This window comes from Mugil cephalus, chromosome 17, assembly GCF_022458985.1.
Source record: "Mugil cephalus isolate CIBA_MC_2020 chromosome 17, CIBA_Mcephalus_1.1, whole genome shotgun sequence".
In the NCBI taxonomy this organism is placed as follows: domain Eukaryota; kingdom Metazoa; phylum Chordata; class Actinopteri; order Mugiliformes; family Mugilidae; genus Mugil; species Mugil cephalus.
In genome coordinates, this window is record NC_061786.1 from 11,932,804 (window position 1) to 12,059,718 (window position 126,915).

The following is a 126,915-nucleotide window of genomic DNA, read 5'->3' on the forward strand; positions in this document are numbered from 1 at the left end:
GTATTTCAAGTTTGAGCACAAGTGTTGTTAGCAGTTCACAGTCTAAATTAACTTTTAGAAGACAACTTCCTTTGAATGTGGCATCAAATAAATACAGTATGTCTGAATGTGTGTTTCACTATGCTTTGTCCTCAGATTTGCAGCTAGCATCATGCATGAAAACCATTAAAGTGAAAAAAATAAATCAATAAATTACCACCAGCCACTGAAAGAGTTTATTATCTGCCTCTCTAGGATTCGTTTTTCCACTTGAATCCTAGATATAATTGCATGCATAACCATATCACCCTGATGCCTGATTGGATGTCATTTTTATTACAAGCATAAAGAAAAAAATAAAATGAATCAGGCATATACGCACTGATGATGCTTGTAAGACCCAAAATGTGAGGTCATTTAATGTTTAAAAAGGTTAATTAGAGCAGTTAATAGAAGACTAACAAATGTTTGAGATAATATGAAAGCACTGTGCACGTCACATACAGCATGTATATTACAGTTCTTCTTTCTCTGGCAACAGCCAAGAATAAAAATGACAAAAAAAGACGCCTGTATTTCCCTAAATCCTGTTGGGAAAAAGGGTGAGGAGAAGGAAAACATTCTATCAATAGACACTGGCCTGAAATTGTTAAAACTTTCTCCCATGCCTGAATTTTTGTCACCAGAAGCCTGAAAAAACAGCAACCTTCGCTCTCAAAGCACTTGCGTTGTTTTTCTTCCCTGAGCTTTGGGATGAAAAATCTGCTGATGCTTCCCGGCTCATTCAGTCCGAGCAGGACAGCCACTGGTATAAATAGTCTAGCGGCGGCTGAGGCAAAAACCCCGGGCAGCCTTTAAATCACAAACTGGGCAGTGTTCACACATTCTTTCAGCGCTGCACCGTCTCCTGGCAAGCTGCTAAATGAAGAGCCCGGGACCCAGGCTGACCCTGAGCGGCTAGCAGGCCTCGGCTTCCTTATGAAATGAATGCACACGCTCCCAGTGAACATCTGCCATCCAGAGACAGAGCCGCTCAGTCAGTGAGGTCAACAGACCTAAGGCCTCCTCTTCACTGATGTGACTTCATATTTCTAATGCCATCTGCCTGTCTAGCTGCAGGTTCCATCCTTCAAATAAAGACCAGATCAAACTAAAACTATCTGTGAGCGTGGCGTCAGTTTGATCTTTCCTTTCTGTTACTGAAGCACAGAACTGGAAAACAAGGTTGAATAGGGTCGTCCAGTGGGTACAGGTTGTAGGTACATAATACAAAAGAACACATTGTTTTATATTTAATGGGACCTGGAAAAGCACAACCCAACATGTCACACAGGGATCATAAAACTAACTCTAAACATTTGCATAAATAATCTACACATTTACTTTCTCTTTTTTTTCTTTTTTTTTTTCGCTAGATTGTGTAACTATCAGTTTTTGCATTTTACAACCAAGCTTGAGTTTGTTGCTGGAAATATACATATAAAAAATGAAAAAAACTGTCAGCTGCCATATCAAAGTGAACAGAAGCCTTATTCACCAGCACCGCCTTATTTGCATGCCAGCAACTGCAGTGAGTAACGAGTCAGATATGTAGTCGTTGGACCTGCTTTGGTCTTTTACCATCTTCAAATGATTCAGTGTGAAATGTCCGCGTTAATGACTGCCTTTTTTGTGTGTGTATTATTTTCACTTTCATGTTGAAAACCCAAAGCTCAAGAACTGAAGACTGAAGTGCAAGCTGCAGACGGAGCAGCAGCAGCCAAAGCACATGTCATACTGTGCGCTCTTGGAAAAAAAGATGTTTGCAATTTGTATTGTGAGCAGGAAAGAACGGGGTGTGTCATTCTACGGCCGAAATGGGCCTCAAGCATCCAATATAGTTTTACTGATTTGGCTGAACGGGCCCGTGTGTCACGGTATTAAGAGGAATTGAAGTTTCGAGTCATTTCTAAACCTTTCCGAACCGAGCTGCCATGACATCATGGTTGTGTAACAGGTGGGATAACCTCACAGTCCCGCTCCTTCTGTCGGGTGAAATGAGCTACTTCTTTGTTGAGAATCATTTCCAGCCGATTGTAGCCATTCTGCTTCTGAAACTGTCCAACGCACAAGTGAATGCCAAGCTCGCATCCAACCATGGAGACACCAGTCAGCCACAACATTAAAACCACTGGCAGAAGAGTGAGGGGTTAAAGAAATACATGGACCATCTTGTGACAATTCAGTGCTCTGCTGGGAAACTTAAATACCTGGCGTTCATGTGGATGTTACTTAGACATGTAGCACCCACCTAGACCAGATCACCCTATTGCAAATGACCCTACTTGATTACAGCAGCCATCCCCAGCAGGAACAACTCAAAAAACATTACAAACTGGTCAAGTATCTGTGGGGTGCACTGAAACAAGTCTGATCCACAGAGGCTCCTCCTCTCAATCCAACATCACCACAGGACACCCTCATAAGTCCATTCTCTGAAGAGTCACAACTCTTTTGGAGGCACAAGGGAGACCTACACAGTATTAGGAAGGTGGTCATGATGTTACATTTGATCGGTGTATGTCATGGACATAATGTAGGCCGCAGGTGGGCAAGATCTGGATGAGCAGCCATCGGTGAACCTGAGCAGTAGCCCCACATACCCTTAATCATTGGGAGAGTGATGAGCTGAAGAGAAGGAGCAGGAAGGGCGAAAGGGGGAGGTTTAGCTCTCAGGGGTGGGCGGTCAACCGTAACAAACCTCTCAAAGAGTTGGTTCAGTAATGAGTTCCGGCAAATTTGGGACTGAGGGCTACCTTATGAATGGATGCTCAGTCCGCGCACAGATGTGGAGCTAATTTCTCGCCACTAGATGAGTGATTTTAATGACTGCTTTATATTTTAATCACGAGGCACTCTCGAAATTGGCTGTACACTCTAGTGCGTGTAATGCAGTTTACTTTAAACCAGAATCAGACAACTAGGTCCGAGGTCAGCGCTGGAGGCCGTTACACAATGTTCGACAATGGAAATCAATTAGCTGGTGGAGAATAAGGTGACTGGGTGGCTGGCTATAATATATGACCCTATTTACCGCAATGTATTAATTTTCACTGAATAGCACACAGGAAGGTCATTTGACTTTTAAATTATTAGACTGAACAGCTATGCTTAAAACCGCTCGCTATCTCTTCACAGTTTTTAGGCTGCGAGCAGAGGAATGCCCCGCCTCGTGATTTTCATTTGACCGTGTCACCCTGAAGGACACCCAAGAAATAATGTTCTGTGAAATGATTGTGTGACATTTTTTTATTTTTTTTTTAGCCAGTCCCGGCCACACACACACCCACCCACCAATACGAGACGTTCACAGTGAGCTGGGGCTTCGCAGCAGCTTCCCTATCATCATTAGGAGCGAGTGGCTTTTACAGTAATTATGAGTCCTCCTAGGATTTGGCCCTGTGAGCAGATCAAGTGGTCCTGCACTTCATTATATATCCTGACAGGCACCACGTCAGCCTGCCCCCATCCTCTTTTAGTGTCCTTGTTACCATCCACCAGTATAAATAATCAATCATTTCCCTTCTATGCATTTTTGCAACACGTTCAGAAAAGCCTCTGCTCCACTATTTTATCTCACATCGTTACAATCTTTTGATCGTATTGCATAACATCCCTTTCCATCATCGTCCCCTGAGATAACATGAGACTCCTGAATTAATTAGAGATAATTGGCTGTGTGTTTTGATGATGATTTTCAGAGAAAAACACACACAAAAATGAGAACGATCTCTGAAATCTGAGCAGTTCATTCCCCGTACCTCTGGGTGCAGTCTCCCTTTAGTCGGTGCAATTATTTTAATGTCTACCGACGGCGTGAGAAGCAGTGAGCTCTCTGGTGATCAACACTCTTGGCTTCTCCGAAGTCACGTAGCAACTCATGCTCAGTATAATGTAATGTAGCGTCACTTATCGATGCGTTGTTGCAGGCAGTCAACACCCTCTCGTGGAAATTGTACTGCTTGGGGGCAGCGGCGACTTTCAGCAGGATCATGGACTCCACCATGAAGCAAAAATGGTTCAGGGACACAGCAATAAGTTTAAGGTGTTGACTCCAGATTCCCCAGATCTCAAGCTGATCCAACACCTGCTCCATGTGCTTGACAAACAAGTCCAATCCATGGAGGTCCCCCCTCCCTTTTGCCTCACAACATGTAGGATTGACTCCTAACGTCTTGGTGCCAGATACCACAGCACACATTCAGTCTGGTCTAGGGGGGTCCATGCCTCCACTAGACCGCTAGTTTAGGCTTTGTCAGCAAAGCCTAATTTATCTACACAATCATAAACAGGCCGTCACAGTGTTGGGGCTTTTGAAGACAGATAAAATGTTGATCTAATAAAATTCCATAAGTCTAAGTATACATAAAACCAACTGACAGTAGTGGGATCACTGCTTTGGGAAACATTTCAGAACTTTGAGCTGCATTTCTTCATCTGCATCTGATCCTCACTAATATAATTTAACTCTGTTTGAACACAGAACCAGTCTTCAGGTTCTGGCTGAACCAGCCGCAGATCAGCCTCGCCGACAGCCCCCCGAAGATCTCATAGCGACCACTGTCATGGTGCAAATTCCCAGGCCGCGCTGCATTTGTTCTGACACCATAACAGATGAGCTGAGAGCATCTCAGGCATTTGAATTAGCCTCACCAGAGATCCAGCGGGATGGACTCGTGGTGGCGAGTCTGTAGCGGAAGAAAGTGCTGGCTTTGCTCCGCGGTGCACTTTATTCCACGCATCCCAATTCGTAGGGCCTGGTGAGTTCAAAGAGTTGACGCTACAGCAGCGTGCAGCACAGAGTAAAGAGTATCATGTGTGGAGGATATCTGTCTGCGTCCCCTTGGGAATGCTAATGGAGGGGCGGTGCGTTCAGTGCATGCACTGTAAGTCAATGATTGTGCCTGTCTTGCCCTGAGAGAAGTGTTCAGACAGACTGTGCGCAGGCCAGAGCCTGAACATCCATCATCCGTCTTCTTGACTAGATAGAATTTTAGCTCAACGGAAAAGCCAATCACAGAAAAACTCCTATACTGCAGGAGGTGAAAACACTGGCAGTGCTGCAGCAACGCAAAGAAGAGATGGAGGTTTTTATCTTTGGTGTCAGATCAATACTCAGCAGTTTTTTACTTTAAAAGCTACAATTTGGTTGATGAAAATAACAATCATTTCATTTGTTTTATTAGGTTAGCCGAAAAACGAAGTTAAGCTACTGACACCGGCCTTTTGGTTTGCTTGTGCAAAGTCTCCTTCGCTGGAATCTTCATTATTTCTTTTTGTTGGAACGAACGTCAGAGCTGCTGTTATTTCAGCTTTAGTTGACAATCTATCATCTCCAGGCGGAGACACGTCGACCATTTCCATCTGTTTTGCGCTAGGCTAAGCTAAGGGAGTTCACGTGATTGTTGGTGAAAATGCATTTTTCAAGAAAAGGTGTGAAACTGAGCAGGCCTCCTTAAATTCACCCGCGCTCGCTCCCAGCCGCGCTCCCTCCTCTCCCCTCCCTTGACGCCTCTATTGTGTGTCCTCTTTGCATGCATGCGGCATTGGTTGTTGCAGAGCTGCTGAACTTGGGTTTGCTGGCCGCGGAGGGATGACCTGATTAATATAGATATCTGCGGAAAACAATAAAACCTGTACACAAAAATTTACAGTGATGCCTAAAACAACTGCTAGCTTTGCGCCTTAATTGCTGTAAACACTGGAAAAATGAACTCCCCAAGCATGACATATTTGGGAGTTTAACACATTCCTCTTATTATACTGTAACACAGTTCTTTGAAATTTATGATCTCACTTAGCTGAGATGGCTAAAAAGGTCGGTGTACGTGCAAAAGAGGAGGCACTGAATAAGCTCTCGCTGTGGGGAATGAATGAATGATAACTCCACCCTTAAGCTTACTGCGGGCAGAAAACTAAACAATGAGCTGAGAGAACTTATTTGTTTTCACCGCAGACTAAAATAGATGATTACACATTTCACGCCACACTTTCCAAATGCGTTGTTGATGTGTGAAAAGCAAAGGTGTGTCTGCGTACAAGTCTAGCTGAGGGACAGCATGAAAGTGCTTTTTTCCGCATTCTTTCCAGGAAAATACAATATTATATAAATGTCAAAGGACCTTCAGAGTCTCATCCATTCTTAATGTGGAGTAAGTACATTACTATACTGAGTATATTACGCTGCACTCTTTCTCATTATGTTCCAACTTTTTACATCCAGGACATGTTATCACAGATATTTCCAATCAGTGTCCCAAAGCTGGGACTTGTCCCTGAGCAAGGCCTTATAGATTAACTAACACTGTTTATTAATTTAAAAAAATATGGCCTCCGGTCTTGAGCGACATGGCAGGGACTCCCGCCGGTTGTGCTGCTGGACTATTTCGAGTGACGATGATAATGCACTGCCAGAGAATTCCCGCTGGGATCCCAAGCACCATTAAAACGGCCAACGCTGTGCTCGCAAAGTAAAGCTTTCTGTGTCTGCAGGCGCTGCTGGACCGACGCTGGAAATGAAGAGTGAAGACTGGTGGGGGGAGAAATAATGAGGTCTTCGGGCTCATAGATTTGTGGTGGTAAATAAACAGAACAAGTCCATCTCTGAGGACTTGTTCTATTTCAAGAAGGCCTGACCCCCAAACACAAGAACACTTCCTCTCTGATCTGCGAAGAGAAAGGCTGCATGTCCCAGGAGGAGAAAGACTGACTGAAAAACAAGAGCTATTGACTATATAAGGAGCTTATGGACTTTGTTGCCGTACTACAGATCAGCCTCATTCTGCTGTAAACTAGAGTGTGTTACAGCCCTTCATTATGAATGAGTGGGAACTCATTCATCATGCTGCTACATCGTCTTGTCGCAAATAGACAAGCGAAAGGCTCTGTCTCCGTCTCATTCCTCTACACTCTTCAGGTGGAGTATCGGCCTGCGAAGGAAAGGGGAAGGGGTTGCCATGACAATGAGAACTTAACGAACCGTGTCTCCCTACATGACTGTTGGCTTAATTGGATATCACCGAGGAAGAACAAGAAGGCAGTTGAGCTGAATGCGACGTATCTCCGTCTGTCTGTCTCCCCGTCTTAAAGCCACACTCTCTCTGTGCCTACACTTATGAATGATTAATGGTGATTATGTAAGAGCCGTAGTACACGAAGGGCATGGTGAGTGCTTTAGGGGAGGCAGCGCAGGGATCTGTCAATGGAGGGGGGAAGGAAAGAACTTCCAGAGGTCCTTGGCATAAATGAATGCCCCACAATATGAGATTGTTAAGTGAATTAAACATTTTATTGATGTTTCAGTACAGTGAAAAGATAGCCAGTCAATATGCTAACAGGAATGCCAACTTATGCAGCCTTCTCTCTTTGTGCACATCCAGCTTTTCTTTAACGTTTGATCAAATCTTTTTTTGCGACCTCAAATAAACCCTTATGATACTGCTTGAATAATCAACAGCACATATTCCTTAGCAGCAAACACACCCATACACACACACACAAAATGAGCTAAGTCATGCTTCTACATACAGTAAACTCTTTAATAACAAAAGCAGGAAAGCAAAACGAAGGCAGAGATCCCTTTACGTCACAGAGACTGCGGGCACTAAAAATGTGCCCAACTGCAAGAAACAACTACGAGATAAACAAATGCTGCAGTATCTGATAAATATTAACAACCAAGCATGCGCAGTTGAGTTTCTCTCTTGACTCCAGTGTTGTGGCTTATGACGGGGGCTCTGCAGATCTGAGGTGCCAGGATTTATATCATGAGTCGTGTATAAACCAGCATTTAACAAAGTTTTCTTCACAAATAACTCATACGGAAAAAGCTTCTGTATTTCAGATTCTGTGGCAAACACAATACAGCAGTAGATGTTCAAGTATTTGCCCTAATTTTGGCAATTTCACGTGAATTGCTTTCCAGTAGCTTGGGCTGCTTAATGCGCACGCAGTCTCACTAGGACTAATTTGACGGTCCACATATTTCCTCTCATGTATTATGCGGTGGAGCTCCGTTTCCTTCTCCACGTTCCCTCTTCCTCCCGCTGCAAACATGCAGTGGAGGAAAACCTCCCACCAGGACACCTGAAGGTCTTTACGCTTTACTGCTCCGCCGCATCTGCTCGTCCCATTATTCTTGCTTGTCCTCCACGCCTCGTCCCAGCAGTGACTCACTTGGGATCCAAGTGCATGTGTCAGAAAATCCTGATGATGCTCAGTTACAAGAATTACTTCCAGAGAGGTTAGTTACGAAGCTGTGATGACTCTCCCCGGTTTTAAAAGGACAAATATCTGCTTTGTGTTCCATTTGAATGTGAAGCCTTGTCTATTTGTCCTGCATTTGCATTCAATTGTGAAATTTGTGTTTATAGATGCTAGCTTTATAGCACGTGGTCTAAATCTGTGCGTCTTCTTACTGTGAGCTTTCCATACTTGTTTTTTTTTTACATAATTAAAAACTACCAGGGCTTCACTGTGATGCAGGAATTCAGTGAATGAACTGCAAGTGCAGAATTGCTCTTCCGTGGGTTGCGCGTCTCTTGTTGGGTAAGTGCTGCCCTCTATTGGAAACAGTGACCAGGTGCAACCAGTAGATCACCCATTGAAAAAAAGAAAGACCAAACATCACAAGAGGAGTATTCCAGTAAAAAATGTGGCCACAAAATATGATGTCAATATATATATAATAAATGTACACCGTTTACTGGAGAAATAAACATACTGAAAGGAATAAATACTTTCGGGGTTTACGGGGAAATGACTGTAAACCACTAGATGGTGTTGATAAGACAGAGAGGAATAACATCCTCCTGGAATGAGACTTCCTGATAGCTATTACACAACTTTAACAACCAATAGCTGTGTGATTGGTCACATATGGCTATTTTTTAATCTGAGATTGAAGCGCTCACACTTTCCTGTGTATATACACACGCAGTTGCTGCGTGGCTGCACCTTATCACTCTCTGTGGTTTTAAATCTGATGTTTTGTTGGATATTTGAGATGCGACGCTTACAGTGTTTTGCAGGTAATGGTAACATCTTGGTAATAACCTATACAAGGGGGATTTATGCCTCCGTTGCCAAGCTAAAAATAAAGTGCACACGGGAAATATATTCAAGTTTATGTGGTAGATAACAATTTTGAATGTCTCTTCTGTTGACAACTTATATCTAGTTTAAGTGTCATAAAATATAAGTCCATATGAAGACGCCTGTGGTTTAGCGCTCACTTTATAAAAAGATCAAGTGTAAACAGTGCAGACACAGGTCTTCCTGCTCACTTTTATAGTCGTTTGTGCTCTTTTCTCACATGAATCCTACCAAACGCCCCTCTTACGTCATGCCTTTCCCCCCTCACGCGTGGAATGCTGTAAATGTGAGAGTGGAGAGGGGGGGGGGGGGGGGGTCGCATGCATCATCCTTCGCCTCGCGTTCAATTATCTTTTAAGACTGAGAATTAAAACCAAGAGTCCATTAACAACGGAGGGTGAGTGGTTGATGGATTTCACTTTCCCCTCGCACCGGGTCGAGAGAAACGGTCATTACGGAGGGCTGGGCCGCCATCTCCCCACCCACATTATCACCATGTTTATTGTCGCCAAAGGTTCACTGCTATCAAGATAGTTCACGTCCATTGACCGTCGTCTACTTCGTGCGCAGCGTCCAAATATTTTGGCTAGCACGTTAGCTAGCAGGGAGGCAACTTTCATTTTTTTAAAAATGTAAAATAAAACGTATTTTATAAGATGCCGCGCGCGCCCACGACGCGAGGCAATGGTTGTTTTTAATTCACGACACGCGAGACATGTTGTACGTTTTAAAGTTTTTGTTAACGGGACGTAGAAGAAGCCTCGACGTTGTGAGACGGAGACGCTACAGCGGATGCTAAACGAAAGGGAGAGTAGGGGCGGGGATGCTCTCGCTTCGCGTGTGTGCTCTTTGTTGGATGAGTGCCGTGGATGACAACCGTCCAGCTCGTCGCAACAACAGCAGCAGCAGCAGCAGCGGTGGAGGAGACAGCAGAGGAGACAGCGGCAGTGTGTGTGCGTGTGTGTGCGTGTGTGTCTATCATCGCAGGGGAGAGAAGTGAACCGGAGGAAGGAGAGAGAAAGGATTTCCAGACACCATCCAAGCATGGCTACCCAAACGACAGCATCATGCACTGGATCCACTCTGTTGCAGCCACTCAGCGAGATGATCAATCTCCCCCTCGACCAGGTATGTGTTTGGATGGAGAAAAAATATATATATGTATGTATCTACATATATTGATTCGTGAACCGATCGAGCGGAGGACATATTTTCAGCCACATACTTAGCAATGTGTGAGGCTGTAGCGGCTGGGAATGCGCACTGCTATTGTCTCCTGGCGTTAGCTTGGCCCTTAAACATTGCGGATTTGCTTAAAACGGGGCCAGGAATTCACCGCTGGTGGTTCACTATCACCATCAGCTAGCCCACTGTCAAGCTACTCGGCAGCTAATGCCCTTTGTCTCTCCCTTTCTATGCCCAGAGCCTAATCCAGTGGTTTCCAAACCATGGTCCGAGGACCCTCTTGATCCTTTGATCTTCTCATAATCGGGCCACTAGTGTAATCTGGATTAAATACTTCAGTTTCACTTAAATGTCTACTAATGCTGCGGCCACATTAGTGCCGGGGAAGCGACACAGCTACGATTCATTTTTTCAGTGGAGGCTGGTGATGTGAAGAATCAAAACCCTGACTGTTGTCGCTACGTCAGGGGTGTGGGGGCTACATAACAAATGTCTCCTCGGTCTTCGGCTTTTAATGGCAATTGTCAAAAATAGCTGAGATGTGCATCGCAGCAACCAGACTAATCTAATTAAGTAGAATTGGCTGAACGTTGTTTTTGCATTTCCATTTGCATTATTTGGTGGCTCTAATGACGTGGTGACTCGTCAACCAATCAAATGCCACGTCTGTCACTTGGTACTCATCAACGCTTCCATTGAAAATGAATCTAGTTTAATGCTGCCTTCACACTGGTGGCATGAAGCGACAATATGTATCATGACATGAGATAGATAGATAGATAGATCGAAATGTTGACAGAAATCCGTCAAAAAACATTTAGAGAGACACACTTAAAGCTGAGGCCTACCAATCAAACTTGAGCTGGCTTCATCACTCCAATGAGGCAATGCCTCATTAACCAATCAAATGTCTTCTTTCACCAGTTAACTTTGTAATGAATGATCATCAGAAATGCCAGTAACCTTTGTCAGGGTGTAAATGCTAACCTGGAAGCCAGACCAACTTCTCCCTTCACATTTTTTTTTGTTGTTGTTGTTGCAAAATTTGCTCCAGAGCCACTCCATTGGGAACTCATCACGCTCTAGCATGGATCTGCCGGGCCAACGTAATAATTTGGCTGCTACGACTGACAGATCACACCATCATCAAGTAGCGATGACACTATGGTGGGACTGTAGTTTTCTAAATTGGAATTCGTTGCAGTGTGTGCACTGTAAAGCCAGCCACAGGTGCCACGCCCTGAAACGCACATGGATTTTCACAAAGTACACTGGCATAACAGTGGTTTCAGAGCACATACACCAGAGACAGCCTGTGGTTGCGTGTAAATGGCTCAGTTCAGTCCTGTCAGATGAGGTCTGTGGCTCAACGTTTGTTAGTCAGGTTCTTCCAGAAACGTCTTTAACGATAACAATGATCACTCTATGATTTGTTCCAGCGTGACTTGTCTGAGAAAAGCTTGGAATATCCAATGTTAACATTAGTGATTTCCTCCAGCTTCGCTCTCACATTATCAGTTTTGCATGTGGAAGTGTCCGTCAGAGTTTACATCCAAATAAGTACCCTGCAGCTTCCCTGTATCAGCCCTGTTTGGCAGTTACAAGTGTTATCTTTTTGCCCTAAATTCAAATTCATTTATTCTTTCCAGAGTCATGGCATTAGGGAAGTATTTGTGGGATTAGCTATTTCTGCAATAACGTGAAAAAGGTCTCCAAAAATGATATGAAAGCTGTCTTGTATTCTCTTATGCTTTTGCCATGTCTTATCAGCACTCTTTTGTTCTTATCAGCATAAAGTAGGGTCGCAGACAGATGAGCCTGTTCCATCTGCATGCCTAGAGTTTTTTTTTACTTTGTCATACACTAAAAAGATTCCCTCAGGGGAAGCTTTCTTCAGCCGAGGTGCTGTCAAGTTTTCAAATAATATTTAACTCTGCTATAAACACTTTACTAACAGGAGGGTGTGGGCTTATGTCCAGTTTCATGGTTTCAAAAGCATTGATCGCGTAAACCGTGAATGAACTCTGTGCTTAGGTGAACTTCCCGATCATTAGATAATGCTCACAACATCCAAACCTGCATGTCTGGACTGAAACGTGTCACTGGTTTCCAGCATCTGATAGGAATGTTACACAGAAGGAACTGAATCAAATGGAGTGCGACAAACTTACGCCAACTCAACCTCAATGGCCGCCATTGAAATATATTATAACAATCAATGCCTGTATTGCCGTTAGTGGGTTTTAGAATGACGCGTGTGACCCAAATCAGTACAGTAAGCACTTTTTAAAAAAAAACAAAAAAACAACACATTTGTGCTTCTTTATGTGAAGCCAAACTTGTGTTTTTGTTAAGCAGCAACACATATAGCACAAAATTCAGATATAAAGCCAAAAAAGGGACGCATGCAGGAAGAGACCAGCAGGGATGTAGCTACCAGACGCCATGGGATTGTAATGAAATTCAGCAAATTGTGATGCTAATGGTGTTTGATTCTTTTGATAAGACAAAGGGGATGTAAGATTTTTAAATACCCGACACGTCTCGACTGTCATCTGCAGTCTTCTTCAGAGGCGTCATCTGGTCAGGTATTTAAAGTCTGACCTATCCCCTTTGCCTTACCAAAAGAATCAAACACCATTATTGAAAGTTTAAAGAAGACAAAATGAATGTTTTTGAGCTGACTTGTAGTGATGACACAGTAGGTACAGAGCTGAAATAATCTCAAATTTGACATGCGCAACCGATACTGTTGATCGACTTACAACGTCTGTAAGTTTGGTTCCTATCACTGAACTCGCCGTGCTGATAATAGTGGACACGGTACGTCAAGTGAACCCACATGTACCGTCGTCACTGTTGGTGGTGTTTATAGATATCGGGGAGGGCAAAAACAGCCACCTCCATCTGTGCACTGTTCATATTTTTATCTTATGCTCGTTGCTCTCAAAACCATCGGCATACAGACGAGATGGTCACCAGAGCATGGCACAGTCACTGGCGACCAATGGTCCGCAACAAAGCGATGGGTGATAAACAGATGACTTTATATGTAGACTGAGCTTGCGCAGTGTGGTTTTATTGCTTCTTATTCTGCAATACCGTCCATGATTCAACCCTTTGCCAAACCTGATGTTGAGGTTGTACAACTTTTTATCACGTCTCTTTACCTTGGCGTCAGAGATTTGCTTTGATGCAGGAAGTGCATTACTTAACTACTGGGAGTGCTTCTTGGCATTACGCGCCTCAGGCAGTTTTTGTTTATCTCTGTTTGAATTTCGAAATCCCTTGAATAAATGCTAGCTCAGTAAAAGTGATCGGCACCGCACAAATTGGGCAGATATTCGAGGGCTTTCGTGGCCTACTCTACTTTGTTGGACAGGTGTCACCCTCGTGCCAGTGCGGTTTGCTAGCATCCCGCCAGCTGTGCGCCGTGTTGTGTCAGCATCGCGTAAATCAATACGGCCGCTCAGATAACGGCCCCTGTATCCGTGTGGCCCACGGACATCGACACTGATTTAAATGATGCTGTTGCAGCGCGGCGGCTCTCCCTGCGTTGTTAGGGTTACACGTATCGCATAGGAGAGACGGGCCTCCGCACTGGGCTCGTGTCGGGGCTATAATGGGAGCTGTGAAATCTGAACTATGTCTTCTCTCTTTTTTTTTATTTATTGCTTTCTTTGTCTCTGTCGCACACAGCCCATCCTTTGTCAGTACCATGCTGACGGTGCTTTGAATGGGACCTCCTACTGCATTTTTGTATGCCCACACAAACACTGTTCGCCCACACTGATATGAAAAATGGGATTTCTTATGATCACAAGTGCATATCCTGAAGCCAAGCTGTGTCTTCCCTAGCTTCGGCTTATAGCTTGTCATAAACCTTGTGGAGTGGAGGCCCGGGTCCAGCATGAAGTGCGATGCACTTAGTCTTGAAGACATTGACCTGACAGTGTTCATCAAGGAAATCCTTGACATTTTATTCTCAGCACATCTGTCCTCCTCTTACCTCTAGCGGAGATAGCCACTCATTCAGCTATTGCTCTTATGGCCGCCAGACTCCAGAAACTGATTCTAAGCTGCCATTACTAAGAGGAACGCACTTTAGATTAGCTAAAAGCGAAACGTTATGTGTTGTTTGAGATCAACCCTCACAGGACGCACAGACCTGCACTGGTGTTTTGAACGCTCAGGTACAGCTCGTTCTCACTTCCTCGAGGACGTAGCTTTTGGTATTAGTCATTCACACAGCTGAGCAGAGCTTTTGCTGATTTAGGAAGTATTTTCCAAGGCAGCGGGAAAATGAATCAGATCCAACCACTTGAGTAGGAAGTTCGCAGGTCCAGTTTGTTTTGTTCTCCACAATGCGTAGAGAACAAGGCTCAAATGACATGATGTCCAGCTTCAGTCTGAAATTCAGAAACGTGTCCATCTATCCCTCCCCCCCGGCTGCTTTGCAGACACCATGTCTTGCTCGCTCTGCCATCCGTGCGCCCGGCAACTCAGCTCAGTGACAGAAAAACAAAAATAACAAAGTTGAATGAATCATACGGTCCATCCGCAAATGGACAACTCTATGTCGGAATCTAATTTAATCACATCTAAATTTAGGTTATTTATCAGTGGCACTAAAAGTATCATATCCCCTGATAAGGAACGTTTGTGCCTCGGTGGACTTTGTGTTCAGCTGTGGAGCTCTTTCTACAGCTGCAGCTGTTTCCATATGCAACAGCTGGACTCCTGGTGCTTCTCTTTGCTTTTCCACGTATTATATACACTATTATAACAACTCGTTGTTTGTTTGTGCAGCTCTTCATCACCCTGCATTGTAATATGCTTTATTTATTTTACCTATGGGTCCCGCTATTTATGTTGCATGAAGATTTAAATTTAAACGGGTGATTACGTTTTGAGTAGCTAATGATTTTTTTCTATTGTTAAGTGTTTCCCCCCCCCCACATTCTATTAAAAGCTCTGAGTTAAAAGGTTATTTCTCTTGCACGCTGAAGGTTGTGAACTGTTTCCACCCTCAAGGTCTGCAGGATGTCTCTTGAGGGTTTCGGAAAATTCCACCTGCGCTGTGTTGTGTTTGAGAGACAGCCTATAAGCTGACGGACATCTTTCTTTGACATACTTATATGTTTAGTATTTGGATTAAGAGAGATTTTGCGTGATGTAATGTTTTCAGTGTCAGCAGTGACCTTAAAAAGAGGACACGTGCGCATACAGCTGGAACATCTTGTCAGTCGACCGTTGACAACAGCGTTTGTAGAGCTCTCTCGGACAAATACGTTTCTCTCCCTGGCTGCAGAAAAATGATCTTAGATGCCTGCTGCTTTGTCGTGTCCAATTATTGAGTGGCGCAACCAACAAAAATATGTTTTTTTTTTCACAGCTCTGCCGTTTCACCTTAGAGGTGTACGCAATCAACATGCAGCCGTCGTAGCTCATCAGTCATTTCAAATGTGCCAACTGAATCTGATGTGAGGACGCTGTCTTTTAGGAATCGGTTCACACTGTACAGGCGGTGCTGCTCTGTGTCCCAGCTGTACAATCAGTCTTCTGTTTATGCGACATATTGGATTGCAGTTTGTCACAGTCAACGGCCACGTCTGTTGTCACGATAACAAGCCTTCTTTTGTTGCTGCTGCAGAAATTTCCTACAAGGCGATTGTACTGTAGGCGTGTGAGCCCACACAGTGCAGAGGGTTTGACTCCCAGCTTTCTTTCCGTCCACCGACGATTCCCTGTGATCAGTTACACAGGTCCCTTTTAACAAACGAATAGGTTGACCCGGCTTTAACTGAGCCAGCTTTGCCGAAAGCTTGCTTCTGATGTTTCTGACTCCTCCTTGGTCAAATCATCCCGATGTAAAATCCGTGCTTTTGCTAACATTTGCTTCCTTAAGTTCATTTTTGGAGTGGATGGAAGGGTTTTAAGGAGCTTGGCCTGGAGAATCTAATGTTGGCTTCACTCTAAGGTCTCCTGGCACCGGATCGAGTCCCCAAAGCTATGGGCTTGGGACTCTTCGTCTTCCCTTTTAGCCCCCGGGACTAGTCAGTGTTTCTCTACCTCCCCTTTGTCTTTAATTGGATGCCCGCTGGGAAGTTTCATCCCCTCCAATTGATTTCCTTCCCTCAGCTCTCTGTGATGTAGTGCTGCTGCTGCCATAATTACGGTGCACAGTCAACAATACAAGCATGCGTGATTCCTCCTGGGGCATATGGGAAGGCCCGGCTAAGTTGTTAACATAACTGGGTGGTTGATAACAAGCAGCACAGTGACGGTAACAAACCAGTCATCATTACGGTAGCTAGACTTTATGATTATGTGTTCAATCATGCTTCCCTGTTGGAGTTGTAACCCAGAGGAGTGGAAGAGCCGACGATGGAGGAATAAATCAATAAATCAGTTATACAGTCGGAAGATAAATCCACAAGTTTACCCAGTGCAAACAGCGTTGTGCAACACATTGTTTGTGATGAAGATAAGTGCTCTGTATTGATCTGGTTAAGGTTCATCACGAAGTATTAGAACAGATGAGTGAATTGACCTGTTGAACTTTTGCTCCTCTAAACCTCTGTAGGTTAATACAAAGTCTCATTCACATATCAAAGCAGATCGAGTGTCTGTGTCAAAGTAACCTTGCATTGTGCAAATATCCATAAAATATCCACACTAATTTCTCCAACTCCTTCTGTCTGGAACATTTATGCTGTTTTGCTCTGTTTGTCCTTGTCTTTCTTTTGACTTTTATGTTGTTATGGTCGAAGGATTTTGAATCAAACCAAAAAAAATCTGGGGATTTCCTGCCAGTACCTGGTAACTAGGGAGATCCCCGTTGCTTTTTTTCTGTTCCTCTTTGCACCACTTAAAGGAAAACTAAATAGGAAATTCACAACATACTGTTGTGACACGTACAACTTCAATAAATCTTGGACTTACTGACTATACGGTAAAAAACGAAAAAAAGCTCAGTGTGGGTGGCCCCGGCCGTCGCCATATTGGAACAGCCTGAATCATTCAAGTGGACAAAGAGGCGGCTTCGGTTGTCAGGTGACAGCTAGGCACACAGCTGACAACCTATACAGTCACCCACTGGTCACTCAAGGAGGCACCCCCTTATTTATACATAAATAAGGCCTGATTTAATCCAATCTGTTGAGTATAAAAATTTTCATTTAGAGCCTCAAGTGGCCGTTTGAGGAACAGCCACTTGCATGGAGATCATTCCCAGTTCAATTCCCAGTCTTATAAAAAAATAAAATAAAAATCTGTTGTTTACACTGCTAACATTTGACCAATGGTCATTTTTTTAAAAATGGAAATTATCCAGAGCTGCAATTGAAACCAATCACTGTACACTTCCACGTCTTAATGCCCAATAAATGCAGTCATTATATTGCTTATAGTTCCATTATACCATAAATCGGATGTTGTGCAAGCCCTGCGTTATGTCAGTAGAGTGAACGACAAAATGTTTTGTGCCCGTGTGATAGGACAAAAAAAGTGGGTGGATTATCTCACTGTAGATACAGATAAGTAAGAAATTCTGTCATTCCTCTTCACTCTGAATTGCTCACCACGGTCACAAAAGTGGATATCCGCATGACTCAGCTTTACCAGCTCATTAGTTGGTAATGGTGCGGTGTACTGATGGTAGATTGGGTTTCTGTACTTAAAAGGCCTACACTCTGGAGCTTGGAGTTTAATGTTGGCACGTAAGGCAGATTCAAATTAGAGGCTAAGCATGTAGACATATTTTAAGTTGTGAGCCATAAATACAGCTAACAAGAAACTCCCAACTTAAACATTTGCTTCTAGTTATGACACTGTTATCACAGCTCAAGCGTGTGCACTTTGATAGGTGTTAATCTCTCCTAAGGCACGCTCATATCGAGCCTGTAGCATGAAACAGACTTTAATTTCTCTTCATGCAGCTTCTTTCAGTTTCTAGTTTGTTCTCTGTTCTCGTCCAGGAGTCCAATGGGATGAAGAAGATGCATCTAATATAAATGAGAGGGCATGAATATTTATTAGTGTGACTTTGCAGTGTCACTTGTAACTCCACTGAGTTACGTTTGGGGGTGACTCTGTCACGTTCACCAGGCCTCAGTCACCTCACTTCTAAGTGGCCCTGTACTCCAATAAATAGTCAATCCGAGTATTGATCATTCTCAAAGTACAAGTTGCGCTGTCATCTTAAAAGTTCAGCGAGGAAGTGCGAAATTGATTCACACCATTCACTTCTCAGGGCCTTTGGTCAACGATTCCCCCGAACCCGATCGCCTGATGGAAGACGGCAAAATAGAGGTGTGCTTAAAGGTGTATAAAACTGGACGCAGTGCTTTACATGAGTTTCTCTTTAGTCCCAGTGATAACAATTATCTGTATTTGGACCATAAGACATGCAAAGCAGTTCAAGTGAGGTGGAATAGCTGCTCTCAAACACAGAGGGCATTTATAGTGTTCTATGTAAGACAATGAAATGCATTCACAAAGGCAATAAGTAAGTGAAAACACAATTTTCAGCTTTTTTGCCACAATACTGTGAGGGGGTTGATCCTTAGCTTTGATCAAACGATGTACCCATGAATTGAGTCCCTCTGTATTACTAAAATGATTTTTAGAGCTCATGTATCCGGCTGATAAACAGTGCTGTTACAGGCATAAATATGGACAGTGACTCCAGGTGAAACCTCCTCCCGTGGTCTTCAGGGAAGTCGATGCTGTCAGTAGTTGTTTAGCTGAGCATTGCCACAGTAGAACAATCACCGAATGTTCACCCAGCCAACAAAAGCCAGTTACTTTACATGCTTATGTAACATTAGCTTACCATTTGCAGTCTTTTGTGACTTTAGAGAAAAAACCTGCCTTTTGTGTTATAGGTGATTGTGCCACTCAAACGCGATTTTGAGCTGTTTTTTATGTCAAGAGGGTTCCCTTTGTGAATTGGAGAGTCTCTACAAAGGCAGTATTTTCTGGGCTGCAGATTCTTGCCAGTATGTGCTAAGTCATTTATAAAGAGCTGTTGCTTTAAGGTCGACTCCTCATGCTCAGCACACCGTTGAGAACTTTTTCATTTGTGGTCTGCCTGTTTCATCTTGGAGGCCAAAGCTAGGAAAAGTTTCTTGTGTGGAATCCGTTCACACGTGAACTATTACTAAAGCTGTAGGCATTAAGTACATGAGAGCACATTCGCTGACGGCATTAAGTCAAATTTCGGTAACTGTTCACTGATCCTAAGAGAGCTAATGAGCCGAGCAGAGGTATTGTGTCTTGGTAATGCAGGTCTTAAGAGAAGAATTAATTCAAATGGGATAAGCTGCACATATTGTTTGTGCCTCCGGCCTTGAAAGCTGTTTGACTGGACAAAAGGGCCGTCAGCTTTTCTCCGTGAAAGTGGTCAAAGTTTTGTCGATATTCATATAAACACACCATAATAGTCCCTGGGTGGCGCTGAGGAGACAAAATGTTCTGTGATGATTGATTTCCCTTTTATGTAAGGAGTTCAAAAAAAAGGCATTTCGTCTTCTGACCAGCTCTGGCAGTGCAGTTACTTTTCCACAACACTGTACGTCATTTCAGTTAGTCATTCAACAAACATGTAGATTATTAGCTAAAAACCAACAGCTTGAATGAAAGAATACCGGCACTCATTTGATTGCAGGGGCTGGATCAATTTGCACTTGTTCATTATGTGAAGCTGAATGGTCTCATGGAGCGCTGCAGAAGCAAGATTCATCATGCAAGGCTGCATGCCCTCCCTTTGAATCTTTGTCTTCATGCATTCCATGTGCACAGCTGTGCCCCCATGTTCAAACAACAGACTGGAGATATTACAGGCTGTTCTTTATGAGTAACCCCCTCTGCAGCTCTGTGTGAATGAAACAGCGGGAGCTGAGCTGGCAGCGGCCCAGCGCTTGAGACGACGCTCAGACTCGCTTCCTTTCGGTTGCGCTGGAAAAGGCCTCTCAGATATTTCGAATGATCGATTTAAATCAGTTCTGTATCTGCGCGAGCATGTGAAACGGCTGCGAACATCAGGCTTTGGCATCGGTCGCACAGAAGCAGACGGAGGCAGGGCTCAACCGTTTCTTTGTAGGTACACCTTTCACTCCCACTGCGAAATGTAAAAAAATTCACATCAGGTTCAATAAAACACAGTAAAATCCAACACGATGCAGTTTGCCTGAGACACTTGACGTAGAATGTCAGTCTTGGTTGGTTTGTTGATACCTGTGGTTACCGGTGGTTCCAGTGTTGTCACCTACAGAATTGTGAGTAAAACAGCAAAACAACCTTTTCTGTTACCATTAGCATTTACCATTTTCTATTACCATTAGCAAGTATACTAAGTCATTACGTAAGACGGTGAACCTTAACATCAGCAACACCAGGCTGGTTCCAAATGATTATAAAGATATACGTGCGTAGGTAAGGTGTACGTGGTTAAGTGATGAGATAAATCAAACGAGACATGCGTACACAGGCAGCAAGAGCATATCTTATCGACGACACCGTCTGTCTGCCGCTTCTTTCTTTCTCTTTCTCTCTCTCACTCTTCGTGTTCCTCCTTCTTTAGAAGGATCCCACTGAAACTCTTGTATAAGTCATGTGGCTGCCAGCTGTTTGCTAGAAGTTGCACATGTCAAGAGGTGGAGGGGGGGGGTTAAGTGTTGTCAACAAAACCCAGTGAGAAATATACGTGGATAACAGAAGAATGACGACTAAGGAAGGCAAGTAGAGGGTGCAACGTCAGCACAGGCACTCGTTGGCTTTATTATGTATAATAACACAATACAAGATGCATACATTGTAATTGTTCTCTTCTGTTCCTCTGCTGTTTTTATGTTGCGCTGACACGGTAACTTACAGCGTGCATACTCCCGAGTGCTTCAAATCGAGGTCAGTGAAGGTCAGTGCATCTTGCTGTGGTCACATGACTCCATTGTTAATCTTCCCCATTGAACACTAGTGTGGATTCTCAAGGCGCACATGACATTTCTGACTGAACGCAGCCACTATAGTCAAGGCGAAAGGAGCTTCACAGATACATACTATTGTGAGCATGGGTCTGGCCCAGGGCTGCTGGTGGTTGCCTTGTGGGGAATGGCTGATTGTTTGGCTATTAATAGCCGGCCTGACCGTAGAACCTGACTGGGATCTGTGGGTCAGCTCAGAGAGGAGAGCTCCACACTGCAGGCATTAGCACTCTTGCACGCGTGCGTTTGCATTTCCATACGAGCGCGTGCATCCTTCAGGATGCTCTCATCCACATGGCTTTTTTTTCCCTCATTATTTCCTACATCAGCACAACTCACTAACGCGGCCTCAGGTAACCCCGACAATCAATGGCCGTCTCTTAAACGGTGGGTTTGGTTTCGGCATACAGAGACTTGTGTTAAGCCCTTTTCGTTTCGTTTACAGGCTGGCAGCCTTGCGACTTCACCTCAGGTGAAGTGCTTGTCAAAATGTCAGACTTCTTTTGCTTTGATTTGCGCGTGTTTGTGAGTGGGCGAAGAGGGCATTGCCAGTGGCACAAAACAATTCAGAGCTTCTTTTTTTTTCTTTTTTTGTTTTGTACCGGTGGAAAGAACAAGAATGCCGTTGTCCCCATACTGTCAGCATGCACTGGCTACACCGAGCACGTACACACACACACACACACACACACACACACTAAAGTTGGTCTGTCTCTAGGAGGCATGACCAGTTGTGCCACATTTGTTGGCTATGACTAAAGCAGTCATGACATCGCCCGCGCTTTCGTCTGGCTGCAGAGACTGTGTGTGTGTGTGTGTGCTCGCGCGTGCATATGGGTTTGTTTGCAAGCTCGTGTGTTTACATGTGGGAGCACGCTGACGCTCGTTCCAGCGCTGTCACTTTCCTCCCGTCAGGAGAAGGAGCAGATTATGCCGCAGCGTTGCATTCTTCACTAAACTGTTTTTTGCCGTGTGTCTGATTGCCTCGTTAACCTCAACGTGCAAAAACTTGTATGTTGCACGCAAGTCAATATGCACTGTGTACTGTATATAATATTAGAACCTACTTTCTTGCTTCATCCACACATTAATTCCTGGGAGTTAGACGTAAGTGACCTTTCCAGCTGTGGTCTAACATGAAACGCCGCTGTTTGCACTACAGTACTTTCTGCTGTATATGTGAAGCGTACCATATATATGCTCTATAGACTCTTTTTTTTGCACCGGCTGTGGCACTAGTTGAGCTGAACTTCAAGGCTTCGAGCACCCTCCCTGTGCTCGGGCGGCGGCAGCAGCAGCGTCACGAATCTGCATGAGTCATTGTGGACTACAGCTGATGGAAATAAAATGAGACTGTGCAGAGCGGGGCTGTGGCGTCACATCGTCAGTACGGGTGGGGGTGGGGGTAGGGGGGGATTGTGGGGGAATGGGGGGTGGGGGGAGTGTTGAAGGAAATGACTTAATGACATGGAAAAAAGGGTTTTATGCTAATGACGGTCTATATTTATCTCCCACTCTGTGTAGGAACACACACACACGGACAGATTCATGCACACATGCACACAGACAGGAGCCCACCAGTGGCAGTGAGCACGGCTCAGATAGGGAGAGGCATGCGCTGCTCACTATTTTAGTCTCCTGGCGCTGAACGCGGTCTATGCACAGGGAGCGGAGAGAGGAATAGTATTCATGAAATGTAATGTTATCCCAGTTGTGTGTGTGTGTGTGTGTGTGTGTGAGACGCTACTTAGGCTCACTGAAGAAGTGAAAGTCATTACCTAAGCAGGGAGCTCTCGTGCGGGAAAGGTGTTCTGCACCTACCGAGAGCCGGTCGGACTCAACGAGCCAGTTTTATGAAGATCTTTATCTGTCTCGGTGCCCCATGGGAACCATTTTCTCCGGTCTTCCCATCATTCACAGTCAAACGCTGACAGGTGAATCAACGTGTCAGAAGAAAAGTCAGTCCGAAGGCAAAATTGCAGTCTTCATAGGCACATCAGTGTCAGGACGTTCATGCCATGTTTGTTGGCTGTCAGCTGCACGACCACCGTGGTCCTGACTGTACCTGTATCACAGCAGTTATTGGATAATGAAAGAATTCATGGATCTCATTGTGCTTTGGCTTCTTATGACTTTGAAGATTTTCCCGCTTGTTCCAATATTGAGTTTTTGGTTTTGAGTGAAATATCTTGGTGAGATATTTGATATAAATATCCCTAAATGGTTTCTGATCAGATGCCTTCTCATCAGCCCTAGCTGGACATGTAGCATGCTAACTATCTGAACATCCCAAGAACCCCCTTTAGAGGGTCCTGCTGTGGCACCAAACACCTTGTGTTGCCTAATCTGCGTTCTTGTCTGTACATAAGTTCTTCTGGACTTGTGGGACCAGTCACATGCTAAGTACTAAATAGTTCTAAGTACGCATCTGACCAAGCACAGTCCAAAATGCATCCACAGAATTGCCCCATAATTAAACATGTTGCTCCAAACTACTACCAAGTATGAAATCCTGGGCTTTGCCTACTTGGTATTGATGAAATGCCCCGGCGTTTGAGGACATGCGAAACCATGTAGCAACCTACACATGCAGCACACACACTTAACGTGAGGGAGCTCACTTTAAATGCCCTTGACATTTAGCCGATGCTTCGCTACATTAAGTCATGGGACAAGTAATGGTCGGATGCTGCACTGTGTTTCTCTGGAGGTTTTGGCCTGCATCGTATTCTGTGCTCCATCTCCATTCACCCTGACCCAGAAACATATATTCCGATTCTCGCACCTCTCCAGTAAACATAGAGGTGTTACCTTTATTATGACACAATGACTGTACAAATAGAGCCGGTAGCTGCTGAGAACACTGGCTTCATTTTGGGAATGTCATTTTTGAGCCTAGGGTTTAAACGGGTAATGACCGCCCGATAAGGCGGCTGGCGTGGCTTTATCTTCTTCTTGTTGTCTTTTAAGAAAAAGAAAGAGGAAAAGCTTTGCTCACAGATAAAGAGAAATACTCCTCGTCCATCTGTTCATTCCTGTGCTATTCCTCCTTTCGTTTCTCTCAACTTCACCGCCTGAATGCCTCTCAGATATCACCAGCAGCTGATGAGTTAGATTGAAACATGAGCCGAGGCAGAAGGAGATGTTTGTTTTTTTGTTTTTGTTTTTTGGCTTTGTAGTAAAATCATGATTATGAGTGAAAATGTTGTTTTTTTTGGTGAGGGAGGGGAAAAAATGAAGACGTGGGGTGAGAATGAAGCGAGGTGTTGCACAGTGCTCTGCCTCCGAGCGCCTTTATGTTGCTCTTCCTCACACATACACTGGCTCAGAGACATATTTCACTTAATGATGAGCTTCAGGAAGCTGGCTTATCTCTGCCTTCCACCGCATTCAATGACTTCCTCCCTCCCCTTCAGTCTCTTCCCCTCTGCCATTCTGTGTCTTTCTATAATGTATAGATTCTTAAAGCCGAACTGAGCTGCCAGGAGCCTGGCGGCTTGTTGCCTCTAAGCGCTAATCGTTTACCGCCGGCTGCTCCGCATCAAAACATCTGCATGTTGCCGGTGCCTCTCGGTGCATCTCTGTGATCCATACACACTGTAGTAATGAAGTAGGAGAATGAACTACTGAGACATTATTGAGGTAAAGTGAGGGCGTGATGTAGTACAAGTCTACTTGGAACAATATTTGTCTTCAGGATTAAATATCGTGTTGGTGTCTTCTACAAAGCAAACTTGTGGATGTGGTTAAACAGGAGTTGTGGTAGCAGGTTAGCAGAGTTGCAACCCGACACATTTTGTTTAAAGCCCTGCTTTGCTAGTTATTGCCAGAGTTTCATAATCTCTGAACCACACCCTCTTCTCTTTAGCCTTTCTTTTTTTTTCTTTTTCTCTCCCCAGGAACACATTTCAATGTTTTTTGCTGCAGTGCATTTATCCTAAATAGCGCTTTTTTTCCCCCCTCTTTCCGCGGCTCCCTTTGAATCTCAAAGTGTTCCGCAGCGCACATATCCTGCCTTACATTCAGAAACAATGATAGTGCCGTACCCCAGGGTGAGGTTGACTCCACAGTGAATCAATAATGGAAGAGGAGATGCATGTATTATGAATGAAGAAACAACGTACTCTGGCACAGGAGCTTGTCCAATGCAAAGTGTTTATTCAATAAACAACTATCCCGACACTGGCGACAGGTGGAAGGGAAACATATTCATATGGCTTTTTGTTTTTCGTTTTTGTCCTGCAGCGCTTATGTTCCAGTGATAAGTTGGACCCAGTAGGCAACTGTATCTGCCATATGTGTACAGTAAAAAAAACAAAAAAAAAACATTTGTGTATATATGCATGCCTTCAATTCATTAAATTTATCTTAAAAGTACCAAACTCACGGCTGGGATGCTGTGGATTTTGCCTCACAGTGTAAAATCACATCTGTGAGTGAAATGTAGCGAGTCGGCAGGCATGTGGTCTCGTTATGTAAGTGTTGCTCAGGCCAAAGAACTGTTAAGAAAATGGGCATGTTTGCTTTGACAGTTTACGTCTCAACGGCTGGCATTAATTCCTTATGTCAATCTCGTGCGGCGAGCATTTCGCTCGACGTGTGTCATTAGCCTTAAACAGTTTGAGTAGTTACAGCATGTAACCGTTTACCTGTCAGCACTAATCTCTCACTAATCACACACGCAGATCCTGAAAAGTGGGTCTTTTAGTTTTTTGATGGGGTGATTGAGAGTAGCTAACCTGGCGGTGCATTGGATTTGAATTAACGGCTAGTTAGCGAGCAGCCTCGGTTAATGACGTCCCTGCACATGTGCTCTCACCTGTGTGTTCTTCAATGTCGCGTGACGTGAGATGCATTCAGGACCCGACATAAGAGTAGTCGGTCGGCTATCGGGAACAGAATAAGACTCTCGGTGCCGTCTTCAGAGGAGTTTTCTACTTCATTAATCACCCGGGGCCTCTGTCCGATACGCTGGGAGTGAACGTGGCTTCGGGGCGACTGTGATCTCTGATAAACCGAGCCGTTAATCGGCAGGTCCAATTACAAGTCCGCATGTGGATACAACAGCAGGATTTTTCGCAGTTAGACACACAATTTCCACGCATCTCACGGTGGCGCTCAGAAAAATCAGGCTTAGCTAATCTTATCAACAAACACAGACCGGTTACTTAATACTGAGGGGTTTATTTTTGTTAGGTAAACATTTAAAGCTGCTTTAGCTTGTCTTTTTTTTTGGTTGTTTATGAAACTTTGGGAAGCTTCACAGTTTTTTTAAATGAAATAAATTGGTTTTGATCCAAATTATTGTGTCTTTATAAGATCACCTGCCGTTAACATGTAGTTTTGAGTCCTTCTTTATGTCACATGACAAACTTAAAGATACAAACCTAAATAAATAACTTGTAGTAGTAGTGCTCGTGCCACACAACCCACTTTAAAACGGTCACCCGCAGCTCCGCTCGAACAATACAGTTCCTCTGTCACACCCTTTTGACTCTCCCACATGAAATTCCTTCCTTACGACGTGTTGATATCCAGGGAGGAGCTGCTTTCACAATCTCGTTCTTCCTCGCATGCAGAGGCGATTATAATTACTCAAATTGAACTTCGGTGCAAATTACTCATTGCATTCAGCTTAGCACGATTCCTGCTCAGTCTATTTGACGTTACTCTTCTTCTTGGATAAATCTGCAACCGTAGTAAGCGTGGGTTGTTTGCTGGGTTGCAGCGCAGCCAGCCACTCTTCCTGTGGGTAGAGGCACAGGCTCATAAGTCAGCTTTTCATCAAACCAACCGGCAGTGGCTTTGTCGCCGAGAGAGCAGCTTGAAGTAATCAAAGCGTGAAATGACATCCAGAGAAGGCGAGGAGGGGTGGGGTGTGGGGGGTAGTCAGAGCCGCTGTGATTCGTTGTCATTCCCGGGGCATCTTATTTTATTTTTAGCACTTTAGATTTAACAGAGGTGATTTGCGGTTTGAACCGGGGTCTAATATTGCAACATTTGTCACAGTCAAGTTTGCCCAGAGTGTCGAAAACAACAGGAGTTGGGCAGCGGTTCACACTGAACCTAGGCCTACTTGCTGTATTATTCATCGCTGAATGATGGGAATAGGAGCCAGTGTCAATAACAAGTAATCTTTATTGCCGCATAGCTGGGTCGGGTTGTTTGCTTTCGAGCCATACCAGACAAAGTGATGGTTTGCTTTTAGATGTGGTAGAAACACTTGCTTGGATTTTGTTTGCTTTTCGTTTGCTCCAGGGATAAGTTCAGACGGCAGGGCCGGCTCACAGCCTGTTGTGTTAGCTTCTCAATCTGGATTATGTGTTAATTATACTCGTCTCGGTCCCAACTGGGCTCCCCCTCCTCCTCTGAACAGGACCCCCCCCCCACCCATGAGAATAGAAAACACAATGGCTTGTGTGTGCATGGAGCAACAAAAACCGAGATATTTGCTACCAAAATACCATCTGAATACCATCTGAAACACTAATGCTGGAGATGATTCGTCGCTCCATCTCTCATCTGTGCAGGCCTACTATGTACTTAGGGGCTATATCTGTCCCTCTCCCTTTTGGCCTCATTAATGATGCATGATGCATAGATAATGGATGGTGCTCATGGTGTCTCTAGCCTTTCACTGCTTACTGACCAGACGGATCTGTTCACATGACCCATATACTTTAGCGAGCCATTGTTCCTCCAGACATGCACTGACAACAAACAAGAAGACACCGGGGGATAAGTGTCCTTTTAAATATTTCGCTTTGTATTTCTCACGTATAAGTCCGTTTTGGGTGTGCTGTGCATTTCTAGCCATTGTGAGGCGACACTGAAGGTGAGGAGGGCAGGGTTCGGGAAGAAATTAAGGAATGAATCTGAAGTGATGAACAGCCCAATGGACACAAAACCTTAACACATCCAACATCAGCTCAGAGTCGTCGCTGTATATGCTGGGAGTTACCTGCAGAAATTTTCAATCCAGTATAACTATAGATGGTTGGGTGGGCCGCAGTCATGATGGTGTCAAAAAGCCTTGAGAGAACACAATCTAGTCAGATCAATAGGACCTAATGTATGTGCTCCACTTTTCTATAATAGTTTTAGTAATCAAATGGAGAGGTTTCCATTGTCCTCTCTCCGAGGGATTCATTCAATCTCACTATTGACTGGAGTAAAGCCTCTTTGCTGTGCCATTTAGAGACATTATGAGATGAGACAAGGTCTCAAACACCCACTCTAAGCCCCACTTGACTATGACCGGTCAGACAGGGCTGTTATCGACAAGCAATGTATGCACAAACATATTAAACTACACCATCATTTTATGCAGATCAAACCCATTAAAACGTTTTTTTTTTTTTTTTTTCCTCTCTCTCCTCAGGTTAACTTTGTGGCATGCCAACTGTTCGCCCTGCTGATGGCTGTGTGGTTTCGGCTCTACCTCCACCCCAGTAAGACCAGTCCCTTCATCAGACATGTTGTGGCCACACTGTTGGGCTTCTACTTGGCTCTTTTCTGCTTTGGCTGGTGAGTCACTGTTCTTGTCATGCCAGTCCTTTTTGTTTTATGCCTTCCTCTCTTCTTTCCTTTCTTTTTTTTTCCCTTCCTTCCTCTCAATGTCTTCCCACAATGTTATGTTAGTGACATTGTTTTCCTGCACGGCCCAGTCCCAATTTCATGCCATTGTGAATACGTTCTGATATGTCCCTGGATCATCTGAAAGGATGCCGTTAATCTCGTGGTTCACTTATAGCTGTATGAAATGTTATGTAATAAAAGGAAATGTTATATAACAGAGTGTCCACTTCTTCCCTGGTCATTTCTACTTCAGTTATTTTCCTACATTTTCCCTTCAGAAACCTTACAGGATGTAGCAGATGTTTACTAAAGACTAAATCGTGAAAATTATCGGTGCAGTAATTGCCCCCTTGAGATGAAATTTCAAAATTCCTCATATCCATTTAAGGAAATTTTTATTTGGTTGAGTAAATGTTTCACTTTTAAACACTGACTGTAGATAAAGACGGATGAACCCTCTGTCACATGGCCCAAAGGATTCCTTAAGAGCAGTTTTGAAGCACAGTGTGGCGTCTGCGGCTGCCGCCATCTTGGCAGTGCCAAGGGAGTGGAGGTGAGGCTAGTCAGAGAGCTAGCAGCCCGTGGAGGCTTCCAGTTGTCGGTCAAAGCAAGTTGGACATTGTTCAGTTTGCGCTCGGTTTACGGTTGATTTTTCGCCCCCAGTGAACGCTTGTTACTTGTCGTATCAGCGGCGATAGTTGTTTTGATATCATTTGATATGTAGTAGCTTGTCTTAATTCATCAGCCTCACCCGCCACTCTCCTCTCAGCCCTTCCCCTCCTCGTTTTCTTTCAACTCTGCCTCTTTCTCCTCATCCTTGCCAAAGCAAATGGGTCGATCGGGTAGTAACTGATATCCAATTAGAAGGCCGTTGCTCCATAATAGACAAGCCACTGTACCTCTGGCACGGTGCCCCTCAAAGTGATGCTGTGTGTGTGTGTGTGGGTGTGGGTATAGGAAACATTAGCCAGACATCCAGCCGGCCAGCTAAGGGAGAAATGCTAACCAGATGAAGGGGTATCTGGTCAGCGCAGAGACGGAGAGGGCTTCATTTCACCTCGCCGTCAGACGATCGATGTCGCCTGTTTCAGCTGACATCGACCTGCGGTTGGATGATATTATTTGTTGTGATAGGAGAAGTAGTAAAATTGATTCCTTAATCAGAAACGGTCGCGTAACAGGGACTCATGCGCCGATCAGGCATAACATTATGACCGCTGACAGGGGAAGTGAATAGCACTGAACACGATGTGACAATGGGGAAGCTTTTGGATTTGGCGTTTGTGTGGATGTTACTTATAGATGTACCACCCACCCTGACCAGACCAGGCCCCCCCACCCCCGCCCCATAGCAATGAAACCTTGTTGGCAGTAGACATCCCCAGCAGGATGCAGCCTGACACCCACACAGTTTAGCTCAAAACGACATGAGAAACAGCACAAGGCATTGACCTCGCCTCCAAATTCACTAGATCCCAAACTGATCAAGTATCTGCGGAATGATCCCTCAACCCATACGACCCAAAAGCCCCCACTAACAACATCCTGTTGCCAGACACCACAGGAAATCCCATTCTCTGATGAGTCACAACTGTTTTTTGGAGGCACACAATACAATACACAATATTAGTGTCATGTCATGCCTGATCGCTGGATACGGCTAAACCATCGCGCACAGTAATACAACAAATGACAGCAATACAACGCCTTTAAAAACATTTCCGTTACTGTGTGTTACAGCATTAAAAATAATCTCCGAATTTTTTTATTTCACTTATTTTCTGAAGAATAAAAATAAATGCATAAGCAGACATGAGTCTAACGGCTAAAAAGTAGAGGTGAGAAAAGTGCAACATGCACGCCACTTCATAATCACATCTAGAGCGAATACTTAGAGGAACAAGGAACTGAAAAACAGAATTAGTCAGAGAGCTCAAACAGAGCGACTGCCCCGAGCTGGACATTTGGCCACGAAACTAGTGGAGGATTGTGAAATAATTAGAGCGAAAGAAAGGACAAGGATTTTTTTTTTCTTTTCAAGGAACCAACATGAAATGAAACCACCTTTCCTTGTGATCTCTGTTTGGCCAAAGAGACGGCTCAGCTCAAACTATCAATATGTGGAAATGAAAATCCACCAAATAACTTTTATTTTCTGCTTTAACTAGTAAGCGATAAAAAGACTGCATGGCCAAATAAACGTCTTTTATGGAGGTGGTATTTATCAGTCGCGGCTCAGTGCCCCGGTTTAAATATTTTATGTTTTGTGTCTAATTAAACAGTAAAAAAAAAAAAAAAACGTCTCTTATCTCTTGAATTTCTGACACCGTCGCGTTTAACGATGTAGATGATGAGCTCAGTGGTTCGACAACAGGTGAAATTTGATAAACTTGTCGTGTGGCTTAAGGTCACGCACTGGTGTGTGACGCATGAACGCACCGGTGCACTTGCGCATGCAGCGCCGCCCGTGCCGTGGAGGAGCTCCTCCACGGCGGCGTGGTGTCTTAGGACGTGTTCCCTCTCTGGATCTTAATTTGCCACGGGAGAAAACAGTCGGAGATTGACGAACAGCTGAAACACCGAGGGGGTGGAACGAGGTCTTTTTGTCTTTATGTGCGGGAACAGGGTGTTTGTTTAAAGTTTAGGCTTATTGCACGATGAATCTTCGCGCAGTAGTTTTATGATATAAGTCCCACTTGCTTCCACGTCCCCGTGAATATTACTGCATTCTTTCATTTGCTGGGCTGTTAATTTCGTACTCCCGTACACCCTCCCCCGTGATGTGTGTTCCCTGCCAACCCCTCGTGCCCTTGTCCTCTTTGTTGACTCACTACTAACGCAGCGTGGCATCTCTCCTCTCCTGGAGGGCTTGACGTCTGCAGGATCACACGCCGCGCCCTTCAGAGACCCACCCTGTTGCTATAGCGTGTGTGTGTGCGCGTGCTATATAGAATACGGAGTTTAATTCGCGGCAATGGTGCGATATTACGCCGGCTGAGAGGCATGGGAGTAAATTAAGCGCGCAGTGTGATTGCAATCGGTCATTATCCGGCCGTGTGACGGGAGATGACACGTTACCGGTTGCCGAGGTCCAGCCTCACATGGCTGATGGTGTGACGGGGCTTTCGTAACACTGGAATTTCCACTTCCTTGTGACAGAAAGCGAGGACAAAGCAGGATGTGGATTTTATGCAAAAGCAAACAAACATGGTCAAGCCTGAAACCGGGCCAATGAGCTTTTTAACAATAGATCCACAGAGGTATAACTGGTGGTTTCTGTCTGTTTACAGGTATTCCCTTCACTTCCTGGTACAGAGCGGCCTGTCCTACAGCGTCATGGTCTTCGCCGGCCTGGAGAACATGCACAAGTAAGAAAAATACGGTTGACGTCACAATTTCTCCCGCGTCAGTGATGTTTAATTAGATTTTGCATGCGTTTTTTTTTTTATTTTTCTTTTCGGTCTGTGTTTCTGAGGCCTGTGAGCACGGGTCATGACGACACCGATTCTCCCCCCCGAGCTCCCATCTGCGTCCACGGCTCATCAAACACACACGCACAATCGCACAAACACACACATGGCCTTTGATGATGATTTTTTTTTTTTTTGCCAGACTTCAAGGTTATGACTGCAGGTGTGTTTCGACTTCCCCTGGAGAGATCTCTCTAAATAGATGCTAAGAAAACATTCGTCACAACAGCAGCTGCTCGCAGACAGAAAGGATCAAAAAACCCGGCGTCGCTATGAAACTTGCCAACTTGAGGTTAACGGCACGAATGTGACATTTTTCACACTCGGCGGCATCGTAATTCCTGGAAGTTGAACTCCTCTTTCTGTCTTTTTGAGTAAGAACGTAGATAAGTGGCGTCTGCTCCCCGTCACCGTCCGCCCGAATAACGTGGCCGTCGCCCAAGACAAACCGACACACCTCCGTCGCACCGAAAGATAAAAGCCGGCCCCCGGGCCGAAACTGAGAGAGGAGGAGAGCTGTGGAAGCAGGACGCGCTGACATGTTCGTGTTTGCAGAGGCCGGTGAACCTGCTGCCTCAGATTTTTTGCATAACAAATGAGTAACCACTACAGCAACAGGTTGAGATTTAACCGGGGGCCGTGTACTTTTTGTCATCTACACCTACGAGTCTTCCCCGTGTTCGGCCCCTGGCCTTTGCTCTTTGAACCCCCGCTTGGTTGCAGGCATTCACATATTTCCATACATAGTGTGCAATCTGAGCCTTGGTCAAAGCTTTACTTGTGCCTCACAGTCTGCTCTATCTGATCATTGGAATCTTATCGGCACCTTATTTTAATTATTCTCATTGTTTGTGTGCAGATATGAGAGATTAAAGTATTTTAACGCCCTGTTAGATTTCTCAGTGTGGTTGCTGAGGATTCACCACCTAAGACCAATCCACACAGGCGGTGTTTTCCACTCTTATCGAATATGTCAATCCGCTGTGACACTAAGGACCCTATTCCTTTCTTCTAACAGGCTTAGTGACATGTAACCTCCACGGGCTATTTAAAGCACACGATCTCATTCACGCGTTACCTTTTGAAATGGTATCTGTAATGGGTGCTCGGTGCCAAACAGAAATCTGAGTCACCGTAAACAGACGAGAAAGCGGCGCTCGCACGTCGCTCACGTCTCACGTTTATTCTGGATTCTAGCGTCAGGCTTGAGCAAACTCGGAGAACAAGCTCGGTACAGTACCACGCTCCCAAGGCTGGTGCTCTGTGGCACGACTGTTCTCTATTTCTGTTCTCCCTGCTCAGACACCCAGCCCTCGGGGGGAGGTGGGGGTGGAGTGGAGTGTACAGTGAGTGCAGCATGGCAGCTCTGTGGAGCTGCAAAAAGCTTTTTTATCTGGACTGTGGGAATGGTTGCGAATGTGGACTTGACTTATGTCCGGCTGCAGACTGACTAGAAGCTCTTTGTTCAGTGGTAGGTGTAATATTTCATAGCTCCTGATCTCTTTCTGTCCCAGCGCCCCGCTGTCTTTGACAAGTCACCTGTTGGGTGTGCTGGGCCAGACCAGGAATGTTCTCGACACTTTCCTACTTGCATTAAGTGTGAACACAGCACTACCTGCTGGTTTAGGAGAGAGGGGGAGAGCGGTGACGTTGCTGGGACCAACAACGTTGACGTTGAGAGTGATGCAAGCACCTTAATTACAAGCATTCTAAGTATAGGTGGAGCAAAGCATCCTAATCAAGTAGAGGAGAGGGGTCAGGGTTGGCAGGACAAAGCAAGGCAAAGCAGAAGATGACCAAGAAGACAAACAAGAAGTCGAAGTAGAAGAAAAAGGCAGCAGAGACAAAGAATAATGTTTGGTTCCAACGGAATTCGTGAGATTGTGATTGCTACCCGGCAGTGTACATGACTAATAAAACCTTTCCATGAATAAACATGAATAAGCCACTCATGCAATATTAACGTCTGAACATGGAAAGCACAGCAGAAGGCAGCAGAGGAGAGGAGACGCTGAAGAAAACAATAAAGTCGGAGAAGAATTAAAAGAGGAAGGAAAGAAAGACAGAGAAGATGACGTAAGAGAAAAGGAGATGGCGTCAAATACCAAAATAAAGAAAAAAGGGAGACAACAAATCTAGCTAACGCTAACACGCCGAACTCCAAGGACGAGTTGGTCAAGAACAAGCCGCGAGTAAAGCAAATACTTACATTATAAATTATGTTTTGCTCTGGGGGATTATGACTGTTGCCTTGGCCGTACACGAATTTGTGGGGCCTCGCTTCTAAGTTACCGCGGTAGAAAGAGGTTATGTTTGTTTGGCTTTTGAGTTGAATCACAGGCTCTTCTTTTCCAAAGGAATCCCTTACTCAACCTGAAATTAAAATTCATGTTAGTTATGGTGTGAAAGCATGGCTGTGAGCCGGTAGGTGACATGTATTGCAGGGTATTACTGCCTCACAGCTGCACTCCGAACAGATGGAAATTACCACCGGATCCGTCTTGCATCTGAGCGGGCGAGAAGTGGTGAGCCTCAAGACATTCGCCGTGTGTACACAACCTTAGGTCCCATTCAGGCATTTATTTATGGCCTGTTTTCCTTTTCATTTCTCCGTGCGCTGTCGGGATCCACACCTGCAGCTCCTGTGTGGCTTCTTGTCTGCGCGTTGACCTGTCTGCCGCTGTCCCGCGGCGGGGCGGGCGGGGGGCCCAGACTTTAGTCACAGACTTCAGCATAAAGCCTTTAGTGGAAATGAAACATCCCCCCTCTGAGCTGCGAATTTCGCAAACACAAATCAAATAATGATAAAAGACGGGATCCCTGCTGGGGTCGCTGCAGACGTAGTGACGCATATAGCTCACTGATCCTGGTGAAACTGGGTTGAGAGCATCAGTTGTCGCTTTCGTGCTACCGTGGGCATTTTATGCCAGTCTATGTTAAAACAGAGGCCTGTTGCTTTCGATGCATCGTCTTTCCAACATTTTGCGAACTCCATTCACCTTGTTTTTGACATTGATGAAGTGATGTGCGGTAGGATTGAGTCGCTCGCTTCGAGAGTAATCCAGTGAAATCCGATGGAACCAGGACGATGTAGCAGCACCATGCATCAGGAAGCATATTCTTTTCACATTTGCCTCGTAACATTGTTTCCTCTTCGATGCTCTGTCCTCCTCCCACAGTTAATTAGTGATTCTAAATTGGTGTGATGTGAACATGAGTGACCGGAGCTCTCTCTTTTTTGTTGGCATCGTGACAGACCCGGTGATCTGCTCTTGGTGCATCTCACCACCACCCACAGCCGTTTCTCTTTAAATCATAAAATGGCCGCAGCTAATGGCGTGATACTTTTTAGTTGCATTGCACAACAGGACTTTGTGACATTTAAACAGTAACATATGTGAGTTTTTTTTTTTTTTTTTTTTTTTTTAGAGTGGGATCTGGCGAATTCTTCTGAGGATACTGAGAAAATACAGAAGGCCGATGTTCTAAAAAAAAAAAAATAAACACGGCAGCTTTTATCCGTCAACCTTCAAATAAGCCTGGTATTTATACGATTTTACACAATACCACCGCCAACATACACATTTAAGGCATTAGGCATTCAAGTACAAGTAGCCTCTTCTGTTGTCTGCTGGTGTAGGACACATTCAAATTAGCCTAGTTAGACAAATTAGTCTTTTTATTTATTTATTTATTTTTAGCTTAAGTCTGTGAGCAACGTCAAATAAGTGAATAATTGAAAATGAATAAACGAAAGGTCCACACTCAAGTTAATTAGATCAAAACACTAGTAATTCTCTTTTAAATAAAGACGTCGACAGCTGTTTGTCTATTAATGAGCTCATCAAGTTAATAGGCGGATCAAAAGTTTCTGTCTTCACATGATTTCTGAAAATATGTATGATGTCTCTAGTTAGCTAAGAGGTAGAGGTGGGAATCGTTGGCTATTATAAATATATAGCTAGTATCAATATAACATTTGGACTTAATATTAATGAATGAATGTGTGTAAATGAGCAGTGCTGCTAATGCACCATGATGGTCACTGCGAGGGAACCATGTAGTCTCCCATATGTGCAGGGCGCTGAAGAATATAGTCTAAACTGTTTTGCCCTTGGAGCAGATGCCAAGTGTGGGTTGGATCCAAACACAGAAATCTCAGGGTGCATAAAAGGGCTGTTAAATGATTATGTCCTGTTTGCAGTCCTGTTTTATCTGCCCTCTCCGGGAGTTTCGCAAATAATAGCAGCGTCTCATCTTGGTCGGAGATTTTAGCACTCCTGAACGTTTGCTCCCGTGTGAACCTGGAAGGTTTATTTTATTTTGTTTCATAAAATCCTTGGAAGATCATATCAGGTGGTACCCTGGTTGCCTCAGATACAGTATTCTCTTATCTCCAGCTCGGTTTTGCCGTATTCAGACCAGCCACAATCTTCCCGTTGTTGGCAGCCGAGGGATGCTATCTAGCTAGCCTTGACTCGGGCTGACTCGGCAACAGTCTTGCACCACAGACTTTAGCGCCCCTCCGCCTTTGGCTTTCCGTTGAAAGGTCGCGTTGTCCTCCGTCTTCCTTCACTGACAGTGACACATTGTTGGAGCCTTTTCTTCCCTCTCGTCCAGTTTGTGACCCCCTGTTCCACAGACGCCGCCGCCAGAACAAAGTCCTCGTTCTCCCCCCGGCCTCTAAAATTAAAGATTTACATCATGTGGCTGAAGGTGAATTTACCCCAAAACCTCAAAATGTGCCGCGTTGCTTCATAAATGAGAATGCATTCGTGACGTGCATCAAGATTTCACGTTGATCCTTGGACGACAACTCTTCTGACTTGTGTATTTTTGAGATATTATTTGATTTTAATTTATTTCTCCCCTTTTTTTCTGCAGGTACTGCTTCATTGTGACACTTGGCTATCTTATATGCTGCCAGATCACACGGGTCTACGTGTTTGACTACGGCATGTACTCCGCAGATTTTACAGGGTAAGCTGCTCTGAATATTTCTTCTTTGTTTTTTAATACAAAAAGTATAATAAAGAAAAAAAAAACATCGTTTCATTTTGAATCTCAAATAAGGCCAAATTATGCTTAAAAGAGAGTAAGAATGTGGGTGAATACTGAATGAAACTGAAGCCAAACAGAAAAGAGTGCGTGCCACACTGTGTCCGCGGGAGGACGTCGATAGGGACTCTAGTTACTTGCGGTTGGTTCCCACTCCTCCAGACTGTCTGACAATTCGAGCAGACAGCCTGCACTCCCAGCAGGGTGGGGGTGGCCAGTTGCTAGGCAACCTAATGCGAGCCCATACTGCCTCCGTGAGGACAGAGATTTCACTCCTTCAGCTGCGTCTGCCATCCGTCTGTTTTTCTTCAAAATGTCAAATTCGCTTGTTTTTCCCAAATGTCAGCGTGACCCCTGAAGCTAAATGTGCCGTGGTCCAATTTTATTTACAGAGGAGGAGGTAATCTCTGGCATGTGCTGCTTATTCCTGAGCTTATTCTTAGCTTAAATTGATGCTTCCAGTAGCGGTTTTGATGTAGAAAATAAATCGAGAATTTGCAAGCATCAGTAAAAAAAAAACAAAAAAAAAGGTGTGTATATACAGTATGTCTAAATGCAGTGTGAATCACATGAGTGCCAACCGTGCAGTGTTATTCACATCCTGCTCTGATGGAGAATGATTTTATTACGTCGGGGATGAAGAGGGCCGAGTAGCGTCAAACTGAGTTAGTATGAAATCGGAGCTCTTAAAGAGAGGCTCACAAACAACTCCAAAGTTTGTCATTGGAAATCAACCCGCGTCGGCCTGCATGAGAGACGCACGTTTGCGCATGTGTGTAAGACATTTGTATTTGTAAAGTAGTCCTTTGTGCTTGTGTAGAATAATAAGTGCTGCGTTGCGTTGATTTACATTTTAAGTTACCTTGCCGTGTGTGCATACCCAGAGTCGAGCAGTTCATGCAAATGCACATCATTTCAACACACGCACAAACCAGCTTTTTTTTATTATTTAATCTCGAGTCACAAAAATACATCTACATAAAGCATAATCTGTGTATTTTTCACTGTACAAGCGCAAAACCTAATTGACTATAATTCTGAAATAATCTAAGCTCATTAGTTGAGTTTAATGAAATCTGTAATTTAACAGGATAATTTCTGTTCAATAAGCTAAACTGTTTAAATAAAGGTTTCGTTTGTGAGGAGAATATTAATTGTAGAATGTCATTCAAAACAATGTTTGTTTGTTTTTTTCCTGTCTGGTCTTTCTTAGACCCATGATGGTTATAACACAGAAGATTACCAGCTTGGCATTTGAAATACATGATGGTAAGACAAGCGTTTGTATGTGTGTGTCTGTCTGTCTGTCTGTCTGTGTGTGTGTGGAGGTGACAGACGCGGTGACGGAAGTGAAAATGCCAGTTCCGTTCCCTTAGGAGTTGAAAACCAGATCACATGGTGCTGTTTGTGAGCCAGTAGTCAGCTGTGAAAACGGACTAGTGAACCAGAAAAACACCATAAACGTAGTTACGTAAAGGAGCGAGCGCCGAGTATGAGCTCTTTTCCTTTCTCCCTGCCTCTGTGTAATAATGAAGTGACTGAATTAAATTGTAAATGTGCAGGAGGTCAGTCCCGTGTCAGTCGCAAAAAAACTGAGCTCCGCTCTGTCTTCCTCTGGCTGACCTGGACGTGACTCCCCCTCAGGCTTTTGTTAAATAAAACCGTTAAAAGAAACCGAAAAAACCATGTGCGCAAGCGAGGGGCGAATAAAGATGGAGAGCTGACGTGAGAGCGCTGATCAGAGACCGAGAGGGTGATGTGAATTACTCGTTCTTTAGTTCCCACTTGGAGCCTTAAGTCTTCTCAGGATGTACTAGACTGAACCCAATCAGCCGTCTAATGACAGTTCGAATGCTGGTGCGAGCGTGTGCAGTGCGCTGGGGTGTTTTAAACTCCGTTCAGCTCAACGCCTCTCCTTGCAACTGTGTGTCTAATGAGAATCTCAGACTGTAATCCTAATCCTCGGGGAACTGTCACAGCCCGATACCTGCCTACTGTTTATTCCTATACACAGATTTTTAAGAGACTTTGGGAAAAATTCTGGCCCGGACCCAGGTTCTCAGAGACTTTATTCGTCCCAGTGGGCTCAGTTAGTTTTGAGCTTACGTGCGCCGCAGCATAACCAGACCAACACAATGATAATGTTTATATAGTCTGTCATATTCCACAGTTTTGGAGCCAAAAGGAAGAAAGTTTTTTTTTTTTTTTTTTAGCGGCTGTGTCTAAAACCTGGAGTGGTTTAAGTTCTGGCTAGAGCACAGGAGATGGGTTCAGTGTCATTTTCTTTGCAGTCCATGAACAGCATTGTTGAATATGTGCCGAGGGGAAGGGTGGTCACTGACCCCCGATCATTAGACGGATCAGCTGAGAGTTGAGGTAAATGTCAGAGCGGCGGACCAAGCCGTACGGGCTAGATGGATAAAACATCGGCGTAATCCTCCGGGCCACTCCAAAAACTTGTGCGTGCGGAGGAAATGCATTTTCTGCTGAACTTTTTCACGAAGGTTATCAACATTCACTTCCACCACAATGGGCTCAATGACTGCAGACGCTGGTAATCCACTTACTGTCGGGATATCAGCCCAGTCGGACCCCGAATACGCCTCATTTAATCACTCAAAACAGACTCGCTCCAACCGGCTTATTCCTTGAAGGAATTTTTAATCTCGCTGACCTTTGATAGTCCGTTCGGTCCGAAAATATTGGCCCCTAATAATCATGCGAGTGCTCGATCCAGGCGGTAGAGACAGAAAATGTGGAGGCGGCAAAAAAAAACAACATTTGGGAACTGACCTGGAATTGAGGTGGGCAGAGGTGAGGTGAAAGCGCCGATCCGTCTTGGTCATGCTTTTCTATGGTGTTATTGAGTGTTATAAATAGATTTTATGCAAAGCTAAAGGTATATGAGCGTTTTATTTTAGCGTCCATGTAAACAGCTAGTCTCTAATTTGCATGATTTCAATGCATTTTGGGAAATATTGACCATGTAGTCACTGTAGGTAGGTAGGTAGGTAAATGGACTTTATTCCAGACTCAGGGTTCATACAACAAAGGATTAAAAATTCAAAAGATAAGAAAAAATGGCCTGGAAGAATACATTTATTAGAGGCAGCCTCTGACTTCACCTTCTGTTTTTGTTTGGTTTGGGATCAGAAGTTCAGTTGTGGCCGGAGGAGCATCAGAATCAAACGGAGCTAAACACAGCCTCGCGCGCCGAGCTGTTTGCTCTTGTAGCCTAATGAGTTGCTTAGCCACAGGTTTTCCATGACAACGAGCAGCGGAACAACCTGCACTAGACGATGGGTTCTTGCGGGCTTGTGTACACGCCGCATCCTTGCTCCCAATCCCGTGTTTGGACGAGCGTCCTCCGCTCGCTCGTCTAAAGGAAGCTGGTTTGTCTTGGGCAGTTAATGACCCTGACTTGATACGAGTGTGTGTATTTTATGCCATCATGCCGTTATCCGCATCTACCCTCGCCATTAAAAGCTTCTCTCTGCATCTTTTTTGTAGGCTTGGCCAAGCGGGAAGGGCTGACTGCCAATCAGAAATACCTAGCTATCAGGTATGTGACTCAGGTATGTTTTTATTGCTTCAGGTGGCGGTCTAACCCGACCGAGTTGAATTGTGAAGTCTGAAAGGAATGGCGCTCTTTATTTCGGTGAAGACTTTATTGCTATCTGCATGAGAAAACACCACCCTGCAGCCCTTCCAGTCTCCCCGGTGCTGCCGAGCAGTTGTTAGGCGCTCTGTATCTAGGAAACCGCACGTCGACTTCTCTCAGGTGACTCACATTGTGGGAATGCCCGCCCTCCCACCCCCAAAGATATTCTTCTTTAAACATCAAGTGCAGCAAATACGTAAAAGTTGGGCTTGTGAAGGTATTTTAGGGATCGGGGAGTTGATAGGGAGCGACAAAGGAGGAGGAAGAGGGTTTGTTTGCTTCATTTTAAAATTTAAAATAAAAGACATGTTAAACGCAATTGTTGCTGAAGCTAGCCTAGATACCCTCATGAATAGACACCTGCAGCTATAGAAAACTAAAATAAAAACAGTTTTGAAAACCCATACAAAATATTCAGTAGACTGACCTTCAGAGTGTCTTTAACTCCCCAAGTATAAAACTTTGTTTCAGCCGGGTTACGGTGAGTCAGCCGCTGACTCTGAAATGGCCACTGGGGAGGTGAGGAATTAGCAGTCGAGACAAGAGCCCCCATTCAGGCCGTTACATTTCTGCCTCACCCAACAAACAGAGGGAATTCAAAAGAGAGGAGTAGGAGGCCACGAAGCATCAGCCAAGGTCCTCCATCCTTTTCTGGATCGTTCAATAGGACTGAACACACTGGTTTTCACGGCGGGCTGAACTTCTGCTTCACGCCTCGAAGGCGCAAGGCCCCTGGTTTATTCGCCGATGTTTGACGCGCAATGTGTAACAATCAGCGCATCTCAATCACGTTTTCCTTTCTCAATCCCACCCTCCAGCCGTATGCCGAGCTTGCTGGAGTACCTCAGCTACAACTGCAACTTCCTGGGCATCCTGGCAGGGCCCACCTGCTCCTACAACGACTACATGGCGTTCATCGAAGGGACGGGCTACCGGCCGCGCCACCACGAGAACGCCAACGGCAAGGAGAACGGGAAGTACAAGCAGACCGAGCCCTCCCCGAAGGTACGACACAACACCGCCTGTCTGGAGACTGTGTGTAGCTGTGAGAGCACAGTTCAATTAATTCAGCTCCGTTTGTTTTGATAATGAAGTAATTAGCGATCAGCGCATAGGAAAACTGCGAACACTGTGAAAATTCTGGACCTTAAAGTACGAAGTTCTGTGTCCAGGAGACTGTGATAGATGTAGACATTTGCGAATTTAATGATGCTTCCGTCTGAATCTCAAGGTTATTGATGTATTCTTGCTTCGTGGTGCGCTGATGATTTAATTACGCTCCAAAATGTAGGTGTGTGTTTATCTCCTAAGAGGAAGGAACACAGACTATTCCTAATTATGAAACATGAAAGAATGCCCAAGGACTCGGGTTGACCTCAGCTGAACTTAGCTGAGCTTTCTGAGGGGACGGCATCATGTCTTGTGATGTTTAATGAGTTTTTTTTTAGATTGTGTTCTTCTTTTCTTTTTCTTTTTTTTCCCCCCCTGCACCTTCTCCTCCCACCCCTCCCCAGAATGACGTCATCTCCAAGCTGTGCACGTGTGCCGTCTCGCTGGGCATCTATCTGTCGCTGTATAAGCTGCTCCCGGTGGATTACTCCATAAACGACGACTTCGTCAACTCCACGCCCTTCTATCTCCAGGTCATCTACCTTTACCTGGCAATGCTGGCTCTGAGGCCAAAGTACTATTTTATCTGGACGCTTGGTGAGTTTGTTAGTGGACTTAGCATTTTCTCCTCACGTTAACATATTTAAAAGTAGTTCCTCTGTCTTGGACCAGTCTTTGGTTGTGACATGGGCTAAAACTAAACTTATTTGATCTAAAGTGAATGGGTGACTGGGTTCAATGCACAGTTGGTTGCTGAGATGAAGCGGCATTGAAGACTGATGTGAATTTTATATTTTCAGTCTTACTGCCCTTGACGAGTTACGAACTCAGCGAACTGTTCTGAGTCCAGAGACTGTGATCATTTATGAGATAGTCTTTTACACTGTTGAGCTGCAGCCAAAAACCAAACCCCTTACTTAACAGCCTTTTCTTGGTGCAACAGCGCCATCTAGTGCTGAAAAGGAAACCTTTCCAACCTCAGCTCACGATGAGGACACGTGACGCTGCCTCTCCATCTGTTTCTGTCACCACTTGGCCGGTGTCTCTCTGAGAGCGAGGAGCTGTTGTGACTCTTCATTGTTGCTATTGTACTGAGAAACATTTGAACCTTTCTCCTGCAGCTGATGCTATCAACAACGCCGCCGGATTTGGTTTCAATGGGTACAACAAAGATGGCTCCCCGCGGTGGGACCTGATATCAAATCTCAGAATTCTGGACATTGAGGTTTGGCCTTTTTATTTGCACTCTATTGTAACACTCACAGAGACAACAAAAGACTATAAGGATGCTGTTTTGGGTTTAATTTCAGTTTGCCACCAGTTTCAAGATGTTCCTGGATAACTGGAATATACAGACAGCCCTTTGGCTCAAAAGGTAAAAGCATTCAGAGGTGTGTTAGTGTCAGACTCGTCATTTCAATTAACTGTGGTGCAAGTTTGCTGTTTGAATTTTTCCAAATTGTAGCCGAAAGTCTGGAACTAAACATTGCTTTGACTCAGCACTGGACGTGTTCCGTGTCGCTTTTCTCCTCAGGGTCTGCTACGAGCGCTGTCCCGTCAACCCCACAGCCGCCACCTTCCTGCTGTCGGCCATGTGGCACGGGGTGTACCCCGGCTACTACTTAACCTTCCTCACTGGCATCGCCATGACCATGGCTGCACGCGCAGTGAGTACACGTGTCGTCGCCATGCCTCTCGTACCCCGGCCTGCACGCTGCGTAGACGTTCTGCCGCGGGGCCTTGATTTGATTTACCCTACTAGAGCATAAGAGCTCTTAAGATCCACCACAGCCACTTGACAGACCAACAAACACACAGTGTAATCACTTTATGGTTTTGTGAGCGGATAATGACGAAGTAGTACACCACTCATTTTAAGTGTGAGACCTTTACCACTAATCTCTGCTAAGCCCGGCTTCTTTGCTTGAACTGTGTGAAAGAAAGAGACAAGAGGATATTTATGTAGACACGGTGGAGATAGTAGTGTAGTAGAAATGCACTATAACTCTGGATAATGTGCTCAGCAGCGGTTGCCCGGGCAGTAAATACGTTGCGCAGGTGAGTTCCTGCAGGGACTTTTGTCTTCTTAATCAGAAGGAGGCCGCTGACCCAGTCACGCCGTAAATCGACTGACCGCTGCCACACAGACGCGCACGGAGAAGATAGGTTTCTTACTTATAAGATGGGAAGGGAGCGTAACGAGCAGAACCAGACTGTAATGTCTGCTGCCGTGTAGAGATTTAAGGATCAACTTGAGTTAGCTCAGTCCTCGTGTAGTTTACTGCGCAGCCGAATGTAATTTGAAGTCTGCAACCTGACGCAGGGAGGTTCGACTAACGGGACTGTTTTCTTCTCTCCCAGGTGAGGCACAACATCAGGCCGTACTTCCTGGTCTCAGACTCGTACAAGCGCATCTACGACGTCATCACGTGGGCGAGCACTCAGGTTGCCATCAGTTACACGGTGGCGCCGTTTGTCCTACTCGCCGTGGGGTCCTCGCTCAAATTCTACAGGTACGTGTGATTAATTAACAACGAGCGCCGCGCCAGAGAAAAGTAACGGGGCCTCTGTTTCGCCCTGCGACGGCGGTAGAAGTGTGACTTCTGTACACAGCTGTTGGGTAATGCTATTGTGATATTAAGAGCTGACATCAATGTCTGCAGTGGGGAAATGAATGCTGTTTTATTAGCATGGTTCTCTCCTGTAAGGCTGTTAACAAGACAGCTTAATGAGCGAAGGATGAAGTGGATTGATGAGGGGAAAATAAAACGGGCGGTCGTAACCCCAGGAAATAAAGACCCAAGTCGACAGAACGTTGCTGCTGCACAGCCAGCGGTAAACAGGCTGAAGGCGTCTGATCATATGCTAAAGTACTGTAATAATTTCAATTTTGACCAGCGGTGCTAGGTGAAAGGTTTAACTGTAATCAGGCTACAAGGGACTCTCCTTCCCATTAAAATCGGCTTGATTATGTCAGTACTTTCAAAATAGCCGACAGGTCTACAAGGACAAGGAGCAGCTGGCGGTGTTGCCAGGTGATGGCAAACATTCGAGCCCTTGAGACTAATGGTAGCTAGCATAGTGCTGTTGATGAACGGACAGCCTGGATCTCCACTCATTTAGCCTTCTGCTTCTGCAAAGTATGACAAAGGTACCGTTGGCGGCTGCAGGTCACCTATCAGACTGCCGTGTGGATCAGTAGACCTATAGCAATTTGTTGCTACCACGGCCTCATTTTAGTTCCCACCTGCTTCCCGGTGAGATCGAGAGGTGTGGTGCGTTCACTTCTCCGCGGCCTGGCACGATCAAGTAACCGTGTTCAAGTGTGAGAGATTAGAGAGAAGAATATCTGTGAAGTTCCTCCTTAAATGTATGAAGGAAACCTGATTTCAAAATTGGGTAGGACTTTAAAACTCCTGTAGTCTAAGCCCAGCCTTAAGGGATCACGAGAGTTATTACAGTTCATCCTGAGGGGAACGTGATCGTCTTTATCTAAGTAATAGCATTCAGTTCTGTGGTTTTGGAGACTTTGTTTAATTGAAGACCAATAAATGTCAACGTAACGGTGGCTCAAGAGGAATAATCGGGTCACGTTCGTCAAGTTGATGCACCGCGAATATATATAAGTACTAAATCCATGAATGTAACCAAAAATTATCTGCCCATCTTTATGTCTTTAGAGCACAGTGAGAGAACATCTTCACATTAGGCATAAATGTCCACTTAGACCTGAAGTGTTCACCTCAGTAAACAAGTTGTTGGTAATGCAGGCATTTTATATCAAAAAAGCTCTGCAAAGTTCTGCAAAAGCAGTGATTCACAATCACTCATCATATGATTGTGGACAGACTTAAATAGACGTAGAGTAAACTAGGGCTGGGCAGCTTATGGTTCATACCAAATACTGGCATTTTTTTTTTCTCGTTACGATGTGAATTTTTAATATATCGGCATACCAGCGTATTTGATTACACATCGTTTGGAACACTGCACCCCGCGACACTGTTTTAGGCTGAATATGAATAAATATGTCAAAATAAATGAAACGGTAATTTCATCTTGATAATATTCATTTATTTATTTTTTATCTCCGAGCTGTAAATGTCCTCAGATTTCCACATCAGCAGGCGGTGCTAACACGGGGCCATGCTAACCTATTTTACTACTAGTGTGGGATTATTCTACAATAATAAAAAAATAAAATATATATATATATATAGATTATATATATCTATATATAGGGATATATATATATATATACATACATACATACATACACATATATATATATATATATATATATATATATATATACATATATACATATATATATATACATATATATATATCAGATTTTTGAAAAATACTGTGCTATACATTTTTGACCTACAAGTTTTCTTAAAATAAACTATTCCAGTAACTCTTTGTTCTGGATGTGTCTGCAGGTCTTGGTACTTCTGCTTACACATCCTGTGCCTACTGGTGGTGCTGGCCCTACCCGTCAAATCGAGGCGCCGACAGGCCAAAGGACAGCAGGACGGCGCACTGGACAAGCAGCCAGATCACAACAGCACAGACAACAACTGCAACCAGAAAGACAAGACCTCGTGAGGCCCGTGACGACGATGACGACGACGCGGGCCCCATCAGCAGCAGAAACACTGACACAAACTAGAAAACACTGGGAGCTGGAGTGTGTCGAGTCTGTTTACCTGACAAAGAACCAAATATCTCTGAGAATCCTACGAGACGGAAAAACACAAGTCAACGTCCTGTCAAAAGCTTCCAGCAGCGAGGATAACAGCAGTCACACTTCTGACATGGATAAGAGACCGAGACGAAGAAATGGCCATGGCTTAGACTAACGAGCGATAGCAGTTACAATTACATTAGTGAAAAAGAAGACTTCCAAGCTGCCTTAAACCCTCTATGTACTCTGCAGGTGAAACGACGTGAGCGGAAGTGCAGTATGTGGAGGGTTTTTGTCATTGTCTGGATACAAGCCTCTGTTAGGTGGCAACAGAAAACGTGTACATGTAAAAGAAACATAACTCTATCATCAGCTGCCAATTTCAAACAGGCCTTAGGATCCTCGAAAAATATTGTTTGATTTCTATGTCTTTTTTAAAAGTCTTTTCTTCAAGAAGAGTTCACATTGTACGAGTTTTGTATTTAGATGTTTGTGACAACACTATTGGAAATCCATTCTTGATGCTTTTTTTTGTTTGTTCGTTTTTTTTTTTTGTTTTTTTTGTTTTTTTGTTGTTGTTTTTCTGGGGTGGTTTGGAATACAGATCTCGTCCGTCTCCAGCAGTGGAAAGTCTAAAAAAGAGGCACTCACAAGATACTAAATGGATTTCTGTTCCTTTATATATTTCTCCATATCTGCTGCTTGTTTCTTCGACATGAACATGACTCATCAGAAAAAACGTGTGTTAAAAAGGGAGTTTGTGTTTCCTCCTGTGAATTAGAATACGTCTTTTTTTTTCTTTTAAGGATTTTTGCCTTTCAGTTCAGGCTTCTCTTACTTTTTTTGTTTTGTTTTGTTTTTTAATCTGCTCACACATGAAAGGTTTCTTCTGTGTTCGAAACATATTGCTTCTGTAATATGAGTTTCCAAAATGATTTAATAATTAATAAAATTCCTTAATAATAGTTTCGGGAAAGACATTGGATTATTTAAATTGTTCTTTTTAGTACTTGTAAAGTTGACGTAGTTGTCTTAAATCCTACTAATGCAACAGAAGTACAATTAGATCCCTGCATTGGCGTGTAATTTTAATTGTCATAAGGTTTTGTAGCCATAACTATTAAAAGCCAATTGAATGTAAGACAAATTGATGCACAGACTACAGATTCCATGCACAATTTGCATTTGTCTATGAGGAAAATCCAACACAGTTATTTAAATGTGTGACATAGTAATATTGTACAAAATTCAAAGACATAGGCCAGCGGTTGTGGTAAATGGTCTTATTTCATATTGTGTGCACTTAATGTTAGACTAGGGGATGTTTCAGGGTGCGTCTACTGTAGGTGTAAGAGACACTGGTTCCTCATGGTGTTTTGTTTCATCCATGGCTTGCCTGAAGCCTCTCAGATCATCAAGTTTGCTCTTTACGGAGTTCAAACAGCCACCACTGGGCTACTTTATTTTCGCAGAGAAACCGTGTTGCAGATAATCTAAAGCACGTCTCACTAAAAGACTGGGGATTATTCTGGGGATTTCGAGCTCATTTCAAATATCAGCACACCCTTCATGAAAATCTCTGAGTAATTTTAGTTGAATTCCTGTTGTACAAAATAATAACAAAGCGCCAGAAGTGAGCTTTGAGACACTCTATTGCGTTTTAAGACCTTCTAACACTTGCATTTCCTTGCCATAACTGTATGTGTACCAGTATCCATGTGTTGATGTAAACTATATCTGTAGCCTGGGCCGTGTGCAGGCGAGCGCGGCCCACCCAAGGGAAAGGGACGTCGTCCTGCAAACATAGCGATTATTGCACTGCATGGCCACCCGAACCAGCAGATCAATGCAAACTGGCTCCATATGTCCAAAGTGCCAAATCATGAGCGGCGCATTTTGTTTTTGTGGGTATGCCTGCCTGTGTGTGTTTGTGTGTACGTGTGCCTGTGTAACATAATGGTTATTTTTGTGTCGGAAGGAAATTTATTGAAAGATTTGTATAACAGTACATTAAAATTCTGATTTATGTGGCAAAAATAAAGAGAAATTATTTTTAAATGCTAAAATCATGTTTCAGGGTAAATGCTTTCTTTTTGTGTTAGACCTAGAACGGCGAGGTAAAAACAACAAACACACTGTGTCCCTGAACAGTTATAATGCATCAAGGCCCTGCGTTATTACTGCCGATAATGTTGGTGCAGAATGCTTTAGAAGAAATGGTGCTTACGCTACCAGTGGTTCGCTCAAAGATTCAGTGGAGGACATTTAATATCACCATGCACAGCAGGATTATTAACAGTGTAGCTAACACAATTATGATGGTTTAAACTCAATTTAGCTGCTTCGGTTACAGGGTCCAAGCCTGATCATGGGTCAGCTGATATTATTGGCCATTACTGGCTGATGTATCAGTGTCTGCAAATATGTGTTAAACAGTAACTGTAGCAACTAGCCCCATTACTTTCCCTTCTCAATATACAGTATCTGTAACGTAGTCCTGACCCTAACAACTATCACGTCACCAAGGCCTATCACATCGGTTATACTTGGTTAGCAAGGCAGCTAGCCAAAGCATTGGCTAGCTAGCTAAAAGATATTCATGTCATGTGGATGTATTCTGTTATTAGATGATTAACACTGTGAAAGCAGCTGTAGTGGAAGTATTCAGATCCTTTATTTAATAAGTAAAGCTGTGTGGTTAACACCAACGTGTTAGACTTCTATTATTGTTGCATTACCACCCAGGCAGCGTTTAATTCTTGTGTCTGGCTGATGTAGAGCTGATTTGACTCATTTGTCAGCAGTATTTGCCTCTGAAATATGATGAAGTGAACATTTTAAGACCAAACATGGTCATTAATAGTACATGCACACTGTGCTTACTTAAAAAAAAAGAATGACTTAGTTACTTTAAACCACTGGTAAGCAGCAGTGGACTGTTAACCCTAGTGCTCATTTGAGCTGCTCTATTGACTAGTTGCATATCACATATTGTTAACCTAACAGCATAAGTTTTTTTTTTTGACTTGTTGTTTCAAAATCCATAAAAAAAAATCTTGTTTTCCCAAAACGTTAAAATATGACTAAGGCAATTATGCTATCAAATTAAGTTAAATGATGAATACGCAAAATTCCCGAGATACAAATAGATATATCAGTATTTAAGTAAGTATTTTTTTTTCTTCTACATTTTATTTCTCTTTATTGCAAGTGTCGGTGCCGCCTGTTTAAAGTGATCCTTTTATTATTTTATTTCTTTATCATGGTGGGGGAGGGCTGCCACATGTTGGCCGCTGTACAGGAGGGTGGTAGTAGGAGGCGGAGCTCCACTGTAGCACTCTGGAGGGAGCAGGTTGACGTCTAAACAAATACACTATGGCTTAAAAAAAAGGCATTTACGACTAACTTCTTCGGACCGGAAACAAAATACACACGAGTATAGAGCCGCCCAGCTTTGGTAAGTCGACTCCGAGATGTGAAGTTTACTTTTTTTTTAAGCTTTTACAGGTGATAAAATTGACCTGTTGGAGAGCTAGCATGAGCTAGCGCGTTAGCCGTTGGGAGTGCGGCTAGTTTGTGTTTTTAGTTTTCAGTTTAGGACTAAACACGGGAAGTCACTTTGTGTCTAGCGTCCCCGCAATAAGCTTGCCTATCAGACACCAGAAGAATATGTGTGCGTTTGTTAGTCATGACTTAGGTCATGTGATATTTGTTCGTGTCAGGCATATGTTTATCTCCTATTGACAACTGGAAGTCCGCTTTAAAGGTTTTTAAGTTAAAACGCAGACAGGAAACCGTGTACATTTGCGCAATGCGTTTATTACGTTGACATTGTCTCCTGGTTTTGTGACTTTTTATTTCCAAGCAGAAATTTTACTCACTTTTCAGAGTAAAACACTTACTCAGAAATACCAGTTCCTGGTTTTTCTTATTAAGAGTTTTCCAGAAACCCATTAAACATGTGTTTTTTTTAAACAGACCCTGGTATGTATCAGGGAACTGAATCCTCAGCAGTTTTTAGATCCACATGACAAGCCAGGAAGAGCTGACTGGTTAAATTTAGAGATCGTATCCTATGTTGCCCTCTCTTGCCTTCACTTCCTCCATCTGAATGTGTTCAGATAACAGCACAGCTGACCAGGGCTGTATTTGAATTTTTATGATGGTGTCTAGTGTTTTTACATAAATACTGAACCGTAGAAGTAAAACTGGTTGATTCCGTTTCACTTTCCAGTTCATTAGGTGCATCAGGAAAAAAATAAATGCATTATAATATAACAGTCTTGCACTGAATCCCGCATTGTTACTTTTATTATCTCCAGTTTTACGCTGAAACAGTGTGAAAAATTCGTACTTCAACTGTGCTGTTGAAATGGACTGAATTAGAATCAAATAGTCTAGCCCTGTTACAAGAATGGGCTTGCCAAAAATAATACAAACATTTGTCAGTACAAGACAATACACTTTACTAGTACTAAAACAACCACAGCCTCCCAAGTGAAAACACAGTTAAAACAACAGCTCTTTTAGTTGTTTTAATTGAATGCCGAATACTATAACCTCCATGAAGTTAACATTTAGTGCACGACTATTATATTAATTTACGTTGAAGTGAGTGTATATGTCTGTTTTGGTGCTCCGGGGGAAGGAAAAACTGTGAATTAGACTGCAAGTCATAATTATTTTCTTAAATAATTGGCTTGAAAATGACACGTCACATTTCTCTAAAGCTTAATATCTTGCTTTGTCCAAGCAGCAACCCCAAATACACAGATATTCAATTTACAATCAAGGTAAAGCTCAAAATCGTTGCATTTGTGAAGCTTTAACCAGAATATTTTGGTGTTTTCCATTAAAAACTACTTGATAATTATGAACTGTTAATTGTTTTAGCTTCTGTTTGGCTCCCTCTACTAATGCCTTTCCTTCTTTAGCACACTAATAAGTCTCTGAAGTAGTGTGGTTATTTATCTACACTGTAAGGTTTTTAATTTTATAGATTGTGGTATTTATTAGATGTTTGTCAACATTTAAGGTCACTGTAAATATTGGATATTCCATTGCTGGCTTAGTTTCATATTTTTACAGTCATTTAGATGCGGTGCTAATCTGCCAGCATCAGCTCCCATTAATCTCAACCAAATGTTACTTCATTGCCCTGCTCATAAAATTAAAAGCTTACAAATTTGCCCTGACATCTTAATTGCCCTCATCATCCTTTTTATCTATATCCGTTGGTGCCGAGCCAGTCCATGTAATGAATGGAAATCTGGTCGCGTGCATCCATTGTGTCGGGAAGAGATGGGCGTAGGCCGGCCCCCCTCATCTAATATTCAGCTTTTGGTAAAAGGGGGGATGCTGAGCGTCAGCCCGGCAGTGCTTGTTGATACTCTGTGCTGTTTGACTGGGCAAGGAATCAGTATTGGTGTTGTAGTTTCACCTTACATCAAGGTAAGAGTTTGTCCTCTTAACCCTTTTTTTTTTTTTTTTATTGGTATGTCACTATTTTCAACCGTTGAATCGTTTGTTTTTGCTGTTTTTATTATATTATCACTATTTTTTTGGAGAGGGCATTTTGTGGAATAGACGTGTGTGAGCTCCAGTCTGATCGCAGCTCAACAGGGAGGGAGCTAAATCTTTACTGATTGGTCCTTGTGAGGTGTATCCGTCCACCCATTGTCCTGAGAGACGGGGAGCTGAGGAGGGTGTGTCAACAGGCTCCCACTGCCTTCACTGTAAACAAAGGATTATCTTTTCACTTATGTGTGGTGCTGTCTGACAGAAGAGAACAGGTAGCCGGTGATGCCCGACTGAAGAGAAAGCATCAAACTTCTATAAAAACGCAAAGACAGAAAGATTGCGCAGATATGATTGTTTATTCTGAATTTGGCTGAACTGTTGGGCCTTTGTACCGACAGCCTGACAAGCATGTGACATTTAAGCATTTATCGACCTGGGCCTGAGCTGCTTGTCTCGAGGATTATGGCGAAAATATTGAGCAGCGTGTTTGGAAGTTGTTATGTGAAACCCATTGCCAGGGCAACTTGCAAGCAACGAATGCAGCCCATTAATTCTGAGTTGCTGTGGCAGGAAGTGAGTCTGACCATGATGGAAGAGCCCAACTCGATGAATCATTAATGAGATTTTTATCGATTGGTGAATCCCTAATACAACAAAAGAACCCATTTTCGAGAGGCTTTCTCTTATTCGCTTGTATAATAGGTTTTTTAAATTATTACTCTAAAGAGGAAAGTAGTAAAGCTGGAGAAGTGAGGAAGAGAGAGAAGTCTTGAGGTAAAAATGGGTTAAAAAGGAGCACGGATGTCTAGGTTGATGATAATTCCTGAGAATGGCTCAGTCTAATTTTAGATAATCTCCTCGAAATTGGTCGTGAGCATTGATTTTTCAGAAGCATACAATCGTCTTTATGTATCTTGCTGCTTATTGCAAATCAATGCAAAGCAGTTTTAGTAAAAGAGTTTGCCGTTTCCTGTCTGCTCTGCCTTAATTTGAACTCTACTCCTCTCTTGCGTACACAAGTTTATCCAATTTCAGGCAGTGGAAGAGGGTGGAGCAGGGGCCGGCCTTGATATAATGGGAACACACAGTCCAGTGCACCTATTGTCTGAGTCACTGTTACATCAAACAATCAAAGTTTAAAGGCTATTGTTTTTCCTCATCTGTATTTGATGGCTTAGATTATATTGGTCTGCCCTCATTATGCTGAGTACTTAATGTCTTCAGCATGAGCAGATAGATGGAACTAAACCGAACTGAGCTTGTTAGCTCCTGTGTAATGAGCATGCTCAGGTTATTGTCCTGTAAGCATACCTCTAGTATTCTTTTAGAAAATACACACAGAAAGTTCAGGATCTGTCTCATATAAACAATTTATAAACAGAAATCCACACAAAAAATCTTTGTCTGTTCATTAGCACTGCACCCTATTTGTATGGTGTTTATGGCTGCTACTTCCTCAGCAAACAACTAGCCTCTGTTTTTGTCTGACTACGTTTTGTGCGTGTGAGTTGGATTTCTCCACAACATCCCTTCAAACGTACACCACACCCCGTTCCTGACCATGACTTGAACCTCTCTTTGTCTCCGGGTTGTGTCGCACATTTAGCTGCACGGGCCAGATAGATATTACTGCTGTCCTTCGCTCGCTGCGGAAGCTAATCTGCTCTTCCTCTCGCTCTACAGTGGTGTACAGGTGGTTAGCAGTCGGCCATGGATACCACCACCTCCCTGAAGATGACCTCTCTGGCCGTCCAGAGCCTGTTCAGCTACGTGGAGGAGGAGAACCTGGCTGCCATCAAAGCACATTTGGACAAGTTCAAAGATGTGGACAGCAGGAGCGATGTAAGTGCGCCATAAGTGCACTCTTTCAGGGAGGACTGTGCTGTAGTGAAAGACTACAAAGCAGATTTTTATAGCACTAAATCCTCATAGAAAGCGTTGTTATATTGTAAAAAAAGAGTTTAGGGTTACATGTGCTTAATGTGATACCCGTATTTACAACATGCACACATTAAAGGATTATGTCAGTGATAATATGCTATGTAATTAACAAAAGACCTGATACTACCAAGTATTTTTGTACGTAGCCAAAACCGGGTTAGTTTTAGTTAATAGTTTAGTTTTTTTTCTTTGTGGTGTACCGTGCCGCCTAAGACTCATAAAGCTATTAAAAGAGAGTAAATGAGCTACATCGATGGCACGGGTGACTTTTTCTGTTATTTCCATCTTTGTCCGTCTAGTCACCATTTCCACAAAGAATTCTCTGGCTGCTGTAAATACTCACTTAGAGAATAAAATCCCCAGTTGGAAATAGTCCCAAGCAAATGCATTATTGGAAACGTTTGAGTAGCATTCGTCTAAAACTACACTGAATATCTGCTGTTTGCAGATAAAAATATCAAATAATGGGGCCTCAGACGTACTGAAGCCAGAGAGAGACACTAAAACATTTTTAATTCCAGTGAGATTTGTTTACAACAAGAAAAATATAGAATAATGTTGCACTTATTTTCTTTATCTAACCATTGTTAGTGGAGTTAAACCGTCAAACAGTGTTATAGTGTTACACATTTTTCCTGTGAGTTCTCAAAGCGTTAAAGAGAAAGTCGTCGAATTAATTGGCTTGTTGGTGTGGTAAAAATCCTTATCTCCTTATGTTTCACTGATTCCCCGTCTCCTTGTTTCAGAATGGACAGACTCCCCTGATGGTGGCGGCAGAGCAGGGCAATCTGGAGATAGTACAAGAGCTAATTAGGAGAGGAGCCAACGTGAACTTGGATGATATTGTGAGTGCACAAATACGCACACATGACATCTCAAACTGCGGCGCGTGTGACGTACTTTGAGCGGAGGCACAGGTGAAAAACACTGCGGCGGTTTTAACCACATCACCACGCGACAAAGAGGATGCAACTTGTGGCCTCGATGTTCCATCTTTGCTGAACTCACCACACGCACGCTTAGTCCTCAGCTGCTATGAGCCATAATGACAGATTATTACGCAGTTTTACCTTCGCTCTTTTGACTAAATGACAGGATCCGCTCACGAGCCAACACCCTGCGTCTTCAGTAGCCATCACCGTCTTACACGCACACAATCACGCGTGCATGCACCCTCCCACTTAAGCTCACGCATGCAAGCTCGAAACACCTCTCATTAACATCTCACGTACATGTAACCTGCTATTACGCATCGCACACTTGAGTTTACTGGCAGAAGTGGAGAGGGGAACCACTACATACAGTGCTGTCACTGTTTCTTCTCACGCTCCGTTCTCCGACACCCTCAACTTTCAATGCGACACCGCGTTCCCGCGAGCACCTGGTATGACCAGCTGGTAGGTATGGCGCTTTCACCGTCCCCGGCCGCCCCGCGCGTGGCTCCGACAGACGCTCTGTCGATTGGATTTGGAGTGCGATGGGAGTTCTCACAGTAACAGGGTGTCTCTGCGTGCAGGACTGCTGGACTGCCTTGATCTCGGCGGCTAAGGAGGGACACATTGAGGTGACGAGGGAACTGCTGGACAACAATGCTAACCTTGAACACAGGGACATGGTGAGGATAAAGAGTTTCACAGAAGTTTTGCTTCTTTTTAAATCAACTTTTAACACAAAAATGATGTTTTATAACTGAAAAGAGTTTTTAATAACGGCACAGATCTCTAACTGATACGTTGCAATGATATTTTTTTTTGTCACACATTCACATTTTTGTCATTATTTCAGACCAAAAATAATAAGAATTTGTTTAACTCACCCTGGTGGTCAAGTGGATGAAACTGGAATCAACATCCCTGGTTTAAGGACCAGTAAACGTTGTTTCATGTTATCCCCCTTATTGTTGCTTCTCGCTTTCTTCCAGTCTTTACTACCTAATACCAAATAAACAGAAAAATGACTGTGTATTCACACAACAAACAGTACTTGAAAATGCATGACATTCATGAAAGTTCAGAGGTTTTAATGTCTTCATTTCTATTCGATGTCATGCCCCCAGTGCTGGTTTGAACAGGATTATCCATTAGCTTGGAAATGGACATAAAATAAAATTATTTTCTGTCCAATGGCTTCTCTCTAGTAGTAATCCCATTTACCCAGCTCTGCTTGTCTCTGCACGGGCTTCTGATATGATTTAATCATTTTATCCGGACATGTCAGAGGCAGACGGCTGTTTATATCCCAATATATATTACATCCACGGCCATTTTTCTTTGTACTTCTGAGGCGAATGGATGAGATGTGCGTGTATTTATTACATCTGACTGAATACCTCAAGGAGAAGTTTATGTTTCGAGTTTAAAAAGCAAAAACAAGAATTGTAGTCATAATGAATCACTTTTTGTTTTTATATTGTCTCTTAAGACAGCGAATACATAAAGATTTTCAATCCTTAGCCTCTGTGACTTTGTGGAAGACAGTCAAGACATCAAATGACTCACTGCCATCCAGGGTGTGTCTACAGTAAGCTGTACAGTGAGAGATCCCAGTAGGATTACAATGAACCGCACTGTGTGATACTGCACACTCACTGGAAAGAGTGTCACACTTTCCGTAAATAGCACATTTTCCAGCCGCTAAATCTGCCTGGTTTTGAAAGAATTTTGTGAGGCTTAAACTGTATCATGTTGGTGGTACCCATGCAGCTTATTATAATAAATTGATACCTGTATTTATAGGCACTAAATATAACACACATATATTGTATGTTAACTGTTAAAGTTTCCACAAATTTAACTGTGTTTTGAATGTGTTTTCCACTCAGGGAGGTTGGACTGCTCTCATGTGGGCAGCATACAAGGGTCGTACGGATGTGGCCGAACTGCTTTTAGAAAAAGGGGCAAACCCTAACATCACTGGACAGGTAATATTACAACATCTTGTTTAATCTGAATTCTGAATACTCAGTGTACAGATCAATGTCACGTTAAGTTGTAAGTTGAGGTTAAGCCTGGCCCTCCACACTCTCTACACCTGCACAGTTTAATTCCCATCATTTGCTGTTTCAGTCACGAGAGGTGGCTTAAGGTATTTGTATGACCGCAGGCCCGACACTGATCATTAGTTACTAACAGCGTGACTTCACCGCTGTCTTCTGCCCCAACAGTACAGCGTCTACCCCATTATCTGGGCAGCAGGTCGAGGCCACGCAGAGATCGTCCACCTCCTGCTGCAGTACGGAGCCAAGGTCAACTGCTCAGACAAGGTAACCACATACAGACATATGTTCATCATTTACCTTTTTTTAATCACACAAAAGTCAGTGTCCTCCTTTATTTATTATCCCCACTGCTAATTATAAAATGTCCTTGGTCAGGTGATGAATTGTGTCTTGTCGCTCGTCTCTCATGTGTTTCTTCTTCGCAGTATGGCACCACTCCTTTAATCTGGGCATCCAGGAAGGGCCACTATGAGAGCGTGATGCACCTTTTGGCCAATGGAGCCGATGTAGACCAGGAAGGAGCGGTAAGTAGCATTTAAACTAAGCTCTAACATTTGAATTTGAGCTAGTTTACGAGGGACGAATACAAGAGCACAGCATTGGATCCCATCCTGGCATTGGTGTCGGTGCATCATCATCTTTAATGCAAGTCACCATGCTGAAAGCATTTTAGAAGTGATATACAATTGACCTATTGCAAATGCAGAAAACAAATCAGGACGTTATGTTCAACTTTGCTGTAAATTGACGTTAAAGAGCGCTCCCAGCATTGAGGCCCAACACAACAGCTAGGTAGCTAACGTGAACTCGCTAGCTAGCAAGCTGACAAGCTAACATTAAGTTTACTAACAGCAGGTAGGCACCAACATTACTTATTTTCACCAACAGTAACTTAACTTTGTGATATACAGTTTTTTATATATGAGTTTTTTGCTAGCTCAACGTTAACTAGCTAGCCATCACTGTGGCTTTAGCCTATTTTAGCCGTGACTTAGCCTTAGCTTCCGACTTACAGATGCCATAGGCACACTGCTTCGCCATTTTGATTGTCGGAGGTCAGCAGCTTGATAGAACTTGCATCCTAGCAACGGTTGCTAGGATGCATGATTGGACAATGACCGTTTGGGGGCGGGGTTTTGCAAAAGGTCAATTATCCTCACTGGAAGGATTTCGTACATTTAAGTTCTTTTGTTTACATCTGACTTTGTGACAAGTGTGGTTGAAAATTGGCTATCGATTATGAAGTAAGGTGTAAGTGGGCGTACTCCCTATTTCATATGGTGTGACTGGAGATGGTCCCTAACATGTCAGATGATACCATACAATGCTTACAACAGCTACAACCTTAATTAATTATAATGAGAAGCCAATTGTTTTATATTTTTGAAGAAATCAGGAAGTCTGTGTAATACAGAGTGCTGATAAGTGCCACCAACACATTAGTAATTCTTAAATAACTGATTACACCAGTGATGGATGGAACGCATCTGTGCTCCTCCGAGTCATGTTGCATCTGTGCCGACAGAAACTGAATGATTAGTTTCACACAAAGCATCAATAATCCGAAGAAACTGTGGTGGCTAATGTTGCAGAGCAGTTAATTTACACGCGATTAGGAGACTCTGGTGTTTGTAAAATGTATGAATTATTGGACTCTCTAAAAAGATTTAAATATTAACTTGTCACAAGCCTGTGGCGTCTCCCAGAGCTGCTTATTTTTTTTTCTGAAGGATTATCTTCATTGATTATTGAGCATTTGTCATTTGAACACATGATTGGAGAGTTTCTTTCTTTGTTTTCACAGAACTCAATGACGGCTCTGATTGTGGCAGTGAAAGGTGGCTACACCGAGGTGGTCAAGGAGCTGCTGAAGAGGAACCCGAATGTTAACATGACAGACAAGGATGGCAACACAGCCCTCGCCATCGCTGCCAAGGAGGGTCACACAGAGATTGTGCAGGACCTGCTTGACGCCGGCACCTATGTCAATATTCCAGACAGGGTGAGGCACACTAGCACATTGTTATCAGCCCGCTGTTTGACACCAACAGCTTGTTGTAAAGTGATATGAAATACAGCGTGATTGAAATGCAATTAATGCCTCTTTGTCTGATTCGTCCTTGTTCCTGTGTTTCCTCACCTCTTTCAGAACGGGGAAACCATGCTGATCGGAGCTGTGAGAGGAGGTCATGTGGAGATAGTGCGAGCTCTGCTGAACAAATACGCCGATATTGACGTCAGGGGCCAGGTAGGAGCTCCTCTCCCACCGTCTCCGCTGCCTTATTGATGTTCAAAAGCAGCCAGGAGTTCTTCTCGTGTTCTGTGAAATGTCACACTGTTGCCCAATACTGTTTATTCACCCCTGTTGTTCCTTGGTAAAGTTGACTTTCATCCATGGGTTAGAAATACACAGAAATGTTGTGACCCTGTAAACACACCTTGACAACTTGTGTATAATGCCACGTGTTAATCAGCTGCTATTCACAGTACAGAATACTATCCTGCACGTACAGCTATGCAGTCCAGTCCAAACACCTTCTTAGATTTCAGTTTATTGTTTCTAAGCCAATATTTTGTCCTTGCTACACCAGGATGGAAAGACTGCCCTCTACTGGTCAGTGGAGAAAGGCAACGCCACCATGGTGAGGGACATCCTGCAGTGCAACCCTGACACAGAGAGCTGCACCAAGGTATGAATATATATCTTTTTCTTTGTCCTTATAATGTGGGCCTTAAACTTTTCTTTGCATAGAGTTTTATATTCTCAATAACTTCCAGAATGAACATTTGTGTTTGTTGTACTTTAGGACGGAGAGACCCCCCTTATTAAAGCCACAAAAATGCGGAACATAGATATAGTGGAACTGTTGCTGGATAAAGGAGCCAAGGTGTCTGCAATAGATAAGGTACTGCTTAAAGCACAATGAAGAATATCAAAGCTATATTTGGTTGTATTGTCCTGGAGGTTCTGTCGTTGTATGAGTTTTTACTTTCCCAATGAACAGTCCATTCTGTTTTTATGGTCCCAGAAAGGAGACACTCCGCTCCACATAGCCATCCGCGGGAGAAGCCGAAAGTTGGCCGAGCTGCTGCTGAGGAACCCCAAAGACGGCCGCCTGCTGTACCGCCCCAACAAAGCTGGAGAGACACCTTACAACATCGACTGCACCCACCAGAAAAGCATCCTGACACAGATATTTGGAGCCAGTACGACCCATTTATACTTTTAATTCAGAACCAAGAGTGGAAAAAAATAAGCTCGTAGATTTATGTTTTACCATCTCCTCCACTGTTTGATCTTTTCTGTCTTAATAATGCTATCTTTCTTTCTCAGAGCACCTGTCCCCCTCTGAGTCAGATGGAGACATGTTGGGCTATGACCTATATAGCAGCGCTTTAGCAGACATCCTCAGTGAACCCACCATGCAGCCTCCTATCTGCGTTGGCCTGTACGCTCAGTGGGGTAGCGGCAAGTCTTTCCTTCTTAAGAAACTGGAGGGTGAGTAATCCCACAGCCTCTTACACGACGATGAAAAGTACAGAAATGTGGAAATTAACTTTCTTGCTATGGTTACTCATGTTTCCTTTGCTTCTCTTCCCTCTCAGATGAGATGAAGACATTTGCGGGCCAGCAGATAGAGCCGCTGTTCCAGTTCTCCTGGCTGGTGGTCTTCCTCACCCTGCTCCTCTCTGGCTCAGTGGCCGTTGTCCTGGGATTTACCGTTGATCCCAAGTTGGCAATCGCCGTCTCTCTCAGCCTCCTCGCTCTGCTCTACATCTTCTTTGGTGAGGACACAGACAAGCAGGAAATTGGATACTGAGTGTGGGGGGGATATGTTGCTTTTATTTGACTTATTGTGAGATGAGAGTAAAACATCATCTTAGCAGGGGCCTCCCTTTGGATGCCCAAATATATATTTTTATTCAGTTTTAAGAGGTAGTTTCAAATTTATTATGTGATCTTCTTGATATATTTATGATTTTCTTAAAATATGTCAAATAAACTTCAATAATCAAGTCTCAGAAATGTCCTGCAGCACTAACCGATGAGGTCTCAAACCAAAGTTCTAACTTTATTGCTCACTAGAGGGAGCCATAATACAACTAATATAAAACCCTTAATTTGAAGTCTTAAGGATTCTGAAGAGGTCACGCTGTTGATGTTTATAAATATAAATTAAATATACACTCATCTCAAATATTAAAACGTAGGACCAGATATTAATAATATATATTTTTTAAGCAATGTTGACCATGTTTGTCTTTTCCGTATCCAGTGTTGGTGTACTTCGGAAGCCGCCGTGAGAGGGAAAGCTGGAACTGGGCGTGGGTCATCAGCACCCGTCTGGCTCGTCAGATCGGTTACCTGGAGCTGCTGCTCAAACTGATGTTTGCCAACCCTCTTGAGCTTCCCGAGCAGACCACCCGAGCCCTGCCCGTCAGGTGACAGTGATACTCGGACAGAAAAACAAGAATATTACAGTTTAAGAAACACAGCAACACTGACTGTTATGTTTGTTTCTCACCCGTTCTACAGGTTCTTGTTCACGGATTATAATCGCCTGTCTAGTGTCGGAGGGGAAACCTCCATGGCTGAAATGATTGCCACGCTGTCTGATGCTTGCGAGAGGGAGTTTGGCTTCATGGCCACCAGGCTGTTCAGAGTTTTCAAGAATGATGAAATCAAAGGTGACATCACCGTATTTGGTTTTATGTCAGTCATGTAATGACCATTCAGGCAGTACGTAAACTCACAATGAAACTTTTATTAGACAATAAAGAATATTAGTTCATACAAAACTTATAAATGTCTAACAGCTGTCTTCAGGGTGGTACCAGTGTAATAGCTGTTACACATGCACATATTGTGTTATGTTCATTGTGGTTTGACAAGTTAACCAAGTAAAATGTGTCCTTGTTTAATAACAAACTAAACAGTGACCCTCATTGTGGATATAGTTTTCTTTGGCTTGTATAAATGCAACCCTGTGGTAGACTGGCGACCTTTCCCAGGGTCTACCCCCCCCTTCGCCCACCGACTGCTGAGATAGGCTCCCTATCTCATCCCCATCCCTAAAATCTTAACGAAACATTGAGCTGATAAGCCACCTAAAGCCTACATCCTTCCACAAATAGGATTCATGTGTTCATGTAATTTTAGTGTCTACCTTCCTCCAACACCTCAGGTCAAAAATGGAAGAAAACATGCTGTGTTCCATCGTTTGTGCTGTTTGCTTTGACGCTGGGCTGCCTGATCACTGGCATGGCACTGTTGGCTATCTTCAAGGTGAGTTGAATCCATTTACATTTAGAATTATCCGTCTATTTAAATGTATATTTACACTGCATGGACACTTTTCTTCATCTTAGTACTTACTATAAGAAATCCTCTCAGTTTTTCTTTTTTGTTTAACTCTTATTTGTTTGTGATGAGTTGGTTTCTGTTGTCTAACATTGGTATTTTTCCTGTTTAAAGACAGTAGACGAACAGGAGGTCTGATTAAATTTTGAAGTCTTCTAATCACTTTTACTTTCAACTCCTCAGGTGAACCCTGAGAATCTGACCGTCAATGCCGTGCTGATAGCCATGGCCAGCGTGGTTGGTCTGGCTTTACTGCTCAACTGTAGGACCTGGTGGCAGGTAGCTGACTCCGTCCTCTACTCTCAGAGGAAGCGCCTGCACAGTGCTGCCAACAACTTGCACAAGCTCAAGAGTGAAGGATTTATGAAGGTAGAATAATACACTTTAGTAATTGTACCTAATAAAGCGTAAATTGATGTCCTTCCACATCCTGTTATCATGGCTTATAGGACATTCCACTTCATCATGAAATTATGAAGTTGTATTTCTTAATCAGGTCCAATCCAATTGCTTTGAGTCATTGATTTTTTCCTTGTCTCTCAGGTTTTGAAGCACGAAGTGGAGCTAATGTCAAAAATGGCCAAAACTATCGATGGCTTCACCCAGAACCAGACGCGCATGGCCGTTATCATCGATGGGCTGGATGCGTGTGAGCAGGACAAAGTGCTGCAGATGCTGGACACGGTGCGTGTTTGCATGTTCTCAAGCGTGAGCGTATAAATCATGAGGGCAGATAACGAGATAATGAAAGAATCTGCCACTCAAGAAAATATTAAACCGCGAGGCAGACAGTCTCAGAGCAGCTGCCATGAGGCCTTAACTTAAAGCGAGTCTCACCTGTGCACACAGAGCCAGCGTATTTCTGTTGCAGTGCAGCCACCTTGGTGTTCCCAGCTGCCTCAGCTCACCTCCAAGTTCCTTCTTCCTCCCAGCTGCTGTAATATAATTTCCTTTAGCCAAATGTTATTATTTGGTGAAGTAATCCCAGAGAAGATGGCAACCTCCTGTGTGCTAATGTAATCTTCTCATCTCTGAAAGCACCTCCCAGTCACTCTGAAACCATCGTCTGTTGAGAAAGATTCAGGCTTTGAACTCTGAAATCCATTTTTTGTAGGTTGCACATTCATCGGTTACAAAATATAATCCTTTTTCTGCTCACTCTGTGCACCTCTCCACCAGATAATGTGTATCAAACTTGCAGACATCATGTGACGGTGCGTGAGTTGATGTCACTGACAGCTGCTTTAGGGACGGAGGTTCATCGTCCTACAGGGCGAGTCTGAGGGTGCTGGCCAGGGGTTAACAAACCATGAATGCTTGTAGCACAAATCGATGTCCTGTGACACTTGGACAATGTCCCTTAGTTAGCAGAGTGGAAATCCCCAGCACCATGTGCTGTGGACAGTCTGCTCTCACAGGAGTCATTAAGTTTAAGTGCTACAGAGAACTGCTGCCTCGATCTGTCAGGTTGTGGATTGATGAGATTGTAAACTTCCAGTTTTTACATTAAAACAATAAACAGAGGTATGCGGGAACCTACATATTCAGTTTCTTGTGACTACTAGATCAAGTCATTTGCCACGGCAGACTAAAAACAAAGCAAAAAATAAATGTCCTTTACACACTAATTTGGTTCTTTTGTCATTGCAGGTGAGGGTGCTTTTCTCCAAAGGGCCTTTTATCTCCATCTTTGCCAGCGACCCCCATATTATCATCAAAGCCATCAACCAAAACCTCAACAGTGTGCTGAGGGACTCCAACATCAATGGACACGACTACATGAGAAACATTGTCCACCTGCCAGTATTCCTTAACAGCAGAGGACTCAGTACGGCCAAAAGGCTTTGCATGGCTGCACCCACCAACGGAGAGGCAATGGCTGCTGAGGGTAAAAGACAATACTTCTAACACACATCTAATGAGATCTGAGTTTGGGACATTTTCTGAACTTGTTCCGTTCAGGTGTTATTTTAAAGCTAATAATCGATTATTCTAAGGTTACGTGATGCCGTTTTTTCTTCTTTTGGCTTCCCTCCAGGATGGCACGAAGACATGGAGAGAAAGATGTCTCAGAGCAGCCTGGCTCCAGACCAGGCCAAGTTTGGCAGCAAGACCGCCCTAAACCGCAGGGTAACTCGGCTATTTAAGTCAAGTTAATCTGTACATTACATAAAATATTTTGTCAGGGTTTGTTGGCTCGGTGGTTCCTCAGTGGTGACCCAACCTTGGAACTTTTTAAAGCCCCAATTACGCAGGAATTGGCAGTTTTATGCTTTTTCACCACTGTCATACGTACAAAATGTTCGTTGACCTCTCCTACAAGCAGCTCTCTACTACAAAAGATAGCTAGTAGTTGGCTAACATTGTCCCCTAGTCCACTTACTTCAACTAATTCCAGCCTGATAGTCTGTCCAGACTCTTGTCCAGCTCAGCTCAGTCCATCTGTTTTTATTTTTGTCTTTTTAGCTTCCCCTGTAAGTGTCCTCTTCAGTCTCTTCATCAGCCATGAGTCCGTACTGAGAGAAATGACTCAAGGTCTTTTTTATAACAAGCTGAGGACCAACAATGGTTGGGTGTGACAAGGTGTTATAAACAGTTTCTCACAGAACGTGTTACCGACTCACATATAGCAGAGCACAGTGCCAGAACATGTGTGGGAATGAATGAAGAGCTTTACTCTAAGTGGTTTTGAAACTATTGTGTTAAAAGTTTAATAGTGTTTCTTTAAGACAATGGCAAACATCGGCACGATAAAAAGGGAGAACCCTAGAGGGAGGCGTTCAAAGATACTAGGAGGTTGGAGTATGAGTTGTAGGTGGAAGAATGACATTAATTTGCGGAAGTCATAATAAATGGAAATCCAAGAGTAGCTTTATAGCAGGTCCAAGAGTCTAAAGTCTGTCAAGCACTATCAAACAAACCCTGAATAGACCCAATTCTAGCCCATAACAACCTAATCAAAAAGCCAACAATCATAAACTTGAGAAACTGTTTTATCCCTACAATACTCACATTGTCCAGAAATGTGCCCAATAATAGCTGTATTTGCATTAACGAGTCAAAAAGAAAAAACCGCCTAAACGGAAAATCACTGAGTCAGCATGAGAAACCCTGACTGCTCCCTGTGTCCGGCCTCCTCTCTGAAGGGTGCGCTCAGTGCAGGCGTGGCGTTGGCAGGGATGGCAGAGGCCAGAGGACAGAAGGAGACACACATAGACGAAAAGAGAGAGGTGCTCGGTGTGCGGCCAAGGTTCCTGGTGTAATTGATGTAATGGCTGTTTATCCTTCCTGCTGCGTTGCCACAGCCTAATGACAAGGCCTAGCAGCAGTGGGTCCCTGTGACAAAACACTGGCACCAGGTCTGCTGGCAGGAGGCTAAGTGACTCTGCTGCTGTCGCTGATGCCTTCCTCCCTCCTGCGAGACCTTCCCACTGCCCCCCTCATTCCTTCCCGCCTTCCTGTCTTGTTTGTTTGTTTGACATTTGTTTGTACCTCTGGTTTATCTAGTACCCTCAATTATTGGTGTTGGCCCTTCTATTACGGGGCAGCATTCCCTCTTTATATGCCCTCTACTGCTAGCTAGCTCTTGGCAGGAGGGCCCTCTTTCTACAAGTGGAGATTAAAACGAGGGCAGGAGGGGAAGATGAATTAGTGGCTCTCCATTTTCTCATGGCTTCTGAAGTTGCGGATGACATTAGGACTATCTCGACATCTCGTTTCTGTTTATTTGGGAATAAACAAATCGCCTTTGGAAACGCTGGAAACGCTGAACTTATACCCCTTTAAACTACAAAAGCAGTAATCAAAATAAACCAATACAACTATATAAATGCGACATAAAAATTCAATATACATGACATCAGAAAGTCAGACACACAGGGGTGACAGTTCACTTCTGACTGAGTGGTGGCCATATGTTTCATCTCTCTGAGAAAGAGGTCATGAGACTGGCGTTACAACTTCAAAGTCAACCAAAAGCCTCGCCTTGGCTCATGACCATGGCAGCTGTCTGATATCATCACAGATGTTCTCCGGTAGATCTGTGTCAATAGCTCGACTGTGTGTCATGACTTTTCAGCTCTGGACAGTGGCTCTTTGGTTTCTTCTTCACAGTCACAGAGATTTGGTATTATGCATGTTTTTCTCTTTAAGAGATGGATCCTATAAAAGGAAGAGTCCATATACTTAGTCACATATGTTGGATTACCCAGATGAGCTGTTATTAAGGAAGTTGTGGTGCTACTGATGGATCAAAAGAAGAAAAAATCTGTATGTTGCATATACTGCAATCAGGCATAACATTATGACCACCTTCCTAATATTGTGTAGGGCCTTCTGAGGGTGTCCTGTGGTGTCTGGCAACAGGATGTTGTTAGTGGGAGCTTTTGGGTCCTATGGGTTGAGGTTCAGGTCAACACCTTGTGCTGTTTTTCATGTTTTTTAGAATTGACGCCAGGTCCAAAAGTTTCCCAGCAGAACACTGAATTGTCACAAGATGGTCAATGTTATTTACTTCTGGTGTCAGTGGTGTTAATGTTGTGGCTGGTTAGTATAGATATTTGATTTATTTTGAAATGAATTAGAGCGAAGAAGTTCATAAGAAAAGTGGATAGACTGGAGGGGAAGTCCAGATTATGAGGACATGAGGCTCTTTCCTCACATCTGCATATATTTCTCAATCTAATCAAGCATAAGGTCCTAAGATGACGTGACCTGAGATCACATGGTGACCTTGAAATGCATCGTCTCCTGTCTCGTGATGCATATATTGCAACAGTAACAGTCAGTTTCCAGAGTAACAACTTTTATTTCACTTGTTCTCTGAATATTGAATTGTGGTGCTCTTAAATGAAAGTGATACAGTTGGTGTGTATTCCTGCTCCTAATTTCATAAAATTTGGATTAAAAAACAAGCTTGTTTTTAGCATCGCATTAAATTACTCTGACCCTAAATGATCGGATGGTACGAGTCTTGTTACTTTACTCTTGCTAGTCGGAAATGTTAAATCCAAAGTGTCAACGCTCCTTCCTCCTGCTAATGTGAGTGTTTGTCTGTGAAGGACACATACCGGCGTCGCCAGATGCAGAGGACCATCACCAGACAGATGTCCTTTGATCTGACCAAGCTGCTGGTGACCGAGGACTGGTTCTGTGACATCAGCCCACAGACGATGAGGAGGCTGCTCAACATTGTTTCTATCACAGGTAAAGATTAAACCACTGTATGTGTTCCTCCATATCTGGGAATGGAGAAAGAAAAACGTATAAAACAAAACAAAGCTCTGTGCTAGCGTGTGGCTGCACCAAGCATTTTAATTAAGAGTACTTTTTCCTTCCAAACTTTAAGAGCCATATAAATTAAACATGAATCTAATTTATTCCAATGACATGATAGAGAATGAGGATTAATGAATTACTGAAGAGAAATTAGATTTCTTGTGCAGACCGGACTAATGATTAAACCAGTGACTTCTGCAGACCCTAATCTTCTCCATCTCCATGCTGACAGGTCGTCTGTTGCGGGCCAATCAGATCATCTTCAACTGGGATCGCCTGGCGTCGTGGATCAACCTGACAGAAGAGTGGCCTTACAGGACGTCGTGGATCATCCTGTTTTTGGAAGAGGCCGATGGAGTCTCCGACCAGGTCACTCTCAAGACCATCTACGAGAGGTACACAGATGCTAACACACATATACCAACACGGGCTTCTTTAATATACCTAGATCTTTTATTTATTTAGTTTATTTACATCTTTTGTTATTTAAAGGTCAGCACTGGGAATTTGAGGCCTTGTTAACAAAATTTTATAATCATGGTTGAAATTGGTTCCATAAAATTATGTGAAAAGACCCAGCTTCTGTTAGAAAAACACTAAATCTTCCTGAAACAACAAGCCAGAAGTAGTTCGACTTAGAAATTAAGTCGATAAAGAATAATTTGTTTCCATGTGAATTACTGATGTAAGTAACTGTAACCAGCAGGGGGCAGTAGAGGATCTAGTTTTCCATGGGGGCAACATCACCACTGCACATTTAGTGCCAAAGGCTATGAGAAGCACACTAATTGGCAACTGACAGACACATTTTGTAATGGATCATAATGTACAAGGCAAATGATGACTGAATTATTGCCTGGATTAGATTCACAAAAGGACGCTTTTCCATAAATCTTTACAAGAGAAAAGTTCCACTCAAATCTAATAAACTAATAAGGGGGAGAGTCTTGTGTGTGTGTGTATACAATATGAGCGTTCATCCCTGCGCCTGTGAGGTCACGAATGCTTTTATGCGTGCTCACCGCAGACAGGAGGAGGAGGCCGGCAGAGGCTGAGTCGCCGGGTCTGGGTGCTGTTGTGCATCAGTCGCTGGCCTTTAAAGGTTGCACTCTGTCACAATACACTAGCACCCACAACTCCTGCGGCAGGGAAGTGTCACAGACAGTTACTGTCAGCTAGTCAGCCAGCTAGATTCAGCAGACAAGTCTCCATCCCCCCACCTCCCGACACAAACCGCTTCCTCATTAGGCTTGGTTTTTGCTTTTTGGCCTATTAAAGGGCATTAGGTACTACTTTTCATTTCTCGTATGGTAGTTAAATGTTACGTAAGAAGTACGAGTTTATAAGCTCTACTTTTCGCAATTTTGACATGTCGTTATATATTTCTCTGATCTGTGGCCTTGTTCGAGCGTAGTGGTCACCCTAAAAGAAACGGTTACTGTGGACAAATAAACGGGGACATAATAATAATAATTATGCTCCAGGGCCGGAATGAAATTCTGCATTTTCTACGTCTAACAAAAGGCCTAGATTCATGCGCCCTCACCACAGCGTGCGTTTATACTTGGACCGCTCATTACACTTAATATAGCCGTCGTCTTGTTTTTGACCAACGGTCTCGTCTTTTTTTCGTTATCTCCCTCCTCGCTGGGTGTCTTTCCAAATGGCTGCTCTGTTCTGCAGTGGCCGTCGAAGAAGCCGCCTTAATGATGATGACAGGAAGCCTCGAACAGGCTAAACACAAACGCCTTGCCTAGAGGCCTTATCTTTTGCACCAATCTTCCGCTGATAAGACTCAGGCCTCTGTCTGTGTATCTTTTTTCTGTCTGTGCTCTTTTCTTCCTCTTTCTTATGATCTGAGGCTCTTTAGATCTCTTTTTAGTTCCGGATGAGTTGCTCTGTCCTCTTGGCTTAGCGACGGCCGGGGCACTTGACTGGCCTCTCTGAACCTCGAGGTCTTTCTCCCGACTCTCGGCCCGGGTCGAGAAATGGAGAACTGCTGCCGCTCTCTTTTCAAACGTGTTTATGAATGTGCACATCACACATCTTATTTGGTATCTTAACTTTGACAAGTCTGCATCTGTCACGTATTTTTTTTAGATTTCTTTCACCACAAGGCCAAAACGGTTCTCGCATGTTGTTCGACTGTTTTTAGCGCGCATACATGTTCACGGGCTGTGGTGCTCGGCCGTTTTTACACAGCAGAACTGCACATCCCTTGAGCGTTACTAAGTGAATATATTAGTGGTGAAGTGAACGTGGGGGTGAGTCAGCCCCTTATAGGTCAACTGTCGCCCTGCATCTCAGTCACAAGGCAGCAGCTCTTCCTCTCCTCTCCTCTTTGTGAAGCTTGCTCAGGCTTAACGGGCTACAGCGCAGGCCACAGAGCATCGCATTTTATATCATGTTATACGTTGTATATTGTAAATCATAGGAACAATACGCTGCACAACAGTTTTATTTGTAAAAAAAAAAAAAAATACATACGTTACCGTCATACATTGCAACTACTACGTGCTACGTTCTAGAAAAGAGAAAAAAAATATATAAACCTTCATCCTTCCCTCCTGTTTCACTTGCAGACTTTCACCTAAAAGTCTCTTTTTTTAGTTACTTGGCAATAACAGTCGACCTCAAAGGGCTGTGAAGTGTTATTGCAGGACATGCCGTGAGGAGAAAAGTGTAGCGCTAATTCCCATAGCAGGAGCGGACTAGCACAACCTTCCTAATCTGATGGAGAATGTGTAATCGGTTAATAACCTCGGTGATTTCTATCATTAATGTTGAGACCGGGGGGGCGGCCCAGGCTAAAGCGTGGTAGCAGAGGGAAAGAACTGTGTAACAAAGATGGCACTGTCCGCAGAGTACACTGGCTCAAAGCAACACACTTGTAAACAGAGCGTAGCTAAAATGTTAAATGTAAAATGAATACTACAAATTACACCCAGAGCAGAGAGCCAGTGTTGTGGCCCCGCTCGGTACGCCGTCTGAAACTGAAGAGCAAACGAAACAAGATGTGCTTTGGACCGGTGCTCGTATTTGTAGCCGTCAACTTAACAACATCAAATCCATCTTTCGCGTGCAAGTTTTTTAATCACTGGCAAATTGAATTCGGAGCCTGCAGCCTTGTCGCTCTCACTTTCATTTACTACTTTTCTTCCTTCTCTGTAGTATCTCTTCTCAGGAGTTAGTCGTCCCCTTATTTTATTTTTTTTTTTTTTTTGCCGCCATTAAAGACTTGATGAGTATAGCTAACCTGGCTCTCTCCTGCTTCATGGTTATTGGTTTAAAGCAGTCCTGCTGTTTCCAGAGACCACTAATGGTGCTTTGTATGTTCATTCCCTCGATGTTGTTTAGAGTCATTACATTACTTTTTGGCCATTTAATGGAAGCTCTTGAGTGAAGTGGCTTAAGGTGACTGGTAAAGGTTCAGATTGCTATTTAAATGAACTTCTGATGTGAAGATATTGTAGGTAACAACCAAATGTGTAAGTCCACTTCAAAGATGATTTTGAGCAGTTTCAAATCTAGTAGAGCAAATTAGTGACAAAGGAAATACATTTAATATTCACTGTGTAAACATACACAGGAAGTGTTCAACCAATAATAACAACTATAACCAACCATAATAAACCACTAGTTTATGAGAGATCTGCCTAACAAAACCAAAACAGACTGTAGAAACAAAGATATACAGTACAGAGGATATAAAAAGTCAACATACAGTGTTTTAAATGTCAGGTTTTCTGATATATAAAAATAAATAAATCAAACAGAGATTAACTGACGTGACACATTTGTCACATTTGGATGAGAGTCTATCAGCTTGGAACTTCTCGACCTGGGATTATTTTCTCATTCCTCTTTGCAAAAACATTGTTAAGAAGAAAATAATTAGTCCATCACCATCACATTTGATACATCAGAATCAGCTTTATTGGTGCTCACATAAGGAATTTGACTCCAGTCACTTTGCTTAAAAGTACAAGACAAAACACTTAAACAAGAATTTTAAAAAATAGAAAATAAAAAAACTACAATGTAAGTTAGACTTTCAGAATAAAAGAATTGAGAGAAAGAAATAAAGGGCAGAAGCAGATAAATACAATGAACTTGAACAGTAAGTATATACATGTTGGTTACAGCCACTCAAATCTAACAATTTGCTGTTTTCTACTTTATTTGTTTTCTTCTTTGAAAATAATAAGCAGTCAGCCCCATAAATCAACACTGCACAAGTAAAACTTAATCCAGGATCAGTTCTGAGGCCACGATTAGTTCCTGTATATGTGCACACGTCTTCCGGGACTGTGAAAAACAACATACTCTCATTTTTACATTTTTTTTTTTTTTTTTTTTTTCGTCAGTGGTGATTCGTTTCAAAGTAGTTTTGGTTGTGTGGTTAACATACTTGGACCCTAATAATGTATAAGGCCCTTAGAGAGTTTATTCCTGGATGCACAGATCCAGTTTTCAGCTCTAAAAAAAAAAAAGTGTCACTGGTCCACTGAGCAGGTTCCTGCACTGCTCTGACATCTGGTGCCCTGTCTGTGCCAGGATGCCCCCGCTGCACTCAGGAGTGCGTTTCTGGCGCTGCACCTGAATCTTCTGTTCATTACCCACCCACCCACACACACACACACACACACACAGCACAAACTATTGCACGCCACACACTTATAGATGCACTTAAATGCACACAGGAGTTGTAGTAACTCATGTGTCTTCTAACCGAAACCTTGTTTGCCACCGTCGTCTATCGCAGTCGAACATTTGCAGACACGCACGTTAAATTACACACTAATGTTGTGCTTATGTGGCACATATAAAATACATACACACACACACACACGTGCTCACGTACACGCGGCTAGATCTCACACCAGTGCAAGAACATATGTCACCCCCAGCTCCTCGGAGGATCGGTGTAATTAATCAGAGCCTGAGATGCAGGCTGTGTTCTACAAACATGCGTACGCACACACACGTTCACGCAGAGCAGGAAGCAGAACACAACAGAGAAATTATTGTCAGGTAGAACTGTGGTGTTGAGAAGTGTCACTCTGTTCCCTTATAGTATTTGTCTGTGAAAATCTCCCGAAGCAATTTATGCTTTTAATCATTAGGCCGCTGCTCGTGAAAAATCAACTATTTCCCTCTTCTCGTCTATTCTGTTGGCCTGACCCTGCGTTCATCCGCCAAACAATCACCCTTTCAGAGATGAGACTGGATCCAGCCACTTCTTGGACACTTCAAACTTTTTTTTTTCTTCTTCTTCTTTCACTAATCACAGTCTGAATGAATATCTAGCCCAGCAATTCCCTCTTAATTAGAGAGACTCTCATCCCAAGTACTGAAACATTAAGATGACACTCTCTTCATTCAGGATTACTTTAATTGGCACAATTATTGTAATTTGGTCGCAATTATGTGCTGGGATAAAAGCGCCATTCCAAAGCTCATGCGGGTGGTTCCCTTTATGTGGCGTCCTTTAATAAGCTCTTAAATATCTGGCCACAAAAGAAATGGTGCGATCCTATTCTTTTCCTATAATGAACACTTCTGAACTTTTCCTGCCCTCAAAATGAAAAGTCTTTATTCTGTGCCACGCGGCCCATTGTTCCTGTGAATTCCTGTCACATTTGCGGCGCATTTTATAATCTAGACGCGCGGCTCTGGATGTTTGTCTTCCATCTCTCTGTCCTCTGAGGAGGCCCATTGTCCCAGCGCTAAATCCCCTGAGGAGTTATTTCAGAGAAATACGGAGTAAAAGGGGGGTAATCCGATCTCTCGTTCCTCTGCCATTTTCCGAGAGGCCTAAAAAACGAGCGTGAATTTGTAAAGGCTAGCACAGTCACCGATGCCTCAATGGAGTTCTGGCTCCATCACTGATAGGACGCGGCGTTGAGCCTGCACGCCAGTGTGCTGACAGACCACCTTACTGACCGGCAAGATAAAGAGAGACAAAAAAGAAACTATGGTTAGTGTGAGATAAAGATGGAAAAGGGAGAGGGGCTTGGAAAAAAAGATAAGAAAGGGCATTAAGTGAGAGTGAGAAGAAAGAGTTCAGTCTCAGGAGGTAAAACAAGGAAGAGAAACGAAAGTGTCTGAATACTATAGAGAATCGAAGCAGATACCAGCAGGATTAGTGCGTGAGAAGTTTGCCACTGGTGTGTTAATGTCTCTGGTGTATTATAAGCCTCAGGTGATGCTGCTGCTCCAAGCGAGATAGTCCAGGTGGTGGACACACACAGATTCATGCACATGTCCCCTGGGTCCCGCATGGCTGTTTATATTACTGAAACTGGTCCTCTGCTGATTCCACTCGAGTGTGTGTGTCTATGTGTGTGTGTGTGTATATGCGTGCGTCAGTTTGGCCTGCACCGTCGTCCCTCCATCCCTCAGGTGTTTCTGCCGGCGGTGACTAAGCCATGAATCAGCCTCGGCCGGCTCCAACACCACTCAACCCCCGCTGAGCTGGTCAAAATGTTCAAATTTATTTATTTTATTTTTTTTTTTTTAAAAAAAGCATATCCAGTGTGTGCACAGGTGACACGAGAGGAGGTGTGTGCACGTCGAGGCTACCACGTGAGGACGGAAAGAACGTTCTGCCGCATTCTTTGTTAGAAAATCCTTAAAGCCCTTTTCATTTCTGCCTGTAAGCCAAGGTTGAAGGATTAGTCTAATTGGTCTGAAACAAGAGAACTGCTCTGTTCTCTTTTTTTTTTTTGCACAAAGCACAAATAATGATTTCAAATGCAGTTATAGCCTCTACTACACCTTCAACCGGCCTCTGCTCTTTAGTCACAGAATCGCCAACCGGTGACGAGAACGTCGGATTAACATTTAAATGTGACACTGAGATGGGGAGAGATAAAGAGCGGAGGGCTGAGAAGCAGGCGTCTGCCTGATACTTTGGTATTTCTGCAGTGTCGAGCATTATCACTGACCCCCCCCCCCCTCTCTTTGCCGTCTCTTTGTGCAGGAATGGCTGGAAGGTGGGTGGAGTGGGGGGGCTGCTGATTATAAATAGCAGCGCAGGGTTGCGAGAGGGTCAGCGCTGACCTTTAAGCGAACAGCGAGAGTCTCCATCACGGGAGCCACGGGCGCCCTTGATGGTCGCGCGCACATATGTACACACACAAACACACACATGCGGCCCTTAACTGACATTAACATCCTGGCCCTTCAAAAGTCAATGGAGGTCACGTCCTCTTAGGCTGTGTGCGAGGGCGCAGGAGCCGCGCTGAAACGGCAAAGGATGACTGAACAAAAGAGAAAGCCCAGTGACGCAGACTGAGGATTTATCCCATCCAGCCGACACTGAGAGGAATTACAGGTGTCTTTTTCCATCCACGTCTTTACTTTAAAAAGGAGTTTAAAAGCTTGAAAGGCTTTTAATTTGGAATATGATCGTGCTGCCAGCCGCCATACAGCTCAAACGTTTGGTTATCTTGACTTTTCTGCTGTGGCCTCCTAAGCTTAAGTCTGCTTCTAAAGAAAACTCTTAATAATCAAGGCTCTTTTCCTTCACGTCCAATCACCTGGGTGCAAATCTGTTAGTTCAAGGCTAAAACTGAATTCACAAATGCATTCTTTTTTGATTTAATTTGAACTTTATGACCCAAAGTGGTGATTTGTATCGCCGCTGCTTTTCTTCGTGGAAGGTATATACTGTTATTTATTTATTTATTTATTTAATGGCGCAGTTTGCACGCTTCCTCTGAGACACGAAAAGCCGATCATATGTCATGTTAAGGTTGACTCTGACACAAACTGGGATGCTCTTTTGTTTTTTAGCTACATTTATCACTCTTTCTCATAGTCTAGCTCTCTTTCTCTTCCAGGCTCATGTGCTCCGCAGCATTCTCGCATCTTTTTCTCATCTCATTTTGTGTAAAGTTAAAGAGGAGACCGTTCGAATCCCAGGCTTTATTTGTCACAGCCATCAGTCACTGTATGGATTCTAGTTTCGTAACAGACTTGTTCCAGATGTATTGTGTACTATTGCACATTTGTCTCCACTTTAGCAGTCCGCCCCACTTAACTCAGCATCATATGGTCTATCATCTGGCTATTACAGCTATCAAACAACCACATGTTCTGATATGAACTTCATGGTGAAATTAATGTCACAATGAACAAACTCTGCCGTGGCCCTGGGATGCTCCACACTTTCCTTGTGCATAAATCTCCAAACTGAGGTTTACTGTTCTACTATTTGTCAAGAATGAGGCCCTAGTTGCTGTGAGCGGAGGGTTCAGTTAAGGTTTTTGGGGTCTGGAACAAGGACGCTACATTTTGGGGCTACACATGAGTTTAATCAACATTTCAGGGAACCACTGAGCCCTGATCCCATCGTACAGAGAGTCTGCTTGGTTTTTGTCAGCGTGGTGTGTTTCCCATTAGTCTGCTTGTCTCTGTGGTTTGCACTGTGATGCACAGGTCCAGCTTAGTATAAGAGAGTTTCAATTACTGGACTAAACTTTGCCACAAATGTATATGGAAAGCATGGAAAGCAGACACTGCCCCGAGTTGTCAGTTGGCACCACCGACGCCGAGAGGCAAGAGAAGAGAAAGCTGGAGACAGAGGGTGTCCACAGTGCTTGAATCATTTGATTTAAATCGGGGAAATAAGTCTGGATTTTAAGGAGACAAAGAACATGGCGTCATCTAAAGTGAAAACATATTTTCGCTCTCTCCCTCTGTCTTTTCGGCGGTGGAGGCCTTGGCAGCTTCCACTGTAACAATAACCTCCCTCAGCATTGATGCTCCGAATCCACGCGCCAGCTCGCTTGTCCACTGTTTTCCCAGAGAGGGCCTCGCTGTTTTCATCCACGCGCTTGGCAGACACTGCCAGCGGCTCCGACGTGACTCTGACCAGGATAGGAATGTGCCGGACCCAGGCCTGGTTAACTTCTTCACCCACACACTCCTGTACTGGTCACACATTGTCTGACACTGAAACTCTTGAGCTTCTCAAACACAATGTGCACAGGCAGTTGTCTGTTCTGCAGGCATCTTCTCTGTCTTTGGGCCCCTTTATGGAAATGTTTGGCAGAGAGACCACCTCTTTGTGGCATGTGTGTGAATGTCGTCTGTAAGCACAGAGGGCAGCTGTAAAGCAAAGTCAAGTGGTACATTCATACTTTGGGTGCCCTGAGAGCGTACGGAAAGGATAGGGTGATGAATTCTGCTCATTCCCATCAGCTGCAGTGTGTGGGAGGTTGAGAGGAGAAGAAAGGCTGTGCTCCAGTCAGCCATGGGACCTATTAGCATTTGGATAAGCCCAGAAAGCTCCCAGTGGCTGCTCCACAGAGAGAGAGGTTGGACCTAAGCGCCTCTACTGCTGCAGCTATAAGCTGGGTCCTGTCAATGGGCCTATTGTACGAGGGACGGCTGCTGAGATGCCTGACGGCCTTTATCTCGCTCGTTCTTCGTCTGCTTGAAAGTAGCACACCGACTTCCTGTGCGCTCTAACCCGAATCTGCATCAGCTTAACGCCGAGGTCAACAGTCCAACGTTTGAGGTGGTTTTACCACAAACTAGTTCAACAAAATACTTTTCTTGTTATGTTATCTGTTTGTTCGGTAACTCCATGCAACAAAGCGTGTTGGTAAGAAACGCCCAGTCGGGTTGTGAGCTGTAATTTCATTAGTACGCCACAAATTCTGTTGTATTCCTAGTTTTCTTTTCCACCACTACCGATGGGGAGGAGCCCTGACTCTCCTGCAGACATGTCTGACCAGTCACTGGAGAAAATCAGACATCTATCACTGGCTCTGTCACTTTTTTTTTCCATCCGTCTGGGTGTTACTCAGTGATGGATGTCCTTGACTTGTTCTTCTCAGCAGCTCCTGGTTGTCCACTCTAGGTTCGCAGCGTACAACAGTGTTCTTGGACGCCATTTTTATTCGTCTCCAAAGACAACTGACAGTGATCATGAAGCAAAATGACTAAGTTGCAGAACTATTTTTGGAATTATGAGTAGTTGTACTGTCAAACTTGCAACACTTCAGGCTATAATAATACGCCTAATAATAGTTTTAGTTTCAGAATCGTCGTCCTTTTTTTATTTTAGATGGGGCTATATACAGACACAAGTTTCCTTAGAAATTCTTTTGAGGGTGATCTTATAGCAAAAGGACATGTCGTGTGTGTGTGTGTGTGAGTCACTGGCTCCTGTTGGTCTGTGTCTGCAGACCCACAAATAAACAGCAGTAAGCCAGCTGGAAATAAGGGAAAAGCTCAGGCTTCTCTCAGTCTGCATACGGGTTAATACAGTTCATGAGAAAAGGAACCCACACGAACATACTGTACACACACTCGCGCGTGCGCAGAAGCTCCCAAACCACCCGTCATCGTCGCCTTTGAATGTCTGCTTCCCGTCGTGCCCAGGTGTCTGCAGTGGACATTACACGCTTGTTTTTGTCAGCGTGATTTGAAGCGGCGCTGGTGAAGTCGCCGTCTTTGTTGCACGCGTGCGAACACGCAGGTGACACCTTCGCTTTCAGAATCCCCACTCATCCTCACTGTCCTCCTGTCACATGAGCGAGGTTCATCCGTGTCCAGCTCGGAGCTCCTGCGACCTTTTGGGTCTTGTTAAAGGTTCTAATGCAAGAAACACTGAGAGGGCTTTGTCTACCGGAGCCAGCTGTGCCTCTCTGTCCTCCACGCTCGCAGCGTGTTCTATCTTCTCTCAGCCTGCGAGTCCGTCCTCCTGGACGTTAGGTGGGGACAGCGACCCACCTGCTCTGTTCTGAGACGTGAGGATATATTATATAGGATTGGGAACATAAATGTGAGTTGGGCAGAGATGCAAAATATGTCAGTAACAGGGAGCATTTAAAGATTTGCTGATAAACTGAGCCGCAGCTTTTGAGTAAAATGCAATAAAATGGAACAGATTCACACTTGAGCTATTTGCTACTGCTTCCGAGCGTTTCAAGATGTCTCTCTCTAGGACACCCCCCAACCCGGTATTTCTTTTCAGACTCGTACATGTAGTTGGAGGCGTCCTGAAACCACAAGGTCACAGGTACGAACTCTGTAGCACCAGATGCGTCTATCACCAGCCATCTGTCCTGTCGAACTGTCCTTGAACAGAAGACTGGACCCCTACCTGTTAACTCCCTGCCAGCAGTCTGGACAGCCAAAAAATGAAAACTATTTACCTTGAAATGAGTTCCCTTCAACTTCACAAGTGTCGCCTTTGACCACCCGTCACTAAATGTAAGAACATCCCTGGTTTGGGTTTGATGGGACTTTTCGGCCGGTTATTTTAACCGGATTAGGTTATCTGATAGTTTGGATTATTAGCTAACATTGTGCTGCGTTGAGCTCTCTCCAGATGCTGACCTCACCCTGACTTTGCTAGCGTGCTGCAGCAGAGCCACTAATCATCCAATCAAGTCTCAGAAAGACCTGCCTCTGTTCACTCTCGAAAACAGATCAGTCCTCGGGAAAAACCCAGCTTCTCGGCCCGTATTCTCAGCAGAGCGCTCAAACGCGAAGAAATACGGGGAGGGTGAGTCGGGATTGATCCGGACAGAGGGAAGGTTAAGCAGGATGCAGGGAGAGAAGAGCATCTACTGAGAAAATGATGAAGGGTTCAGATGACAAATGGAGGCAGAGATGAGAAAAATGTCCGCTCCCCACCGGAGCCTCCTCATTCATCTGATAAGAGCGGCAGACTCTCGTGATGGATGACCAGTGTCATAAGTCACTCCAACTTTCATATTTTCATGTCTGAATGATAGGAACAATGTGAAATAGTGATTGCTCTGGGTTAGTGGTGTTTTCCCCTCTTATCCTCGTATCCTTGGCCTCATATTACCCCGTCCTTGATTATATCTGTTTAACCTTATGAGACAGGAAATCTAATTTCAACGTTTATTCTGAACGACTATCTCGAGCTTTATCCTGTATGGTGCAAATTTGCGGGGATTTGAAATGTAATGTTCCTAAGTTGTTCTAACCTGATGTTATTGATATAATCGTTTTTTTTTTTTTTTTCCTTCTTCTTCTTCTGCAGCACAGGCTGGAAAAAATATGTATCATGCAGACGCGAAACAATCTCCAAACATGGTGTTTACTTTGTTTACTGCAGTAACAAACATGATGTTAACCGTAGTAACGCATCACGGCGCGCTTCCGTCTGCTGCTTGCTAAATTACCCTGATTGTCATCTTCTCAGGTTTCCTCCTCTGCTGAGAAAAGATAACATCCCTCACTCTATCTGTCCTCAAACATCCCCCCCTTTCACTATCTCGCCTTCTCTAAATCCAGTTATCTGTCTGCTCTCATGATGATGATGACCGTTGGCATATCTTTTCAATCTTAACAGTACTGCTTGTTATTTCCTCTTTTCTTTTTGTGTCTTAATGTTAACACTTTGTGTGTTCTGCTGTAAATTGAAGTATCATCCTCTTGTTTTTTTTTGGGTTTTCCACAGTCAAGTATTATAACGTACTCTTCACGTACAATTTCTACTGACGCTGAAGTAGCTTTCAAACATCTTTGGTCTTAATTTTTACAGTAGAGTAGAATTATTACTCAATCACCCCTCTTTCTCTTTTCTCTCTGTCTCTAAAGAATCTCCAAGAACATCCCAACCACTAAGGACGTGGAGCCTCTGCTGGAGATCGATGGAGACATCCGTAGCTTTGAGGTGTTCCTCTCCTCTCGGACGCCCGTTCTCACCGCCAGAGACGTGGAGATGTTTCTGCCCTGCACCGTCAACCTGGACCCCAAACTCAGGGAGATCATAGCAGGTCCGTACACACTCAGTAGATTTTAAGAAATGTAAAACACGTTCGAGCGGTTTCAGTGCCGCTTGGCATATGTCGTGCGAGTCTCTGGGCCTCCGCTGCACAGATTAACATTCCTCCAAAACATTTCCTCTTTTGGTGTTTTCGTGGTGCTGTTGGATAGCGTTGTCTGCCATATCAAAAACGGTTTTGTTCACGTGAGACGTGGGGATTTTGAAGGGGAAGAAGTTCCAACCAAGCTCCAATGGGCTTTCCCAGTTGGTTTAACTCTTATCACGAGACAATAAAAATCAATAAATCAAATCAACAACGGTATACAATCACCATGAGGGACAGAGAATGCTCCTTTATGCGATGTGATTCAATACCAGCTCATTTGGCAGTGACATTACTCATAGCTTTGCAGCCGGCTTTGCTCTAAAATCAGCCACTGCAGGGGCTCTCAATAACCCGCCGCTCGCTTCTCATTTCCAAACAATTAAATGTCGAGCAGGTTTTCACTACAGCGCCGTGGAAGCAGGATAATATTTTTTCACTCGGCCCGTAGTGCAGCACCAGATTTCACAGTTTGTAGACGCGGTGACGTAATAGTGCATCAGTAGCGAACTGTAAACCCCGAGACGGCGCTGTACTTTCGCTACCGTGCGTCAGCATCCATTCAGCCTGTACGGGAGTGTCAATGACGCCTGGTGTGAAGCTGCTGCATCATAGTGTTGTGAGACCACAGAAAACACACACGCACGCTCACACAGAAAATCTGTTCCATTGAGCCAACTTTGAGTCACGGAGGGCGCAGCTAAGTTCTCAAACCAGACGTCCAGTCTGTAAATACAGGAATCTTTTCCCCCTAAGCGTGTAGGTGTGTGTGTGTGTGTGTGTGTGTGTGTGTGTGTGTGTGTGTGTGTGTGTGTGTGTGTGTGTGTGTGTGTACCGCACCGCACCTGACCATAAAAGATGTGTTTATTTGTGCGTTTGCTCAAAAAGCGTGTGGGCGTTTTCACCTTCACACATGTCCGCAGGGAGCGGAAGGTGACCAGTCCAGCGCTCGTACCCAGTCATCCTGCTCCCTCCACTCCCTCCGTGACCAGTTGGTGCTCGGTGCCCAGTGTCCTGTGGCCAGCCAGTGGGCAGTGCTGTCAGCGATACCCGCCCATGGGCCTGACTCACATCATAAGGCCCCCATTGTGTTCGCGGGCTGGATTGGGTCTCACTCAGCGTGTCATTCAGCAGCCACTTGTATAACCAGGAGACATTCTGGTGCCTGCTTCTGTTTCTGGTTCCTACTTTCTTGCCAGCCATACAGAGCCGCTCTGTTCTGTCCCGGGGCTTATTTAACTTTAATTTGGGAGGTTTTTTACCAAAGCTCCCTACTTAGCTCCTGCTCGACTCCTCTGGAAGTCGAATTGATTTATGTGAAAACAATTGTGGCAGAGGGACTTATGAGATAATGTCTCTGTCGAGTTCACGTGGTTTGTTTGTTTACATGCGTGACTTTATTTGTCGGGGACAGCGAGGGACACGGTGTGCCAGATCGTCACATGGCTGGCGAATAATTTGGAAAACGGAGAGTGTCAACGCGTGTGCTGTTTGTGAGCAAACAGAGTAATCAAAGTGAGAATGGAATTCACAGCTGAAGGTCACTGTGCGCTCGTCTTCTCTCCAGTATTTCGGTTGTTTGATTGTCTTCTGTTCTGGAGAAGGAGAACATGTCCAGGAACAATGTTCTTGTTGTATTCCCTGCTGCGTCTCGAGAGCCTAGGAGTTCTGCTCTCGTGGACGTCAGCTGTTTGATATGTATTTCTCTCTTTGGATTCGCAACTGCCTAAACTCTCTGGAGAAGATGAAATAAAGCTAAATTATTGACGCGTGGGCGGATCTGAAGGGTCTTTATAGTCGTCGCCAAGACACGATCGTCAGCATCGCAGATAAACACTTCCTTCTCTCTCCCTCCGTTGTTCTCATTCCCCTGGCGCTGCCCTCTCTTAGATGTGCGCGCCGCCAGGGAGCAGATGCACATCGGAGGAGTGACCTATCCCACGCTGCCCCTTCAGGAGGCGGTGCACCGTCCCCAGTCAGGTTACGGCCAGCAATCCGCCGCCTGCTCCCCGTCGGGCTCCTTCGCCGGATCCCTGCCGCCCCAGCCCCACAGCGCCTACTTCAGCGGGATGACGGGTCCTCAGCACCCCTTCTACAACCGGGTGAGACGCAACAGGGTTCATGTAGAAAAAAGGCCAAGTAAAAAATCATATTCATCGCATAAAATTACAGTTCATGCTCTCAGTTAATCTTGGTTGAGTAGCATTTTTTTTTTTTCCCCCACAGCATTTTGTGCTCCCTCATATTATTTTGTGATTTTTTTATTTTGTTTTACCCCCTCTCCTCTCCTCTCCCCTCCCCATCTGCCCTCTCCACCTCCCTTCCTTCTCCCCCCATAGCCTTATTTCCCCCATCATGTGTATCATCTGCCACGGCATTACCCCCACCATGTCCCCTCATCCTTGCGCCCTACCATTAAACCGCCCGGTCAACCCCAGGACACCAATGGACTTGTAAGTAAAGAAGTAGCTCTAGATCCATTTTCACACAAGCTCTTTGATGATTACAGCAGGAGACATACTAGTCTGAGCAGCGCTGATATTGTGCCACAGCGTCAACTGTGATGGTTTCATCCTGTGAAAGGGGCTTTGCACTGTGCTCCTCAGCAGCTATATTCTATTTCCTTTCATAAATTAATATAATTCATCTCGTAAAGTCAGGACGGAGTGCTATTCCACTACTCACCACTGTTCTATCAGGTCCATTGTGTCAGTCTACTGCATATACAAACCACAATGTATGACCTCCTTTTTTTTTATTTAAACCCTTCCTCTTCTCTCACCAACTATTTTGCTCTCCCTCTGCTAATTGTTACATTCTATGTTTCAGCTTTACATTAGTATATTACCTAGCGATGTTTTAAATTCAACCACAGCCCCTCTGACCCATTTTCAGTTTGTGAAGCCAAACCCAAAAGTATAGAAGCGAAAGGTTTCTCTACAACTTATGCGGTTATGATATTAACCTCATTCATTTGTCCCTGTGCAATCTTTGACTGTTTGTTGCGCCTCTGTCAGGATGTTATTGCAGAGGATGCCAGAGAAGGCCTCCCCTCATGTCCCTCTGACCCCTCCATGGTAACCTCACTAACATCAGCAGATGTAAAAACGCATGCACATAAATATATAGATACATGCACAGCTGTGAAACAGCAGCATTAATGGAAATATCCAAATTAGCCGTCGTTATCGGCCTCATGTTTCACTTCTAGTGTTAGATGCATAAAATGCACGTCTGTGTGTGTGTGACAGGCTACTTATTGTTGTGGTTTACAAAACCAAAAAAACAAGTATAAGTTACACCTGCTGCATGCTGCTGCATGCTTTAATAGTCCAGCTGCAACGTGTGTGACTATGAGTAGGCTTATCACCATTGTCGTGTTTTAGTTGATGATTCATTTTCTTAGAAAGAATTATAGCAGCATTTTAAAATGCTTGTTATTCAACTGTAGCATTTAAGCTCCTTGAGAAATAGATGGTAGCATTATTTTCTTTTCAAAACTATAGCAGAAGAAGGGTATGCCACAAAACAAAATAGTAAACCATGTGTCGAACCAATAACAATGATTGATTGAACCAAAAATAAGTATAATAGAATATAATAATCATGATAAGAGGATTTTGTAATAAGTTGTTGTAACATGCTGGATGATGTCCTCTCATAAACAAACATCCAACACAGTCCTTGCACAGCATTTGCTTATGCATAGTTCCAGTAATGGGCAGTGAATGGATATGAAAGTGCCATGACTAACATCCAGAATGCATGAAGTCGCACTGTGAAGAACTGAACCTCTGCACACGTTCACACACGTCAGGAAAAAGCAGCCTCTGCCATTAGAACAATTTGATGATAACACTATTCTGGAGACTTCTGCTCCACAAAGCCACTTATCAACCCACTGCCAGCAAGCGTTTAGAAGAGCTTTATGAAAGATTTATATAAAGATTACCCTTTAATATTCCTTCTCTCCACCATTTCTTTCTTATCTGGCTGCATTTTCATGCCTTTAATTTTTTTTTTTTTTTAAATCCAATCCTTTTATACGGCCATCACTGTCTTAAATTTTTGTTCCACTTATTTGTTCCTCATATCTTCCACCTCCTCTTTTCTCCTTAGTATAAATTTTTGTCACATTTGCGGTTAATCTCTTTGTGTGGTGCTCTTGCGTGTCCCTTTATTGTTCATCTGCAAATGTGCATGTGTAAACTGTGTGTGTGTGGGTATGTAAGCAGGTGTATTGCCTCATTGATGTAAGTGCGAGTATGGATTCCTTGGGCTGCTGGGATTATCATCGGAGCAACTGTTGGAATTGGCAACACACAGACAGACGTGCACACGCGCGCACGCACGTACGCACACACTGACAATGAGCCCAGCGCTGGTAGAGCTTATCTCCTTACCAAGACGCTTCCTCCCTCGCAGAGCTCTGTTTCCTCTTCCCCATCCTTCTGCCCAGCCCTGAGCTCAGCCCAGCTGTAATTACAGTCTTATCACACACACACACTGGGAGGGTTCGCACAGACGCACGCAGACACACCCGCAGACATTCACGCTTTCACTCGCGTTGTTAGAAGACACGCTAGCTGTCTGAGTGAAGGAGCCGCGTTTGAGGCCTCCTCTGAATTGAAACTTCTGTTTTCTCTTTCGCCGAGTGAAAGATGTCTCTTTCTGGGTCTTTCCTCTCAGTCTCCTCTGCAATCCTTTCTGTGTGCGAAGATTACGGCGCTGAAAGCAAAGCTGACTCCAGCAAAAAAAAAAAAAAATCTCCTTGTCTAATAATTCTACCTCCAGTAGCCTCGTCGTTTCCAGGCTGACGGTGCGTGCTTTCTGCGTCGCTGCCGCGAAGGAGCCGTCCCCTCCCCTGCTGTGAGACGGATAAATGTCTGCTGCTGTTGTCAGTGTCTCTCTCCCGTCCCTCGACGATGAGTTCAACACGTGCGCCGCCGTCTCCGCGCTCGTTTGTCTGTCTGCCGTGTCTTAATTTTCTCCTCATTTCACAGGTACAGCCGCGGCGTCGCAGTGTTATAAAAAAAAAACGTCTGGGTGTATTTGTGTCTGACTACTTGTCCGTCTGCTTCTTTTTGTCTCCTTATCAAGCATTTAAAGTCGCTGCCTTACAAATTAAAGCAGGTACACCTTCCGGTTTCATGGCTACTTCCGCACTTTTCTCCATCATCCACCTGCCTCTACTTCATCCCTAACACTTACACTCTGGTTCATTACTACCCAGCATGCCGTAGCGACGTATTACTCTGAATTCAATGCAGACACACAACTTAAGTAGCTATTAGATTCACTAACATAGTTTCATTCTAGAGTACTCTGTGGACTCCATCCCCTACCATTATAGAAACTTGGAACCTACTATTGTTTACTGTATTGTATGAGCTGCTTTTGTTTTGTCTAACAGCCACTCACAGTCCGACTAAGCTTTGCTCTTCTCTCCCTCGAAACCAGAAACAAAGCCGGGGGGCTTAGTCTGAAGCCACGTCTTAATGGTGTTAATAGCCGGGTGAGGCAGGAGGAGAAGATGAGGGGGGGGGGGGGAGAGTGATGGAAAAGAGAGTAGAGGTCAATGCAGGAGACTGAGTGGGAAGGAATGCGAGAGGAAGGAAGGAAGGAAGGGAGGGAGGGAGGGAGGGAAAGAGAGAAGGAAGGAACGGGAACTTTGCTTGTCACAAAGACGAGCCAGAGGGAGAGGGGTGAGTGTGGAAAGGGAGGGGAGTGGATGAGGTTTGTTTGGTTTTGGTGCCAGCGGGTGGCATGCTGCTGGGAGTCTGGGAGGCCTTAGACTGCACCAACAGGCGACTGGTATTAGTCACGTCGAGCCTCGTAGCTGCTCGTCAGCGTGGCTTCGACTAGACGAGCGCTCGCAGACTCTCAGGCTCCGTCCCTTAAGTGTTTTACACAAACGTTACATGCTCATATATACACTGAAAAAAAGAAAAAGAAAAAAAAGAATCGGAGCAGGTAACCGTGTATCTTGATAGTTTGGCAGCTTTGTTTACTTCTGCGCTTAAACTGTGTGACTGATAGAGAGAATTACAGTGTGGGATTGTGGATTTTGCACCTTCGTGCGCCTCGCAGTGAAAGGCCTGCACGCCTCTTTGCCAGGAATGGTTGCTCGATTCGCCCCTAATCGCTGTGTTGGGAATGATGAGTTGCTCTAACAGAGGGAGTGTGAGTTTGCCTCGGTCACCGTGTTCTACTGACGTGTTTCTCCGTGTGATCGCGCAGGTCTCCTCCGCGGCCCTGCTCAGCACCATGAACACGGACGCGGTGTGTGAGCGTCTCAAGCAGATAGACGGAATTGACCCAAACATGCTGCCTCAGTACGCCTCCACCATCAAGAAGGTACGATTTTAATGGCTAACAGCTAATTCTCATGCATTCTTCGACATCTGCAAACAAACCAGTCGGTGTCTTTCCTGTCCGTTGCAGGCTAATATAAACGGTCAGGTGCTCACTCACTGTAACCTGGACGAGCTGAAGAAAGAGATGGAGATGAACTTCGGCGACTGGCAGCTCTTCAGGGGAATGGTGAGGCTAAATCCCTCCCTTTAATTTACCTCTGTCTGCTTTAACGTTGTCGCTACAAACATATTATGTGTAATTTATAATTTTCAATAAGGTTTGTCGGGGAGGTTGACAAAGAAAGCACGAGTCCACCAACAACAGCGTCTGCCATCCCCTGCACTAGTCTGGAGTAAAGGCCTGCAGTACAGTCTATTTTCAATTGCATAAATTCTCCTCACTCTGTGATACTCTGCAGACACTTAGCCCTGCCAGCGCCCTCCTGTTGATATATGTCAGCCACGGTTTATTCCAAAACGAAGCAAGACGGTATCTCATAATAAGACATCTTGTGCTGCGCTGAGATATTGGGTTGGAGATTTTATAATCCGTATTACGAGAAGGGCGCTAGTCAGTCAGCCAGGAGTCCAGCCGTCTGAGCCGGAGCTGAAATCACTAACACATGTAGCCGGCTCCACTTCATCAAACAGCCAGTCTGTGCTCTTAATACCAAAGCAGAGCTGCGGATTGGTTGTGTTTTACCGGAGATCCGATGCAGAGCTCGCATGGAAGCAGCTGGAACGTGTAGCGGCTCCATGTAAAGACCAGTGTTGTGTTGCCAGGATTCAGCCAGCACAGCCATCTGGTTCAAGATGGCTGACTGATATCTGGATGAAGAGAGGTTATTGTCAGGGAGGAGTGGACAGCTCAGTAGCTCCACTTGAGGCACAACACACAACTCTCCCATCTGAAAGCCGAAGTGAAACGACTTGTTGAACTCTGATGTGTTCTGTTTTAAGGTGATAGAGCAGCGGCACGCTGAAAGCCAGGCGGTGCTGCAGGACGAGTCCCGAGCCGCCAGCGAGCAGGGCAGCAGCGTGCACCACATGGAGCCCGGCAGACGCTCGGGGGGAGCCCAGCGTGAAGCGGCGGCCTTCAGCCTCAACCTCAGCTTCGAGGAGCTGAGCGGAGTCGGGCTGGAGGAGCCTCCGAGACGCAGGGACAACTCGCACTGGCCGGTCGGTGTCTGCGGCGGGAGCTCGAGTAGATCGCACATTTTACATTCCCACGTAAAAAAAAAACATTTTTAAAGTCGCTCCTTTAAGCACGAGTGTGAGATTGCAACACTCGCGAATGGTAGTGAAAAGGAGGTCGCACTCCCAAACTGTCAAATAGCCACATGTCCGCATCACCGAGCTACCGAGTGCGTCGGTGACCTCAGTGGTTTCACATTAATGTTAAGCGAGAAAAGAGCACAGCAGAGGAAGCTTATGGCAGTCTTAAATTCGGCATAATTAAAAATACATACACACGCTGCAGCTCACCAAAAGGTGTCAAGGGGCCCCCTGTTTGTTATTTTCACCTTCCCCATTGCCAATTTGCAAAATCTCTGAGACACGAGCAAACGCTCACACGTTGACAGCTGGCACTGCTGCTATTTTATATGATCTCACTTTGTGATTTGTTTCAAATTTAAACCAAAAAACACAGAGCGGCTTTCGCTGTCACTCCATCTGCACTCTTTGCCACTAACTTTTTCACTCACGATCTAAAGCTTTCATTGGTTACTACTATAATTTTAGCACGGATACAATATATTTATATGCATGTGTCACGCAGACGTAAAGCTTGCTCTCGCTGCAGCCTGTGACACGAACATATTGCTCAGCAAACTGGATGCGTGCGTCACAAACCCAACTTTTTCTCGTCTTCGTCAGGTGGCAAATCACCACACCTCAAGCATGTCCAGCCTCAACTCCCAGGAATCCTCCAATGACATCTGCAAGCTGACAGACAAGCAGCAGGCGGAGTATCGTGACGCCTACAGGGAGTACATCGCTCAGATGGCCCAGCTGGAGATGTCCGGCGGTGGCGGAGAGAGACCTGTGCAGCCCCACCCTGGACAGTTCCTTCAGGCTGCCAGCTCAGAGGACAAAGGGGTGGGTGGAAAGTCAGGAGTGTGCCATCGTGTTTTTGCCACTGCGCCACTAATGGTAGTGATGTTTCAGTCAAATTAGAGAATTAGCTCCCACCGTGTGATTATAGGAAAATACCCTGAGGTTAACTGTTAGTAGTTCTGAGGTCAGTATGTTCTAAAACTGTTATTAAATGTTGTGTTTCTCTGGCCTGCGCAGCGGCAGGAATCTTTGTCTGCGTTGGGAAAATGGAGATCACCGCGTCTTGCATTTCTTAATCATTGGCTTTAGCTTTGTTTCTCTTGGCAGGGCAGGGGAGACAGGAATCCCCTCTTCAGAGGCCCCTCAGAGGCCTGCAGCGAGATATTGTATGTTTTCATGTTCTCCCTATTGAATCTTCCTCCCTCTCCTCAGGCCAAGGAAGGAACTGACCAAGACGGCCGCAAGTCCTTCGGCAAGAGAGGCTCCAAGGGCAGCGACGCCACTGACTTCGCCTCAGGTGCCGACGCTCAGCTCCTGGACCCCATCAGCGAGGAGGACGAGAAGCTGGACCACAGCTCGTCTTCCAGGACTCCAGGCTGCAGGAAGAAGGGAGCCGGGTCGTATTACCACAAGCTGCCCAACGATGAAGACTCAGGGCCGGACGAAGCCGACAACACAACACCTCTCCTCCGCAAAGAGGCGAGTGCCGGTGAGACGTCGTCCCACAGAGCCTCTCAGCCCGCCGGGCTCCTGACCAAACCTGGCTTCCTCTCCGAAATCCTCCTGGACAAGAAGGACTCGTCAGATTCAGGGATGCGCTCCAGTGACAGCTCCTCGGATCGCTCGCTGGAGGAGGCCGAAGGAGACGAGGAAGCGCTGAAGCCCAGCCTGATCGAGCTGGAGCTGGAGGGCCTGGTGAAGAAGAGAGGCCTCCTCCCCAGCAGCCTAAGCGGCCTCCAAGACGCCACGGTCGCCCGCATGTCCATCTGCTCCGAGGCTCCGTCCGAGGCCAGCCTGATGGCCAGCAGCCCGGACGAGGGCTGGCCGTCCGGCGGGGTCAGCAACCTCAACCACGCCGCCAGCAACGCCACCCTCAACAACAACGAAAGCAGCCCCGACGACACCGTCACCAACACCAACGTCGGCCGTCAGCAGCGGGACAACGGCACGGGCACGGAGTCCACCATCTCCTCCTCCTCCTCCTCCAGCTTCTCTCCACCTGTCATCATCACCCCTGGCAGCAGCACCGCCGGCACCACGGCCGCCACCGTCCACCACAACCAGAACCTGCGCACCATCAGTCTGGGAGACGAGACGGAGAGCGTCCTCTGAGAGTCGCACGCGCGCCGGTTTATTCCGAGAAGGGTCATGTAGGCTGTTGTTGTTGTTGATGTTGTTGGTAGGATAATTATACCACTGATATTGTGATGTGTTCCAAAGATTTAGAGAAGTCAGTGTCAGTGTTGTGTTGTTTGGACGGAAATGTAGGAAGTGTTGCTGTTAAGACAAGTGTAGTGCATTGACAAGCTTTAAATAGATGTATGTTAAAAAAAAAACACTTTAATTTAAACACTTGATGTTACCAAAAATGTTTCTGTCAGGTCAAGATTTCCTCAACATGTTTCTTGTGTTATAGGACGGGTGGCGTCCAGCGCGTTCGATAGATTGTGTGATTTCTCTCCTTTGTCTGGGTGGTGATGTCGCCCAGTTTAGTGAAGAAACGTGTTACAGAATAAAATGTGTAGGAAAAGGAAATGATTGTAACGAAAAGACTTTTGCCTCCAAAGCATGTTGTACGGTGTTGTTGTGGTTAAAAATATCATTAAAAAAAAAAAGAACATAGATGTGAGCGTAGACAACGGTGCAGTGCGTCATTGGAAGTTCCTGTGTTAGAAGTCGTCTGTGAAGTGATATTTTGTCTTTTCCCAAAGCTCCTGGTGAGAAGTGTTTCGTGAATCAATAAACATTTTGTCATGCGGACCCTTTAAACCGCTCTGGAAATGCCTCTTTTCTCCTCTTCTGTGCAGGGAAAGCAGCGGTTTGTGCCGAGAAGTCGTCGCAGACCAGGATTTAACTGGTAAATGAACCAGAGCACCTAAACTAAAAGTCTTTATTTTTAACTTTTCCATATTTTATCAAAGGCATTTTTAAGAGGGGATGTTGTAGGGGGGTGACTGGCAGGGAGAGGTCGTCAGTGGCAGTGTTTACATTGGCCGATAGATGGCGCGCTCCCCATACAAACGCGCTGCTCGCTGTTTGCATGGACTCGGTCTGTCAGTATGATAAACTACTAAAGACTAACAGCTTCAGTGAGTCCCAAAGGTTGGTTTGGGGGCCTGTATGTGGTCCTTTCGAGGTTTATTTTTAGCTACAAATTAATGTATATAACTGCTGTATTCATTGTTTTATTTTTTTGTGAGTTGCTTTTCCTGCACTTGATCAAGAAATTCTCCTTTAAGTGGTCCTTGGGGTAAAAAAAAAAAAAAAATCAAATGTGGGATCGCACATGTGTTGGTGGGTTGATGGAATGAAAATATTTGAGAAACCACGCTGCACTGTGAAGGAGGAGATGAATGACAGCTGGGTTTTCACTACAGGGCACCAATTATGTCACCCAGCAGCCCGTATTAGCCAGCGCCTGCCCTTTTTACCCCAGCCAGCCATACCTTTGATACGAGCTCTGCAGCATAGTGTGAACTTCCTCATGATAATGGCTGGCATTTAAGACTTAAACCGCGCGTTTTGATCTTGAACCCCCCCCCACGGGTTTCGTCTCCACACCTATCAGCTGATCGACGCCTCGTTTGTTGATGTCACCGGGTCATTTTCCCCCTCCAAACTTTCGGATCAAAATTTGAGGGATGTATTGGACAAACTTTGAAAATAAAATGATCGCGGAGCTTTTGTGAGCTCCAAGAACCGCTCCAACATACAATCGGTTTTATCTAAATTTCTATAATAGTCCCACTTTTAATAACAGCCCTTAAGTGGCTCACGCTGAGTCATTTGATCCCCTTTACTTTACATAGCATATGAGAAAGTAAAAGTGCAGTCAGTCAGTCGGTCAGTGCGTCCTAAATAAGCTTTTACGCAACGGCGTGCCTCCAGGTCGTGTTTGCCTCAGGGAAGTGTTGACGCCGTGTTTTAGGCTATTATAGGTCACATGCTGCAGGTCTGATAAGAACGCTTGGTTGTGGGATTTGTCTGTGAAGTGCCTCAGACTGTCCCTCAGCACGGTCATAAGTGTGAGAAAGTCAGCTGGAAGTACAGCCGGGAAATCGAATTTTTACGCACAGTTTCTTTGCACTGAAAACGCAACATTCACTCCCCCCCACACTCCCCCAGCCCCCAGCAGTATCTCTTCCCCAAATGAAACATGTTCAACTTGCGTTTTTGATTTATTTTGTATAAAAAAGGTACAATTTACATTACTTTTATAAAAAGTTTCAGCATAATTAAGTACAACATTACACTTTTGCAGAAGTTTCAAATTCCTGCAACTATACAAGATAAACTCCCGATGAGAGTTCACAAGGTTTCATTCTTTCATTTTTACCTTTGTTTTTTTTAAACCACGTCCAGTCCTTCATGTGCCAACAATTCTGACAAGACAAGACTAAACTTTTTTTTTTGTTGTTTTTGTCGTTTTTTGTTTTTTTACAGTAACTAACCAAGTTGTCTGCTCTATTCACGTTCCCACCTCCGCAAAAAAAGCGAAGACTTCAACAAGGAGAGGGACAGGGAGGGTGAGAGGGTGGGTAATAATCCTTGTGACAATAATCTCGTTTTTCCTCCCGCTGTCGGGAATATAACGCGCCTTCCATTTCCAGAAAGGACCCACAAATAAAAAAAAAAAAAAAAATAGTCTTAAGTTAAATAATAACGAAGTGTCCAAACAGAAAACACATCACATAAGATTGTCCCATAATAAGCAAAAGTCTCTTGATTTCAGCGTCAGAAGAAAAAGAAAAAAAAAATCCAGGCCTGGAGGACAGAGGCTTGGAGGGAGGGGGGAAAGTCCTGCTCCCCAGGTCCTGTGTATGTGTGTGTATGTGTGTGTGTGTCTGTGTGTTTTTGCGTCTTGACCAAACACCTGCAAAAGATTGAGAAAGAGAGGCGTGTTTAGAAAATGCAAACAGGGCAGAGATCCGGACAGACTGGCGCCAGGGAGGAAGCCGCAGTTTTTAACATTTAACCAAACACTCCCAATACTAAGCAAACCCTGCGCTCCAGATGTACACACACAGAGAGGGAGAGAGAGAGAGAGAGAGGGAGGGAAAGGGGGGAGGACGCTTACACACACACACTCTTTTCGCACAACTTCAGCCTACAATCTGGGGAAGAATCAGCGTAATTGCCGCTCAGCTGGCGCCTACCCACTTCTTGTACCAATTATGTGCAGACATCGTAGTAGCAGTAATCCAAACAGCCATTATTTTCCTGTTGCAGATGCTCTTCATTATAGACACAAGAGGGTCTAATACAACCCTGACGACTGCTACTTATATACAGTAAAGCAAAGCAGCCTGGAGCGAATATCTTCCACGTTGTTCCCCTGAACTACAAGAGCGAGAGATCTCCCAGCTAAACGTCTTTGGACGCACCGGATGAGGGTTTTTTTTTTGTATTGTTTATTTTTTTCGAATAATCGGGCTCACATTTCTGTTACAGTAAAGTCTAAAAAAGAAGCCAATGATATTTGTTGGAGGCAAGACTGACCAGAATTGGCTTTAGCTGGAGCCAATTGTCCGCGTCTTATCATAACTGACGCCCAAGTGCAGCGCAATCTCACGCGAAAAAAATAAATAAATAAAATAAAACAAATACAAAAAAACATATTGGGACCATTTCAGCAACGTGAGCCGACATTAGCAGGAGGAACAAATGGGATTGGTAAATGGTAATTCTAGCCCATTCTGCTCCAGCAGACTGAGAGACAGGCTGTAGCGGAGCCTAAAAGCCCTGGACAGAATGCAGCAGCAGACATGAGGACAGCCTTACTTACCGCTTTAACGATGCAGAGTCCGGCTGTCATCTGTCATCAGCTCTGATGGCAACTCCGGGGACTGAAAACAAACAAACAAACAGACCAAATGTTAAATTTTATTTTTTATTTTTTTAACGCAGCATCCCGATCGATGTGTCTGCCATTGCAACAGTGTTATGTAGGTCGAATCTCTCCCTCATCTGATTCTGAACAAAAGAAAAAAAAAAAAAAGAAAAAACACACACACACACACACACACGCCTCGTTTCTTTCCAACAAGCCATTTTGTGCGAGTTACGCATAGGCTACAAAGGCGCACCGCTTATGCGCACAAATAAAAAAGCCACTAAATTTGTTTGAAAACACACCGGACTGTGGGGTTCACCGACCGGGATACGCGCACGGCTAGAACGTAATTACCTGTAATGACAAGATGCTGATATCTGTGTTGAGGGTGGTCAGGGGGGTCCGGGATGGAGTCTGCCCCGGCCGCGCAGGGTGATGCAGGCTGGTTAGTGCGACACTGGAGTCCAGCGCAATCTGCAGGTCCAGGATGTAGTCGATGACATGCTGCAGGATTTCCATCTTGCTGACGTTCTTGTTCTGGGGGATGCTGGGCACCAGCTCCTTCAGCTTGGAGTAGCAGTCGTTCATGTTGTACAGCAGGCTGAGCGGGTCATCCACCGGGGTCTTGCTCCGAGAGATTCCCAAGGAGTGCTCTGATAAATTCGCGTTGTTTTTCCGGAAGGACCGCACGGGGCTTATTGCTTTCATTTTGTCAGTGTTAAGTTAAGCGAGCGGATTTGGGTGCCTTGCTTCTCTTTAAGTCCTGTTCTTGCCAGACGACCAGCGATCAGACTGGATTACCTAGCTGTCAGTGTGGTTTATATAGGATGCAGGCTGGGCATGCGACATGGGCGGGTCAAACGCGCTGATTGGGAGCTGCCGCGCCGCTTTCTGCCTTCCCATTGGCTCTGCCGACTCAGATCCCGCCCCTTCTCCACCACGTTACCAGTGGCAACGCATGTTGGAGGCGGAACCCAGAGGGCGCTTCAGCAGCTCCGGTGGGCAATTTGGAAAATTAAGCTCTTACCTGTTTCTGATCAAGAAAATTAATGATTCGCATGGATGTCAGTTGACAACGGCAAGGCACGAGCACGCCCCATTGCCTCTGCCTGCACCATTAAAATGTGATCCCGCAGTTTTATAATGAAGGTGGGTTTAGAAATGTTTAAAAATTGATAAAAAAAAAAAAAAAGAAGAAGCAGTCAGGTTAGAAATTAGATTAATCTATATGACAGCGATATAGTCCTGATAAATGATTCTGTCGAGGCGGAATGTCAATAAAACAGACAGCATTCATTTTTTTTTTCTACTCGCACCAACACGTTCAGTTGTTGCGTGCTGTTGGAGGTGTGGAGCAGTGATGATAGGGACCATAACAGGCGCGCCTGATGATTCTTAATTCACACCAGCCCGGACCGGTGTGAAGGCAAGTTTCTGAGCCTGAATGGCAAACCGAGGGAGAAAAAAAATGTTTGGGTGGAAAATAAACTACAGAGCGATACGTTTTTTTGTTTTTGTTTTTTTAGTGCGTTTACGCAGGAGAACTGTGCACCAAAGCATGAAGTAACAGAGGTGATGTACCCAGAAATGTACATGCCAGTAACTGGACACAGCCTATGACTGCTTGTTTTCTATCCACTTTTGTCAACAGCGTCTCAGATTCATCACTAAAGTGTGTCTTTGAGTCCGCGCGCCACAGCAGCGCCGATCAGAAGGTAAATAAACTGCGTTCATAACTTGAGTGAATTATTTCCCACAGTTCTATTATTTAAAGTTAACGTGTCTTTACATTCCTTCTTGGAGATATGTGTTGTTGTTTTTTCCCCCCACGCAGAGCAGCACTAGTAATACTTTAGGGTCCCGTGCACCTTTTGCTGTCGCGTGTCATCTGAGCTCTCGCGCGTTCGTCATGGCCTACAAATGTAGCTTTCATATCTGGGCTCGTGAAGAGGTGATCAACTACAATTGACACCTAAATGCTTTTTTTATGGATGACTCATTTGTGTGTAGGAATTACACGCCTCATTCTTCAGAGGCAGGTGACCGAGGGCTGTTTGACTAATTGCCCCCGGGGGCAGTTGTAGACTGTTGTTATGTGTCAGCTTTGTGGATTTCCTCCAGATAAAATGGATCAATATGTATTTTACATAAAGTGCCAAAACGTGACTCGAACGGAGAGCCTTTACACAAGAGGCGAAGAGGATGACATTTTAATGTTTACACTTTCTTTAAACATAATTAAAATGCTTTGCGATTTGTCTTGAAGGACGAGAGGAGTAAAAAGGAACGAGTTCGTGGATAAGAAGAGAAATAGTACGCAGACACTGACTGGACGGTCCCTGTGAAAACAAAACAAACACACACACAAAAAAACAGTCGCTTTAAATAAAACGATATATACATATCGATTATTTCTTTTTAAACGTCTTTAAAAGAAAAATCATGAAAAACACCATCTGTGCCATTGTTTTTACGCGCGGTTCTCTTCACGGACTCTTTCCGCTTGCCTCGCGATCCTGTTTTTTTTTTTTTTTTTTTTATGCATTTCTAATATAATGTGGAACTCCTGCAGCCTGTGTCCACATCTGGTGCAATAGGATTTTTCCATTTTCTCCCCTTCGAGCTCTGCTGCCACAGCTGTGCACATTCGCGCGACGCCCCTGACTGATGCCTGACAGACGAGGTGATGGAGAGGCGCAAGAGCACGTCGGTGCAGAGCCGAGCGAACCACCGGCAGGAGCAGCGGCAGCGGAATCAGCCTCACCCTGCCTCTCCTCTCCTCTCCTCTCCTCCTACTTCTCTCTCTCCCTCTCTTTAGCTCTGCCTTTTGGAGCAGACTCTCTGGCGCCGGCGCCGTGACGTCACCCCATTCACAGCAGCCCTCGAGCCAGCCCTCGCGGCGCCGCTGAGGCGGTTTCCATGGTAACCGGGTTTCGGGGATGTCAGTCCGAGGTGGTTCTCAGCTGATCAACCCGGGGCAGGATTAGCGCCCGGACGCGGGTTCGAGTCCGGGCTAGTCCCTCTTTACACACACGGACCAGTGAAGGAATGCAACGATCGCAGAGTTCTTCTACTGTAAAAAAAAAAAAAAAAGAAAGAAAGACCAGCCCTTATGTACAATCACTTGCCAAAACATTAGGCACACTAGTGACAATTAAAGCATTATAATCCTGCAGTAAGTCCGAAAACACGGTTGAATCAACAACTCTATTAGCTGTCTTAAGCAAATGCCCAAAAACCTCATGAATGCAAAGGTTAGTGCAGGACTGTTTAGTTGGAATGCATTCATTTTCACTGACATAATGAACTGTCCAGTCTAGTAATTGTATATTTTATATCATTTGTTATTTCTCACGGTTGCACCAAACACCATGAAAAAATCCCAGTATGTGTGAGAATTTTGCAGAATCTGATTCTAGCTACTATCTAATCTACATCCACATTCAGAGGGGGAAATTGCAGGCGCCACATAACTTCACCTGACTTTCCGCTTACCTTTAAATACTTTACAGAATAACAAACTCTCTTACAAAATATGATGCACAGCTAGTACTAGATCCAGCTGTATGGAAAATAACTCAAAATATCTCCACACTGGATCAAAGACTAAAGTTACATCGCCGATAATAATATCAACTGTAGGCTATTTCATGGGTGTGTTTTTATATATATAATTTAGTTTATTCTGCCTATATAAGCTCCTGTTGGGCTACCTTAGTGGCACTTTCAATGCCTCAGCTGAATCTGACATTTTAAGTCTGTCAAATGTTCATGAATGATTTGTACATAATACTTTGCAGAGGCAGGGGAGAGTCAGTGAACAGACAGACAAACTTTTCCAGTTCTTTTCCAAACTTTCATTTGCCTGTCCAGGGCTCGAAGACATTCCTCAACCCCAGCGAACAAATACGAGCCTCCATTCTTATCCCTGCCACCAACCTATTGGTTTGGGTTCAGGAGATAAAGTTCAGAAAACAAAGCGGAGCTGGCAGCACTGCAGCCCGGCGTCACACGGTCTGTGCTCCGGTCAACTCGCCGTCCCTCCTCCCCGGAGATTCCCTAAAAGTCTGCAGCAAACCAGAGGCTGGTTTTAAATGATTTACCCGTTTAGTCCTCGTGAGAAAATCAGGTCTTACACGCAGAAAATGATAAGATGGAGAAAGAAATAACACTTTTTGCGTCCCCTATTCTGAGGTTAAATAAGAGGATATTAAGACTTAATGCGAGTTGAGGCGTTTTGTCCTCAGTTTTATATAATAAGTTTAACGACAAAATATCTGAACGTCCTGTCACTTTAAAAGCGCAGAGGACTAAAGGTTAAATGTTGTTTTTTGTTTGTTTTCTTTTTTTTACTCTTTATTACGCAAATTTTAGCTTTAATGTACAAACCGTGATTTCTTTTAAATTATTATTACAACGTGCAATGAATTCCGCTTCTTTTAATCCTCCGACGTGATAACGGTACCGAAAATGTATCTCTCTTCTGTCCCAGAGGACCGAAAAGTCTCGCGCTCTTCTCTTCTTTTTCCTCGCCGGGCTGCCACGCGCCTGTCGCGTGGAGGAGTGTACACATTAAACAGTGGTGCCGGGACTCTTGTAGCAGCCCGTGGGGCGGAGTTTGCTCCTGAACACCCCTAAACATCACTGATGTAGAGGGGTGAACGAGGATCAACCCCTGGAATACCTCCACTGATAGCAAAGCCTGATAAATACAAACCTGCTAAAACTTTAATAAAAACCACCGTTAATCTAAGTCAACATTGGTGCCTTGATTATGGAAAGAATTCATCAAAGCAATTCTTACTTTTCTGGCGTGAACAACCCCGCCTCCTCCCTCCAAAGTCCCACCTTTTCCCTCTGCCTGACCTTTGACGCTCCCCTCCTCCCCTGACGCATGCGGTGGAAAAGTGAAGGTATGGCATAGGAGCAGTTGCGTCAAATAATTCAGAGGCACCGGTAAGAAGTGAAAACAGTAATTAGATTAAAAAAAAAAAATCAACTCTATATGTGGCCATAAAATGACCCCATAACATTAACTTACCTTCGTAGTCTGACGAACTACCATTAACGTTATTTTGGCAATTATAGCATTTCAGCGTCCGTTTATTTACTGTAAAATGCGTCGTTTTTCGATATAAAGTCAAACATATGTTATTGTAAAAGTACTGCAACGTGATGTCTTACCTCGCCAGAAGTATCCCAGTAACTTAAGTCATTAAATAAGGAGGAGATTGCTGCTGTTTTGTTTGCAGGATAACTTTGTTGAGTACCTGTTTTGACAGCTAGCTAACTTAAGCCCCCTTTCAGACATTTTGCTTCAACATTATTTTCTTTTTCTTCTAACTTTATCTTGTATAGTCACAAAGTAATAACCTCTGTCTCTGCCAGAGAGGTGACGGCGGTAGTGAGCAGCCAGGAAGTTTGGACCGAATAAAATAATTGGTCAGACTTTTATCAGAAATGTATGAGAATTGAATATTGATGAGTTTCAACACCTGGCAGAATCCTTTCATATTTTTTAGTGTGCCATACGCTTATTAGGAGCATTTTAAGATTACAAAAGGAAAGTGTAAAAATGCCAGAGAGGTAAGAATTGCTTTAATATGCTGTGAGCGTGATTGCACGTGTTGCGAGTGTACGGATTTTCTTTTTAAATAAAAAGAACCACTGCATCAAAGGCAAAAGCAGCTCCCAACATTACATGTTCCTGGCACTGACTAAAATACATCTGGTCTCTCACCGTCTACCTCCAACACCTCTTCAGTCTCTCCTGTGGTCCAGATGGGACACTCAGTGCTCTCTGAGCAACAGCCACTGAGGCCTGGCTCTGCTGTGACGTGAGAGGCTGCAGCAGGAGCGCAGGCAAGCAGGCAGGAAGCGCTGGGATAGATGGACGGATGGGAGAGATGAGGATGGCCAGATTGGACGGGGAGACAAAGGCACCATGGCTGCCCGAGTGCCTTCCAGGCTGGTCGTGGAGTGGCCACTCCAAACCTCCCTGGAGGCCGGCCCTCCTCTTCCCCACACTGCTCCTCTGCAACACACAGCTGGCTGCAGGAGGAGGAGGAGGAGGAGGAGGTGGACAGCTGAGCCACAGGCACATACTGTGTATTATACTATAACCTCTATCTACACAACCTAAGCAACATAAGCAATCTGAAGTTGTTCAAAGTCTGCTTACATTCCGTTAAGAGTTGAACCGCTCGGATCCTTTGGGCAGCGTGGCAACCACCAACCAGTTGGCAGTGTGGAAAAGTTGGCTGCAGTTTAACTTTTTGGGCAATATTGCCCGTTGGCACACAATCACACGTTAACATTGCTGTGTCGCCCACCTATCACTGCGGCACAGCTGTCACTGCATCGAGCAGTCTGTACCCCCATAATCAGATATGTGCATATCTCCACTTTCACACGGGGAGTATGACAGTGTGGTTTCTAGTTGAACACAGTGTTGGGGGACGATTGCGGAAATCAGATTTCTTTTAATGCAGCAGGGAGAAGAGGGGTGAGGTGGTGTCTGTAAATTAGGAGCTGGGATGTCTTATCTGTCGCAGAGTTGTGTTACAGCGCATTATCAACATTAACATTTGGCGCTGTTGACCATCGAGTCGGTTACTGTTGTGACGTGACAGGTGCGTTGATAGCGTAGTGTCATTGCACAAGGCCTGTCTCCAACAGACGTTTCAGTGAGAAAACTGATGAAGTTGGGGTTGTTTCAATCCCAGGGTGCAGTCTGTCAGGTTCCTCTATTCCAAGGGGAATTGAGACTGCGCGTGTGAGACCTGAAACTAGGTTCTGATACCACCCAGGCCCCAGACTTCTTGGATTCTGTGGTAACACGGTCGCTTTGAGGACGGTGCATGTCAAACGCTCACTTGTTTGCTGCATTTATGTTCAGGGAACTTAACCCCTGCTGTCCATCTTCTTTGTTTAACATTTGCTAGTATGTTGCAGTGCATTACTTTTACTGGAAACAGTAGTTGACAAAACAATCAGTCGACCTCAAGTTTTAGTCAAATATGTAAGGGAAGCATAGACATTTAACATGCATAGAAGTAATCGCTCTTTAAACTCCTCCCACAAACGTTGATTTTCCAATCAGAGCTTCAGAGCTGCACTGTAACCAGGCACAGTAGGCCTGTCAGTCTTCACGCCTGTCAGTTTAGCAGTGTGCACGTTACTGTGGCAAAAGTGAGTGTACTGTAGCATGCACGTGGAGTTTCTTCAAAACACCGAAGCAAACGTGTAAGCAATTGATTCTGTTTATGTGAGCTGCAGCCATTAGCATTTGGATAACTAGTGTCAGTGTTCAGTCAGTACAGGTTAAGCTAACTCATGGTTGTTTCTAGTATTTCTGAAAAAAAAAAAAAAAAAGAAATCAAAAATATACCAAATCAGTTCAGGGTTATTAATATCATGCAATAATTTATAAAGAGATCAACATTTATATTTTTTGATTTGCTAATGTAAAAATAAAAGCCTGCAAGCTAAGTAGTTGTTTTTAGGTTGTGCTGTATGTCTGTGACCCCCTACTCAAAAATATACAAAAACAAACAAAAACAACGCATAAACAAACTAGATTTTTTTTTATTTAATATTGTAAATTTTAGGCGTTTTCATTCCTTTTTTTATGTTACACGAGTGTTTTAAAGTCACACCTGACCTGTTCAGACATAAGAGAGAGCAGGGACGTAAGACGACGATATTTTGGACTAAGTTCTCCCTTCAACAGAAGTCTTGTTTCCTTCAGCTGTATCTCTTTGTTGCAGCAGAGGCCACTTCCTTCTAACCACAGTCATCTTGCTCTTACTCAATCTTCATCTATTTATACAGCGCAGAGGGAAGAGAGAGTTAATGTAGGAAACACACTTGTTTCTGTGAAAACAGGTCACTCCTGGCTGATTCATTGCACCGTCTTATGCCATCCCTGACCACCCGCACTCCTGTTATTTTTTCTGATGTAAATTATGTGCCTGGTGTTTGGGGAAAGCTCACACCAGTAGACTGGTGTGAGCTGTGAGCTGCTCATGTATTTAGGTCTAATATGAGTGGTGGAAAATTGTATAATCAAAACTCTGTGAGAGATTGTTTAATTAATTGAACGGCAGAAAAGGCAGTAGTACAGTACAGTACAGTACGTTGGGCTGTGACCTTTAAGTAACGCCGTAAAGAAATGTCTATACTAATTAAAATAAATGTGATAATGCCACTTGTGAACTTTTTAATTATTGCTTCTATAAAAGTCATATTCCATCAATACAGAAATGGCACAACAACAGAAACAGAATTAATGCTATTGTGAGCAGCTTAACAATACTGCTGCCAAGAGGCTTTCCGCCGTCTTTTAAGCGTTACTTAACTGTATACAGAGCCAAGTGTGAAAAATGTACAGCATCAAACAAGTCCAGATTCTCACACATCGGTGATGCTGCTGTGCCTGAAATAATTAATATGATCTATGGTGGCAGTTACAGGTGTTTAACACTTGAGTCCAAGACAAATCTGCACAGTATGTTTATACAGTATGGCATATCGTACTGTACTTTATCGCAACATATTATAGCATGTCATAACGTTATGTGTCATGTCGTATCATACACTACCGAAAATTTTAACGGGCAAGATAATGACCCAAAACTTCAGCCCGAGCTATAGCAGAACTACCTCAGGATATAAACAAGATGGAAAGCTGGAAAACATGGAGTGGACCACGGCCCAGTATCGAGACTTTAACCCCATGGAGGTGGTTTGTGACGAACTGGACAGAAGAGTGAAAGCAAAGCACCCTACAAGTTCCGCACATTTCTGGGAACTTCTGCAAAAAATAAATTGGTAAGAACTTTCTTTGATTCTTGGTAAGACTTTTGACCATTAGTGTATCTTAGTGTAGTTTATTATATCGTATCACAACCCATCTATATATAGTGTATCACATCTTATGTTGATATAGTGTATCGTATCTAGTGTATTGTATCTTTATACAGTGTATTGTGTGGCAGCATAGCTTAATATAGTGTATTGTATCGTATCTTAATATAGTGTATTGTATCATATTTGAATGTAGTGTTATTTTATTGTGTCTTATTAGTGCATCATATCGTATTTTGATATAGTGTATCGTATCGTGTCACAATGTATCTTAATAAAGTATCGTATTGTATCATGTCTTAATGTAGTGTATTGTATTGTATTCTAGTTAACTCAGGTAAAAGAAAAAGAAAAACGCCTTTAAATGTTGATGGTTTTTCAATCTGTGATCAAACTTTTGTTAATTGTGTTGCCCTAACAGTTGTTTATCTGAATTCAGCGTTTTAGCATCTTTCATCTCATTGTTTTGGTTTTGCTGACTTAGGTACTGGCAAATTGACACAGTGAGGCGTTCAGATACTAAAGACTTGTGAATATTACATTAGGTTTTACGCTTTTTATGAGGTCATGATTTAAATAGGAACATACCCAACAGGCTTGAAGGACACGAGGCTCATATTGTAATAGGACACTTTTATTTTAAGACTCCCGCGTAAAAATCTGTCCAAACCGTTTGGACGCGGCCTCGTCTGCGTCCCTCTGTTTCACTGGGCCGCTGAAGGTGTCTTGTCATCCCTCAGATGCAGATTTGCTGCTGTAAGCACACCGAAGTGGTCAGGTGGATCATTGAGAGCCAGTGCTTTTAACTGATCACAACAACAAAGGTTCTCACGGCCCTAATCCTCTTTGGCTCTTATCTCTCACCCCTCCTCACCCGTCACCCATCTCATCGGCTCACGTAGGATCAGACCTACGAGCACAGACTTTCTCATGCCTTTCTCTTTCGGCGCGCTCTTAATATCCCTATTACTTTCTCCTTCTCTTCCCTCTTAGATTATCTGCCTCGCGCCGTCGACGTTCTCTCCCTCTCTCTCTCTGCCTTTTTATTTCGCCTCTTTTCTTTTCTACCATTTTATCTGTTCTTTCCCACCGAGGGCATCTGGGTCTTAAAGGGCCCTCTTTACCCTTTGACTAACAAAAGCTGAGTCACTTTTGAAATGAAGAGCAGGGTCTTTGAATGACACTTGCTAAGCCCCATTTGAAGAGAAGCTTCAGTCTCTTATCAACAATGGCTTGGGCCCTGTGTGTGGACTATGATCAAGCATACGGCGCTTCATTCAGGATGGTGGGAAACTAAGCAGCAAGCAGGAGAGAGAAAGCAACCGAATAACAACTTTCTTCATCTGTGGCATCTTTACATCTTTGTAATTATATTAAATCCCCCCCCCCTCCCAAAAAAACCTGCTGTGATTCATCCTGCCACCAGTTTTAACTTCCTCTCTATGACCAGCTCCACTACAGTGAGTCCCAGACAACAGGTTAATGTGGCCATTTACTTTGATATCAGCAGAATGAATCAAGCTTTAAAGGCTATTAGCGTTATTAAAAATGCCCCAGAGGGAGCAGGTTTGGCTTGTGTACTTCCAGGGTTTGTGTATGCATTGCAGTTAGGTTTAGATTATTGGGACTTATTGGAGTAACAAGCTAATGGAATTAAGGTGCTGGATTTCATGCACGGTTGCCAAGATTCAGCATTAAAGGGATGTGTGCTGAATAAATAGTGCTTTAAGTAGATGAGATTCCGACACGGGAGAGATTCGCTTGTCAGAGCAGCATTGTTTGCTTGGCTCCGGAGCCAGTGAAACTGTCAAGTGTGCTGCTGGCCACGGATAGATGGATGGATGGGAGATTCAGGGAGCGGGTTTCTCTCCTTAAAGTGCATTTTTAGAAGCGGGAGTTGACAAACTCTTCAAACGCCGAAAGCGAAGAAACTTTCCTCTCACATCTACTGTGGTTCGCAGAATGGAAACGCATGAAGCGGCTCTGAAAAGAACCGCTGGAAGCGCACCTAAAGACACCAACACCCTGCACAAAAAAAGCGCGGGTGTCTATACAGATCTATATTTGCCAGCTAATTACGTACATGAAAAGCAGAATCAAAATGAAATCCAAATATTTACCAAAATAAACTCGTGTTTTGTTTCATTTTCTCGTCAGCGGTGCCAGAACAGAGTCCTCTCCATTACAGATAATTCATCTGATGTTTGTGTTTGTTGGTGGATTAGCTGGGAGGCGTTGCTGTTGGCCCAGGCTGTAAAACGCTCTCATCTGTATTTTAATGGACTAAGAAGCAGTGGGAGGATGTGGCTCCGTGCCACAATTTCACAGTGAAAGAGAGGATCGTATGTAGCAGGTAATCTATTTGTGAGAGTGTTTTATCCGTATAAATGGAATTAGTGGATGGTTTGACGACACATTAAAATGGCAGCGCTGGGTGTGTGTGCGTGCGCGTGCCCCCCGTGCTCGCAGCAGCCATTTTTGATCGACCCTAATTGGGATTTCTATGTAAAAATGTTTTAACGGTGCTGAAGATGTGAGAAGAAAAAAAAAAAATAAAAAATAAAAAAAAAACATGAAGTGGATTCACAAAACATACACGGCATGTAATCAGAGCTGAAAGAGACACAGCTGCATGCAGACGCATGTATGAAGTGCAACGCCACGAGCTACTGTACGCGTAAGAGGATGTTTCTGATTCAAATGTTCAGCTGTCACCTGCAAGCTTCCTGTTAAGTTACAGGAGAAGGTCACGGAACCTGTAGATGCTTCATTTGCCGCATCTCGCAAGCAAATGTTTCAAAGTTGAAAGCGAAACGACAGCACGCGCATTCCTGCGCATACCTGCAAGTACGCACGCAGATGCCTGCAGATGGTAGGGTCTCTGAGACCCGGCTTCTCATAGCCCTCTCACAGTGTGAGCAGAGGAGGAAAAGGCTCGTCTTCTACCAGGCTCTGAACGCAGCGGTGTTGACATTGGGATGGCACCTAATTAGGTTGGGCCCAGCACAGCATGCATGGTTAACTAGGCTGGCCTAGGCCTCGGGCTCCACAGATCCCAAGGTGACTGCCACACTACGACGGGAATGATACCTCTGACTACTAATGTACTTCTTAACGTTATCCGTCTTCTAAAAATATAACCACAACAGATACACACAGCCGCGGTTATTTTTCATGTCGCTCTGGAAATGCTCCAGTTGCAGAGGTGGGAATTACGCAAAAGTTTAGTGGATCAGAGTTACAGTTACCCTTTAAAAAAAAAACATTTTAGTCTAATCTAATAAGACTCATGCAAGAGTTGAGACGGGATGAGTAAATTTAAGTGACTCCGTCGAAGGTCCTCTATCAGTAGGCGATAACGCCGCTGCACTCGGCACAGTTATTCCTGAGAACTCGACATACACAAGTGGTCCGAAGATCAGTCGGGTTGTAAACGGGCCATCAGATTTGCCAGGTTAGCCGCCACTTCACGAGACAATAAAACTGAGATAACGAACCATTATTACACGGCAAAGCTGTGAATGGATCGGAAAGCAAAGAGTGGGTCAAAGCTGGACCCGGAAGTTGGCGTTTGGATGTTTACAGCAGTCATAATTTTACTGTTAACCTTTGCGCTCTGTTTTCCTGTTTTTCTTCTGCTCAATAGACGTTTATCTGGCACGTCTTTAGGAATATAAAGAAATAACAATGACTCATGCGCAAAGCTTTTCAATTAAAGTCTCCCATTCGTCCGCTGACTAAAGACCAAGTAGGACGGAGGGAGGCTGACAGAAGCTCTGTTTGGGTTAGTTTCACAGGCCTTTTACTTCCCCCAAAGGACTGCGCTTTGTAGCATCATTAACAGTCTCCTTGTGTGGAATCCCCTCCTCTGATTCCATTTCCGCTTTGTCGCCTTTTATGCCCCGTTGAAATGAGGTGGTGAGGCTGGAAAGGGGATGTGAGCTGAGAAAAAGAGGATGCTGTCTCTGGGAGTATCCAGTCTCCGCGCTGACATGTCACGCAGATGACTAAAAGATTTTGACTCATTGGCTATTTTGATGTTTCGATGTAATGTGTCTGTCTTTTTTTTTTTGTTTTGTTTTTTTTTTTGGGGGGGGGAGGGCAGCGAAAACTGGCAAGAGAACATCTCGGCCACTTGAGGTCACATTAGCTCTTCACAGGTGTGAGGGAATCAAATGAGATCATTTGAATCTCTGAGAGTGGGTACGGAGAGGAGAGGAGAGGAGAGGAGAGGAGAGGAGAGTCTGGGCCGCTTAGAAAGAAAGACAGAAGGAGAGTAGCGCAAAAGGAGGGAGAGTAATAGGAAGAGAACAGGAGGGAAGGAGGAGGGGGTGTCCGGTCATGCTCAAGCCCAGCGCCTTTGAAAGAGAAGAGGGGAAAGACACAGGGAGAAAGAGGGGAAAAAAGAAAGGAGAGCGCTTTGCAAGCCACCCAGGCTTCATTACCATGTCAATCTGAGGAGAGAGCGATAGAGAGGGAGAAACAGGCCGGCCAGGGCCCAGCAGTGGGGCCGGATCCATATGGTGCTGCCGGCTCTGGAATGAATAGTGAATGGAGCGGCTGGGCGCTGGGCTGCTGGAATCTGCCTCCAAGCCTTTGTGAACAGGATGACCAAAGACAAGAGGGAGCTCTGCAGATGGCCCGGGCTATAAATAGGTAGCTAGTCTATCTCAGTGCTGTCACTCTTCTTGTCTATCTGCCTCTCAAGTCCCCCCCCCCCCCCCCCCCCCCCCCCCGCACCCCCCACCACCCTCCACCCCCCTGCCCCTCACATGCTGCCAGGCCCCTGGACACCGCTAAACTCCGGGAAAATAAAGGCCTCCGATAGCGCCCGGCGGCCCGAGAATCTAAGCCACCGCCGGCCGCCAAAACGTTTATCGCTCAGATAGGTCGCGGACGAAGGAGAGCGAGCTTCGTCGGCGAGAAAAACTGCGAGAGAGGCGGAGAGAGAGAGTCGCTAAGTTTGCTCAAACGCGAGCCGAGGAAGAGAGGAGAGATTGAGCAGTTGTGTTTTCTGTCCAAACTTCTCGCAGATGGACTTTAAAGTGAGTGATAAATCCATGTCCAGATTGAGGGTCCTTTTGTCATTAAACTAAGCCTTAGCACTGCTGTCCATCTGGCTCTGTGTACGTGCATATTTGTGTGTGTGTGTGTATGCGTGCGTAGACACTGGACATGATCCGGTAGTGGGAAGAGCACTACAAGCCTTCCTTTTAAAGTGTTGCTGACTGTAGCACACTATAAGCTAGCCTTCTGCTCTTACGTCTCATGCATTCTCTCTCCGTCTCTCTCTCTCTCCCTCACACACACACACACACACACACTTTCTACCCCCCAGTTCTTGTAAACACACCTCTAAGCCAGCATGTGCTTCGTCTGTAACAGCCCCAGACACCGAGGTGCCTGATCTGTGAGCTAACACCAAGGATAATTGCTAGGAGTGATGGAGCTCAGAACCAGACCTGTGGAGACAGAGCGAGGGATGACGTGTGTGTGTGTGCGTGTGTGTGCGTGTAAGAAGTAGCCCACTAGTAAACAGAGTCGAGCAAGTGGCCTGGATGACTTACGTCTGGACCACACAGAGGAAAAGGCATCCGTCAGACCGGTGTTGCATAAAAGCTGTGGCGTCAAGGCTGTGTGGCACCAAAGGAGAGAGGGAGGGGAAGACAGCCAGCCGGGCAGACAGAGAGACAGACAGACAGACACAAAGACAGACAGACAGACAAAAAGAGATAGAAAGAGCTCTTTCCAAATTTGCCAGGTTTGTACCATCCAATGGGCTGTGGTGTTCCAAGTTTTATTGTTTTGTCCAGTTGGAGTTGCGCACCAGCTGCTGGCTCTATATGTGTGTGTGTGTGTGTGTGTTTGTGTGTGTAATGACTGTGCGCTCTAAACACCCTTCTGACATGCAACGGCTCTCTTGCGGTGAAAGCAGCCAGGTGCTCACCGCAGGCGGCATCACCGGGTCGGCCGACGATGCCACGCACCGGCTCATCTTGATGACATCACCGCTCGCCTCTCTCCCCTCGGCCCTAAAAAGACGTCTTTTAGTCCGAGCAGCTTGTGTGTGTGTGTGTGTGTGCGTGCGGCCGCGTGCACTTGGAAATGTCTTAATTAAGCCATTAAATTTAGAATTGAGGATATTAAAATCGTATTTTTCTCCGAACGCAAAATGATCTCCCGAAAAATCTAATTAGCAGATCACTTCGGCTGCTTCCAACACGTGTCAAATCGGTTCAAGATTTTCCTGAGGTCATTTAATATCTTGAACGTATTCCCACTCTTTCTGAAGGAAAAACCATCGCCTCCCACTGACGGTATCCTTCTGTCTCTAAATTAAACATTTAGAGACCGAACAATAAATATTTCAAGACCGAATATAAGAATAAATGTTAAAACGCCCTCCCAGTGGAGACCCTCCATCTGTTTAGACTCCACCTTGTATCTGTATCTTTATTTCACTTTACAGACACATTAACTTCCGGCCAAACAGTCAGATACGCTGCTGCTGACTGCTGCTGCTGTTTTATGCTTTTTTAAACACAGTGTTTATCAGCTGGATTGCATTTCTGGTTTTGGTGCGTGGCAACAGTCAGTATCCATCACAGTGGCGTTGTGTTGTGTCACAGCAGCCCAGAGGTTGTTAAGTGTCTGCCGCTAATGCTGCGGCGCTCGTCTCCGAGAATGCGCCGTTATCTGTGCAGACGGACGAAAATATCTGCGCGGTGGCGCCGTGACATCACGACGCACTCTATTTTCGGTGGCTGCATGCCGCCGCGCGAACGCAATATGCTCTGTCATTAGAAGGGTGCAGTGTCATTACATTAAATGAGTTATTGTGAAGATTAAAAATAAAGGACGCGTCCCGCTTTGACCTCGTTTTTCGGCGTTTTCCAGCTTGGAAGCGTTCAGCCTCCAGCTGGGCCGAGTGGGATTCAGCTCACCTAAGTGCTGCTCAGGCTTTACGGTGGCGAGGGACTTAGTGTGTTTAGTCCAGAGCAAACAGGAGACCACTATAGGGGGAAAGGGAGAGATGAAGGAGATAGAGGGAACGGCAAGAAGCAGGACAGATGGGACAGGGATCAAGGCCCTGCGTCCTTCTGTCCCCTCTGCCACTCTCTTTGACTCATCTTCTCTTTCTGGTTCGGCTCTTTTAGCCATTATGTGTGACCAGATGACAACGGGCCTGTAAGCCTCTCACATTATGACCACAGATGTCTTCTTACCACTTCTCTTAAACTATTATTATATCATTCTTTCCATGATATTATGATATTGTTTTCTTTTTTCTTTCTTTCTTTTTTTTTTTTTAATTTTCCACACTACTTGGGTCATAAAGGATTTCACCCAGCGGAGCTTAATCTGGCAACCTGCCTTTCCCATGACCCCCCCTCCTCCTCCTTCCACCGCCGCCGCCGCCGACACATGCACATAGAAAGCAGCCGAAGATGACAGACAGTGAGACAGAAGTTGTTTTTGTCTTTTTCCTTTTTCTCCCTTGCTTCCGCATATGGTCATCCGTTCTGCCTGTCTATCTGTCTGTCTGTCATTACAGTAAATCAGAGGGCTCTCCGGCTTTATCCGAGCGTCCTTCTGGCTGGGACGGCTGCAGCAGATGTTGGAGCCTGGGACAAAATGGATTTCCCCCCGCCGAGAGCAGCTTTTCTTGCCCTCCTTAATGGAGGCTCCTTGAAATGCTAATGCCTCACCATTAGTGTAGTGGTGGTCTAGCATAGTGATGGTGGGAAAAGAAAAAAAAAAAGGACGGGAAGACGGCGATCCCGACTGAGAAAAACCTTTGTCACTGAACAACCCCTGGAAAATATGCTCTGCTGATCCAGACAGACAAGCGTCTAGTAGGGGTTTGAGAAAGCAGCAGAGGGAGATATTTGTCTCCCCACATGTGATGGCATCTCAGCCACCGGGCCTCCTCCTCCTCCTCCCCCTCCTCCCCTCCACGACTCCTCAAAATTCAGCTTGGAGGAGGGATAACGATAATCAGGCGCATGAATGGGGCAGCAAAACAACCAATTTCTGCTTTGCGCCGAGCGTTTAAGGGATCAGACGACCGTTCTGAAATTAGGAGGCTTAACTCCTCCAGAACGTTTGACGATCAGCCGCCGCTCGCCGCTTATCGGAGGAATCAAACGGCGGAGGGAAAAAAAAAAAAAAAAAAGCAAAGCCGCTTTGCCGAGCACCGCCACATGTTTTCCCTGTTGCGCACCCACTGCAGGCGCAGGGAATTTATTTGTTTTTTCCCCGAGTCATGCCGCTTAATAAGACGCGGGAAAAGGTTTCGCAGGTATGAGCCAGGTAAATATTGATGAGGCAGCTTTGATTGGACGTTCAGAAATGGAGCCTGAAGCTATACAGTGGCTCCTGGGTAGCATCTAAGGCTATAGAAGAGGCTTTTTGCTCTTTTGCTATTTCTTGCTTAACCCCCACCCCTCCCCTTCCCTCACACACACACAAATGCTCACAGATTTATCGCCCTGGACACTCTTGTCCCTGTCAGCAGCTGGCGGGCTGAGTCTTGTTTGAGCTTGTGTGTGTACGAATGCTTGTGCACAAACTCGTGTGTGTGTGCGTGTGTGTGTGTCTGTGTGTGTGCAGAGCCCAAGTAAAGCCTGCTGCTCTGCTGTGCTCTGCTGTGCTCTGCTGTGCTGGCCAGGCCATGTGGCCACTTTAAAGCTCCTTTCTGAGAGGCCTGTGAAGTTGTTAAGGAGCTCCACTACACTGGCAGTTGGCTCTGGGAATCCCTCTGCCAGCTGTAGCCTACACATACACACACACACACACCCCTCCCTGCTTTACTTCCATCTCTCTCTCTCTCATGTTCTCCCTCTCATGCGTGCTCTCGCTGCTTGTTGTTTTTTTTTTCCCCCTCTTCTTCTGCGTCCGTCTCAGTCCACCCTTTTCTGACTGCGTTCGTCCGACGCCCACTCGCCGCCTCTCTGCTCGTCGCCCGCGCTCTCCGCCTCCCTCTCTCCCTGCCTTTTTCCCTCTGTTCCTCGTTCTGACCGCGGTTATCTGCATAATCTATGTAGTGAAACATCATTGCGGACCTTCTGTCTCTTCTGGCACCGGTCCGCCTGCACATGTTTCCTCCTGTATACCTGCTCAGATCGCTGGAAGTGCACTTTGGCAACTGACGCCGAGCCACGTGTGGCAATGATGGCTATTTAGAAAAAAAAAAGGAGAAAAAAAAGAAAAAGAAAAGGTTTTTAGAGGAAAGCTACAGCTTGTGGTACTAATTCGGCAAATAATAAAGCTTAATGGATATTTGCCGTCCATAATCAGGCCGTAAATTTACAATCATTGCTTCCCTCACTTTCTAAATCTTCTTTCACTTGCTCACACGCGCACACACACACACACACACACATGCAGGTACACTGGAAGGTTGCGTCCCTCTCTGAATTTGGCTGACCTTTCATCGAGAGCAGAGAGCAGGTGCACCTGTGTCCTGTTCCCTGGCTCATACTCCCAAGGTCTGCGGTGCACATCTGCTTGAGTGCACTTGCTTGTACACACAAGGAGGACATTTGCTTGTATTGTCATCAACTCCATTTGCGGTGGAAGTCCCTGGCTGCAGGGTTATGGATGAATTGTTGGAGAAGGCCAGCGTCCCCGATACCCATTCGTTGATCTGCTGATATTCACAGAGGGTACTTGTGAACTATTTTTCTTTCTTTTCCTTTTTTTATTTTTTTTATATTTTTTATTTTTTGCAACGCAGCCATTTCTATCCGACAGAAATTCCATGTACTTTTGGCAAGTACGCCGTTCACATTTTCTGGGTATTTTAAAAAATCGCACGATGTTAGCTTGGCGCCGTCTATCCATCAAATCAATACGCAACTTAGATAAAACTATTTCATCTCTGTCTAAAACCAGACAGCATTTCTCCTCTAATGATCAGCTGATAGTAGGTACTCCTGCTGACTCCTCTCCTCTCCTCTCCTCTTTCCTCCTCTCCTCTCCTCCTCCCATCCTTTCCTTCCTCCAGAGACGGCCGTGCAAGCTGGCGTCCTTTCACTCCACAGATGTCTCTGTTCCTATAGGGCTCTCGCTGCGAGGAGATGTGTTGGCAATCCTGTGAAACACACCTAACACACGCGCCCGGCTACACACACACACACACACACACACACACACACTCACAGATGCTCACGATCACACACGCGCACGCACACACAATCGGCGAAACACCCGAACACACGGTGCGATACTGCTGTTGTCGCCGCTGGAGCCGATGTCTGTGAAGACTCTCTCATCTTCACTCTCTTGTTCCTTCCTTTTCCTGTGTGTTGCCGTTTCAAAAGAGACGCAGAGAAAAAAAAAGTGAAGAGAAGAAGCGTAACTTGCGCGCGTGTGTGTGCGTGCAGGTTTCGCGCGTGTGTGTGTGTACACAACACATCCTGTGTGACAACCTGGCGTAGCCTAGATCCGCCAGAGCTCTCAAGTTGGGTGTGAGGAGGTTGTCACCACATACCTGAAGCTGGCAGGATTCACACCTGTTAAGTGCTTCGGTGTGTCATGCGCGTTTGTCAATGAGCCTCTCGCTGCATTCATTGCGGATCCCGAAAGCGTCGCGTGTTTTTTTTTTTTTGCGAAGAAACTTCCCGATGCTCGGTCAGGTGAGGCTCGGCTCCTCGAATGAAACTTCTACGGCTAGCTGGAGAGGACAATAGACGCGGCCAAAGTGAGTTACGGGGCTCGTTTCGTCCGCTTTACCTCAAGCGTTTTCGTCGCCTGCGTCTGCGACGCCTGTTTAGGCTAGCGTGTTGGTGTGTTTTTCTGTTTTTCGGCAGTCGTGCTCTGATATGTTCTCTTGTTGGCTGTTCTGTTGTGTGTCACTCCGAGTGTGTGTGACTGTGTGTGACTGTGTGTGTGTGTGTGTGTGTGTCCACAGCATGGCAGTCCATCTGTCTCCAGGAGAGCAGCTTCCTGTTCTCTCCCTCTCATCTCTGCCACTGCAGGAACACACAACCTGGTCCGACATCCGCTCGCGCACACATGCACGCGAGAGCGCGCCCGGGCACACGTGTACGCACACCTTCTGTCCGTCTATCTGTCTGCCTGTTTGCCGACACACATTTGTCTGTCTGTCTGTCTTTCCGCACACATCCCCATAAAGCCCATCAAAGCCAGTCATCTGCCTTCCTTCTGTCTCTCTGTCTGCCCATCTATTTGTCTGTCATCCAAACGGTCACAAATGATGGGGCGGGGGAAGGGGGGGAAAGGGGGGCTCACGTGCGCCATTTGGCATCCCCAGCTGAAACTCAATAGAGTGCTAAATGGCAGGGACACAAAATGGCTGCAACAAAAGTAGCTGCTGCAAAATGGCGACAGATGGGGGTGTTTGACGTCGAGTCAAAGGTTCCGGGATCTCTTTGGCCTTTCTGAGCTTCCGAGCTCAAGGAGCGGCCGCGCCGACTTTCCCTACGAGGCGGCGTCATCGATCGCCCATCGGCGCCCTCGGCCCGGGTGGTTTGGAGTGATTGTTCCACAGACCACCCCCCCCACCCCTCCGTTCGCTGGAGAACAGCGGTGCCTGGGATGTGCGCGAGCGGTGCGCGTTTATGTGTGTACGTGGGTGTGTGCGCGTGTGTCCGAGGGGGACATTGATTTGAGCTATTTCTTCTTTGCCACATGACAGATGCAGCCTGTTCACAGTAGAAACGTCAATGCCCACACCTGCTTAGGTGGTGAATGTGAGGCATCACTGACGATTGCCTCCGTGGAGCCAGGCTGGGAGACTGACAAAGCAGGAGGAAGGAAGGACTTTGTCAGGACGAGGATATCTGCCGGAATATAAACGATCCGACCATCGGCACTGTATTAAAGATGACAACCTGTTAAATCACTGGTGCAGACACTGACCCACATGCGACTTCAGACACGGAGCTGTTTATCGGAGCAGCACGTCGGCGAAAGCCGCTGTGCGATTCTCCTTTACAGTCGGCGAAAATTACCACGCGCCACATGTTGTATCCGCGGCTTCCGTTCACTACTATCAGTTTTTCCGGCTGCCGCACCATCGCGGGGCAATCTGTTGACTGTTGATTTAAAGGAAAGATAGCCCTATATTACATTATCCCCGCACATATGTGTTGGCCGAGCAGTTTGCAAATTGAAAATACAGAGCGAGATGGAAAATCGTGACAAGGAGTTTTCTGGCACATAAAACTGTTTTAAATGAGGCGAAAAAAAAAGAAAAAGAGAGAAAAAATGTAGAGAGCCAGCCCTAAGCGTTGGGGCGTGTTTGACGCAGGTAGGATTATAGGCCCTAATAAGTTATAAATGATAGTAATGGCCATCTGTTCGCCTATAGGGAGCTCCTAGCCAGCTCTGATTTGGCACGCCGAGCCGCGGCACGACAGACACTCCTTTGAGCATTGGGCGTTTAGAACGCAGCCACCTCGTGCCTGGGCATTTGCTAAATTCAGACGTGACACTCTGACAGCAGATGCTCAAAGCTAGACTTCAAGACGAGGATAAGTAGAGATTTTTCCCCCGCTCACCAGCAGCATTATGAGCACTCTACTTGTGGAACTGTCAAATGTGCCTCCGATTAATGCCATCCAATTAGGACTGATGGTTGCGGCACGGGGACGGGGAAAAATCCACACGCCGCGGGAAATACGCGGCTGTCAATAAAATATGGGCCTTTAAGCGGCGCAAAACACCTGAACGTTACACTGCTCGGGCAGTAATTGAGTGACTGTGGACAGCTTTGTCCCTGGTAACCGTGGCCTCTCCATCTGTGTGTGTGTTTGTGCGTCAGGGCTCTGGTCTTAGCCCCGTGGCAGGTGTCTCATCCCAGTGCAGTGTTTGCAGTCTGGCCCTTCTAAGCGCTGTAGCCTGTCTGAGGCAGATTACACACACACAGGAGCAGATGGGTGCAGACCTCAGCACCCACAAATACACAAAACAAGGCCAGGCCAGCTGAATGCATAGGATCTATACATGCATGTGTGTGTGCGCGTTTACCGTCTGCAGATATGTGCCATTATGCATACACAACACATGTCTGTTGTTCCAATTGAGTCTCCACGTGCAGCATCCACATCGCGTGTATCGGAGTGTACGTGTTATTGTGTGTGTCTGTTGCCCGAGCGCAGCTAAAGACATTCTAATCCTGCTGCACAGAGATGAGAGGAGTTGCTCCGCTCTTCCTCTGTCTTCCACCTACGTCATTCCCATATCAAGGCTAGTTTAACCGGCATTGCCGGCTAAGATATTTCTCTCGCCTTCCACAGGTTCCCTCATATCAAAGCGGGAATTACTGCTGTAGCATCGGTGGCTAAGATGCCACACTAATGCACCGTGTCCTCTCCCTTATCAGACCTCGCGGGGCCGGGATAAAATGCAACGCCACGCAAGAAAGCACCCAAGGCTACGACTGCACCGAAGCTGGCCGACAGAAGAAATGCTCTTGTAAATCCAGTAGTCTTGTTTTGATAATGTGCTATTGATAAAAAAAAAAAGAAATAAAGAGAGAGAACTGGGCACACATAGGCCTTTTATGGTTAAGGAGTTAACTGAAGATATGTATTTTTTTACCATCCTGTACGCAGTATCTTATTGTTACTGTTGTCAGTATACAGCAGCCTTGAGCATTTTCTGCATTTCTGCATAAATATGACTCAATACATTAGCACATTGTCACTCAAGTCTTTAAAGTAGACAAAGAGAACCCAATCAATAAAATTAAACAAAAAAAATGATACCTGGGTATTTGATTAAAAAAAAAAAAAGTCAATATTACACGAGGTGTAAAAATAGGTGCACCTCTAGGATTACAAATTTCAAGGCCAAATCATCATCCATCTGCTCTGAAGTGTTTCCAATCAGTGTAATGGGACTCAGGTGTCGTTCAGCGCCCCGTTTTGTTTAAAATATCAGGGATTTGTCACAGTCTGATCTTCGCAACCCGTGTTTTGTAGAAGTGCGCGACGGTACGGACAAATGAGTTTTCTGAGGAGCCCAGAAAAAAAGAGTTGTTGTCGCTCACTGGGCTGGAAAAAGGTTACAGATTGTGTCAGATTGTGAACAAGGAGATTTAAGATGTCAAGGGTCCCTCCGTAATGTTAAAATTTCTTCGCAGTTACCTGCGTTTAGCCGGCGTCGCCAGAGAGGACGCAGGGGGTCATGTGACCAGTTCATTTGAAGTCATCTGAAGTCTCCCGTGACGAGTATTTAAGTGAATTATGGGATGTCACGAGACTTTATGAGAGATACAGCTCATTTGCAAAACACCTTTGGAAAATCTCTGAAAAGTCGCTTATATTTATTGAAAAACCGTAATGGAACCGTAATTGAAGCACAACAGTATGTTTGTGGATGAAAAGTCCCAGGTGTAGTCAAGGTCCCTCACACTTGAAGGATTAGTCTGATATTTTGGAAAATGGTTATGATACTATATCAGTTAGTTAGTTGGTTAATGATTTTTTTTTTTTTAATTTAAACTAAGCTTATGTTCTAAACATAAAGAACAACCCAAAACTATAAAAAAAAGTATGTGGATGAAGAGTGCATGTATTTCTTTTGGTGTGTACGTACGTGTCATCCACATTGATTCGCACACTGTCATCCTAAAACACACTGTAACAAAGCATGTTAGAGACATCGCTTTGTCTCTTTTGTCTCTGTACTTTGTGACAGTTGACTCATCGCGCTCAGATTGCGCAGCTGTGCTTTTGCACTCGCTTGTTTCGTTCTTTTCGGACGTGTACAGTCATTTTCGGGACACTCACAAAGATGACAAGGTGATGTCAGAAGGAACTTGTTTGGCTCTGACTGAAGCCGCAACAACGCGCGCGCATGGTTTCATACACACATGCGGCGTGTGCGCGCGCACCCATGTGTACGCACAGATGCTCCTCTGTGTGCCCCTCGCAGCTGCTGTTAAGATCCTTCATGTGACCACAGGCTGCTGGTCGCACATGAAAAGGAGTATGTGTCACGAATAAGGCTGATATATGGGACCTTATAGGCGACACTGTGATGGGGTGGGGTGGGGGGGGGCTTTGTGCCATCCACAGCTGTGTGTGTCCTCGGGGGCCTTGTGTCCAAACAGGAAGAGGTGTCAGATGGCCCGGGGATGCATCTCTGGGACACAACAACTAGAGAACTGTCTGCCTGTGTCCAACACACGCACACACACACACACACACACAAACTTTCATCTATGTATCGCAGCAGCGGCAATTTGCCCCCCCACCCCACACACACACCATGCAGGGATGCTCACTCGGCCTCTTTTCGTCCCTCTCGCGTCCCTACCTCCTGTTTGTCCGCACCACACCTGTGGAAGCTCTGACGATGAGCTGTTATCCAACCAGGCAGGTCATCACCTAATGACACAGGGTGCGGTGTGAAATCTACAAAAACCAGCAATCTTTTGTCATCCAGTGGAATCTGAATCCTTTCGTCACATTCATATTGTCTGGTGTCGTAATTCGCGGCTGTCGCGTCAAATTAATGTCACTTATCAGGTTTCGGAATTGAGATTGGACATAGTTATGGTTTTTGTACTTGCGGGCACGCACGTGTGTATTTGTGTTGTTCTTACATTGTTCTAATTCTCCTATCCTTGCTCTGTTGATATTATGTTTATGCTAATGTGTGCGGTGTGTGTGCGGTGTGTGGTGTGTGTGTGTGTCAGTGCATGGGTGCATGCTTGTTTTTGTGTATGTTGGGACAAATTAGTTTTCAGCTTGACTGCTTGTGTGTGTAAATGAGTTTGAAAGGCTATGTAATCACCCAAGATAGGGACTAAATGTGTGTTTGTGTGTGTGTGTGTGTGTGTGTGTGTGAAGGCAGCTGGACGTTAGCCAAACCCTTGCCAGGTCCTTTTTGCTACGTCCTCTCAAGAATGAAGCACGCACTTGTGAGAGGGAGTGTATGTGTGTTTGAGAGGGAGCTTCGAGGGTCTTGTAATTAACATCAAGAAAATGCCATCTCCTCTTTCCCTCCGGGCTACTTAACGAAGAAAAACAAAAAAAAACAAAATCAAAGTTGATCAGTTTTGATGTCACAGAGCAGCAGTGTCAAGGCTGCTCCGCCGCAAAGAGTGAGCTTTGTTAAATGGCGAGAGTGGGGAGCGTGGATGTGGTAATGAGAAATCCCTGTTGATCTTTTAGGAAACAGTGGGAGGCCGTACTGTACATCTGGGAGCGAACGTGCCCCTGACGTAACCCCCAGTAATTCACAAAAAAAACCTCCTGAGAACATGCAGCGGGCTCGCTGCGCACATGCAGATGGAGCTGTCCCAAAATAGTATAGGCTGTATAGTCGTGGTAAGCTGTGCGTGGTGAGAGGTGAGCGCACTGCGCAGGCAGGGGATCTTTCTCTGACTAAAGGGGAATTACCCTCTGGGAACGCTTACGAAAACATCTGTCACGCAGAATGTCGCACGATAATATTCATCCACCTGTCCTGAGACTGTTAGCTTAGGGAGCTAATGGCTAACACAGTAGAAAACAAGGAACGTGCTCGCCCTAGCTCTCCGCCGTGTTTTGTCCTCTATGATGTTTACTCCACATCTGATGTTTTGGTCACAGTGTAAGAAATCGATGATGAGATTCTGTAAAAAGTTCAGGCCGGTCCTCTGTTTGTGCTACAGTTGAGATAAAATCGAACGGTGCAATGCTGCAAATAAAACTATGAAATCTTCCTTTCATTCAGAGACAAACGCGTCTGTCTGTCAGTGGCGCAAATTTGCATGTTAAATCGCGTCTAAGTTGAGGCGGAATCATTGCAAGAGCTTGCCTCATGATCTAATCCATTGGTCGTTTTTACTTTTTATTTTGCCATTGTAGGAAAAGCAGCTGTTCAGCGATTCACTTCACGGGGGCCGAGCCGTCGACCACTCACCTGTGTCAAGATGTCTTCGCTGAAAACATTTTGTTCCACTGAATTGAACATGTGAACAAGTGATATCATTCTACTGATTTAAATGCTGGCCCGACCAGTCTTTAAAGCATTTGCATGTCACACACCTCAACAGATCGGCCAAAGGTAGATCTGTGGGATTCCCATATTAACATGACTTTTTTTTTCACAAAGTTCTCAAATATTGGTGAGTGTGCGCAAGAAAAGGAGACATTCAGCTCCAAAATTAATACCATTTTAAGTTGCCTGTATGAACACAAGTGTTTGGCGTTAAATACTGAGCCTCTTTTGTCTGTGCGCTTTAGGCTCTTCCTTATTTTTATCATCTTGACTGTAAAGGTTTCGTTTCATTGTACACGCGATATCTACCACCTGTCTTTGCATCCATCCTCCCATCCGCCCCCTGTAAATGTTCCCACACTACTCATGCTTGAATTCCTTTCCATTTCACTCATTCCTCCTCTCTCAATTGCTTTCTCACCATTTCCACTGTTATTCCTGCTTCTCTCTACACTGATATATTTAAACCATCCCCCTGGGGAGAACAGAAGCCCGCCTCAATCTGGAACCAATTGTTTTGTTCGGTTCATGAATCCAGAACCAAACCCTGACAAAAGAAGTCTTGTAAGGACTGCTGTGTTATTTGTTTTTGCTGGAGTTACAGATTGTGCTGTTATCAAAGTATTTATTGTGCCGCCGCGCTCCAGTCGCGGATGCGGCGAGGGCCCCGGAGCCTCGCAAGCACATCAAAGCTGTCACAAATATGGAGCAGGGGCCAAATGGCAAGAAATGCTGTGGGCACAAATGAAATAAGCCAGAACTGTTGCTGATAAGAAGCCACTTTTTAAAGCACTCTCAATGTTGATTGTGCCCTGCAAGTTTGGGCTACTGGTTAATATTCTCACACTTCTAATGCTTTGCTGACTTTTCAGAGCGACAGGCTTTAGTTCCATTCACATGTTCAAAGGGTGAACTAATTGGAAAGAAGCTCGGCATTGCAGAACAATGATAAGCAACTGATTAATAAGCTCGACTTGGAACAGTTTCTCCGTCGAACTAAAGAATAATAACAGACTCGGGCCTCGCTCCACTTCGCTGCTCATCAGAGGAGACTTATAGAGGAGCGCATGTGAGTTCAGGGAATTACAGCGGAACGTCTACGCCCTGAATGCCATCTGGGACAGCACCTCTGACTGTGGAACACAAACACCTGTCCGGCGTGGGTGCGTGTCTGTGCGTCTGTTGCAGGTTGAACCACTCAGCTGCGCTCCTGTCAACGCACGCCAACGAGTTGAGTGATGCTGCCTAGAGTTAGAATAGCGAGCGAGGAGTCACCTGACCTCAATAGGTCACCTCGTGACCTTTGCTTTAAATGCTGAGCTGCGGACATGAATCCAAAATGACCAACTGCCAAGCGCGAAATGCCACATCAATCAATGAGTCGAGCACCAAAGTGACCGTTTTGATACTATAACATTTAAATGCCTTTGTTTTTGTCCCCGCTGCCTCCGTACGCACTCTTTCACCGCCAACGTAGTGAAGACAAATCCAGTTTTTAATGCCGCATCCCCTTCCAGTGTAAACACCGCGGTGCGTCGTGGTGACTTCTTGGCTCCTGGACTTCTCACGCGTCTTCTTGCGAAGTCACATGCAGAGACAGGAGCGCTCACGTTTGGACCGAGGTGCAGCGGGATGATCTCCGACTGCTCTTAAACCCATTAAGGCCACCTGGGTGTGTAGCCATGCATGGCTGGAAGCATGGCCAGGAGGTTTGTGTGAGTGTGTGTGTGTGTGTGTGTGTGTGCGGGCAGAGAGGTGGCCAGGAGGAGCAGGCTGTTCGACAAGATTAGCAGGCTCTCACATGTTGCATAACAGATTCCCCCTCTCAAGAAAAACCTGCCTGCACGCTGCCGCCCGCTTAGCAGGCTGGCCTTTTACTGCCGCCCTCTATGCTCGCGCACACAGACACGCGCGCACCAACACACACCCGACGCCTTGCGAATTCGACGACCAAAACGCTCCTGTGGCTTTGCATCGGTTGTGCAGCTATTTGTCGCGTTTCTGTATTTATAGCGGTGATGTGTGAGGAGACAGGTAGCCAGACTGGCCTGCTTACTCACGCAGGTTGAGTCAAAGCCTTAACAAATGTCATTATCCACACCAGGCTGGAGGTGATTAGGTGGTGGGCTGCTTACGGCTCCGTGTTTAGCGCGGGTCTGCTGCATCCATCCAGGCCAACTGCTGCGTGTGTGTTTGTGCATACGGGCCTGGGCTTGCTGGGGGCTGTGATCCGACGGGTCCTATAACACCAGATCAAACACAGAGGGAGATGCAGCCTGCCTGCCTAGTTCTTTATCACAGTGTGTGTGTATGAGTTTGTAAGCGGGGTGGGGGGGTTAAGTCATAAACAAGGTCTCCATGGCGACAACAGATGCAACTGCAGCAAAGAATGAAGTTGAGTGTCAGCAGTAAAGGTTCACTGTGTGTGTGTGTGTGTGTTAGTGCTGGAAAAAACACGAGCAGTACGGGCCCTGCGAGAGTCGTAAACACCAGCAGGCCATGACTTCCACAAATAGACCTCTTAGAGGAAAAAGACAGAGAAGAGGCTGGAGAAGGAGGGGAAAGATTATTTCACACACACACAACAAATATGCTCAACCAATTGTTACGAAAAAGAATCCGCACATTTCTTTGCGCCATAAGCTCTGGCATCCACGGTTGAAGTTCCTCACAGAGGCACGTTGTCCTCCCTCCCCCATAGCTTACACGCCAACAACCTATTCATCAGTCTTCATCATCTTTCATCATTATATGGTAATCCTCCCAGCTCACTCTAGCTCTGTCTTGACAGCCCCCTGCAGTGTCTCTTTCTAGTCCTGTTGTGTGGTGAGTGTGCCATCTTGATTCACACATCCTGTCAGTAGTTCATAATCCCCCCTTTATGGAGACAGAATAGCGCACCGCTGCCTCCTCTTTAATGCGGAACTCGGAGGCCAGATCTCCACGCAGCGGCCCCGCGATGCCTCCTCATTGTCCGAGCGGCGCTGCTGATGTTTCCACACCTCACCCCCACTCTGACCTCACTTGCCCAGGCTATTTTACAATATTATTTATGCCGAGGCTCTCTTTAGTCTTCTCTAAGCTGGCTTTTTCAAGGCTTTTCACTGAAAGGCTAAAAACATACAAATCCCACCCCCCTAAAATAAAACCCCTCCAAAAAAAAAAAAAAACATATGGTGCAATATACCTTAATCAGAGCAGTCGCTGTGTGTGTGTGAGGGCCTGTGTATGTGTGCGCGCACTAATATTAGAATAATCCCTGGTGATTATGGGAGTGGTTATTAGGATGAATATGGCAACAGGGTTGGGTCGGGCCGAGCTTGAGTTGAGCCCAGGCTGTAGCGAGAAACAGATGTCAGTTGACCCACATCTGCCGAGCATGCTGGGACACCGAAGTGTCAGGTCACGGCTCGGATCACCTCGGGGGACACTGTACATCTGGGCCCCCGAAAGATTATTGCGGTTTTCTCTTGGTTCACAGTGTCCCCGGCAAGCTGTCTCTCTCTCTCTCTGTATCTCTACCTGTATGTCTCTCTACCATGTCCACATATACAAACACTCGTACATACAGTAAATGTACATACTGTGTACAATTACAAACATTTCTGGCATGAAGTATAACTTTTAGACTCAGGATCAAAGGTTTGGGCCCATCTATCCTTTTGACGCAGACTGACAAAGTGTCATAATCAACAGAATCTGTTCTTTTTAAAGAAATCATTTTGAGTGATCTAACAATTTTATTACAGCCCACTTCATATCCAGTACTTTCTCATTGATTGATAATGTCAGAACAGCTAAATGTCTGTCTTGTGGTGTTCCCCAAGGTTCTGTCCTGGGCCCATTGCTATTTTACATTGTACCTGCTTAGGTGTCTCTCACTATTGTTTTTAAGTGCAGAATTAAGTCAAATCTACATTTACTCGATCCTCCGAGACGTTTCTGAACATCTCTAGTGACCCAAAAGTTAAAAATTTCCTCTATTTAACTTCCACTCCAGTCTACACCACAATGTAAAGTTTTTTTTTTCACTCTCCGATCCCTAGAGCTATAAAGCCCACTCAGACATTGCATGTGATATAAGGATGTACTAATCAACTTCACTTAACTATTTAAGTACTGCTGCATGTCCCACGCTCATCCCCCATTCCTCAGCCCCAAGCGAGACAGAGAAAAAAAAAAGATGTGAGAAAGATAATATTATTTATTTGTGAATTTATTCACCATTGGCACTTTGCTTCCTGTTTAGGCACTGTTGCCATTTCCTGTGATCTAATGATTGCTGTTGTGAGTTAAACAAGCTTTAAATGAATCCCCTATGACGTCACTCTGCTGTCAAACACAGAAGAAAGATTTTGTCTAACGCAGTACTCACGAAGGTTATATGAAAATTCTTGTTAGCGGGCTATCACTGACAGGAGAAAGTAGAGGAGCACAAGCCAAACATTGTGGTTTTAAGTTATAGCCGTATGTACTTGAGATGGTGCGGTAGACCAACACTGAGCTCTAATTGAAAACAGCTTTCGGCGAATACAGACTGTGGGATAATGCGTGTGTTTCTTTTTCTTTTGAGTTCTAATACTGGTAATGGTTCTCTGGTCATTCCTCTGACATCCCAAGAGGCCAGAAGGGTTAAGGTCCAAGATAGCTGCAGAATGACTCATGTGGGCCTTTTCTGGCTGTCAAATGACAAGTTCACCCAGTGTCACATTGCCTACTAAGGAAAGGGACATCAAATATGTAATTTCCCCAGACAGCCAAGTTCAAATCAATAAGAGAATAGCTGGAATGGTCATTGTATGCGGAACCACACATCACCTGTTGGGTTTATTATTCTTTGAACGTGCAAAGTTACATTATTAAATGAATACGTTCGTAAACAACTCATGCTCTGCTTTCCTTGTGTGTTTTTTTTTCCCCTCTCGGCCTCCTTTTCTCGCCCTCTCCATTTTCTCTCTCCTGCCTTTTCACTCCTCCTCTTCTCTCTGTCTCGCTTCAGCAGGATTAAGGCCCATGCTTGTCATCCCACAGGGCAAAGGGTTTTGATTGACAGCCGGGTTCGCCATCTTGACACAGGTCCGTGCCCCCGTCATCATCGCTGATCATCCCATGCTGGCCCTCAGAGTGACAGGCGCCTGCAGAGCCATTTACTCCCGGTGCAGCCGAAAAAAGTCTCCTCCATCACGGACTTTTATGGACACTGCACGCGCACGCATTCCTTCCTTTTCTCCCTCCTGAAGTTTCTCCCCTGCCTCACCCAATCCATATAACTTTGTTGTTGACTCACGATCGACTAATTACTTTCTAGTATTTTGTCATTTGTCACTCCGCTCCTTTCTACTTGACCTCTACTAAACCTCTCTTCTCTCCTCTCATATCAGCTCCTCCGTATCCCATGCACGCTACTATTAATCTAAAGAAAACTGCCAGATCTAAATTAGGGTAATTACTGTGTTTGTTTTAACTTAACACTGACAGCTCCACTTGTGCTACTATCTTTGAGCAGGCCCTAACAGATGGGCTGCTTAGTACTCTTTTGGGAAGGCTGACAGGAGTCAGGATGGAGCTGATTTTTGAGCTTCGTGTTTGTCAGCTTAATTTACCTTGCAAAACAGTTTAACGGGACCTTGTCGCAAAAGCTTTTCCACATAAGAGACTTCTCTTGGTAACTGCGAATCAAAAATAGATTTATTCAAAGTCTACTGGCCAAACTAGTTGTGGTTCAACTTGCTGCCCTTGATTACGATCGCATCAAGCTGCGCAGTAATGTCACAGGGTGTTGCGTTTTTCACACATTGAGCCACAAGTTTCTGCTTGTTCATCTGAGCCTCATCAAGACAGACTTCGTGAAGCTGTGAGTGATTTTATGCGCTTCTGTGACAACGCAAGTTGTGACCCATTTCAGCTGAGCAACATATTAACGTCGTCATGTGACTCCTTGGTAAAGCTAGAGTGGCCCTAACCTGACCCTCGTCCTACAGAAGTGATCTGGTGTTGTTTAAAAAAGACGACTCAGAGGTTTGAGAAGACGTTTCGCCATTCATTCGAGCATCTTCTTCAGTTTTCACACACTTTTTGGATTTACCATGACCTGAATGACTGAGAACCTTCACAGAGATTTTTCTAATTTCAAATATTCCATGACTTCTTTCATGACATTTCAGTGTGTGGCTACAGTTTTCTTCATGCCTATAAATAGGCCGATAAATGACATTTTGTTCTTCACTGTTTTGTATTATGCTGGAGGTCAGAGGGTCGAAATCAACACAAGACCTCGGGATGCCTGTGCAAGCCCGCGATGTTCACGTGAAGGATCTATATCTGGAAATATCTTTGCTGAGCTTCTCTGTTTAGACCGATGGAAACGATGCACCACCCTGACCTGTAAAAGACCAAGTCTCGCACAGACTAGATGGCTATGAGTCTGTTTTTAGGCTGTGTGCCTCTGTCTTCTCTAACTCTTACCCTAGATGTCAAGCTGATTTCAAATAGTTGCTGTGTCTTGTAGGTTTCAGATATATTTCTAATATATCTATGCTGTGGTTGAATCTGTAGAAATATCTTTGCAAAGTTAGGATGAAGTATTTTGCTTAAGTTCTGTACCTCCATATATGATAAGTTGTTCTGTAACTTAACTTGTGAAAAGAACACTAGTTGCACATCTTTCTCACGGTGTACAGGTGTAAGATAATAAAACCTTTTGTGTTCTTTTAAACATGAACACTTCCCGCTTTTCTTCATGGCATGATGGTCACTCAACAAAGTGCAAAGTACAGTTCGGGCTGTTGTAAGCAGTGTAATATGAC

The 126,915-nt window shown here is 44.8% G+C and overlaps 3 protein-coding genes and 1 long non-coding RNA gene across 11 annotated transcripts; 3 read left to right on the forward strand and 1 right to left on the reverse strand.

Annotated features, from left to right (window-relative positions):
- The first annotated feature begins 9,427 nt into the window (after positions 1 to 9,427).
- Positions 9,428 to 48,914, forward strand: mboat2a (membrane bound O-acyltransferase domain containing 2a). 2 transcript variants are annotated; one of them, XM_047610928.1, is made up of 13 exons: positions 9,428 to 10,239; positions 28,663 to 28,808; positions 32,150 to 32,227; positions 37,214 to 37,309; positions 38,601 to 38,656; positions 40,898 to 40,949; positions 41,867 to 42,053; positions 42,563 to 42,755; positions 43,280 to 43,383; positions 43,469 to 43,533; positions 43,693 to 43,825; positions 44,520 to 44,671; positions 46,604 to 48,914. In XM_047610928.1, the coding sequence occupies exons 1-13, from the start codon at positions 10,156 to 10,158 to the stop codon at positions 46,767 to 46,769; spliced, it is 1,512 nt and encodes a 503-aa protein (XP_047466884.1). In that variant the 5' UTR covers positions 9,428 to 10,155; the 3' UTR covers positions 46,770 to 48,914. The 2 variants fall into 2 exon arrangements, with proteins under 2 accessions (XP_047466884.1, XP_047466885.1); XM_047610929.1 differs by having other exon boundaries at positions 28,663 to 28,732.
- Positions 48,915 to 50,154: 1,240 nt separating this feature from the next.
- On the forward strand, positions 50,155 to 91,215 carry kidins220a (kinase D-interacting substrate 220a). Of its 7 annotated transcripts, none has more exons than XM_047611883.1 (32): positions 50,155 to 50,305; positions 54,052 to 54,210; positions 55,056 to 55,154; positions 55,826 to 55,924; positions 57,131 to 57,229; positions 57,473 to 57,571; positions 57,733 to 57,831; positions 59,112 to 59,309; positions 59,457 to 59,555; positions 59,899 to 59,997; positions 60,115 to 60,213; positions 60,337 to 60,514; positions 60,642 to 60,806; positions 60,914 to 61,093; positions 61,585 to 61,750; positions 61,845 to 61,996; positions 62,494 to 62,594; positions 62,853 to 63,038; positions 63,213 to 63,353; positions 64,320 to 64,557; positions 64,708 to 64,799; positions 67,730 to 67,874; positions 68,179 to 68,341; positions 80,541 to 80,719; positions 82,703 to 82,914; positions 83,152 to 83,265; positions 83,830 to 83,889; positions 87,053 to 87,169; positions 87,257 to 87,355; positions 88,129 to 88,347; positions 89,047 to 89,268; positions 89,659 to 91,215. In XM_047611883.1, exons 2-32 carry the CDS (start codon positions 54,079 to 54,081, stop codon positions 90,556 to 90,558), a joined length of 5,151 nt encoding a protein of 1,716 aa, XP_047467839.1. In that variant the 5' UTR covers positions 50,155 to 50,305; positions 54,052 to 54,078; the 3' UTR covers positions 90,559 to 91,215. The 7 variants fall into 7 exon arrangements, with proteins under 7 accessions (XP_047467839.1, XP_047467838.1, XP_047467841.1 ...); XM_047611882.1 differs by lacking the exon at positions 83,830 to 83,889 and adding an exon at positions 85,913 to 85,945 and having other exon boundaries at positions 88,129 to 88,398; XM_047611885.1 differs by lacking the exon at positions 83,830 to 83,889 and adding an exon at positions 85,913 to 85,945.
- Positions 91,216 to 92,611: 1,396 nt separating this feature from the next.
- On the reverse strand, positions 92,612 to 95,088 carry id2a (inhibitor of DNA binding 2a). Its single transcript, XM_047611889.1, has 3 exons — positions 94,634 to 95,088; positions 94,232 to 94,292; positions 92,612 to 93,319 (listed from the first exon to the last, which is right to left on the reverse strand). Exons 1-2 carry the CDS (start codon positions 94,985 to 94,987, stop codon positions 94,236 to 94,238), a joined length of 411 nt encoding a protein of 136 aa, XP_047467845.1. The 5' UTR covers positions 94,988 to 95,088; the 3' UTR covers positions 92,612 to 93,319; positions 94,232 to 94,235.
- Positions 95,089 to 95,243: 155 nt separating this feature from the next.
- LOC125024173 lies at positions 95,244 to 97,380 on the forward strand. The gene is made up of 3 exons (XR_007114707.1): positions 95,244 to 95,428; positions 95,931 to 95,994; positions 96,903 to 97,380. It is a non-coding gene; the product is annotated as an uncharacterized LOC125024173 (long non-coding RNA).
- Positions 97,381 to 126,915: the final 29,535 nt, after the last annotated feature.

Bases quoted from the DNA above. Each gene is read 5' to 3' on its own strand.
- id2a (XM_047611889.1), bottom strand. From the start codon at position 94,987: ATGAAAGCAATAAGCCCCGTGCGGTCCTTCCGGAAAAACAACGCGAAT. The intron at 94,293-94,633 runs GTAATTACGTTC...GTTTGTTTTCAG, and splicing joins TCAGCATCTTGTCATTACAG to TCCCCGGAGTTGCCATCAGA.
- kidins220a (XM_047611882.1), top strand. From the start codon at position 54,079: ATGGATACCACCACCTCCCTGAAGATGACCTCTCTGGCCGTCCAGAGC. The intron at 59,310-59,456 runs GTGAGGCACACT...CACCTCTTTCAG, and splicing joins ATGTCAATATTCCAGACAGG to AACGGGGAAACCATGCTGAT. The intron at 61,751-61,844 runs GTGACAGTGATA...CCCGTTCTACAG, and splicing joins ACCCGAGCCCTGCCCGTCAG to GTTCTTGTTCACGGATTATA.
- mboat2a (XM_047610928.1), top strand. From the start codon at position 10,156: ATGGCTACCCAAACGACAGCATCATGCACTGGATCCACTCTGTTGCAG. The intron at 40,950-41,866 runs GTATGTGACTCA...CCCACCCTCCAG, and splicing joins CAGAAATACCTAGCTATCAG to CCGTATGCCGAGCTTGCTGG. The intron at 44,672-46,603 runs GTACGTGTGATT...ATGTGTCTGCAG, and splicing joins TCCTCGCTCAAATTCTACAG to GTCTTGGTACTTCTGCTTAC.